The following is a 141,955-nucleotide window of genomic DNA, read 5'->3' as shown; positions in this document are numbered from 1 at the left end:
AAACCCCCCGCTACCCCTATTTTTTTTTGGGGGGGGGGGGCCTTGAAATATAAGCCCTCCCCTGAAAATAAGCCCAAGCTACACTAGGTTTAAAAAAACAATAATCACCTAGCTGCCGTTGTCTGTTTCCCTCGCATTGGGTCCCCACGCTGCTGCAGTTCTTAATGTGGACAGAATTCTCTTCTGGTGACGCGGCTTTGAATACCCTGCCTCCAGTAAGAGCGCTGTGATGGGATCAAGCGCCAACCAATCAAAGCCGGCACTCGATCATTCACAGCCAGTGAATGACATCACTGAATGGCTGTGATTGGATCATCAAGCGCTGGCTCTGATTGGCTGGTGCTTGTTACAGTGCAAGGGACACAGATGCTGTCAGCTAGGTGATTATTGCTCTTTTTTCCTCATTGCTTACACTCACCTAGCCGCCGGTGTCTGCGTCCCTCGCACTGCTGCAGTCAGTAGGGACAGGATTCTCTTCTCCTGATAAGTGGGCTTTGAATACCCTGCCTCCAGTAAGATCTGTTATTGGATCGAGCACCAGCCAATCAGAGCCGGTGCTCGATGAACCAATCACAGCGCTTACCAGAAGGCAGGGTATTCAAAGCCCCATTATCAGAATAGAATCCTGTCAGCACTGAGGAATGCAGCAGCACGGGGACCAACGCGAGGGACAAACGCCGGCAGCTGGGCAAGTATAAGACACCCAAAAAAATAAGACACACTGCCTCTTTTGAGGCAAACATTAACATTAGAGTCTTATTTTCAGGGAAACACAGTATATCAGTATAGCGGATTATTAGAGAGCCTATGGAGCTCAGCCAGAGGCTGCGCTTCATGGGCCATTGTAGCTGGCAGACCTGGAGGCTATAGTCAAGCCTCCAAATACCATAACAATCCATCAGGACCCTGATATCACATCATGGGGTCCCGATGGTTGACAGAGAGAGGGAGCTTCCTCCCTGTCAGCCTTTTACATGCCACAGTTGCAATGACCACAGCATGTAAAGGTTTAGCCTCTTCCCAAACTGTACAGCCTGGCTTCCTGGTATGTACAGTTACACCCTGAGGATAGCGCGAGATCAGAAGAGATTCCACGCTATCCGTTAGCAGGAGCAGGTTGTCACCGGTAAAACTTTTTTTTTTTTATGATCGTAGGGAGAGAAAACGCATCAATTCTGCCATAGATTTTTTTTTAAAGTGTTAATTATGCAGCATAAAAGACATTTTTTTCTGCGGGATAGTAGTTACGATACCAAAATTTTTATATTTTTTTAGGTTTTCCCACTTTTCCACAATAAAAACCCTTTTTTTTGGAAATTTTTTTCTAAACTCACTGCATTCAAAGTCCTATAACTTTTTATTTTTCCATGGACAGAGCTGTGTGAGGGCTTATTTTTTACGAGACGAGATGTAGTTTTTATTGGTACCATTTTGGGGTACACATGTTTTTTTAAAAACACTTAGTGTTTTTTGGGAGGCAAAATGCTGAAAATTAGCATTTTGCCTCCTTTTTTTAGCATTTTTTTAACGCTTTTTGCCATGCAGAATAAAAAGCATGTTCAATTTATTGTATGCGTCGTTACGGACGCATGAATACCAAATATGTGGGATTTTTAATTTTTTTAATGCTAAAGGGTTTTTTTAAATTTTTATTTTTTGCACTTTATTTTACTCTTTTTTTACACAGTCTGTGTCCCTCTGAGGGACTTACACAGCAGGACTGCAGATTGCTACGATAAGGCATGGCAGGACTTCTCTCCTGCCATGCCTTATCACTTACTATAGCAATCACAGGCTATGGCAATACAGGAAGCCGGTACTTAGATCGCGGCAGGGAAGGGGTTAACAGCTGGGGGCGCATCTCCGATGTCCCCCGCTGTCGCAGCGGGACGCCGGCTACTAGCGACAGCCGGCTCCCACTACGAGATAGCGCGAGATCTGCTATGATCTCGCGCCATCCCTTTGACGTAAGGGTACGTCATTTTGTGGGAAGTACACCGCTCCCATGACGTACCCTTACGTCATGGCGTTGGAAAGGGGTTAAATTTCCCATCACTCCAGCGGTACTACTGGTTTCGCCAGACATGCAATGACATAACAGTTTATTCATGTGATTGCCACAACTAATCACTGGCCTCAGTAATGTCATCTGCATGGCACATCACTGCTGAGGTCAAGGATTGGATTTAGCAGTCACATGAATAATGCAGGTTATTGCTGCTGGACCAGTAGGGGATTTAGTGCTGTGAGATGCCGGCTCTGCTGGCAGAGACTGTGTATGGGCTGCCAGTGTACCACGCATGCGGTCATGTGCAGTGTGACTTTTTATTCACCGCTCTGTTTTATAATAGGGTATGATTCGCTGCCCAAAGCAAGTATTTGGTATGGCCAGTGCTGCACATGTTGCCCATACAAAAGTATAGGGCTCACACTGGGTGGTACGCTGAGAAATAGAGCAAGCTGCGATCTCTCAGGTGTATCGAAACACCAGGTCTACATGCTCATGTGACTAGATCAATTAAAGTCCATTTACCTTCAATGACTCCTTTTACCACGTGTCACGCGGATGTGCATAATACACAATGAAAACACACCTGTGGACATCAGCCCTTAAACAAGTATAGGTTACTTCTTTGTTTTATCTCATTTCCAACTTCTAGGAAAGTGTCTTAAAATCCTAGACAGACACTTTAACCCCTTCAGGACATGGCCCTTTTCCCCCCATTTTCATTTTTAACTCCCCTCTTTTAAAAAAAAAATCATTACTAATTTATCCATCAAAGTTGCTATCTGAGGACTTGTTTTTTTTGTGGGACGCATTGTATTTTTAATGGTACTATTTAATGTACCATATAATGTACTGAAAAACTTAAGACTTCTAAGGGGAGTGAAATGAAAAAAAAATGAAATTCTGCCATCTTTGAGTGCATCATGTTTCTACAGCACACAAACTGCTACAAAAAAAAGACAACTTTATTCTATGGGCAGTACAATTACTGCAATACCAAACAGGTTTTTTTTTGCTGTACTATTTTTCAAAACTAATTTTTAAAAAATTACTCCATCTTCTGACCGCAATAAATTTTTCCCGTCAACAGTTGTGCAAAGGCTTATTTTGTGCGGTACGTCTGTTGGTACTTTTGAATACATACGACTTTTTGATTGCTTTTTAATCATTTTTTGAGACAGGGTGACCATAAAAGCACATTTCTGGCGTTCTTTATTTTTTTCCAAACGACAGTCACCATGTGGGGTAAATAATGCATTACTTTCATAGATCAGACTTTTACGGATGCAGTGATACCAAATATGATTATTTAGATATTATAGAAATTGCAAAAGCGTTTTCTTAAAAACAGATTTTTATTTTTTTTAATTAGTAAAACTTTAAAACTTTTTACTTAGTTTTGCAATGCTTTGTGTGCTCCTGTAGTAGGATGTAATACTGTAGCATTACATTATGCTGCAATTTGACAGGCATTCTATCAAGCCATGCCATAGGTACAGCCCAGGGGTCCCCGGGTGCCATGAAAGCTGCATGTTAACCCGCGATCTCATTGTGCAGGGGGAAGGGGGGGGGGGGGGGGGAGGCGTACGGCAGCCACAAACATCGGTCGGGGGATTTAAATGCAGCGGCAGATCGGAGCTGTTGCCCCGTGATCTCCCTTCACACGTAGCCCGAACCTGCAGGACAGAGCTGTACATTTTGCAGCATTAAAGGGGTTGTCCCGCGGCAGCAAGTGGGTCTATACACTTCTGTATGGCCATATTAATGCACTTTGTAATGTACATTGTGCATTAATTAATTATGAGCCATACAGAAGTTATAAGAAGTTTTTCACTTACCTGCTCCATTGCTAGCGTCCTCGTTTCCATGGAGGCCGTCTAATTTTCGGCGTCTAATGGCCAAATTAGACGCGCTTGCGCAGTCCGGGTCTTCTTTCCTCAATGGGGCCGCTCGTGCTGGATGCTGGATCCTTGTAGCTCCGCCCCGTCACGTGCCGATTCCAGCCAATCAGGAGGCTGGAATCGGCAATGGACCGCACAGAAGCCCTGCGGTCCACCGAGAGAGAAGATCCCGGCAGTCATCTTCAGCAGGTAAGTAAGAAGTCACCGGAGCGCGGGGATTCAGGTAAGCGCTGTCCGGTGTTCTTTAACCCCTGCATCGGGGTTGTCTCGCGCCGAACGGGGGGGGGGGGGGTTGAAAAAAAAAAAAAACGTTTCGGCGCGGGACAACCCCTTTAAGGGGTTAATTTAAAGTCAAAATTGAATGCAGAGCCCTAATTAAATTCATTATGCATAACACACCCCAAAGTTAATTCAGACCACAAGTCTAAATATATTCAGATCCCCAAATCAGGACTTGGAGTGCCCCTGAATAGCTCTTCCTGTGCGCTGCTGCCAGAATGTGCCACCATTAGCCACACTACAAGCCACCTTTGTGCCCCCGAGTTCTACACTGCTAGCTGATAGAACATCATTGTGATGTCATAGCAAAGCAACACAATTCTCCCCACATTGCTGGAAGTATTTCCTTTTAGGTACTGCTGTGGTGGCCTTTGGGGCCGGATTAGTGTAATATACACACACACACACACACACAAATCTGAACACAGTCATTGCCACAGTCCATCCAGTCTTATTTTACCCCAGCAGCAGAAAGTGCGTGAAAAACAGCTACTTGCCGCACGTAAAGTTTTTCCCATAACCCCTTAAAGGAGATGTCCCGCGCCGAAACGGGTTGTTTTTTTTTAAACCCCCCCCCCGTTCGGCGCGAGACAACCCCGATGCAGGGGTTAAAAAAACCACCCGCAAAGCGCTTACCTGAATCCCGGCGGTCCGGTGCCTTCAATACTTACCGCTGAAGATGGCCGCCGGGATCCTCCGTCTTCGTGGACCGCAGCTCTTCTGTGCGGTCCACTGCCGATTCCAGCCTCCTGATTGGCTGGAATCGGCACGTGACGGGGCGGAGCTACACGGAGCCGCTCTCTGGCACGAGCGGCTCCATAGAAGACTGCTGAAGACCCGGACTGCGCAAGCGCGGCTAATTTGGCCATCGGAGGCCAAAAATTAGTCGGCTCCATGGGAACGAGGACGCTAGCAACGGAGCAGGTAAGTAAAAAGTTTTATAACTTCTGTATGGCTCATAATTAATGCACAATGTACATTACAAAGTGCATTATTATGGCCATACAGAAGTGTATAGACCCACTTGCTGCCTCGGGACAACCCCTTTAAGGACCAGGCTGTTTTGGTTCTAAAGGACCAGACATTTTAGGGATTTTACTGCCTTTTTTTCCTTCAGCTACCAAAATCTTATTTTGCTGTGTTTTGTCTCCCCTGTTACATATAGGGCTTTTAAAAAATATTTTTTACTGACCTTTTTCAGTTTTTTAGTTTTAGGGCGCCCACCCACTGGTGTTTGCGATTTTCGTGCGTGAAAAATGCAGCGTTTTCGGCGCGTTTTCCGTGCGGTTTTTGCGACGTTTTCACGGCATTTTCGCGGCTTTTTCGCGCCTTTTCCATTAATTTCCATTGACATTCATGGGTGCATTAGGAGAAAAATAAGGACACATATGCAACTGACAGTTCCTATGTTAAAAATCGCAACGCACCACAAAAAAAACCGCCAGTGGACAGGAGTACATTCAATTCTAATTGCTCTTGAGAAAAAACGCAAAACGCAAAGAAAAAAAAAAAAAAAAAAATCGCCAGTGGGTGGGCGCCCTAATTGGGAGAAAAAGCTAAAAAAAAAAATAAAGTTTTTAATTTAGAGGTTTTCATTAGTATATTTACGCTAAAATAAATTACAGGAATGGGTTCCTCATTTTGTTTTGGATATATATGTATAGTTTTGGATTACAGTGCATATATGGCATCGGGTCATTTTCTTTTTTATGTATACATTTTTATTCTAATTTTTTTAAACTTGTTTTTGTAACTTTACCATCTATGACATCTGGGGGTCATTTACATCATATTTTTCTCTTTTACATATCACACTTTTCCACTGTAGCTGCAGCATCCATAGTAGCCCAAATTACAGGGAAAACATCCCCTGTAGTGACAGTCCCTGACAGAGCTGATCAGGGTCTGCTAGGACCCTGCAGCTCTGCTTTAATAGGTGGCACCCAGCAGTCACGTGATCACCAGGTCACATAGGGGAAGAAACCCTTCCACTTTTTAGTATATAGCATTAATTGAGTACTATGTAGCCAGTAAAGGAGAAGCCAGATGTGGTTAAAAACCACTCCAAGTGCTCTGCTGGGTTTGACAGCTGAGGAAACAACCTACTCTTGCTTGATTGCAGAAACAGAGGCTTTAAACCCACACCATATGTCATATTGGCAGGAATTAAAGCCCAGGACCATTTACATTCAGTCCTTAAGGGGTTAAACAGGAAATAAACCACCTGTTTGGCAGCGCAATAACTTGACTCACCTAGTAATAACATGCAGCATTTGCCAGCAAATAGCCAGCCATTGTATTTGTTTACTCCCAGGCTCTGACCAGAATGCCTGTGCTTGCAGCCTTTTATGTCTCAGTAATGAGCTCAGTGGGTCCAGCTGAGCTCACTGGGACCCAAAAAGGAAGACCTGTGCTGGACTTTCATCTCACCCGGACTGAAGTACTCTTTATGTAATGGTGGAGGTGCATTGGGACAGCGACCCCCCCCCCCCCATTAACCCCTTCCCTGCTGCGATCTACATAGATCACGACATGTAAAGGGTTCACAGAGGGAGCGGGCTCCCTCTGTGATATCATCGGACTCTCACGATGAAATCGCAAACAGCCCGACCGGTTGCCATGGCATTGTCCTGCATTGCCATTGCCTACGATCGCTAGAACATCATCCCCTTATCATAGCGATCAGAGGTGTGATTGTGCAAGTCCCCTACAGAGACATAAAAAGTGTAAACAAAAAATAAAAATCATGTAAAAAAATAAAACAAAAAACCCCCCCACTTTTTTGTGCTAAAATCTCGCATATTTGGTACCGTCATATCTGTACGATGAGTACAATAAATAGAACATGCTTTTTATCCTGCACGGCAAAGAGCGTAAAAAAAAAATAAAAAATGCTTATTTTTTTTATTTTGCCTCCCAAAACACAATAAGGGCGCCCACCCACTGGCGTTTTTTTTTTCCCTGCGAAATTCGCAGCATTTTTTTCTGCAGGGGTCTATGGGACTTGTAATGTTAAAATCGCGATCGCGCAAAATCGCAATTTACCGCGATTCTAGGCTTTTCTGAATAGGTTGATTTTCATTTTACTTTATAGGCTGGGTTCACACAAAGCAGATTTGCCACGGAAATTCCGTCTGGGATTTCGCAGCGGCAAATCCGCCTGCGGCCGCTATTCCCGGGTTTAGCCAGCCATGTGGACGAGATTTCTCAAATCTCATCCACACAGGATGGCGAATCCGTCGCGGCAAAGCCGGCAGAAGCCGGCACGGATTCGCCGGGTGCAGCATGTTCATTTTTTTTCTCCTTTCGCTGCGGCCGCACTCTCTACTATGGGAGTGCCGGCCGCAGCAGAGGAGTGAGTGCCGTGGGTTTTGAAGCAGGGCTTCTCTCGGCGGAAATCTTGCTTTTTTTCACTGCAGCCAAACTGCGAGATTTCCGCCGAGAATCCGCCCCGTATGAACCCAGCCTAAAAGTTTTGAGGGTGGGGGAAAATCTAATCCTTTGGGGTAGTGAGTTCCATTGAATGGGAAACACACAGGAGAAATCTTGGATACAATTATTTGAGGAGCAGACAAGTGGAGAGCAGAGATTGAGGATTTCTTACAACTGGAGATTACATGTTGGGAGTTATTGAGAGATTAGGGCAGAACTGTTTGAAGAGGACAGGTTGTGAACAGCCTTGTATGTCATTGCTAATATTTAGAACTCAATTCTTTGGACAATGGGTAGCCACTGAAGGGATTGGCAGAGGCGTAATGAGGGCACATGTGGATTAGCTGCGCAGCAGAGTTTAAAATGGATTGGAGGGGCGTAAAAGTTTTAGATGGGAGGCCACAGAGAAGGATATTGTAGTAGTTTTGGTGGGAGATGATGAGGATATGCAATAGCATTTTGGTTGATTCAGGATTAGAGATAAGCGAGCACCAAAATGCTCGGGTGCTCGTTACTCGGGACGAAATTATCGCGATGTTCGAGGGTTCGTTTCGAGTAACGAACCCCATTGAAGTCAATGGGCGACCCAAGCATTTTTGTATATCGCCGATGCTCGCTAAGGTTTTCATTTGTGAAAATCTGGGCAATTCAAGAAAGTGATGGGAACGACACAGCAACGGATATGGCAGGCGAGGGGCTACATGTTGGGCTGCATCTCAAGTTCCCAGGTCCCACTATTAAGCCACAATAGCGGCAAGAGTGGGCCCCCCCCCCCAACAACTTTTACTTCTAAAAAGCCCTCATTAGCAATGCATACCTTAGCTAAGCACCACACTACCTCCAACAAAGCACAATCACTGCCTGCATGACACTCCGCTGCCACTTCTCCTGGGTTACATGCTGCCCAACCCCCCAACCCCGCACGACGCAGTGTCCACAGCGCACACCAAAGTGTCCCTGCGCAGCCTTCAGCTGCACTCATGCCACACCACCCTCATGTCTATTTATAAGTGCGTCTGCCATGAGGAGGAACCGCAGGCACACACTGCAGAGGGTTGGCACGGCTAGGCAGCAACCCTCTTTAAAAGGGGCGGGGCAATAGCCCACAATGCTGTACGGAAGCAATGAGAAATATAATCCTGTGCCACCGCCATCAGGAGCTGCACATGGGGGCATAGCAATGGGGAACCTATGTGCCACACACTATTCATTCTGTCAAGGTGTCTGCATGCCCCAGTCAGACTGCGGTTTTTTATAAATAGTCACAGGCAGGTACAAGTCCGCAATGGGAATTCCGTGTGCACCCACAGCATGGGTGGCTCCCTGGAACCCACCGGCTGTACATAAATGTATCCCATTGCCGTGCCCATCACAGCTGAGGTAACGTCCGATTAAATGCAGGTGGGCTTCGGCCCACACTGCATGCCCCAGTCAGACTGGGGTTCTTTAGAAGTGTACACATGGAGTTACAACTCCGTGTGGACCGACAGCATGGGTGGGTGCCAGGAAGCCACCGGCGGTACATAAATATATCCCATTGCATTGCCCATCACAGCTGAGGTAATGTCATGTTTAATGCAGGTGGGCTTCGGCCCACACTGCATGCCCCAGTCAGACTGGGGTTCTTTAGAAGTGGACACATGCAGTTACAACTCCCTGTGGACCCACGGCATGGGTGGGTGCCAGGAAGCCACCGGCGGTACATAAATATATCCCATTGCATTGCCCATCACAGCTGATGTAACGTCACCTTTAATGCAGGTGGGCAAAAAATTTATTGGATTACACTGTAGGCGAGGGCCCCAAAAAATTGGTGTACCAACAGTACTAATGTACCTCAGAAAAATTGCCCATGCCCAACTAAGAGGGCAGGTGAAACCCATTAATCGCTTTGGTTAATGTGGCTTAATTGGTAACTAGGCCTGGAGGCAGCCCAGTTAAAATAAAAATTGGTTCAGGTGAAAGTTTCAACGCTTTAATGAGCATTGAAACGTATAAAAATTGTTTATAAAAATTATATGACTGAGCCTTGTTGGCCTAAGAAAAATTGCCCGTTCGGCGTGATTACGTGAGGTTTCAGGAGGAGGAGCAGGAGGAGGAGGATGAATAGAATACACAGATTGATGAAGCAAAAAGGTCGCCGTTTTTGATGGTGATAGAGAACGATGCTTCCATCCGCGGGTGCAGCCTATGTATTGCTTAGGTATCGCTGCTGTCCGCTGGTGGAGAAGAGAAGTCTGGGGAAATCCAGGCTTTGTTCATCTTGATGAGTGTAAGCCTGTCGGTACTGTCAGTTGACAGGCGGGTACGCTTATCCGTGATGATTCCCCCAGCCGCACTAAACACCCTCTCTGACAAGACGCTAGCCGCAGGACAAGCAAGCACCTCCAGTGCATACAGCGCGAGTTCAGGCCACGTGTCCAGCTTCGACACCCAGTAGTTGTAGGGGGCAGAGGTGTCACCGAGGACGGTCATGCGATCGGCTACGTACTCCCTCACCATCCTTTTACAGTGCTCCCGCCAACTCAGCCTTGACTGGGGAGCGGTGACACAGTCTTGCTGGGGAGCCATAAAGCTGGCAAAGGCCTTGGAGAATGTTCCCCTGCCTGCGCTGTACATGCTGCCTGATCTCTGCGCCTCCCCTGCTACCTAGCCCTCGAAACTGCACCTTCTGCCACTAGCGCTGTCGGATGGGAATGTTACCATCAGTTTGTCCGCCAGGGTCCTGTGGTATAGCATCACTCTCGAACCCCTTTCCTCTTCGGGTATGAGAGTGGAAAGGTTCTCCTTATACCGTGGGTCGAGCAGTGTGTACACCCAGTAATCCGTAGTGGCCAGAATGCGTGTAACGCGAGGGTCTCGAGAAAGGCATCCTAACATAAAGTCAGCCATGTGTGCCAGGGTACCTGTACGCAACACATGGCTATCCTCACTAAGAAGATCACTTTCAGGATCATCCTCCTCCTCCTCCTCCGGCCATACACGCTGAAAGGATGACAGGCAAGCAGCATGGGTACCCTCAGCAGTGGGCCAAGCTGTCTCTTCCCCCTCCTCCTCATGCTCCTCCCCCTCCTCCTCAACGCGCTGAGATATAGACATGAGGGTGCTCTGACTATCCAGCGACATACTGTCTTCCCCTGCCTCCGTTTCCGAGTGCAAAGCGTCTGCCTTTCTGCTTTGCAGGGAACGTCTCAAGAGGCATAGCAGAGGAATGGTGACGCTAATGATTGCAGCATCCCCGCTCACCATCTGGGTAGACTCCTCAAAGTTTCCAAGGACCTGGCAGATGTCTGCCAACCAGGCCCACTCTTCTGTAAAGAATTGAGGAGGCTGAATCCCACTACGCCGCCCATGTTGGAGTTGGTATTCCACTATAGCTCTACACTGCTCATAGAGTCTGGCCAACATGTGGAGCATAGAGTTCCACCGTGTGGGCACGTCGCACAGCAGTCAGTGCACTGGCAGATTAAACCGATGTTGCAGGGTCGCAGGGTGACAGCGTCCGTCTTGGACTTGCGGAAATGTGCGCTGACCGGGGGAACCTTTCCGAGCAGGTATGGCAAGTGTGGGTAGCTTTTCAGAAAGCGCTGAACCACCAAATTAAAGACATGGGCCAGGCATGGCACGTGCGTGAGGCTGCCGAGCTGCAGAGCCGCCACCAGGTTACACACGACCATGCCCGGTTGGAGGCTCAGCGGCGCAAGCCAGCGGTCGGTCTGCTCTGTCAGACCCTGCAGCAGTTCGTGGGCCGTGTGCCTCTTCTCTCCTAAGCTGAGTAGTTTCAGCACGGCCTGCTGACGCTTGCCCACCGCTGTGCTGCCACGCCGCGCGACACCGACTGCTGGCGACGTGCTGCTGCTGCTGACACATCTTGATTGCGAGACAGAAGTTGCGTTGGAGGAGGAGGAGGAGGAGGAGGAGGAGGGTGGTTTAGTGGAGGAAGCATACACTGCCGCAGATACCAGCACCGAGCTGGGGCCCGCAATTCTGGGGGTGGGTAGGACGTGAGCGGTCCCAGGCTCTGACTCTGTCCCAGCCTTCACTAAATTCACCCAATGTGCCGTCAGGGAGATATAGTGGCCCTGCCCGCCTGTGCTTGTCCACGTGTCCGTTGCTAAGTGGACCTTGGCAGTAACCGCGTTGGTGAGGGCGCGTACAATGTTGCGGGAGACGTGGTCATGCAGGGCTGGGACGGCACATCGGGAAAAGTAGTGGTGACTGGGAAGCGAGTAGCGCGGGGCCGCCGCCGCCATCATGCTTTTGAAAGCCTCCGTGTCCACAAGCCTATACGGCAGCATCTCCAGGCTGATCAATTTGGCTATGTGCACGTTTAACGCTTGAGCGTACGGGTGCGTGGTGGCGTACTTGCGCTTACGCTCAAACAGTTGCGCTAGCGACGTCTGGACGCTGCGCTGAGAGACATTGCTGGATGGGGCCGAGGACAGCAGAGGTGAGGCTGTGGGTGCAGGCCGGTAGGCACTCGTGCCTGTGTCCTCAGAGGGGGGTTGGTTCTCAGAGGCAGGTTGGGGCACAGGGGGAGAGGCAGTGGTGCAAACCGGAGGCGGTGAACGGCCTTCATCCCACCTTGTGGGGTGCTTGGCCATCATATGCCCAGCTGATCTTGGCGCGACAAAGGTTGCACACCACTGTTCGTCGGTCGTCAAGCGTCTCTGTGAAAAACTGCAACACCTTAGAGCACCTTGGCCTCTGCAGGGTGGCATGGCGCGAGGGGGCGCTTTGGGAAACAGTTGGTGGATTATTCGGTCTGGCCCTGCCTCTACCCCTGGCCACCGCACTGGCTCGGCCTGTGCCCACACCCTGACTTGGGCCTCCACGTCCTCGCCCGCGTCCACGTCCTCTAGGCCTACCCCTACCCCTCAGCATGCTGTATTACCAGTAGTGTAGAAACAGAACGCTGTAATTAAATGTGCCGCTTATTGGCCCTTGGTTGGAGGCTGACTTTGCTTACAGAACGCACAGCAGAGCCAGGAAAGAATTTTGCGCAAGCCTGCTGTAACACTTAGCTGGCTGCGTATGAATTAGGACAACTACCCCCAGCAGAGACCCAGTACACTTGTGGACAGGAATACAGCGGTGATGTAAGAGGCAACACAGAGGCAGAAAAGAATTTTGCGCAAGCCTGCTGTAACACTTAGCTGGCTGCGTATGAATTAGGACAACTACCCCCAGCAGAGACCCAGTACACTGAGGACGGTCACAGGCAGCCCAAATAGATTTTTTTTCCCAAATGTTTTTGGAAAGGCCCACTGCCCATATACACTAAATATGTCTTCTGTCCCTGCCTCACCACTACTGGCCCTGGACAATGTAAAATTACTGCAGGACGCAATGCTCTGCACGGCCGATATACAAAAAAAAAAAAAAGTGCAACACTGCAAAAAGCAGCCTCCACACTACTGCACATGGTTAGATGTGGCCCTAAGAAGGACCGTTGGGGTTCTTGAAGCCTAAAATAACTCCTAACACTCTCGCTATAGCAACTTCAGCAAGACAGCACTTTCCCTGAAGTATGTCAGAATGCATCTGTGGCGAGCCGCGGGAGGGGCCGATTTATATACTCGGGTGACACCTGATCTCGCCAGCCACTCACTGCAGGGGGGTGGTATAGGGCTTGAACGTCGCAGGGGGAAGTTGTAATGCCTTCCCTGTCTTTCTATTGGTCAGAAAAGCGCGCTAACGTCTCAGAGATGAAAGTGAAAGTAACTCGAACATCGCGTGGTACTCGTCTCGAGTAACGAGCATCTCGAACATGCTAATACTCGAACGAGTATCAAGCTCGGACGAGTACGTTCGCTCATCTCTATTCAGGATTGAAGAAAGGTGACAGAGATATTTTTGAGTTGCAGGCAGTGAGGGCTTGTATGTATGATTTGGATGATAGGGAATCAAGAGTTAGTGCAAAGCAACGGACGTGTTTGACTAGGGAGATTATGAAGCTGTTGACTGTGATTGATATGTCTGGCAGGGGGTTGTTGAGTGAGATGGGGAAAAGTTTTCATTATGTTAAGCTTAAGAAAGAAGGAAGAGAAGAAGAGCAATTGACAGTCTGGGATTCTGGATAGAAAACAGATCTGGGTCTAAAACGTAGAATTGAATGTCAACAGTGTGAATGTGGTGCTGAAAACAGAGCTGTCCTAGGCCAAAGGTATAGATTCAGAAGAGTGGGGGTCCCAGGACACAGCCTTAAAGGACACCAACAAAGAAAGGGTGAGCCGAGGATGAGGCGTGTAAGTATAAACACTAAATGTTTCATCAGTGAGGTATGAAGAGATCCAGGAGAGTTCCAAATCTATGATGCCAAGGGAGTAGAAGCTTGTAACAGGAGGGAATAGTTAAATATGTCCAAGACAGAGGACAGGTCTAGGAACAGGTGCATTTCACTCCTAGTATTCTAAGTTAAAATACCGGACTAAGTAAGCCTGCCCCAATATCTTTCTAGTACACTGGTGCCCTGAACTGTACACAACAATGAATGTTGCTATGAAGCTAGGGTTGCCACTAGAGATGGGCGAACGTTCTCGTTAAGGGTGATTTCGCAATCGAGCATCGCTATTTTCGAGTACCTGACTACTCGGGTGAAAAGATTCGGGGGGCGCCGGGGGTGAGCGGTGGGTTGCAGAGGGGAGTGGGGGATGGAGAGAGAGAGCTCCCCCCTGTTCCCCACTGCTACCCCCCGCTCCACCATGCTGCCTCCCCAGCGCCCCCCGAATCTTTTTACCCAAGTATCCAGGTACTCGAAAATAGCGATGCTCGATTGCGAAATCGCCCTTAACGAGTACGTTCGCTCATCTCTAGTTGCCACCCAGTGGATAAACCACCGAATCAGCTGGTACAGCATCCATTGTCTCATGCCAGTAATTATTTTTTAATGGCAATATTAATTGCCAATAAAAAAAGAATTAGGTGCTGTGGGGCATCCTCTCCAGAACCTCCAACCAGGCAGCAACACTAAAAGTGTCTTTCAACTCACAAAAACGTTTTGGACCAGCTGCCGCACTGCTATACGTAGAGCGCATCCTGACTTCTAGTCCCTCCTCTTGTATGTACTCTAATAATATGTGAAAAAAGCATAAGCTAGAGGATGGGCCAACTTGGCACTTCAAGAGGCTACTATTGAAGCAACAGCTCTATGTTCTGCAGGAGGCGAGGCAAGCCCACTGCCATTCCTTAGAAGTGTTTCTGCCCATGGATTGAAAAATCTTTGGTAGCTTTACAGCTGTTTTTTTAGATTAGACCAGTGCTTTACTGTTGTGCTCATCTGGCAGAATTTGTCCTTGTAAAATTTATGACATTGCTTTTAAAACAAGCAGGACACCTGTACTGTTTTCCTTGGTACAATTTTTGATCTAGGAGATCCTATGTGGGCCTTCTTTTGTTTTCAGTTACAGTCCTGTGCTGATTGACCACTGTACACTATTTTGACTAATTTTTGGGTGGAGTACAGTGTTCCCTAGATGTGTGGCTGTATTCCTGTGCAATCTGAGGGCCTTTGGCTGCATTGGGAACCATCTGGAGGGTAAATTTAAGATCACTATTTTTACGCCTATTGACTTTAATGGGAATTAGAATCGACTGTTCTGATTCACGATGATTTTCATGAAATCAACTCGATACTGACACAAACTGATTATTCCACTAATCGCTCATCACTACTCCTGACTGCCCTCTTAGCTCATAAATATTCATGTGGCTGAGACAGGAAGGTCTAGACTGACAACTAGGAGCCTCTGACTATGGTCATTACATCAGAGGAAGCCTTAAAAACCAAGACAACAGGGGCCATGTGACACGCCCTAATTGAAGCACAAACACTCACTTAAGGCAAATAAAAGGTATGGTGGAGTGCTTCACTGAGGCAGGCTGTGGTAAAAGGTTAGAAATTTTGAAATTCCTGCAATACCCCTTTAAATATATCTTGTCTCAGCTGTCCTGAAAAGCTTCACTTTTCAATACAACCATATACAAAAAATGTATGTCATGCAGCATGTTTTTATTTATTTGTAATGGAAATTAAAGGCAGACGTATGCGAGTCTATAATACTGTTGCATATGCCTGGGGCATATGTTTGGTGACATACTTAAAACCATCCAACCAAAAAGAATGCCCAAACGTGGCATAAACCTGAGGCTCAGGGTGGTTTAATATCTGTGTTCCACCGCATATCTGGCTCACAATACCGGAAGAAAAAGTGCAAACTGAATATACCCCATTATAGTCAGTGGGGTTCGTTCGGTACTGTTTGATTCCACCCTGAGGTGAAGCTATTCGGCCACAGGGATTCCCCTCTCCTGCTCCCCGAACAGAGCAGGAAGGTGGAACCCCAGGTGCAGGTGTGAAACCACCCTAAATGGGCTTTTCTGTTAATAGCACTGTGGGATGCCATGCTGCTATATAAAATAATAATGCCTAAAAAGCTTGTAGAGAGGGGGGATATGCAACCACCATTTCCTTTATGTCATTATGAGTGAGTCTGTGCTGATGTTCCCTAAACCCTGTGTTGTTGTTGCTTATTCATTTGTTATATACCCTCACTTCTATAACATAAACTCAGAGTAGAAGTGCAGTTTGCAGCCACCTAATTAGCTTTCAAATAACAGTAAAGTATTTCAAAGACTGCTTCACACCTACAGAACTTACTCAATGGCAATACTCTGGATCTGGTCTTCCTCTGTCTCTGCTCTGCTTCCCACTTCACTAAATCCCCTCTCCAGCTCTCAGACCATAATCTCCTCTCTTTCTCTGTTAAGCTCCCTAGCATCTTTCCAGACCCACCTACTTACCATACATACAGAAAACTTCAGGCCGTTCACACCCAAAACGTTTCTGAGTTCCTACTGTCTTCTCTGTCCCCTAGCTCTCTCCTCTCTTGCCCCAACCTGGCTGCTACACATCATAACACTCTCAAATATGCCCTGGATGAAGTAGCATCCCCGTGATCCAAGCCATCCGATGCAGACCTCGGCAACCCTGGCTCACACCTCAAATGCGCTTCATTCAGTGGTGCTCTAGGGCTGGGGTCACACAGGACGTATTCCAGGCGGAAATCTTGCGATTTGGCAGCAGCGAAAAAATGCGAGATTTCCGCCAGGAAAGCACTGCTTCAAAACCCGTGGCACTTAGCTGTGGGTTTTAAAGCGGCTTGGCCACACGCATTTCCGCTGTGGCCGGCGCTCCCATAGAGGAGAGCGCGGCCACAGTGGAAAAAAAAAAAGAATGGACATGCTGCGCCACAACGTCTGCTTCTGCTGGCTTTGCTGTGACGGATTCGCCGTCCCATGTGGACGAGATTTCTGAGAAATCTCATCCACATGGCTGGCTAAACCAGGCATTAGCGGCCGCTGGCGGACTTGCCATGGCAAAATTCCGGACACAATTTCCACAGAAAATCCACCCTGTGTTAACCTAGCCTATATGTGCTGAACGGCGGTGGAGAAAGTCACAAACATCCACAAAGTTTCTCCACTTCAAATTCATGCTCAGAACCTACAATCTAGCCCTCCACCATGCCAAACAAGTCTAATTCACCTCTCTCGTCTCCTCACTATCTCACCACCCTAAACGACTCTTTGATACTTTTCACCCCCTTCTCAGCCCTAAACTGCTGCCCCCCCCGTGACGGATCTCAGTGCTGAAGAACTGGCTGCTTACTTTAAAAAAAAAAAAAAATTTGACGACATCTGGCAGGAAATAACCTCCCAATCCCAGACTAGCCCCGACCCTAGTCTCAAATTTCCACTTCATCTCCAAACTACTAGAATGCCTGGTTTACTCCCACTTTATAAACTAGCTATCAGAAAACTCTCTTCTTGACCCCCTAAAGTCCAGCTTCCACCCCCTACACTCAACAGAAACCGTCCTTACAAAGGTGTCAAACTACCTCCTAAAAGCCAAATCGAGGGGCGACTACTCCCTACTGGTCCTCCTCGACCTCTCGGCAGCATTTGACAGTGTTAACCACAAACTCCGCCTCAGTATGCTTCGCTCCATTGGACTAAAGGACTCTGCTCTCTCCTGGTTCTCCTCCTACCTATCTGACTGCTCATTCAGTGTATCCTTTGCTGGCTCTACCTCCCCTCCTCTTTTCCGTGCTGTTGGGATCCCCCAGGGCTCGGTCTTTGGCCCCCTACTCTTCTCCATCTACACAGCCCCTATTGAACAAACCATCAGGAGATTTGGCTTCCAATACTATGTCTACGCTGATGACATCCAGTTATACACCTCTTCACGTGATATCTCTGCAGCTTTCCTCCAAAACATTACCGACTGTCTATCCGCTGTCTCTAACACTATGTCCTCTCTCTACCTAAAACTGAACCTCTCAAAAACTGACCTACTGGTGTTTCCACCCTCAACTAACTGACCTCATCCTAACATCTTCATCTCAGTGTGTGGCACTACCATAACTCCCAGACAGCACGCCCACTGTCTTGGGGTGATATTCGACTCTTATCTCTTCTTTACCCCCTACATCCAATCTCTGGCCTGAACAGGTCAGCTGCACATCAAGAACATCGCAAGAATCTGCCCTTTTCTCACTGTGGAGATGCTAAAAAGGCTCACTATCGTCCTCATCCACTCTTGGCTCGATTACTGCAACTTGCTACTGATTGGCCTCCCCCGTGCCAGACTCTCCCCTTTCCAATCCATCCTGAATGCGGCAGCCAGGCTCATCTTCCTGTCCAGCCGCTACTCGGATGCTTTTGCCCTGTGCCGGTCACTGCACTGGCTGCCCGTCAAATACAGAATTCAATTTAAACTCATTACCTTCATCCACAAAGCCCTCCACAGCGCAGCGTCACCCTACATTGTTTCCCTCATCTCAATCCACCACCCAGCCCTCCGCTCTGCTAACAAAATCAGACTGAGTGCCCCTTTAATTCGAACCCTTCATTCCTGCCTCCAAGACTTCTCCAGAGTAGCACCAGTCCTCTGGAGCGCACTAGCCCAAACTATTCGGGCAATCCCTGACACACAAAATTTCAGGCACACTCTAAAAATGCACCTCTTCAGGGAGGAATACCACACCTCCTAAACCAAATCCCTCTGTACTCTGCCTGATAACATATTCCCTGTCCTACTGATTGCAACCTCTGCTAGCCGTAGTCAACCGCCACATGCATTGTCTGACCATTGTCCATGTGTATAGCACCCCACACTCTCCACCTCGCCATACCATGCACATCTCCAGCCCCTTTACCTTCTGTATCACCTCATTATCTGTAGTATGTAAGCTTCTTGGAGCAGGCCCCTTACTCCCACTGTCTCCATTAATTAATTTTTGTACTTTTGTCATTCTGTATCCCCCTGTTTTTGTAAGCGCTGCGGAATATGTTGGCGCTGTACAAATAAAGATTATTATCATTATTATTACTCAAGGAGATAGATCCTATACTTAGGCCACATTTACAAGTGACATATTTTTTGTTTGAATTCTGTTAAAATCTGTGGCAAAAGTGCATGTAAGTCATTATTCACATGAGCATTTTTACGTGGCTATTTAGCTGCATATATACGTTGGCTGAAAATCGCGACCATCTGAAGCATTGTTTTCTAATGTATTCGTTCAGATGACCGTTTTTCAGCCGAGTAAAAACATTGTGCTGGAAAAAATAGGACATACGCGACCGAAATCGGTGATCAAATTTATACGCTACTGGAAAAGATAGGTCTTGCCCTATCTTTCAACTGATATACACTGGAGGCTCCTATAGACTCCTATGAAAGCTGCAAAAAAAGGCATGGGGAGGGAGTTCAGCAGCGTCCAACGGAGGGAAAAGCTTACAAGTGCCTCTATTTAGGCATTAGAAGTGATTCCTATGATTTATGCCGACCGAGGGATTTTCGGGCTGTGGTACATTTTTTCGCTCATATGTCGCAACTGTTTGTATGACTGGATGAGAAAACACTAATTAAGATCAGGACTCAATCACTGCTTTCCTTCATTTGTGTGCAGGCGACCGTAATAACGCAAATGCTAATGTGAAGGCTACCTAAGGGTCATTTGTGAGACCATTCTGTACCTCCATTTGTCTCTGATATCATAAGGAAGCATGAGGTTTTTTTTTTCTATAGGATTCTGTATTAATCCACTAGAAAAAAAACTTGTGGCATGCTATATGGGATGTCATATGGGCAGAGGTGTTCTCCACTAGAAGCAATGCTTTAATCATGGTAACTGTAATATACTGCTAAATGTAGACCAAACAGCAATGCACATATGGTCCATAGTGAGTGAACCCAGTCCTAATGAGTCCTGCAGCTAGGTCAGTAGGACAGGACTGTCAACCTTTAAATATGGAATAATGCTGCAATTCACTGACAGCAGGCAGAGCTCTTGACAACTATTGAACTGTAATATATATATTAATTAAGATTAATTTTTTACATACAATTGGAAACTCACTCTATTCTTCGTTATTCTATAGTTATTATAATTAGTATACACACACACTCCTACATAGTTTTGTCCTATCCATTTTCTGTTTCTTGTTATCTTATCCAATTTTAATGCATTTCTTCTAATCCTGAATTCTATTTTAGTTCTCTTCTCTCTGCAGATTTTTAGTTTTTAATGTATCGTTCTGTTCTATGACGTGACTTATGCATGAATTGGTACATACCACCCAGGAGGCAATTACCACAGTTTGAAGGGGCATCAACAAGGGGGAGGAAACACTATGACTTCTCCCTCCTTCACTGTGTGGGAAGTGACTATATTAATAGCTCATGGGAAAGGTCAGAGCTGGAATCTGTTTCTCTGATCTTTTACTTTGTCTCTTTATGAGGCCCCGGGCTTTTGGTTAGAGATGGGTTAAATAAACGGAGTATGGAACCAGACAGAGAGATGCAGAATACAGGTCAAGTGCAGAGTTGTTGCAGTAAAGTAGTTGTAGTATAGAAACATGAAAAATATGTTACAAAAATGTAGTATCTTCACTCCTGCCTGATGGACAGCAAACGGTATTGATATTTATGTAGAAACAACATTATGGAAGTTAGTTATGGTATTTGAGGCTCGGAGGAAAATGGTTAAATGATGTTTTTTAGATTAACTAGAATAGAACAAAAAGAGCCAGAGTCGGATATACACTTTGGTCCCAAAGGAAATAGGAGGGCAGGCCTGTGCAAGAATGATAAGGGAGGAAGAGAGTGGAGAAGGATAATGCGACCATGATAGATGCATTACAGACACAAGGATGGATTATACTACAACTTTATTAAATAAGACCCAAGACATTTCAATCTGCTATCCAAAAATTCAATGTATGTCATTAGCTCATCCTACACTGATGCCATACAGCAAAGGATGCCAAAGTTCTTGGAGAAGTTGTAGGTGATAGGTCAGGTCTATATGGCTTCCTTTACCAAGCCCGTATCAAATAATAAGTATCCTAGCTTGGAATCATGTATTCATTTTAGAATATTTAAATGGAAAATCTGTAAATTTAATTTAATTTCTAAATACCAGAAATTTGGGTAAAATTTAAACAGCAAGTAGGTTCAATCCAATTCAATCTAACAATGATTAGGAACGTTTCTTGTGTGGTGATGGAATTGTCTTTGACTTCTAACAAAAACAGCCAGAGTTTATTTGCACTTTCTACAGTTTGGGATGGGAAGAGATTCATTTGAGTAGTAAGGTATAACTTTGTAGGGCAGCCAGTAACAAAGCTGTAGGAAGTTATTCACGTGGAACATCAGGGGGAGGAATTTTTAAGGTGCTAGGCTCAACACCCCATATTTCCCGGGCATACTGAGCAATTGTGCGGTCACTGGAGAACTTTCCGGATCCAGCAATGTTGTAAATCACCTTGCGAGTCCATTCTTTGGTATTCTGCATAAAACAGAAAAAGAAGTAAGCACAAGCTGGAATATAAAGTAATTATCAGAGGCTAAAGGGGACCTGTTGTTATTTTTAATCCCCATAAAATACATTATGTGGCTCAAACGTGAGGGAATGGGAAGCCTGGGGATCTGTGTTCCATACTCACAGGCGCTCTGTTCCTGCGGTGTCCCTATAAAATTGGTGTGCACACATGGAGTGACTCTTTTTAGACAGCTCTGTGCATGCGCTCTGCCATAAAAATGAATGAGAGCATGCACACAGCAAGTGGAAAAGAGTCACGCTGTGCTTGCGCACCAACTTCGTGGGGACACCGCAGGAACGGGGCACCCCATGAGTATGAAACACAGATCCCTGGATCCTCCCCTTTGAGCCCCATAACATCATTTATGGGGCTCAAATGTGATGATAGGTTCCCTTTAAGGCCAAAGATGTAAAACATGAAGCACACAACCTCTGGATTAATACCACCTCTGGTTAGTAAAAAAATAAGTCCACCCTTACATTATAACTATGGAATACATTTGTAAGCTGTTCCTTCAAAAGTACTACAAGCAAAGCCTAAGCTGCAAAAATGAAGCAGCATGGAATGTATCTCCTAGACTTTGGGATTCAGTAAAGAAGTCTTTGTCGTACGAAATATACTGCAAGGGTCTTGTACTATCGTATATAGAGGAACCCTGGAAAAGCGATGGGACATGCCATGATTTTTCCTTGCAAATTCTCACAGAATTTGTGAGAAGAAAATCTTTTGTCTGCCTGAAGAACATTATGGCTCCATTCTAGAATATGGGTGGTGTATCACAGATCTATACCACATGGATCCATAATACGGTGCAGGAAGTCTTAGACTCCATTCACACTGGACTTTTTCATGTGCAGAAATGGCTCCTCCAATACGTTTCTATGAAATTAGCCCAAAGGCCAAAACAGATGAGCGCATGCGCAAATACGCCCGCAGCTGCAAAGCATATTAACGAATGAACCAGTGATTTCTTTCTTTCTTTTGGACTATTCAAACTCCACGATATTGCACACGAGTTTGAAAGAAAAAAACTGGAAGGTCCTGCTCTATCTTTTCTTCCATGTAGAAAAACTACGTGTGAGAAAGATAGGTCAAGTCCTATCTTTGTCTGTAGGATTAAGGGCGCCTACCCACTTGCGTTGCCGATTTTTGCGCGTTTTTTGCGCGTTTTTTGCGGCATTTTTTGTGTGTTTTTTGCAGCCCTCCATTGACAATCATGGGTGCATTAAGAGAAAAATAAGGAGACATATGCAACTGACAGTTCCTATGTGAAAAAACCCCACGAAACGGAAAAAAAAACCCAGATGGACAAGAACACATTCTATACTAATTGCTCTTGAGAAAAAACGCAAAACATCACAGGAAAAAAAATCGCAAGTGGGTAGGCACCCTTATGCACAAGAATGTTGCTAGTCAAAACAAAAGCATAGGAAATCCGTAGCAATGTCTTTAGGCACGTATTATGGAAATATTGCGCTTAAAGGCCCATTTACACAAAGCGATCATCGTTAAAAAATCACTCAAAAGCGATCATTTGAGTGATAATCGTTGCGTCTAAACGCGCGGCCATTGTGCACTTTTTGTTCACTGCTAGTTGATCGTTAAATTCAGGCCAACCTAAAAATTATCCTGCAGTCTTATCAGGACCGCACGCTGAGTTCTCCTTGGGTAGTACTAATAGCATTGTTTCCCGAGAGAGAACAAAGGAGCTGAATGCAGATAAGAGCCCTCGAGCTATTAACTGCAATCAGCTAAAGGCTTCATGTGCATGCTAATAAGCTATTAAGTAGCTGAGTAGCTACTTAATAGTTTATGCAAAATGATCGCTTAAAGTTGTCACTCAAACTGTCGTTTGAGCAATCTTTGAACGATTATCGCTCCGCTCCTTAAGTCTGCCTTACATGGGCGTATTTGTGTGCACAAAATTTGCGCACGCAATACACATAAAATAGAACCATTGATTTCTACTGGATTTGTTCCCATTATCCCATTTTGCACACATATTGCATGTGCAAAAACACTAGAACATGCTCTCAATTCTGTGAGAAAAAGCCATTTACATCGGGGTGTGTTCATCTGCCGCATGCAAATGAACACGACCTCCGCAAAAACTACAGTAAAATAGGATGATATGCACGCCAAAAAGACTTGCTAATATGTTGCTCTGAGTCACACAAAAAATGAACACGCCCCTTAGGGCTTACACAAACGAACGTGTTTGCACATGTTTTTGTACGCCTGCAAAACGTGACAAATCGAACGCATTAATTTCAATGGGTTTGTTCTCATGAGCGTTGCCAGATCTTGCACTGCCATTAATTTCTTTGATCTCCTTAAAGGAGCAGAACAACGAAAGTTGTGATGGCATGAAAGGCTGATATGAACGAGCCTTTACCTGTAGCATGTCTGTAAGATTTGTCTGTGCTGAGACCATTTAGTAAGGGCTCTTTCACACAAGCGCTGTTTTAATGCTCAGATAGCCACACTAAAACAGCGTGGCTGTCTGAGCGTTAAAATTAGGTGAACTAGTAGCAGCTGGGAGCACATCACAGCTGCTATTAGCAAGTGTTCCGCTGCCCCTCCCTTTGCCAGCCGTCCGGCTCCCATAGGAGTCTATGGGAGCTGGCGGCGCTCTGCCGTCAAAAGATAGAACATGTCCTATCTTTTGACGGCGAGAAATCTTTTGATGCACGATTTTCTCAGTGCATCAAAAAAACGCTCATCTGAAAGAACCCATAGGAAACCATGGGTTCTTTTAAAAGCGCTTTTTTGATGCCCCTGCTCAGCGTCATAACAGCGCTCGTATCAAAGGGTAAACAAAGCATCATACTGTCATTTAGGCTAATTCCACACGGGCAATCTCAATTTTGTCATTGCATTTGTGAGTGTCAGCTATGCTTTTTGTGGACAATAATCTCACATCGCATTGTGATGAAATTATGCATTTTTTTTATCACAAAAGTCAATGGGACTTAGTAGTGTTAAAATTGCATTGCATCGAAACGCAAGTTTGCAGAGTTGCGATGCAATAAAAAGAAGCCTCCATGGGAGTACATGTGAGATAAATAAAATCGCACATCACAGAAAGATAAAGCATGCTGCGATTTTTTTATCCTCTCAACATCACAGCAGTGAAAACATCGCAGGTGGGAAGGAAAACATTGGAAATCACTGGTTTTATAGTCTTCTTTTTTTACTATCGCAGCAGGAGAAAATCGTGCGATTTTCCCATCTGTGGGAAACCACCCTTACTGAGGATGAAGCAGGTTACACTTGGGCTAATGAATCAAAAGTCCATGATATCTCCATTGGCTGTTTAGTTGAATACAACCTATTAAATCCTTGTAGGAAGCCATTTCAGGCAGGGGATAAGCTAGCTGTAATGTTCTTCAACAAGATTATGCAAATAAGGGAGATGGAACAATACCTCTGCAGCGCCACCTATTGGAAGGCAGCATTCCTGCAAGTCAATGTTTGACCCTTTATACAAGTCTTTATAACAATGATTGGGAATTAAAAACGAAGGCAGAATCCATACACAGACAGCAGTTTCGGGGTGTTTGCCCCCTAATCAGTTTGCAGTAAGTTTCTGGCTTGGCTAGCGAGAGACCAATAGATGTGGGTCAGGAAGGGTATCGTTTCTCCTGAAGGAGAGCATAGAAGGTGTGAGAAGACTTATAAGGTGCTCTCCTTAAAGAGAAATGTTACCCTTCCAATTATCAAGTTTAGTGAGAGCATAGCAATGTCTGCCCTCAGGTTTACTACTTTATCTCCAATATCTTTCATCGTGTCCAAAGTCATTACATATATATGTACGAATGACATTAGAGGCTCCTAGGACAACCTCTCCCTAGTGTAAGCTTTAGTGTAGTGCTCCTTTAACAGATCCGGGATGTTATTGCCCGTTGATCCTGTGGAGCGCGCATGGAAGCCTCTCCATCTATGTGTCATCCTGCCGCTGTTATCTCTGCAATGTGTGTCACTGTGACAGTCTGGACTATGACAGTTCACCTTGTAAAGAGCGCTGACAGATTCTTGACATCTGATATAATCTTCATAATCTGCAAACACTTTGAACCTGAAGAGAAGAACACAATATATGTGAGCAGTGAGATAGGATAAAGGTGGAACAAGTGGAGGGAAAGGGAATAAAATATGATGAGCAGGAAAGACGAGGGGAAAATACAAAGTGTGAGGGAAGACACAGAGCGAAAGAAAGAGAAATTGTTACCTGTCATGATTCATCAACATGTTGACAATGTCCTTGAAGAGGTCAGGTTGTTTTGGGGAGAAATATCCTGAATTAAGCTGATCAATCACCTGCCTGAGCTCAGGGAGCCTCTCGTAATACGATCGAGCATTGTAGCTGTGCAGAAATCACACATTACTGTTATATGAAGCATTTATGTGATCATCAATACATTCAAACATTATGTACCTATTAAAGAATCCAACTGGTAGAATTCAGGATGCCCCAAAAGAATACACAGCAGTCCTTGGTGGAGATTTCAGCTCAACCACTGCGGCTCTCTTCACATATAGGCCCTAAGTGTTGCCCGTCTTGATATAAATTGCATTGGAGTAAGAGGCACAATTTTTTTAAGAGGTGCCATCTTTGCTGCAGATATCAGATATATGAGTATGCCAGTATGCGTGAGTTCACTCTACTGTAATCCAAGCCCATTTTTTGCAAAAGAGTCAAATATGGCGTTATTTTTCCTTCCTTGCAAAATTTGGAACTTTTTTTATGGCAGAAAACTGCCGCAAGTGCATTTATAAACCGGGGCCTCCCTGTATGAGCTGTGATGTACCAACAGGTTTCTATAATTGGAACATATGACAAAAGACTGTCCTATTACTATATGCTTAACATCTGGATATTGTCTTGACAGTATTGATATATTATACTGTTCACTATGTATTTGCAAATGGCACATGTACAGAACTGTATTGGCATACTGTGATGTCACAAGTTCTGCATAGGTGTTGCATCCAACAAATTGATTAATTTGATGATACGAAGGCCTGGCCAAGGCTGGGTAGGCTTCCATGTCCCCATTGCCCTTGCTTTGCACATTCTTCCACATTGGTGGAAAAATTGGAAAACCAACCACTACATGTGACCAAAAAAGCCATCTATGAATTTGTTGTTTGCAGTGTGACTATAGTATCGATTTGAATGATTTGAGATTGCAACCTCTGGGTTGCATGGAAAGGCAATACAATGCCCACAAATGTCTATGGTGCCCTAGTAAACCTCTGAATGCCTTATAATTTCATACAGAGGCTTCAAAAAGCATTACTTCTGGGGGAGAACATTTCCAGAATGCAGCACTGCTTGGAAGCACCATAGGATAGCACATTGAAGTTCCCAAAGCTCATAGTAAGGAGTGCAGGGATTCTGAATTTTTTTACAGACTCTGTGGTCTGCCATGTGCATGAAGTCTTATACTATATATCTGCTCCTCCTCATGCAGAACCTACTTGGGCCAGGGCTGCTTTAACCATAGGGTATCTGCATCGGGTTCCTTGGTAGCACTAGGCCCCTCGGCAGTGACACCAATTTCCACTGTATCCACATCCTCAGGACGCAAGTACAGTTGAAAAGTGTTAAGAAGATTAAAAAATAACAATAAACTATACTCAGCTATTGCCTCTCTCTGCTGCTCTGGTCTCTCATTTCCAGGTCCAATTGTCCTGTGCCTGTCACAGCACGTGAATGCTGTGGCCAATCATCGCTCTCAGCACCTGTTGAAGCCGGTGATTTGCTGCAGCAGTCACATGCTTAGACAGTCATGTGACTGCTGGACTCGGAGGTGAGCAGAGATCACAGAGAAGCCTGCAGCCTGCCCGGCCTGTGGTAGGAAAGTATGAATGTTTATGTATTTTTGGCCAGAAAAAAGTTTAGGGATTTAGTAGGCGCAGCAGTGGAGGGGCAAGGGGGGCAGTTTAATCCCTGTGCACCGGGCCCACTTAGGTATCAAAACTCTATCCATAAGTAGAGCCTCGTGCTCTCTTTACAATCAGTGTCTGGTGCATTTCCACCATAACTACTGCACTATATATATATATTCCCCAGAATATTTATATACCCTTCAATAGTGGTTATATATACCATTTTTAACAATCCAACCTGAATATATGTAGTCTTATCTTGTTTCTGTCTGTCAGGATAGTTATATAAAATTGCGGAGGCCCACTTGACTTTCAAACACCATTGACCATGACTTACAGCTATCCTTCGATGCCTGTATAAAACTAGTAATTAAGGTTTTATGTAGATATTGTTTTATGTTGAAGTGTGAGTAAATGTTTTCAGGACACCGTGTGTGTGTGTGAGCGTGCGTGCGTGCGTGTATATATATCCTTTACGAATGTTTAATTGTAGGTGCACAAAGAAACTACTACATGTTATGACTAAAATGGGTTTATCTCTTACCCTTCACGGTCCATACGTTCCACATCAGGTACCCTCATGCCAAAGATAAAGAGATTATTTTCTCCAGCTTCTTCAGCCATCTCCACATTTGCTCCATCCATGGTGCCAATAGTGAGAGCCCCGTTTAGCATAAACTTCATGTTTCCTGTGCCAGATGCCTCAGTGCCAGCTGTAGAGATCTGCTCAGAAAGGTCAGCAGCAGGAACCACTGGTAAGGAGCAGACAAATATTCCAAAAAGTTACTCATCAAGAATCTTAACCCCTGTATCTGAATTCCCACAACACTTGCTACTATCAATTTTTCAAAAGTAGGAGGCGGTTATTAAGCATTTTGATCACTTTTGCCACAGATATCCCATAGGACATGTTTGTAATCTGATCACTGATGGCCTGCTGGGAACCTTTAGATTTAGCACACCCAATCACAGCAACCAGCATCTATTAAATGATTGTATAGAAGGACTGATATAGCACTGCAATGCTAAGTGTGGTCTTCGCTAATCTCAAACACACCTTTCTCTGCAAGGGAAACACGATAGTTCTCCAAGAATATGAGTTTGAGCCTGTCTCCAACCACAGGGTCATTGTTGATAACATCTCCAACAGAAGTGATCAATTTGATGATCATCTTGGCCACATGATACCCAGGAGCAGCCTATCAATGAATGACAGAGAGACCAATGATACAAGAAAGAAGAAGGAAAACTGAGAATGTAAAAGAGGAGGGAGAGAGAATAAATAAGACAATGATGGATGGAGGGAGATGTACTGCATGAAAGTGAGAGTGTAAACAGAGAGATGGATAGAGATTATAAATCTACACATCTGGAATTGTGTTGCTCTTTGCATTATCGTATTTCAATATCTTTACCCCTTGTGTTCCTAAATATTAAGTCAATTAATAACAAATGACACACTCTTTATTGCAGCACTGGTATGTAGAAGACATAAAACATCTTAGCTGTGCAATTATATATCAATATATAGCGTACATAATGTATTACCCAGCCCTGGAATATCGGAAATCCAAGAAGATTCCTGTGACCACACAGTAATGAAATGCAACCTAATTGCTTTCATGTAGACTGTAGCGCTCCAGTAAAATGATATAATTATCAGATTATATAACAATGCACTTTGTATGTAAAGGCTAATTTCATAATCAAGTATGTCCAGTACGGCTGTTAGTTTTATGTAGTAGCATAAATCTGGAGAGGGCTAAACCAATCATGTAAGGCCAGGGGAACAGTCGTCTGTACGTAAAGCCCTGACAGTCAGCACTAAGTAAAAACACAGCAGTACTGCCCCGGTAGGGGTGCGGACTGATGAAACTTTTTCTTTAGAGTTCCTGACAGTCCCTAAAATATGGAACAAAGAAAGCTGTTTCCCCAAGTGAAAATCTTGGCTCCTAAGCAAAAGAACTTGCAAATATCAGCACTGGCTGAGCAAAATGTCATTGTGGTACACTAACCTGATTGGTGGTTATAGTCTAAACCATATTGCGCACTGTACTGCAACCTGTATAGTTCCGTGTGTGGTTTCATTATCACTGACCAAATCATACTGCAGTGTTTTCATACAGCAGTGTGCATAGAAATCATTAATGGACATCATATTCAAAATTCATGTGATACAGATCCCAAATATGATTGTATGAGTGAGGAATATGAAAGACACTGTCCATTTTCTATAGGTCTATATGACTGCATGTTACATTCCACCGTCAGGATGTGAGACTGTTTTCCCACTACTGGGGTATTGTGGCCTGCGGAGCTGGGTAGTGGATGTTCATGGTATGGTCATACTACAACCTGAGTGCACGCACCTTTCCTCCAATCATCACTGTCCTGGGTATCCACTGCTTGCTTGGATCCTTCTTGATGCCTAGGAGATTCATATGACAACATTAGTCTCATAGTATTAAACCAAATTGCTGAAAATTTCATATTTGACCATGCAGCCTTTCCATTTATCACTGTGATGTTACTAGTTTGAAAGTTACTTAGATGATATTACAGCTGCCAATTTTCATTTTAGAAAGAAACTTTAGTTTCTTTTCTGATGATTAATCAGCAAGGTTTCATATGGAAGACTTATTCACTAGTGGTTCTAAGGTTATTAATGGAATGGAGAAGAATTTAATGTCCTTAGCTGCACAGCATCTGAGATATATGTCAGGAGGATATAGGCATACGGTGACATAGATTGCCCATAGGCTCCCATTCTAAGAAAAAAAAAAGCATACTCCGTGATGTACATTTTTTTTAACTAAAGGACTGAAGATATACAAGTCCAACAGTGCCCAAAAGGACACTCTTTTTAGCCTCAGTTGTACATAAGGACATAGGTGCATACAGCAAATAATACTTAAACAGTGACTTGTATAAGTATTCACCCTCCTTACTATTTTTCTTGTTTTTGTATTACAACCTGGTATTACAATGAATTTTAAGTTGGATTATATGTAACAGACCTGAAAAAATAGCCCAAATAGTTACAGTGTGGAAAAAAGAGTGATCCAAAAAGATTCGGGGGGGGGGGGCGCAGGGGGAAACCGGAGGGAGATCTCTCTCTCCCCCCCGCAACCCCCCTCTCACCCCCGCCGCCCCCCGAATCTTTTCGGACGAGCAGGCAGTTACTCAAAAATGCTGATGCTTGCTCAAGTAATTTCCTTAACCGAGTATGCTCGCTCATCTCTATTATAATGGAATTTTTTTTAAAAAAAAGCTTTTTTAAAAAATAATAAAAAATTGAAGCCCCCTGCATAAGTTCTGTTCGAACAAATTAACTTCATAAGTCACATAAGTAATTGAATACAGTCTCCCTGTGTGCATTCAAAGTGTCAAATCATCTATCACATGATGTCAGCATAAATGCACTGGTCCTGAAAGACTGCCGAGTCTATGAAACACTTAAGCAAGCAACATGAAGACCAAACAGCTCTCCAAACAAGTCAGAGACAAAGTTATAGAGAAGTATAGATCAGGTTGCATCTGCACAAGCTACAAAATCTCACTACAAAATATTGCTCATGTGAAAGAAACCTTTGGAAACCGTGGCTTCACATTGTAGCGAGACTGTATCAAGACTTTGTAGTCCGTGCAGATGCAGCCTCAGGGTTGAGTTTTAGAGAAATATCCCAAATTTTGAAGATCCCATGGAACACAATTACATCCATTATAACACAATGGAAAGAATATAGCACAACTACAAACCTGACAAGAGAAGGCCGCCCACCAATACTCACAGACCGGACAAGTATGAAATAGATCTGAGACTCAAAAAAGACACCAAGATTAACCCTAACAATCCACAGGGGAGATAGAAATATCTGTTTACAGAACCACTATAAGCTGAGCACTGCACAGAGTACGGCTTTATGGAAGAGCAAGCAGAAAAAAAGGCATGGCCTAAAGAAAAAAATAAGAAAACATGTTTGGAGTTCACCAGACAGCATGTCAGTGACTCTCCAAACACATGAAAGAAGGTTGTCTGGTCAGAAGAGAATAAAACTCAATATTTTGAGGAAACAATTTAGTTTTAATAACTCTGCCAGAGACACTGGGACAGAGGTTTACCTTCCAGCAGGACAACGACCCTAACTAAGCCTACACTGGAGGGGTCTAAGGGGAAATATGGAAACGTCTTGGAATAGTCTAGTCAAAGCCCAGACCTCAATCCAATTGAGAATCTGTGACATGACTTGAAGACTGCAGCACACCAACACAACCCATCTAAGCTGAAGGAGTTTTAGAAGTTTCGCTTGAAAGAATGGGCAAAAATCCAGGGTGTAGGTATGCTAATCTAACAGAGACATAACCGAAGAGACCTGCACCTGTAGCAGGTTAGCACATTCTATAGAACTGGTGCAGCTTGCGGAAAATCTTGGAGGCAGGTGTGTGAGGTTCAGATTAATGAGGAACCTAGTGTAAGGGTATTAGCAGAACAGAGGGCTCATATATGGTGCTAGAAAGAGGTAAGATAGGATGATATGGGGCAGTGCAGCAGTGTGGAGAGCTTTATGGAATGGAATGATGAGCTTACATTGTACTCTATAGTTGATAGGCAGCCAGTGCAGTACCTGGCGCAGGGTGGAGGCATGGGTGTAGTGATGGGACAAAACGAGAAACCTGGCTGCTGCATTCAGGATAGGGGGGAAGAGGGGAGAGTTAGTGAGGGGAAACTGATCAATAGTGAGTTGCAGTATTCAAGCCAAGAATGCATCAGGGCAACAATAAGAGTTGTTTGGTGTATCCACAGTAAGAAAAGGATGGATTCTGGAGATGTTTTTGAGGTGGCATGAGCGAGCAAGTGGCATGAGCGAGCAAGCTATTGAATATAGGAAGAAAGACTGGAGTCAAATATAACCCAAGACATTGTGTGTGCTATCTGGGACTTCTGGTAACATCACACACTGAAATGCAAATATCAGGTTTAAGTCAGTTAGTAGATGTCAGAATGAGAAGTAGTTCTGTTTTTAAAGGATTCAGTTTCAGATAGAGAGAGGAAGTGTTATTAGAGACAGCAGGCAGCTAATCACTGGTATCTTGTAGTAGCTAGGGTGTAATGTCACAAGAAGAATAATATAATTGTGTGTCATCAGCGCCATATTTGTAACTCATTCTGCCCTATGCATGGAGGCTTTAGCTGCCCTCTTTGGCAAATGTGCAGTGAATTCCTTCCCAACTCCCTAACGGCAGTCAGACTAATCCCTGGATCAACCTCTAATAGTACCTACCTGTCTGTAAGACCCGGCTCAACAACCCGCGGGTCACCTAAAATTTACATCCTGTAATATCCTTCCACTCCAGAAAGACATTTAGTCCCTTCTTAAACTCCTCTATGGATTTTGCCATCACCACGTCCTCAGGCAGAGAGTTCCACAGTCTCACTGCTTTTACAGTAAAGAACCCTTTTCTGTGTTGGCGATGAAACCTGCTTTCTTCTAGACATAGAGGATGCCCTCTTGTTACCGTTGCAGTCCTGGGTATAAACAGATCATGGGAGAGATCCTTGTATTGTCCCCTAATGTATTTATACATAGTTATTTGATAGCCTCTTAGCCATCTTTTTTCCAGGGTAAATAATCCCAATTTTGATAGCCTCTCTGGGTATTCAGTGCCTTCATTCCATGTATTAATTTAGTTGCCCTTCTTTGAACCCCCTCAAGCACTACAGCATCTTTCCTGAGCACCGGTGTCCAGAACTTAGCGCAGTATTCCACGTGGGGCCTAACAAGTGCCTTATATAGTGGAAGAATAATGTTCTCAACCTTCGCCCCTATACCTCTTTTAATGCACCCCAAGACTTTATTTGCTTTTGCAGCAGCTGACTGGCATTGGTTACTCCAGTTAAATCTACAGTCCACTAGTACCCCCAGGTCTTTTTCCATCTCCTTTTTCCCTAGCAGTACTCCATTTAGTGTATATTGGTGACATCCGTTTCTCCTGCCAATGTGCATAACCTTACATTTATCAACATTGAACTTCATTTGCCATTTTTTTGCCCAAGCCCCCAGCTTATCTAGGGCCGCTTGTGGCCGTACATTGCCCTCTGTTTCATTAATTATCTTGTATAATTTTGTGTCATCTGCAAATATTGATATTTTACTGTGCAGCCCCTCTATCAGGGCAATGCTAAATATATTGAACAGAATGGGGCCAATACTGAACCCTGTGGCACCCCGCTAACGACAGTGGCCCAATCAGAGTATGAACCGTTAATTACCACCCTCTGCTTTCTATCTCTCAACCAATTCTTTACCCAGATACACACGTTTTCACCCAATCCGAGCTGTCTCATTTTATATATCAATCTATTATGCAGCACAGTGTCAAATACTTTAGAGAAGTCCAGATATATGAAATCAATAGACTCTCCCAGGTCCAGCCTAGAACCTACTTCATCGTAGAAACTGATCAGATTGGTTTGACATGATCGACCCCTCATGAACCCATGCTGGTGAGAAGTTATTCCATTGTTCTCTTTGAGGTAATCTAGGATGGTGTCTCTCAGAAACCCCTCGAATATTTTTCCAGTTACTGAAGAGAGACTTACCGGCCTGTAGTTACCAGGCTCTCTTTTGGTCCCCTTTTTGTATACTGGAACTACATTTGCAATGCGCCAATCTAGTGGTACAACCCCAGTCTTGATAGTATCCATAAATATTAGAAACAGTGGCCTAGCTATCACATCACTTAGTTCCCTTAGAACCCTTGGGTGTATTCCATCTGCGCCTGGCGATTTATCGATTTTAATCCTCTTTAACCAGTTCCGCACTTCCGGTTCCGGTAACACCTCCTGTGTTAGGTATGTAATATTTTGTGAGGGGTTCATTTTATTTCCCTACATCTCATGTGACATTTCCTTTTTGTTCGTGAATACACTTGAAAAGAAACTATTTAATAGATTTGCCTTCCCTCCATCATCTTCAATGATTTCTGCTGCATTATTTGTTAAAGGGCCAGTGCTCTCAGTGCAAATCCTTTTACTGTTAATATAATTAAAGAATAGTTTAGGGTTGTTTTTGCTCTCTTTGGCGATAAGTCTTTCTGCCTCCTCCTTAGCAATTTTGATCTTTTCTTTGCATATTTTGTTTTTTTCAATGTATGGTTTTAGCGTTTCTTCACTGCCTTCTTGTTTTAGTAGTTTAAACCCTTCTTTTTTCGTTTATTGCCCCTTTACCGTCTTATATGGTATGAACTGTTTACATGAGGTGATTAGTATCTTTTTAAACTTATCCCATTTGTCGTCTGTACTGCTATTTTTGAGAATGTTGTCCCAACTAATGTAACCAATAGTAATTCTGACCTGTCCAAATTTTGCTTGAATGTGCGCTCTGGAACTGCCAGTCAGCATGTAATAAACTCCCCACCATCCATAACTCTTGTACTGCTAAATCTCTAAATCTGCTAGCTCTCACAGAAACGTGGATACAGCAATCTGACACGGCCTCCCCAGCTGCACTGTCTTACAATGGCCTGCAGTTCTCCCATACTCCAAGACCGGATGACAGGTGTGGTGGATGAATAGGTGCTCTTCTCTCCCCGAAATGTACCTACCAGATCATCCACCCCGTACCCTCACTCAGCTTCCCGTCATTTGAGGTACATACGCTATGGCTTTTCCACCTGCTGTCCATTCTGCCCTCTCCCGAGTGGTTATCTCCCATCTCACCACTATTTTCAACCTCTCTTTGACCTCTGGCATCTTTCCCTCTTCTTTCAAACACGCCATCATAATCCCAAATAATAGTTATAAGAGCTATTTATATACTGTTTTTGTTGTCTGTATGCAATTGTTATTTGGGGTTAGTCTTTTTTAAATGCAAAGAACTTTATTACTACATGCTATCGGCCCATTTGCTGCAGTAAATAAATAAAAATGGCGCTGACAAAAATGACAAGTATCAGCACAACACATGAGAGACTGCACGATGCAGCGTGAAACAGCTTTAGGGTGGCTTCACACAAGCGTGTGAATACATAGGTGCGTACATAAGTGCGCACCCACGTACATGCACAAACACGTGTGAATGCAGGTCTGTGCATTGCCTTCAATGGAGCCACGGCCGGCACCCCTGAATTGTTTTTCAGGGAAGGGCTATATATATAAGCCCTTCCCAGAAAAACAAGAATTTTAGTGTTTAAAAAAAAAACTTACCTGTCCGCCGCTGCAGTGTCCCTGCGGGGATGAAGAACACATCTGCTGTATGCAGCAGATGCTTCCTTTATCCCGGGAGAAAAAAGAATTCCCTGCTGCACCTGCCACATCTATGACAGATGCAGCAAAGAAATTCTTCATCCCTGCGGGAAATAAAGAATTCCCTACCACAGCTGTCACACATCACAGCTACGGCATCCTGTAATAGTTTTTCATGGAAGGGCTTTAAATATAAACCCTTCCCTGAAAAACAAGGAAATGCGGTGTTAAAAAAAAATCATACTCCCCTTACTTCAGCTGCTGGGGCTCAGCCGCATCCTCTTTGTGCTGTTCCCAACTCTTCAAAGCAGTTCTTTCAGCAGGTGGGGATTTAAAATCCCCGCCTGCTGAGAGAGCTGCTTCTGATTGGCTGCACCGCTCAGCCAATCACAGGCAGCTCTCGGCTGTCAGTCATTTAGCGAGAGCTGCCTGTGATTGGCTGAGGTGCTCAGCCAATCACAGACACCTGCGTCTGATTCAGAGAGGACGTGGCTGAGCCCCAGCAGCTGAAGGAAGGGCAGTAGAGATGAGCGAACGTACTCGTCCGAGCTTGATACTCGTTCAAGTATTAGCGTGTTCGAGATGCTCGTTACTCGAGACGAGTACCACGCGATGTTCGAGTTACTTTCACTTTCATCTCTGAAACGTTAGCGCGCTTTTCTGGCCAATAGAAAGACAGGGAAGGCATTACAACTTCCCCCTGCGACGTTCAAGCCCTATACCACCCCCCTGCAGTGAGTGGCTGGCGAGATCAGGTGTCACCCGAGTATATAAATCGTCCCCTCCCACGGCTCGCCACAGATGCATTCTGACAGAGATCAGGGACAGTGCTGCTGGTGCCGGAGCTGCTATAGGGAGAGCGTTAGGAGTTATTTTAGGCTTCAAGAACCCCAACGGTCCTTCTTAGGGCCACAACTAACCGTGTGCAGTAGTGTGGAGGCTGCTTTTTGCAGTGTTGCACTTTTTTTTTTTTTTTTTGTATATCGGCCGTGCAGAGCATTGCGTCCTGCAGTAATTTTACATTGTCCAGGGCCAGTAGTGGGGAGGCAGGGACAGAAGACATATTTAGTGTATATAGGCAGTGGGCCTTTCCAAAAACATTTGGGGAAAAAAATCTATTTGGGCTGCCTGTGACCATCCTCAGTGTACTGGGTCTCTGCTGGGGGTAGTTGTCCTAATTCATACGCAGCCAGCTAAGTGTTACAGCAGGCTTGTGCAAAATTCTTTCCTGCCTCTGTGTTGCCTCTTACATCACCGCTGTATTCCTGTCCACAAGTGTACTGGGTCTCTGCTGGGGGTAGTTGTCCTAATTCATACGCAGCCAGCTAAGTGTTACAGCAGGCTTGCGCAAAATTCTTTCCTGCCTCTGTGTTGCCTCTTACATCACCGCTGTATTCCTGTCCACAAGTGTACTGGGTCTCTGCTGGGGGTAGTTGCCCTAATTCATACGCAGCCAGCTAAGTGTTACAGCAGGCTTGCGCAAAATTCTTTCCTGCCTCTGTGTTGCCTCTTACATCACCGCTGTATTCCTGTCCACAAGTGTACTGGGTCTCTGCTGGGGGTAGTTGTCCTAATTCATACGCAGCCAGCTAAGTGTTACAGCAGGCTTGCGCAAAATTCTTTCCTGCCTCTGTGTTGCCTCTTACATCACCGCTGTATTCCTGTTCACAAGTGTACTGGGTCTCTGCTGGGGGTAGTTGTCCTAATTCATACGCAGCCAGCTAAGTGTTACAGCAGGCTTGCGCAAGATTCTTTCCTGCCTCTGCTGTGCGTTCCGTAAGCGAAGTCAGCCTCCAACCACAGGCCAATAAGCGGCACATTTAATTACAGCGTTCTGTTTCTGCACTACTGGTAATACAGCATGCTGAGGGGTAGGGGTAGGCCTAGAGGACGTGGACGCGGGCGAGGACGCGGAGGCCCAAGTCAGGGTGTGGGTACAGGCCGAGCCAGTGCGATGGCCAGGGGTAGAGGCAGGGCCAGACCGAATAATCCCCCAACTGTTTCCCAAAGCGCCCCCTCGCGCCATGCCACCCTGCAGAGGCCAGGGTGCTCTAAGGTGTGGCAGTTTTTCACAGAGACGCCTGACGACTGACGAACAGTGGTGTGCAACCTTTGTCGCGCCAAGATCAGCTGGGGAGCCACCACCACCAGCATGCGCAGGCATATGATGGCCAAGCACCCCACAAGGTGGGACGAAGGCCCTTCACTGCCTCCGGCTTGCACCACTGCCTCTCCCCCTGTGCCCCAACCTGCCACTGAGATCCAACCCCCCTCTGAGGACACAGGCACGAGTGCCTACCGGCCTGCACCCACACCCTCACCTCCGCTGTCCTCGGCCCCATCCAGCAATGTCTCTCAGCGCAGCGTCCAGACGTCGCTAGCGCAACTGTTTGAGCGCAAGTACGCCGCCATGCACCCGCATGCTCAAGCGTTAAACGTGCACATAGCCAAATTGATCAGCCTGGAGATGCTGCCGTATAGGCTTGTGGAAACGGAGGCTTTCAAAAGCATGATGGCGGCGGCGGCCCCGCGCTACTCGCTTCCCAGTCGCCACTACTTTTCCCGATGTGCCGTCCCAGCCCTGCATGACCACGTCTCCCGCAACATTGTACGCGCCCTCACCAACGCGGTTACTGCCAAGGTCCACTTAACAACGGACACGTGGACAAGCACAGGTGGGCAGGGCCACTATATCTCCCTGACGGCATATTGGGTGAATTTAGTGGAGGCTGGGACAGAGTCAGAGCCTGGGACCGCTCACGTCCTACCCACCCCCAGAATTGCGGGCCCCAGCTCGGTGCTGGTATCTGCGGCGGTGTATGCTTCCTCCACTAAACCACCCTCCTCCTCCTCCTCCAACGCAACCTCTGTCTCGCAATCAAGATGTGTCAGCAGCAGCACGTCGCCAGCAGTCGGTGTCGCGCGGCGTGGCAGCACAGCGGTGGGCAAGCGCCAGCAGGCCGTGCTGAAACTACTCAGCTTAGGAGAGAAGAGGCACACGGCCCACGAACTGCTGCAGGGTCTGACAGAGCAGACCGACCGCTGGCTTTTGCCGCTGAGCCTCCAACCGGACATGGCCGTGTGTGACAACGGCCGTAACCTGGTGGCGGCTCTGCAGCTCGGCAGCCTCACGCACGTGCCATGCCTGGCCCATGTCTTTAATTTGGTGGTTCAGCGCTTTCTGAAAAGCTACCCACACTTGTGATACCTGCTCGGAAAGGTGCGCCGGGTCAGCGCACATTTCCGCAAGTCCAAGACGGACGCTGCCACCCTGCGGACCCTGCAACATCGGTTTAATCTGCCAGTGCACCGACTGCTGTGCAACGTGCCCACGCGGTGGAACTCCACATGTTGGCCAGACTCTATGAGCAGCGTAGAGCTATAGTGGAATACCAACTCTAACATGGGCGGCGTAGTGGGAGTCAGCCTCCTCAATTCTTTACAGAAGAGTGGGCCTGGTTGGCAGCCATCTGCCAGGTCCTTGGAAACTTTGAGGAGTCTACCCAGATGGTGAGCGGGGATGCTGCAATCATTAGCGTCACCATTCCTCTGCTATGCCTCTTGAGAAGTTCCCTGCAAAGCATAAAGGCAGATGCTTTGCGCTTGGAAACGGAGGCGGGGAAAGACAGTATGTCGCTGGATAGTCAGAGCACCCTCATGTCTATATCTCAGCGCGTTGAGGAGGAGGGGGAGGAGCATGAGGAGGAGGGGGAAGAGACATCTTGGCCCACTGCTGAGGGTACCCATGCTGCTTGCCTGTCATCCTTTCAGCGTGTATGGCCGGAGGAGGAGGAGGAGGAGGATCCTGAAAGTGATCTTCCTAGTGAGGACAGCCATGTGTTGCGTACAGGTACCCTGGCACACATGGCTGACTTCATGTTAGGATGCCTTTCTCGAGACCCTCGCGTTACACGCATTCTGGCCACTACGGATTACTGGGTGTACACACTGCTCGACCCACGGTATCAGGAGAACCTTTCCACTCTCATACCCGAAGACGAAAGGGGTTCGAGAGTGATGCTATACCACAAGACCCTGGCGGACAAACTGATGGTAACATTCCCATCCGACAGCGCTAGTGGCAGAAGGTGCAGTTCCGAGGGCCAGGTAGCAGGGGAGGCGCAGAGATCAGGCAGCATGTACAGCGCAGGCAGGGGAACATTCTCCAAGGCCTTTGCCGGCTTTATGGCTCCCCAGTAAGACTGTGTCACCGCTCCCCAGTCAAGGCTGAGTTGGCGGGAGCACTGTAAAAGGAAGGTGAGGGAGTACGTAGCCGATCGCACGACCGTCCTCGGTGACGCCTCTGCCCCCTACAACTACTGGGTGTCGAAGCTGGACACGTGGCCTGAACTCGCGCTGTATGCACTGGAGGTGCTTGCTTGTCCTGCGGCTAGCGTCTTGTCAGAGAGGGTGTTTAGTGCGGCTGGGGGAATCATCACGGATAAGCGTACCCGCCTGTCAACCGATAGTGCCGACAGGCTTACACTCATCAAGATGAACAAAGCCTGGATTTCCCCAGACTTCTCTTCTCCACCAGCGGACAGCAGCGATACCTAAGCAATACGTAGGCTGCACCCGCGGATGGAAGCATCGTTCTCTATCACCATCAAAAACGGGGACATTTTTGCTTCATCAATCTGTGTATTCTATTCATCCTCCTCCTCCTGTTCCTCCTCCTGAAACCTCACGCCGAACGGGCAATTTTTCTTAGGCCCACAAGGCTCAGTCATATAATTTTTGTAAACAATTTTTATACGTTTCAATGCTCATTAAAGCGTTGAAACTTTCACCTCAACCAATTTTTATTTTAACTTGGCTGCCTCCAGGCCTAGTTACCAATTAAGCCACATTAACCAAAGCGATTAATGGGTTTCACCTGCCCTCTTGGTTGGGCATGGGCCATTTTTCTGAGGTACATTAGTACTGTTGGTACACCAATTTTTTGGGGCCCTCGCCTACAGTGTAATCCAATTAATTTTTTGCCCACCTGCATTAAAGCTGACGTTACATCAGCTGTGATGGGCAATGCAATGGGATATATTTATGTACCGCCGGTGGCTTCCTGGCACCCACCCATGCTGTGGGTCCACAGGGAGTTGTAACTGCATGTGTCCACTTCTAAAGAACCCCAGTCTGACTGGGGCATGCAGTGTGGGCCGAAGCCCACCTGCATTTAATCGGACGTTACCTCAGCTGTGATGGGCACTGCAATGGGATACATTTATGTACAGCCGGTGGGTTCCAGGGAGCCACCTATGCTGTGGGTGCACACGGAATTCCCATTGCGGAGTTGTACCTGCCTGTGACTATTTATAAAAAACCGCGGTCTGACTGGGGCATGCAGACACCTTGACAGAATGAATAGTGTGTGGCACATAGGTTCCCCATTGCTATGCCCACGTGTGCAGCTCCAGATGGTGGTGGCACAGGATTATATTTCTCATTGCTTCTGTACAGCATTGTGGGCTATTGCCCCGCCCCTTTTAAAGAGGGTCGCTGCCTAGCCGTGCCAACCCTCTGCAGTGTGTGCCTGCGGTTCCTCCTCATGGCAGACGCACTTATAAATAGACATGAGGGTGGTGTCGCATGAGTGCAGCTGAAGGCTGCACAGGGACACTTTGGTGTGCGCTGTGGACACTGGGTCGTGCGGGGGGGTTGGGCAGCATGTAACCCAGGAGAAGTGGCAGCGGAGTGTCATGCAGGCAGTGATTGTGCTTTGTTGGAGGTAGTGTGGTGCTTAGCTAAGGTATGCATTGCTAATGAGGGCTTTTCAGAAGTAAAAGTTGTTGGGAGGGGGGGGCCACTCTTGCCGCTATTGTGGCTTAATAGTGGGACCTGGGAACTTGAGATGCAGCCCAACATGTAGCCCCTCGCCTGCCCTATCTGTTGCTGTGTCGTTCCCATCACTTTCTTGAATTGCCCAGATTTTCACAAATGAAAACCTTAGCGAGCATCGGCGATATACAAAAATGCTCGGGTCGCCCATTGACTTCAATGGGGTTCGTTACTCGAAACGAACCCTCGAGCATCGCGATAATTTCGTCCCGAGTAACGAGCACCCGAGGGCAGTATGATTTTTTTTTTATTTTTAACACCACCTGTCCTTGTTTTTGCTCATCTCTAAAGGGCAGTATGATTTTTTTTTTATTTTTAACACCACCTGTCCTTGTTTTTCAGGGAAGGGCTTATATTTAAAGCCCTTCCCTGAAAAACAATTACAGGATACCGGCAGCTGGATCCCCTACCACAGCTGTCATGGGTGACAGCTGTGGTAGGGAATTCTTTATTCCGGCAGGGATGAAGAATTCCTTTGCTGCATCTGTCACAGATGCCGCAGGTGCAACAAGGAATTATTTTTCCTCACGGGGCTGAATGAAACATCTGCCGCATATGGTGGACAGGAAAGTTTTGGGTTTTTTTCCCACACTAAAATTCTTGTTTTTCAGGAAAGGGCTTATATGTAAAGCCCTTCCCTGAAAAACAATTCAGGGGTGCCGGCAGATCATTTGACACTGTGCCGCATAATAGGCTGATATATAAAATGAGATAGCTCGGATTGGGTGAAAACGTGTGTAGTTGGGTAAAGAATTGGCTCAAAGATAGAAAGCAGAGGGTGGTAATAAATGGTTCATACTCTGATTGGGCCACCGTCGCTAGCGGGGTGCCACAGGGTTCAGAATTGGGCCCCATTCTGTTCAATATATTTATCAACGACCTGATAGAGGGGCTGCACAGCAAAATATCAATATTTGCAGATGGCACAAAATTATACGAGATAATCAATGCAATGGAGGACAAGGTACGTCTACAAAAGGACCTAGATAAGCTGGGGGCTTGGGCATAAAAATGGCAAATGAAGTTCAATATTGATAAATGTAAGGTTATGCACATGGTAGCCACACTGGTTGACTTTGCTAATAACACACTTTCCAGTCAGAAGCAATACGTGAACCTCAATGTTTTTGTTTGCTTGGCCCAATTATAATAGTTGGAAACCTACGATAAAGCAATTCACCAATGGGCACCTGTACAGTCTGTGCTTCTTCCACATGAATTTACTTACGGTTGTACAAGGTCATCACATGCAGGCAGTTCAGTAGTTGCCGCTTGTATTCATGGATTCTCTTCACGTGGATATCAAACATGGAGTTTGGATTAATCTTCACTTTGTATTCATTCTCCAAATACCTTGCAAACTTTAGCTTATTTTCCTGTACGACACAGATCATATTATTGGGTTGGTGGACTAGAGATATCCATCACTTATAGGCTTTCTAGCTGTATATTTCACACACTATTCACTTTACAGCAGGGTTGTAATAAAACCTAATGCCAGCTGGGTGAGCTGTGGTGAAGAAAAACACACATGTCTGCAGAGGAGCTTCACCAGTAAACAGAGAATGTGTTAATCATGTTATGTCTTCACAACAATCTTGTCAATTTTCTCTGATTCAGTAAAAGTGGCTCATTAAAATACCTGAGAAAATGATTAACTAACTTCAGCTCATGTAGGAATGTCATTAAAAATAAAATGTAATCATTTACACTGACATGAGTATGAAGTATGGGAAATGGGGTTGTTTGCTTCAGTAGCCCAGCAACAGGAGTTGCAGAGGTTGCAATCACAACAGGACCTTCACATCCAAGGGCCCATAGACCCTACTAGACATACACCATGCTAAGGTATTATAACATGCTGAATACACAATGATATAACCACAATAGGCTGCCCTATGCTGATAGAGATATGTAAATACAGATTTAACAAAGTATAACTTGACACTTTGTGGCACCAAGTTTTTTGTCGCCTTTTCACTGGTTTTTATTGTGTTAAGACAACTTGTTGCAGACTGTTAAATTTGGCTACATCTGTAGATAGACAGACAGAGCACATGGATGGGCCAGCATACAGAGATGTACCAAGGCAGTGTCTGTAAGACCATGAGGCCAGAAATTGAACCATCTTTTTGAGACCGCAGAAGTGTGTGTGTTCGTATGATGTAATATTACAGATTGTTGTTTTTGTTTTTTTACCAACCTGCTTGACTTTTGCAATATCTCTGATTAATGCATCGTCATTGACAAAGTCCAGCAGCTTCTTCAGCAGGTCGAGGTTAGTGATGTAGTCCTCTCCAATGCGCTGTAGAAAGAAAGGTGGTTAGAATAACTATCAACATTGCATACTGAATCTTTTTCATATTAATGAGTGACAAAGCAAGAGGAAATGTAAAAATAGAGGTAAAGGTATGTGAGCGCTGCATAGGATGTCTGAAATAACTATAATGTTAACATTTTTCTACAGAAATGTATTCTCATAAACTCAGATTAATAATGTAAGCAGGTAGGGAATGATATGTTTTTTTCTTCTTTACTCTGAGTGCCCTTAAGTAGCAACTAGTGTGCCAAGAATTACTCAGATCTTCAGCTCCACACAGAAGTGGCTACTTAGGAGAACAAAGCCATAATATGTACTCAACCTGTAAACTTCCTGTGGTTCTACTGAATGGACTTGAGAGAACCATAATGAGAAGCATCAGATCACTATCTTTTATTACGTGTTGATAGCACTATCTATAGCCACACTTCTGAAACTGCGAGGTGGGCTTCACTGGTAAGACATTCCCAACATGGGGGGGGGGGGGGGGGGCAGGATATCACTGTGTAGAACAGTTAGCAGCGGTAAGGACAAGGTAGCCACTGAGACCTGAGTTGGGAGAGCCACTGACACTCCACCATCCACAAGTGTTGCATCCAGCATTTACTGAAGAAGAGGTGTATGCCTTGAAACGCTTCTTTGTTTGCCGGATTTTTCAATAAAAGTGAAGTCTGGTTAATTCCTCCTGTCTTTAAGCTCTTTATATGGGTACTGTTGTATCTTGTCTCCACCACAAAAATGGGTGAAGACCTGTCATTGTGCTGTGGGAGGTGTAGGGTACACCGCCAGCTGCTGAATGGCTGGGCTGTGCGATACCCTCCAGTGTCAGCTGCAAGCGCTTTCCCCGCCGACCTCACTGCAATGCCCCGCGAGGAGACTGACAGCGGCCGACAGACGGGGGGGGGGAGGAGACTGATAGCAGGGCTGATAAGGGGATCGCTGGTGGCAGAGCAGAGCCGGTAGCAGCGGGGCCGGTACACGGGAGACAGAGTGAGTGACAACAGGGAGCGGAGGTGGCTGAGTAGAGCTGGCAGCAGCGGGGACACTACAGGGGAGACGAGCACACTGACAATGGGGTGCAGAGCAGCTGGGAGAGGACTGCCGGGAGCCAGGCCAAGAAATGGGAGACTGACAGCGGGGAGCGGAGGTGGCAGAGGACAGCCACAGGGAGCAACCCCGCTGTCTGCTAGTGCTCGTGTGCCTGCTGCAGCTGTGACTGCTGATGATTCCCCATCCTCGTTCTCTGCTCACTGACTGCCAGGACCTGGGAGAGGAGGCTGCCAACTGGCCAATCAGGAACATGGGGAGTCAATCCCCTGTCAATCTTGACTCCACCAGGACTTCCTGGTGGCATCAAGATACACTAATACCTGCACTATTAACACTATTCTGGCCTTGACAAGATTACATTATGGACCATAAGTAAAGCCACAATGAACCACTACCTCACCATTGTACAAGAATTGAAACTATATCACTGTAGTAATAAACTGGGGTGTGAACCTACCAGTTAGAAAAATAACACTTATACAGGACAGAGAAGAGTATTGGCTCCATGCAAACAGTAACCTATACTCCTTGCTGCTAGAAGAATCACTAAATGCATTATCCTTACATGCTTCCTATCTGTGCGCTCCAGTCTAATTTTCAAAATGACTTGCAGTATTCATTGTGCTTGATTGGTTGTAATCCTATCAGTTGTTCATGAGTGTCCACAGGAGAAGGTCCTGGCCAGTGAGGTGTATCAGCCAAGCTTCACAATACCTGGCTGCTCGACTATATTATGTTAAGAGCTTTTACCTGTTAGCTTGTGTTGCCAATAGTTCAAATAGTTAGAAAAAAAGATTTTTATCCCACCTTAGACGGCTTCTAGCTCCTGGTTCCATGCAGCAGGTGCGTCTCCAAGTGCTTGTACAGCCTTGCAGTCACTTTGGCTTTCTTTCACAAGTAAACTCCATAGAAGGGGAGGCACTGGTGTGAGAAACTTGCTGCTTTATTGTTTAAAAATTGTGCATATTCACAGAAAAGGAAGGACCAGTTTCAACTCTGTCAAGAGGTGATCAAGGCTCTTGACAGAGTTGAAAGCGGTCCTTCCTTTTCTGTGAATATGCACAATTTTTAAACGATAAAGCAGCAAGTTTCTCACACCAGTGCCTCCCCTTCTATGGAATTTACTTGTCAAATAGTTAGAAAGTTTGACAAGGTTGTTTATGGTTTTTTTTATTATTCTTAGGGCGCCCACCCACTGGTGATTTTTTTTTCCCTGCGAAATTTGCAGCATTTTTTTCTCTGCAGGGGTCTATGGGACTTGTAATGTTAAAATCGCGATCGCGCAAAATCGCGATTTCGCGGTAAATTGCGATTTTGCGCGATCTCGATTTTAACATTACAAGTCCCATAGACCCCTGCAGAGAAAAAAAACCTGCGAATTTTGCAGTGAAAAAAAACGCCAGTGGGTGGGCGCCCTTATCTGAGATTAGATTTCAGACGAGGATACAAGCTTATGTGAAAAGTCAGTATATGATAAGACCATAGTAATCTGGTAATTGTATGTCAGTTAGTTCGATGGATCATAGGTACTCATCATACCTTACTGTTGAATCTGATAGCATACCAATAAGTATATTAAATATATAATACAACTCCTACCTCTGCAATGACTTCTGCCAGGCCTGGGTTACACAACACCAACCAGCGTCGGGGAGTGATGCCATTAGTTTTGTTCTGGAACTTTTGAGGGTCCATGTCATAGAAATCACGGAAACTGAAAATACAAAAAAAAAAAATAGAATTGAAGCAAAGAAGCTAATTTAAGGGAACCTGCCACATCCCCATGGCACCATAAACTAAGTTATGCTGCTGTTAGAGGACATGACAGGGAGCTGGGTGATGTATTTTCTATATTCACCCATGATCCAGTACTGCCACCCGGTGAAGTCAGTTCACGGCACAAAAATCTGACACGTTTCAGAATCACGAGCATGTGCTCTCCTATACAAGTCTATGGTAGAGTGTGGACACGAGACTCTTAAAAAAAATCCGATTTTCGTGCTGTGCACCCTCTTAACAGGAGGACACTGCTGTATTGCTGGAGCCGGTGAGTATAGAAAATACATCACCCAGCTCCCTGTCATGCCATCTAACAGCACCATAACTTAGTACATGGTGCTATGGCAGACCTGGGCAAAGCACGGCCCGCGGGCCACGTCCGGCCCGCTGAATAGCTCGGACCGGCCCGCAAAGAGTGTCCTGGTGACTCACCAATGAGTCCGGTGTCAGCAACGGGAAGCAGCGAAACTATGCACTCCGAAGCCTTGTCCATTTTGTTCACTTCTGTGCTGTGCTAATAGTTATTCAGGCCTTACTTATTCAAGCACCTCTACCAATGACGTAGGCTTGAATAACTTTATTAAACAGCACATAAGTTAACAAAATGAACAAGGCTTCGGAGTTTGTAGTTTCACTGCTTCCCGATGCTGAGTAAGTGATGCCACTGTAACTTCTGAGTGCCAGGATGCTCGTTGCGGACCTTGGGGAGTGCCAGGACAATCGTTCCACGCTCGTCATTGGTAAGTGTCAGGACTTTTCCCTTTGCATTGTAATTAGAATAATAATACTAATAATATTCACTTTTTAATCTCTCTTCTTGGGGCAGCTCTCTGTGCCCTCTCCTAGGAGCATACTACTGTGTATTTAAAAAATCTATTTTCCGAGGTTAGCTGTTAACCCTTAAATATGGCGGCTAACATTAAAAAAAGAAAAATTGATGCAGAATGCCGAGTTTTTAACAAAGAATGGACTTCTAAATATCTATTTACTGAAACCAAAGGTAAAGCTGTGTGTTTAGTTTGTGGAGAGCAGATAGCTGTATTTAAAGATTACAATTTGCATCGCCATTATGAGACTAAACACGGAGAGAAATACAAGAACTTGACGGAGGCAGAGCGGGCACGGGTATCTGAAGATTTGCTAGCAAAACTGCAAAGTCAGCAAGGATTTTTTAAAAAGCTTCACTCATCCAGGGATGCAGCCGTAAAGACCTGCTTTGTAGTATCCTACAAAATTGCAAGAAACAGTAAGCCATTCTCTGATGGGGAGTTTGTCAAAGAATGTTTGGTGGACTCTGCAGCGCTAATTTGTCCTGAGAAAAAAGAAGCATTCGCAAAAGATAGTTAATTTCATCAGGGCAAGAGCACTAAATCACAGACAATTTGTTGCACTGTTGGAGGAGCCGTATTACAGCGCCATTCATTTTCAATGGCGGCCGTATTCTGGCCGCAAATCGGGCGGCTGGAATACGGCCCCATTAAGGCAATGTGCATGGAGCCTTCGTATGTTGGTCTGGCCCTCTAAAACCATTCCAATTTCTCATGTGGCCCCATGGGAAAATTAATTGCCCACCCCTGTGCTATGGGGATGTGACAGGTCCACTTTAAAGTGGAAAATGTGTGCTATGCATGGAACAAATACTCACACAGTGTCTTTTATGATATCAGAGTGAATCTGAGCAACACCATTTACTGCATGTGAGCCCACAATGCACAAATGAGCCATATTAATACGCTTAACTGAGCCCTCTTCAACAAGAGACATTCTGGACAGGCGGTCATTGTCACCAGGAAACATGGAAGAGACTCTCTGCAAGGTGGACAGAGAAAGATGTAAGTGTGAAAGTGGCAATACAAGAAGAAACATAAGACAAAGTAGAGCAGAGGGTGAGAAGATGACAGGTAATAAGAGAGTGTTGGACAGGGAGTGGAGAGGAGCATAACATAAGTAAAACAAGGGAATGGTTTCTTCAAATATTTCAACTAAAACTTTACATTGAGATGCCTCTGATTGATTTCGTAGATAATCTCCAGGTGTCTTGGAAGCAAATTCTGCAGGAGATGAACTGGCCAGCGCTCCAGAGCCTCGGGTAACACTGTGTGGTTGGTATAAGCACATGTGCGGGTAGTCAGTTCCCAGGCCTAAAAGTACACAATAATAGGAAGAGTATTATTTCAGTGGGCTCATAGGAAAATCACATGGCAATAGCTATGTACGCCAAATTATTTATATTCACAAATCATTTGATGGTTAATATAATAGTATTCGCTACAGAAAGGACAAAGGTTACATATCACACTAATTGCCCAACAGTTGCTATTTCTATATATGTCAAATTTCCTCTCAAATTATTTTCTTTTGCACTATAAATTAAAGGAAGTCTGTCACTAGTTTTTGGACAACCAACTGAATACACAGGTAGGTGCCCAATAATATGAAGAGTACATTGAGACCTTTATTAATTTTCCAAGGTGACTCTACTCGCCAGATATAGCCTGGTCTTTGGGCATTACCGCTATGCCTGCAGTCTGGCTGGCGCATGCGCTGTGACTCTTACCTGGACGGACTAGTAACGGCGTATGCCGTGGGTAATGACACATGTGAAAGTCACTAACCAGGACACATACAGTAGCTCAGAATTGTCAAAGGAAGCCAAATAAATACAGATTGAAGAATGCATAATTACACTTTTTTGCAGATTTATGGACTTTTCCAAGATATTGTATATAAAAGGTGAACCCACACTTTAAGGGCTTAGTCAGACGGGCGTTTTTTTTGCATGATTTGCGCATGCGCATGCGTCCGGCGATTTTATAAAACCATTGGTTTGCAATGGTATCGGACACATGAGCGCTTTTTATGCGCTCGTCCGATAAATTATAGAACAGAAATCGCAGATCGCACCTATCTGCGATTCCTGTTTTCTTCTCTATATGCGCTCAATGGGGCCGGCGGCAGCAGCGCCGACCCCATTGAGAACATATAGTAGACAAATCATTCTCCTCTGCCACAGTTGTAACAGCTGTGGAAGAGAAGAATGATGTTTGCCCATTGAATTCAATGGAGCCGGCAATACAGCCGGCTCCATTGAAAGCAATGGGCTGCCGAAGAGCGCGGGATGAATTTTCGGGAAGGGCTTAAAAATATAAGCCCTTCCCTGCAATTCATCCAGAAATGTGTAAAAACAATAAAATATATATACTCACCTGGTCCCGGCAGACGGAGTTCAGCCGTGGCCGGCGGCAGTTCTCCTGAACTGCTCTCTGTAGTATTCAGCAGCCGGGGATTTAAAATCCCCGTCTGCTGAATGAGCTGCCTCTGATTGGTCACAGCCTGACCAATTAGAGGCAGCTCTCATTCACATCCATTCATGAATTCATGAATGGGTTAGTGCTGCCTCTGATTGGCTCAGCGCAGGGACCAATCAGAGGCAGCTCATTCAGCAGGTGGGGATTTTAAATCCCCGGCTGCTGAATACTACAGAGAGCAGTTCAGGAGAACTGCCGCTGGCCGCGGCTGAACTCCGTCTGCCGGGACCAGGTGAGTATATATTTTATTTTTTATTTTTACACATTTCTGGATGAATTGCAGGGAAGGGCTTATATATTTAAGCCCTTTCCGAAAATTCATCGTGAGATCGCCCGCAGCGCATTGCTTTCAAAGGAGCCGGCTGTATTGCCGGCTCCATTGAATTCAATGCGCTGGACAGCGCTGCACTGCTCTGGCCCGTTTCTATTGAAACACGGCTAGGAGCATTTTTTTCGAGCGATTTTTCAGCCCCGGTCACGCGATTTGCGGATGCGCATCCGTTATGCGATCCGCAAATCGCGGGAAAAAATGCCCGTGTGACTAAGGCCTAAAGGTGTTGTTGTGGACCACCCATTTCTACATATTATATGAGGGCAGATTCTCTGCAAAGACCAATACTCTATCAGCCAGAATAGAGCATCTGTTTAAAAAGTAGCTTTTCATCTGGAGAACCAAGAATATATGTCCATGTCCAAATAGTCCGTGGGCACCATGTGAAACTTTATTTTGCTGGTCTGTCACTGCAAGAGGAGATTAAGACTAGTGCTTGCGTACTGTAGCAATACCAACTGAGCAGATGGGATCCCCATAGACAGATGCCCCACAGTCAGCTTATTGTCCAGCACCTTAAAGGAAGTATATCACCAATTTTGGGGCTACCAGCTGAATTCATAAGTAGATGACCAATAATATGAAGAGTATATTGGTACCTTTATTATTTTCCAGTGTGACTCCATCCACCAGATATAGCCTGGTCTTTCAGCCATGCGCTATATACAATTAGGGTGGCACTGTCCAATGGGCATTCCCACTGTGTCTGCGGTCCAGCTGTATCCCTGCCCATTACTTAAGAAACTGTGCCCATTGAGTACTTCATGACGTCTCCAGCTCCACCCACTGGAGATGTCATATGCTCCAGCATTACCCATAGCAACCATTTTTCCTATTTCACTCACTATTCTAATTTGTCACTTATTAAAATTACCCAGAGCTAGACTAGATAGAGATATGCCGGAAAAAAAGAAAAAAAAATCGCACGTTAAAAGATAGCGCAATTGGTGCGTTTTGTTCTCTCTGTCAAAAGAAAGGACACATCCTATCCTTTGACAGCACAGTGCCGGCGGCTTCCATAGATTCCTATGGGAGTCAGCCGGCAAAGAGAGGGGGGAGGGAACGGCATACTCGCTAATAGCAGCATGGCTATTTGAGCATTAAACAACGTTCGTCTGAATAAGCCCATAATATGCAGAATTCGGTGCAGAATTGCAAATAGCAGAATTCTGCCGGTAATTCCGCATTAAAATCGGCAGTCAGCCATGTGGATTTTGGTGTGGCATTCAGGAACGGCATATTCCGTCCTGTGTGAAAGATCCCTTGCTGTTTCTTTTCCTCTGCGTCTTCAGTTGTAGAGTATTCACTGTTACTAAATGTGGTGATTAGTTATAAAGGGATCATTTTACAACCATCTGTTTAAAGGAATGAAGTGAATGATATTAAATGCTGCTGATTACTTTTGTGAATTGCTGCTAGCCTTCAGATTCTTAGATCCCATATGAAGTGTCACAAGAAATTGCAGTTATGAATGTCTCTGCTTATTACTTTGTGTAGTTGATTTGATTAATGTAAGTATAGGAGTTATGGAGAGCATGCCGTGGAAGAATGATCTACTGAGATGGAAAAGATAGCAGGTAGCTAATGATGACAAAAGACGATCACCGCATAAAATACAAAGCAGAAGAAAATGTATGGCTAAATAAATGACAATTCTGTGTAGTTATAGCGGTTAGAAGGCACAGAGGGATATGAACTTTTATTGACATGCAAGAACCCTTCGATGTTCAGTGGGCTTAATTCAATATATTTTCACCTAGCTGTGTCATTCACTTCTACTTACCATAAATATTCAGGTGAATCAATATTTCATGTTAGGTCACATTTTTCTTTTCACATACCTAATTAGTTATCAAAAGAGCTGTGTGCTCTTAAAGAGACAGAAACCATAGTAGCCACCATTTTACAGCCCTTATTTCAGTAGCTACCATGTGTGAAATGTAGTGATGCAAATAAGGAAGATGGAACAATACCCCTGCAGTGCCACCTATTGGATGGCAGCATTCCTTCAAATCAATGTATGACTTTTTAACAAGTCTGTAAAACAATGATTGGGAATAGGAAACCAAGTCTGAAAACCATACACAGGCTTGGTTTTGTATTCACAATCATTGTTTTACAGACTTGTTAAAAAGTCATACATTGATGTGAAGAAATGCTGCCATCCAATAGGTGGCGCTGCAGAGGTATTATTCCATTTTCCTTATTTGCATAAATTACCCAGAGGAGCATGGATGGTCATATAAGTCTCCTCACTCACAGGTGTCTTCTCACACTGCTTCTGGATGATCTACTTAGGGAGAGACAATACCATCCCCCGTCTCACTCATCCCCCAGGTGTCTCCACACACTTTTTGGGTGCTCTCCTTAAAAGGAGATGATACCCCTCTTGACCCAAATGTACTGATATAATGATTTACAATTAATTCAAGTGTTACTTGAAATTAAATATTGAGATTGAGCATTGTCTGATTTTGTGGTGAAATGTGGTTATTAGAGATGAGTGAGCACCCAAATGCTCGGGTCAGCGTTATTCGAGTCGAGCTTTTCCTAAAATTCGAGAGCTCTACTCGAGTAACAAACCCCATTTACTACAAAGGGAAACTCGAGCATTTTTGTATGTGGGATGCCGGGTCCCGAGCTTTTTTTTATTTTTTTCTTGGTTCGTGTTCTCTCTCTCTCTCTTTCCCTACGAGACCAAGAATTTGCCAATGATGCGCGCTGCGTCACGGCGGAGAGGGGCCGAAACAGGCACGTCACAGCGGGGAGAGGCTAAAAACTGGGGAGGGGCGAACACGATTTGATGCTCATTCGAGTAATGAGCACCATCAAGTATGCCAATACTTGAACGAGCATCAAGCTCGACAGAGTATGTTCGCTCAACTCTAGTGGTTATCTTAATTCATTACTGTTTCCACCAGTACTACTGGCTTTTGATTTTTAAGCCATCTATAGGCTACCCAAACACATAAAATAGTTGTCAGTCATCATCTCATTTGGCTAACAGCTATCTCTCCCGACCTGCCTCTCCCTCCATACACATGCATTCTCATCCGCACCCAGTGTGCCTGTATTTTGTATGTAGTGAGCAGAATAAGCCAAAGTCAGACACCTCTAGTAGTGACCTATCTACCATGAACAGCAGGGTCAGGCATTTGAAATCCAGTTGCAGTCGGCAGTTCGCCATGCACATTAGTTGATCAGCCAGTCCTGCTGAAAGCAGCAGGTTCAGCTCATCTATTAGTATGTCTAACGTGAATGGCCACTCTTACTCATGATGCATGACGGATGCGCATCCGCAAATCGCGTGACCGGTGCGCGCAAGTCGCCCGCAAATCGCCCGAAAATCTGCTCCTAGCCGCGTTTCATTAGAAACGGGCCGGAGCTGTCCAGCGCATTGCATTCAATGGAGACGGCAATAGAGCCGGCTCCATTTAAAGCAATGCGCTGCGGGCGAGCCCGGGATGAATTGTCGGGAAGGGCTTAAATATATAAGCCCTTCCCTGCAATTCATCCTAAAATGTGTAAAAGTAAAAAATATATATATACTCACCTTCTCCCGGCAGCCGGAGCTCCGCGCGGCCGTCCTGCAGTGGGTGTGAAGGGGTGTGAGTCAGACCTGCCCCCTGATTGGCTCAGCGCTGAGCCAATCAGAGGCATGTCTCACTCACACCCATTCATGAATTCATGAATGGATCTGAGTCAGACCTGCCCCTGATTGGCTCAGCGCTGAGAGGCAGCAGTCACTCACCCATTCATGAATTCATGAATGGGTGTGTGAGTGAAACCTGCCTCTGATTGGTCAGGGCTGTGACCAATCAGAGGCAGATCATTCAGCAGGCGGGGATTTTAAAGCCCCGCCGGCTGAATAGTGCCGAGAAGCAGTTCAGGAGAACTGACAGCGGCCGCGGCTGGACTCCGGCTGCAGCGGAAAGGTGAGTATACAATTTTTTTTTATTTTAACACATTTTAGGATGAATTGCAGGGAAGGGCTTATATATTTAAGCCCTTCCCGACAATTCACCCCGCGCACGCCGGCAGCCCATTGCTTTCAATGGAGCGGCTGTATTGCCGGCTCCATTGAATTCAATGGGCAAACATCGTTCTTCTCTGTCACAGCTGTTACAACTGTGGCAGAGAAGAATGATTTGTCTACTATATGTTCTCAATGGGGTCGGCGCTGCTGCGCATATAGAGAAGAGAACAGGAATCGCAGATCGCAGATAGGTGCGGTCTGCGATTTCTGTTCTATAATTTATCGGACGAGCGCATAAAAAGCGCTCATGTGTCCGATACCATTGCAAAGCAATGGTTTTATAAAATCGCCGGACGCATGCGCATGCGCAAATCGCGGCTAAAAACGCCCGTCTGACTAAGGCCTAAGGGTGACTACCCACTATCGTTTTTTTTTTTAATGCTGCGAATTCGCAGCATTTTTATCTTCCAGCTGTCAATGGGACATCCTAATGTTAAAATCGCGACGCACAAAAATCGCAATTTAGTGGATAGTGGGTAGTCACCCTCAGGACTCATTCACACGAGCCATGCGTTTTTACATCGTGAAGGATAGCTCTTGCATCTGTGAAGGATAGCTGCGATTGAATCCCAAGCTTAATTAGTCTCTTCTTGTCCATTCACATGGGCTTATCACATGAAATATACACTGCAGTGCGGAAACCCCTCGATCGTCAGAAATCCTTTGACTTCTAATGCTTAAATCGAGCCAGCTGCCTTCTTTTCCCAGTGTCGGACACAGGTATACTTCCTCCCACTCCCTTTTCTTTAATCTCCCATAGGAGTCTATGGGAGCTGTCAGCATTTTTTGTCGAAAGATAGGTTAAGACCTATCTTTTGACACATCTTGAAAAATTGATTTCTTGTTTTGACGGGCAATTTTTTACGCGATCAAAAATCGCTCGTTTAAATGACTGCATTGGAATCCAATGCTTCACATAATCGCTATTTTCGGCCAATGTAAAAATGCTTGTGTGAATGAGGCCTAAAAAAATATAATGCACACCTACAAAGTAAAGAACATTAAAGAGTTATTCCGGTTTCCTGGATAGGTCATCAGTAGTTTATGGACAGGGAGTCCGCCACTCGGGACCTCTATCCTTCAGCTGATCGTCCATCCCTCTGTCACTGCAGTGGGTCAGACATGAGTCATTGGTTGACAGAGAAAGATGGGGCAGAATCAACTCCTCTCCCATTGAAATCAATGGGAGCACCGCACCATCCCTATACCTCTTGCTCAATACAGGACATGAATGCAGTGACAGTGGGTCACACAATCAGCTGATGGATGAGGGTCCTAAGTGGTGGACCCTGTCCTTTAACGAATGATGAACTATCCAGAGGATAGTTTATCAGTGAAAAAAGCCTGGAAAACCCCTTCAAGGTTCCAAGGCAGCATGAAATTGCATGTGATTCGCTGTAAAATTACAACAGTACTGCACCTTTGCGCAACTACAATGATTTGCTACGATGAATAGAAACGTGGATGACAAGTGACCATGTCAGAATTGTTGAGATTGTTGTTTGACTTCCTACCCCATAAAGAAACATTAAAAAGGTAATATGATTTTACCATAACTCATTGATGACCAGATGTGGCTATGAAGCCCTGTAATAATCTGTCTGCTCATCAACAGTCCTATTTAAAGACTAGCTGGCAGATTAGAAGGGCAACTGCAGAAAGCTATTTTTGCACCTACTAATTCCTGACTTCAAGATTCTCCGAGGAACATCTGCACTTTTTAATATATAAGAATATTTACAAAAACAATTTCCACTATGAGTATGACGACACAGTGCTGTTTCTGAGAATGCATTCACGCGGGCGAGAAAATTGCATGAGTTTTGTGTATTGTGAGAGGCACACAATTTGCACGAAAATACGACCCATTGTTTGCATTGGGTGTATTTACATGGGTAATTTTCCTTTCTCAGCTTCGAAATAACTTCATTTCTTATTCCAATTGAAAAAGGGGCTGCCATGCAGTAACTCCTTTAAATTCAGTTCAGGTTCCACTTCATTGATGAACGGCCAAGCGCTGCCTCTGATTGGCTGAGCGTTGTGACCAATCACAGGCAGCGCTCAGCTATCCTTCAATGAATGGCTGAGCACTGCCTGTGATTGGCTGAGCGCTCAGCCAATCAGATACAGCCCTTTCAGCCTGCTGAAAGTCATTCAGAGCAGTGTAGGGAGAAGACGCGGCTGGACGTGACTGAGCCCAAGCAGCTGCGGACAGGTGAGTATATATATTTTTTTTATTTTTAACACATTCTATGGATGATTTTCAGGGAAGGACTTATATTTAAAGCCCTTCCCCAAAACTCCCTGCAGGGATGTCTAGCAGCCCACTGCTTTCAATGGTACTGCAGAAGCATCAGTCCCATTGAAAGCAATGAGAGAACATCGCGATCCTCTGCCACAGCTGTCACAGCTGTGGCAGGGGATTCTTTACTCCCTGCAGGGAGTTCCCTTGTCACTGAACACTGTGACAGTACTGTCACAGTGCTCAGTGACAAGGGGACTACCCACGGAGAATATTTAAACAGCAGCGACGAAAAGGTGAGTATATAATTTTTTTTTACAAAAACCAGGGATGATTTTTAGGGAAGGGCTTATATTTCAAGCCCTTCCCTGAAGATCGCTACAGGGGTTGCCGGAATCCTATTACTTTCAGTGGGGCCACAGGCAGCAGCCGCGGCCCCATTGAGAGCAATGCTGCACCGATCTGCATTCATGGGTGTTTGTGCACGTATATGGGTGCAGGGTTTTGTGCGCACTTATGTACGCACACACTCATGTGAATGCACCACAGGGATCTCCTGTTTGTCCTGTGTTCAGAAACATACCCATTGTGGCCCTAATTCTATATTTGTATGAACAGCGGAGCCCAAAATGAAAGGAGCAGCCTGTGGCTTTCAGAACAGACATTTTGCTTGAAGCTGTTTTAGGCCCCATTGCCCACTTGTAGACCCCTTGAATGGCCAAAATGATAGAGAACCCCCACAAATGACCCCATTTTGAAAACTAGACCCTTAACAAATTCATCTAGGGATGTACTGTGTATTTTGACGTCACAGTATTTGAATGAATCTAAGCAAAGCAGAAGGGAAAAAATAACGATTTTCATTTTTTGGCAATTATGTCATTTTGAAAACAATTCTTTTTTGTACAGCACACACAGAAATGAAGATTTTTTACCCCAAAATTGATAGCTTTGTTTATCCTGTGTTCAGAGACATATCCATTGTGGTCCTAATCTTATGTCTGTATGCACAACGGGGCCCAAATCAAAAGGAGCATTAAACTTCAACTTTTTTTTACGTTTCATGTGATCATGTGATAATGGCGATCACGTGACCTAGACTGCTCACTGCGGACCTCAGTCACTGCTCCAGGCTCTCAGCCACGTTTAGTAGCCAACAGCAAGGAGATTTTAAATTTCCCGGGCTTCTGCTCTTATATCTGCCATTTTGCCATTGGGTACATGCGCCAAAACTGGGGAAAGGTCTGCAGGTAAAGATCCCGTCGGGGGACATCGCCGGAGGCCTTAGGTAAGTAATATACTTTTTTAACTTTTATGTGATCGCCTTTATCAATTGGATAGCAGCGATCACATGACCAGTGACCGCGGTCCCCCGTGAAATCCCCAGGTTCTCGGCTACGTTTGGTAGCCAGGAGCAAGGATATTTTAAAGTACCCTGGCTATGCATGCCTTTTGCGCGTGTGTCCGCCATATTGGCAATAGGGGCATGCGCAGAAGCCGGGGTAAGGTCCTCAGAAAATTTGGGGGGCCTTATGTACGTAGTTTCATCTCCCCTCATGGATTTGATCCCTGAGGGGAGATGAAACTTGAACTTTTTAAACTTTTTTTTCCTTCTTTTTACACTTTTTTTTTACCTTACATGATCATACAGCGGTCCTCAGTGATATCTTTCTGCTCTTGGCTACACATGCTAGCCGAGAGGACAGAGATTTTAAATCTCCCGGGCCGTGAACCTTTCTGTGCAAACGTCAGGCGTGCATCTGCAGAATCACACATCACGGAGAATAGAGGTCAGTACTTTCAGCTCCTCGCATGGATCCAATCCATGAGGGGTGCTGAATCTTTAATGTAATTTAACTTCTTTTTTTTTACACTTTTATGCAATTGCCATTATCCATTGAATAACAGTGATCGCGTAATCGGGGGTCGCTCACCGCGGTCCCCCATGACAGCTCCAGGTTGTCGGCTACCTCCGTCAGCTTACAGCATGGAGCTGTTACGTCCTCAGGCCCCGCAGCTTTAATCCTCTGGGCGAGCGTGTTTTTGCGGTCCTTATAATTAAAGCCAACAAAGCCAGGATGTAAAAAGGCAATGGGGTGGTCCCTAAGGGGTTAATATAAATTTATATGTATGTAGTTTTGGATTCACCTTTGCCATATTTGAGGAAGACTTGTCTGTCCTCCTGGCACGTTTGTTTTAGTAGATAATTATATTCCCTGTAAGGGTGCCTACCCTCTTGCGTTGCCGATTTTCGCGCGTGAAAAACGCGGTGTTTTCGCACGTTTTTTGCGCGTTTTTCGCGGCGTTTTTTGCAGCCCTCCATTGACAATCATGGGTGCATTAAGAGAAAAATAAGGAGACATATGCAACTGACAGTTCCTATGTGAAAAAACCCCACGAAACGGAAAAAAACCCCCAGATGGACAAGAACACATTCTATACTAATTGCTCTTGAGAAAAAACGCAAAACATCACAGGAAAAAAAATCACAAGTGGGTAGGCACCCTTAGTCTGGTGTCACATTTCCAAATAACACTTATTTTCATTTTGGCTCTGTCATGTTAGAAGCCTTTTTTGCAGCAAGAAACAATACATCCAGATTAGAGATGAGCGAGCACCAAAATGCTCGGGTGCTCGTTATTCGGGACGAACTTTTCGCGATGCTCGAGGGTTCGTTTCGAGTAACGAACCCCATTGAAGTCAATGGGCGACCCGAGCATTTTTGTATTTCGCTGATGCTCGCTAAGGTTTCCTTGTGTGAAAATCTGGGCAATTCAAGAAAGTGATGGGAACGACACAGCAACGGATAGGGCAGGCGAGGGGCTACATGTTGGGCTGCATCTCAAGTTCACAGGTCCCACTATTAAGCCACAATAGCGGCAAGAGTGGGCCCCCCCCCTCCCAAAAACTTTTACTTCTGAAAAGCCCTCATTAGCATGACATACCTTAGCTAAGCACCACACTACCTCCAACAAAGCACAATCACTGCCTGCATGACACTCCACTGCCACTTCTCCTGGGTTACATGCTGCCCAACCGCCCCCCCTCCCCCCCACAGCGCACACCAAAGTGTCCCTGCGCAGCCTTCAGCTGCCCTAATGCCTCACCACCCTCATGTCTATTTAGAAGTGCGTCTGCCATGAGGAGGAACCGCAGGCACACACTGCAGAGGTTGGCACGGCTAGGCAGCGACCCTCTTTAAAAGGGGCAGGGCGATAGCCCACAATGCTGTACAGAAGCAATGAGAAATAGAATCCTGTGCCACCGCCATCAGGAGCTGCACACGTGGGCATAGCAATGGGGAACCTATGTGTCACACACTATTCATTCTGTCAAGGTGTCTCTGCATGCCCCAGTCAGACTGGGGTTCTTTACAAGTGGACACAGATGCATTTATAATTCCCTGTGGACCCACAGCATGGGTGGGTGCCAGGAAGCCACCGGCGGTACATAGAAATATCCCATTGCATTGCCCAACACAGCTGAGGTAGTAATGTCGTGCTTAATGCAGGTGGGCTTCGGCCCACACTGCATGCCCCAGTCTGACTGGGGTTCTTTACAAGTGGAAACAGATGCATTTATAATTCCCTGTGGACCCACAGCAGGGGTGGGTGCCAGGAAGCCACCGGCGGTACATAGAAATATCCCATTGCATTGCCCAACACAGCTGAGGTAGTAATGTTCTGCTTAATACAGGTGGGCTTCGGCCCACACTGCATGCCCCAGTCAGACTGGGGTTCTTTACAAGTGGACAGATGTAGGTTAAACTCCGTGTGCACCTACAGCATGGGTGGCTCCCTGGAACCCACCGGCGGTACATAAAAATATCCCATTGCATTGCCCAACACAGCTGAGGTAGTAATGTCGTGCTTAATGCAGGTGGGCTTCGGCCCACACTGCATGCCCCAGTCAGACTGGGGTTCTTTACAAGTGGAAACAGATGCATTTATAATTCCCTGTGGACCCACAGCATGGGTGGGTGCCAGGAAGCCACCGGCGGTACACAGAAATATCACATTGCATTGCCCAACACAGCGGATGTAACGTCAGGTGGGCTAAAAATTCATTTGATTACACTGTAGGCGAGGGCCCACAAAAATTGCTGTATCAACAGTACTAATGTACATCCAAAAAATTGGCCATGGCCAACCAAGAGGGCAGGTGAAACCCATTAATCGCTTTGGTTAATGTGGCTTAAGTGGTAACTAGGCCTGGAGGCAGCCCAGTTTAACGAAAAATTGGTTCAAGTTAAAGTTTCAACGCTTTTAAGAGCATTGAAACATATAAAAATTGTTTACAAAAATTATATGAGTGAGCCTTGTGGCCCTAAGAAAAATTGCCCGTTCAGCGTGTTTACGTGAGGTTTCAGGAGGAGGAGCAGGAGGAGGAGGAGGAATATTAGACACAGATTGATGAAGCAGAAATGTCCCCGTTTTGGATGGTGAGAGAGAACGTAGCTTCCATCCGCGGGTGCAGCCTACGTATTGCTTACGTATCGCTGCTGTCCGCTGGTGGAGAAGAGAAGTCTGGGGAAATCCAGGCTTTGTTCATCTTGATGAGTGTTAGCCTGTCGGCACTGTCGGTTGACAGGCGGGTACGCTTATCCGTGATGATTCCCCCAGCCGCACTAAACACCCTCTCTGACAAGACGCTAGCCGCAGGACAAGCAAGCACCTCCAGTGCATACAGCGCGAGTTCAGGCCACGTGTCCAGCTTCGACACCCAGTAGTTGTAGGGGGCAGAGGTGTCACCGAGGACGGTCATGCGATCGGCTACGTACTCCCTCACCATCCTTTTACAGTGCTCCCGCCAACTCAGCCTTGACTGGGGAGCGGTGACACAGTCTTGCTGGGGAGCCATAAAGCTGGCAAAGGCCTTGGAGAATGTTCCCCTGCCTGCGCTGTACATGCTGCCTGATCTCTGCGCCTCCCCTGCTACCTGGCCCTCGGAACTGCGCCTTCTGCCACTAGCGCTGTCGGATGGGAAGTTTACCATCAGTTTGTCCACCAGCGCCCAGTAGTATAGCATCATTCTCGAACCCCTTTCCTCTTCGGGAATGAGAGTGCAAAGGCTCTCCTTATACCGTGGATCGAGCAGTGTGTACACCCAGTAATCCGTAGTGGCCAGAATGCGTGTAACGCGAGGGTCACGAGAAAGGCATCCTAACATGAAGTCAGCCATGTGTGCCAGGGTACCTGTACGCAACACATGGCTGTCCTCACTAGGAAGATCACTTTCAGGATCCTCCTCCTCCTCCTCTTCCTCCTCCTCAGGCCATAGACGCTGAAAGGATGACAGCCCAGCAGCATGTGTACCCTCAGCAGTGGGCCAAGCTGTCTCTTCCCCCTCCTCCTCATCCTCCTCATGCTCCTCCTCCTCCTCCTCAACGCGCTGAGATATAGACAGGCGGGTGCTCTGACTATCCAGCGACATACTGTCTTCCCCCGGCTCTGTTTCCGAGCGCAAAGCGTCTGCCTTTATGCTTTGCAGGGAACTTCTCAAGATGCATAGCAGAGGAATGGTGACGCTAATGATTGCAGCATCGCCGCTCACCACCTGGGTAGACTCCTCAAATTTTCCAAGGACCTGGCAGATGGCTGCCAACCAGGGCCACTCTTCTGTAAATAATTGAGGAGGCTGACTCCCACTGCGCCGCGCAAGTTGGAGTTGGTATTCCACTATAGCTCTACGCTGCTCATAGAGTCTGGCCAACATGTGGAGCGTAGAGTTCCACTGTGTGGGCACGTCGCACAGCAGTCGGTGCACTGGCAGATTAAACCTATGTTGCAGTGTCCGCAGAGTGGCAGCGTGCGTGTGGGATTTGCGGAAATGTGCGCAGAGCTGGCGCACCTTTCCGAGCAGGTATGACAAGTGGGGGTAGCTTTTCAGAAAGCGCTGAACCACCAAATTAAAGACATGGGCCAGGCATGGCACGTGCGTGAGGCTGCCGAGCTGCAGAGCCGCCACCAGCTTACGGCCGTTGTCACACACGACCATGCCCGGTTGGAGGCTCAGCGGCGCAAGCCAGTGGTCGGTCTGCTCTGTCAGACCCTGCAGCAGTTCGTGGGCCGTGTGCCTCTTCTCTCCTAAGCTGAGTAGTTTCAGCACGGCCTGCTGACGCTTGCCCACCGCTGTGCTGCCACGCCGCGTGACACCGACTGCTGGCGACGTGCTGCTGACACATCTTGATTGCGAGACAGAGGTTGCGTTGGAGGAGGAGGAGGAGGAAGGTGCTTTAGTGGAGGAAGCATACACCGCCGCAGATACCACCACCGAGCTGTGGCCCGCAATTCTGGGGGTGGGTAGGACGTGAGCGGTCCCAGGCTCTGACTCTGTCCCAGCCTCTACTAAATTCACCCAATGTGCCGTCAGGGAGATATAGTGGCCCTGCCCGCCTGTGCTTGTCCACGTGTCCGTTGTTAAGTGGACCTTGGCAGTAACCGCGTTGGTGAGGGCGCGTACAATGTTGCGGGAGACGTGGTCGTGCAGGGCTGGGACGGCACATCGGGAAAAGTAGTGGCGACTGGGAACCGAGTAGCGCGGGGCAGCCGCCGCCATCATGCTTTTGAAAGCCTCCGTTTCCACAAGCCTATACGGCAGCATCTCTAGGCTGATCAATTTTGCAATGTGCACGTTTAACGCTTGAGCGTGCGTGTGCGTGGCGTCGTACTTGCGCTTGCGCTCAAACTGTGGCACTAGCGACGTCTGGACGCTGCGCTGAGAGACATTGCTGGATGGGGCCAAGGACAGCGGAGGTGAGGGTGTGGGTGCAGGCCAGGAGACGGTAGTGCCTGTGTCCTCAGAGGGGGGTTGGATCTCAGTGGCAGGTTGGGGCACAGGGGGAGAGGCAGTGGTGCAAACCGGAGGCGGTGAACGGGCATCGTCCCACCTTGTGGGGTGCTTGGCCATCATATGCCTGCGCATGCTGTTGGTGGTGCCTCCCCAGCTGATCTTGGCGCGACAAAGGTTGCACACCACTGTTCGTCGGTCGTCAGGCGTCTCTGTGAAAAACTGCCACACCATAGAGCACCTTGACCTGTGCAGGGTGGCATGGCGCGAGGGGGCGCTTTGGGAAACAGTTGGTGGATTATTCGGTCTGGCCCTGCCTCTACCCCTGGCCACCGCACTGGCTCGGCCTGTGCCCACACCCTCACTTGGCCCTCCGCGTCCTCGGCCGCGTCCACATCCTCTAGGCCTACCCCTACCCCTCAGCATGCTGTATTACCAGTGATTTGATTTCCCAGGCAGGAAAGAAATTGGCGCAAGGCTGCACTCAACCGTAGCTGGTTGCGTCTGATTTTTTTACGTTCTCCACGCAGCACAGACGTACCCAGAGCCCTTAGGACTGACACAGGCAGGGCAAATATACTTTCTTCCCTTTTGTTTAAAAGGATAGGCCCACTGCATCTATTCACTGAATAATAAGTTTAATAACTGTGTTGCGGCCCTGCAAAACTGTCACAGAACTTTACTGTTGCAGAGTTACTAACTGTGGCAGAGCAGGTATTTCCCAGGCAGGAAAGAAATTGGCGCAAGGCTGCACTCAACCGTAGCTGGTTGCGTCTGATTTTTTTACGTTCTCCACGCAGCACAGACGTACACGGAGACCTTAGGACTGACACAGGCAGGCCAAATATAATTTCTTTTCCTTTTTTGCAAAGGGAAGGACCCACTGCGTATATTCAATGAACAATAACTTTTAGAACTGTAGTGTGGCCCTGAAAAAGTGACACACAACTTTAGTGTAGCAGAGTTATTAACTCTAGCAGAGCAGGTATTTGCCAGTCAGGAAAGACAATGGCGCAAGCCTGCAGTAAACCGTAGCTGGTTGCGTCTGATTTTTGTACGTTGTCCACGCAGCACACACGTACACGGAGACCTTAGGACTGACACAGGCAGGCCAAATATAATTTCTTTTCCTTTTTTGCAAAGGGAAGGACCCACTGCGTATATTCAATGAACAATAACTTTTAGAACTGTAGTGTGGCCCTGAAAAAGTGACACACAACTTTAGTGTAGCAGAGTTATTAACTCTAGCAGAGCAGGTATTTGCCAGTCAGGAAAGACAATGGCGCAAGCCTGCAGTAAACCGTAGCTGGTTGCGTCTGATTTTTGTACGTTGTCCACGCAGCACACACGTACACGGAGACCTTAGGACTGACACAGGCAGGCCAAATATAATTTCTTTTCCTTTTTTGCAAAGGGAAGGACCCACTGCGTATATTCAATGAACAATAACTTTTAGAACTGTAGTGTGGCCCTGAAAAAGTGACACACAACTTTAGTGTAGCAGAGTTATTAACTCTAGCAGAGCAGGTATTTGCCAGTCAGGAAAGACAATGGCGCAAGCCTGCAGTAAACCGTAGCTGGTTGCGTCTGATTTTTGTACGTTGTCCACGCAGCACACACGTACACGGAGACCTTAGGACTGACACAGGCAGGCCAAATATAATTTCTTTTCCTTTTTTGCAAAGGGAAGGACCCACTGCGTATATTCAATGAACAATAACTTTTAGAACTCTAGTGTGGCCCTGAAAAAGTGACTCACAACTTTAGTGTAGCAGAGTTATTAACTCTAGCAGAGCAGGTATTTGCCAGTCAGGAAAGACAATGGCGCAAGCCTGCAGTAAACCGTAGCTGGTTGCGTCTGATTTTTGTACATTGTCCACGCAGCACACACGTACACGGAGACCTTAGGACTGACACAGGCAGGCCAAATATAATTTCTTTTCCTTTTTTGCAAAGGGAAGGACCCACTGCGTATATTCAATGAACAATAACTGTGTTGTGGCCCTGCCTACACAATTCTGTCCCTGTAGTATCAATGGAGGGTGCAATGCTCTGCACAGACGATTTAGTACCCATTTGTCAATTTATTCCTACATTAACCATATAAATAGTGAAAAGAATAATACTGAATGTGTTGGCCCTTTAATAAATAATGTAGGAGAAATTGTAAAGGCTGATGAGGAGAAAACAAATCTATTAAATACTTTTTCTCCAGTTTCTTCACAGAGGATAATGAAATGTCAGATGAGATGGGGAATGATAAAGTAAACTTTCCACTAAATGTCACCAGTCTAATCCAGGAAGAAGCGCAAAGTCGCTTTAAAAAAAATTAAAATAGACAAACTCTGGGCCCCGATGGCATACACCCACAGCTTTTAAGGGCCTTAAGTAATGTGATACACAGACCCTTGTTTCTTATATTTGAGTACTCTATAGTGACGGGGTCTGTTCCATTGGATTGGCGCATAGCCAATTTGGTGCCGATATTCAGAAATATTTCGAAGGCTTTCTAAGCGATGCTTTTCTGGAGTACCTCAAGGAAAATGGCTGTATAACTGCATATCAGCATGAGTTTGAGACCGTTCATGTCCAACCAACCTGATCAGCTTCTATGAGGAGGTAACTTCTAGACTAGATCAGAGAGACTCACTGGATCTTGTGTATCTGGACTTTGCCAAAGCGTTTGATACTGTGCAGCATAAAAGGTTGGTACAGCGGTACATTGGGATCTGAGCGCCTCAACTTGCGAGTTTTTTGATTTGTGAGCAAAAACTCAAGTTATAAGCCTGCTTGCAAGTCAAAAAACTTGCAAGCTGAGGCTCGGGGCGGGGGGTGGGTGTCTATACTCACCTATCGACGGCGTTTCGTCCTTGAGATGGCCTGCGGCGCTGCTGCGGGCTGTTGCACCCTTCTCCATGCCAAATGCCCTGCCTCCAGCAAGCTAATCCTCTGATCGGTTAACTCAGCCAATGAAAGCTGGCGCTGGGTTAACCAATCACAGCCATTCAATGATGTAATTGAATGGCTGTGATTGCTTAACTCAGCGCCATGTCAGCCAATAAGAGCTGGTGCTGGATTAACCAATCACAGCGCAGCAGACCATAGCGGAATGCCAGCTGTAGGTGACTATAGATTGTTTTTTTTTAGTTTCTGTTATTGAAATAAATTTGAAGGCATTAATGGCATTTCAATTCATTTCAATGGGGAAAAGTGCTTTGACATAAGAGTTTTTCGGCTTAAGAGCTCCGTCTCAAAATGGATTAAACTCGTATGTCAAGGATGTGTGCAAGTGGATGAGTAACTAGCTCAATAATAGAAAGCAGAGGGTGGTTATAAATGGGTCACTGTTACTAGTGGGGTAACTCAGGGGTCAGTATTGGGCCCTACCCTTTTTTAATATATTTATTAATAACATGGTAGAAGGATTGTGCAGTAAAATATCAATATTTGCAGATAACTCAAAACTATGTAAAGAAATTAACACAAGAGAGGACAGAATGTGGTTGCAAGAGGATGTGGATAAGTTGGGGGCTTGGGCAGAAAAGTGGCAAATGAGGTTTAACACTGATAAATGTAAGGTTATGCACACGGGCGGAGGAAATACATGTCACCATTACACACTAAATGGGAAACCACTGGGTAACACTGACATGGAAAAGGACTTGGGGATTTAATTAACTGTAAGCTTAACTGGAGCAATCAGCGTCAGGCAGCTGCTGCAAAGGCAAATAGCATCATGGGGTCTATCAAAAGAGGTCTAGAGGCACATGACGAGAACATTGTTCTTCCTCTTTACAAGTCACTGGTCAGATCACACATGGAATATTGTGTACAGTTTGGGGCACCTGTACTCAAGAAGGACATATCAGAGCTTGAGTACAGCTACTTATACTAATGAGGTTACATGAAAGCTGCGCTGTGATTGGTTGCTACTTCTTATACTAATGAGGTTACATGAAAGCTGTGCTTTCATTGGTTGCTATTTCTTATACTGCTAAGTTAACATGAAAGCTGCGCTGTGATTGGATGTTACTTTCTAAACTGCTGAGGTAGCATGAAAGCTGGGGTGTGATTGGTTGTTATACCTTATATTCCTGAGGTTACATGAAAGCTGCGCTGTGATTGGTTGTTATATATTTTACTGTTGAGGTAATATGAAAGCTGCGCTGTGATTGGTTGTTATATATTATACCGTTGAGGTAACATGAAAGCTGTGCTGTGATTGGTTGTTATATATCATACCGCTGAGGTAACATAAAAGCTGCGCTGTGATTGCTGTGATTGGTTGTTATATATTATACTGCTAAGGTAACATGAAAGCTGCGCTGTGATTGTTTGTTATATATTATACTGCTGAGGTAAAATTAAAGCTGCGCTGTGATTGATTGTTATTAGAGATGAGCGAACACCAAAATGTTCGGGTGTTCGTTATTCGGAACGAACTTCCCGTGATGCTCGAGGGTTCGTTTCGAACAACGAACCCCATTGAAGTCAATGGGCGACCAGAACATTTTTGTATTTCGCCGATGCTCGCTAAGGTTTTCATGTGTGAAAATCTGGGCAATTCAGGAAAGTGATGGGAATGACACAGTGACGGATAGGGCAGGCGAGGGGCTACGTGTTGGGCTGCATCTCAAGTTCACAGGTCCCACTATTAAGCCACAATACCGGCAAGAGTGGGCCCCCCCCCCTCCCAACAACTTTTACTTCTGAAAAGCCCTCATTAGCATGGCATACCTTTGCTAAGCACCACACTACCTCCAACAAAGCACAATCACTGCCTGCATGACACTCCACTGACACTTCTCCTGGGTTACATGCTGCCCAACCGCCCCCCCCCCACCCCCCCCACAGCGCACACCAAAGTGTCCCTGGGCAGCCTTCAGCTGCCCTCATGCCACACCACGCTCATGTCTATTTAGAATTGCGTCTGCCATGACGAGGGACCGCAGGCACACACTGCAGAGGTTGGCACGGCTAGGCAGCGACCCTCTTTAAAAGTGGCGGAGCGATAGCCCACAATGCTGTACAGAAGCAATGAGAAATAGAATCCTGTGCCACCGCCATCAGGAGCTGCACACGTGGGCATAGCAATGGGGAACCTATGTGCCACACACTATTCATTCTGTCAAGGTGTCTGCATGCCCCAGTCAGACCGGGCTTTTTAATTCATAGACACAGGCAGGTACAACTCCCTATTGTGAAGTCCCTGTCGACCCACAGCATGGGTGGCTCCCTGGAACCCACCGGCGGTACACAGAAATATCCCATTGCATTGCCCAACACAGCTGAGGTAGTAATGTCGTGCTTAATGCAGGTGGGCTTCGGCCCACACTGCATGCCCCAGTCTGACTGGGGTTCTTTATAAGTGTACAGATGTAGTAAAAACTCCGTGTGCACCTACAGCATGGGTGGGTGCCAGGAAGCCACCGGCGGTACATAGAAATATCCCATTGCATTGCCCAACACAGCTGAGGTAGTAATGTTGTGCTTAACCCTTTCCAATCCAATTTGTATATGGTTTTCCTAGGGGACTTACTCTTTTTCTGCTGTTATACAACGGCGCTATATGCTGGCTAAAGCCAGTACTGCATGAGCTGACACGTAGGATAGGCTCCGACAGCAGAGAGGCTGGCAATATACAGTAAGAGAACCCCGACGGACGTCTACCAACAACGGAGCTGTACAGCCTTAAACCCTAATGTCTTCACAGGTCACACAGTGGACTGGAAAGGGTTAATGCAGGTGGGTTTCGGCCCACACTGCATGCCCCAGTCAGACTGGGGTTCTTTACAAGTGGACACATGTAGGTTAAACTCCTTGTGGACCCACTGCCTGGGTGGGTGCCAGGAAGCCACCGGCGGTACATAGAAATATCCCATTGCATTGCCCAACACAGCTAAGGTAGTAATGTCGTGCGTAATACAGGTGGGCTTCGGCCCACACTGCATGCCCCAGTCAGACGGGTTCTTTAGAAGTGTACAGATGTATTAAAAACTCAGTGTGCACCTACAGCATGGGTGGCTCCCTGGAACCCACCGGCGGTACACAAAAATATCCCATTGCATTGCCCAACACAGCTGAGGTAGTAATGTCGTGCTTAATGCAGGTGGGCTTCGGCCCACACTGCATGCCCCAGTCAGACTGGGGTTCTTTACAAGTGGACACATGTAGGTTAAACTCCCTGTGGACCCACTGCCTGGGTGGGTGCCAGGAAGCCACCGGCGGTACATAGAAATATCCCATTGCATTGCCCAACACAGCTGAGGTAGTAATGTCGTGCGTAATACAGGTGGGCTTCGGCCCACACTGCATGCCCCAGTCAGACGGGTTCTTTAGAAGTGTACAGATGTATTAAAAACTCAGTGTGCACCTACAGCATGGGTGGCTCCCTGGAACCCACCGGCGGTACATAAAAATATCCCATTGCATTGCCCAACACAGCTGAGGTAACGTCAGCTGGAATGCAGGTGGCCTAAAAATTAATTTGATTACACTGTAGGCGAGGGCCCACAAAAATTGCTGTATCAACAGTACTAATGTACATCCCAAAAATTGGCCATGGCCAGCCAAGAGGGCAGGTGAAACCCATTAATCGCTTTGGTTAATGTGGCTTAAGTGGTAACTAGGCCTGGAGGCAGCCCAGTGTAACGAAAAATTGGTTCAAGTTAAAGTTCCAATGCTTTTAAGCGCATTGAAACTTATAAAAATTGTTCTGAAAAATTATTTGAGTGAGCCTTGTGGCCCTAAGAAAAATTGCCCGTTCAGCGTGATTACGTGAGGTTTCAGGAGGAGGAGCAGGAGGAGGAGGAGGAGGAATATTAGACACAGATTGATGAAGCAGAAATGTCCCCGTTTTGGATGGTGAGAGAGAACGTAGCTTCCATCCGCGGGTGCAGCCTACGTATTGCTTACGTATCGCTGCTGTCCGCTGGTGGAGAACAGAAGTCTGGGGAAATCCAGCCTTTGTTCATCTTGATGAGTGTTAGCCTGTCGGCACTGTCGGTTGACAAGCGGCTACGCTTATCTGTGATGATTCCCCCAGCCGCACTAAACACCCTCTCCGACAACACGCTAGCCGCAGGACAAGCAAGCACCTCCAGGGCATACAGCGCTAGTTCAGGCCACATGTCCAGCTTCGACACCCAGTAGTTGTAGGGGGCAGAGGCGTCACCAAGGATGGTCGTGCGATCCGCTACGTACTCCCTCACCATCCTTTTACAGTGCTCCCGCCGACTCAGCCGTGACTGGGGAGCGGTGACACAGTCTTGGTGGGGAGCCATAAAGCTGGCCAGGCCCTTAAAGACTGTTGCACTGCCTGGGATGTACATGCTGCTCGATCTACGCACATCCCCTGCTACCTTGCCCTCGGTACTGCGCCTTCTGCCACTAGCGCTGTCGGCTGGGAATTTTACCATCAGCTTGTCCGCAAGGGTCCTGTGGTATAGCAACACTCTCGAACCCCTTTCCTCTTCGGGAATCAGAGTGGGCAGGTTCTCCTTATACCGTGGATCGAGCAGTGTGTACACCCAGTAATCCGTAGTGGCCAGAATGCGTGCAACGCGAGGGTCACGAGAAAGGCATCCTAACATGAAGTCAGCCATGTGTGCCAGGGTACCTGTACGCAACACATGGCTGTCTTCACTAGGAAGATCACTTTCAGGATCCTCCTCCTCCTCCTCCTCCTCCTCCTCCTCCTCAGGCCATACACGCTGAAAGGATGACAGGCAATCAGCCGGTGTACCGTCAGCAGCGGCCCAAGCTGTCTCTTCCCCCTCCTCCTCATCCTCCTCATGCTCCTCCTCCTCCTCCTGTACGCGCTGAGAAATAGACAGGAGGGTGCCCTGACTATCCAGCGGCATACTGTCTTCCCCCGCCCCCGTTTCCGAGCGCAAAGCAGCTGCCTTTATGGTTTGCAGGGAATTTCTCAAGATGCATAGCAGAGGAATGGTGACGCTAATGATTGTAGCATCGCCGCTCACCACCTGGGTAGACTCCTCAAAATTACCAAGGACATGGCAGATGTCTGCCAACCAGGCCCACTCTTCTGAAAGGAATTGAGGAGGCTGACTCCCACTGCGCCGCCCATGTTGGAGTTGGTATTCGACTATAGCTCTACGTTGTTCATAGAGCCTGGCCAACATGTGGAGCGTAGAGTTCCACCGTGTGGGCACGTCGCACAGGAGTCGGTGCACTGGCAGCTTAAAGTGATGTTGCAGGGTGCGCAGGGTGGCAGCGTCCGTGTGGGACTTGCGGAAATGTGCGCAGAGCCGGCGCGCCTTTACGAGCAGGTCTGACAAGCGTGGGTAGCTTTTCAGAAACCGCTGAACCACCAAATTAAAGACGTGGGCCAGGCATGGCACGTGCGTGAGGCTGCCAAGCTGCAGAGCCGCCACCAGGTTACGCCCGTTGTCACAGACGACCATGCCCGGTTGGAGGCTCAGCGGCGCAAGCCAGCGGTCGGTCTGCTCTGTCAGACCCTGCAGCAGTTCGTGGGCCGTGTGCCTCTTATCGCCTAAGCTGAGTAGTTTCAGCACGGCCTGCTGACGCTTGCCCACCGCTGTGCTGCCACACCGCGCGACACCGACTGCTGGCGACATGCTGCTGCTAACACATCTTGATTGCGAGACAGAGGAGGAGGAGGAGGAGGAGGGTGCTTTAGTGGAGGAAGCATACACCTCCGCAGATACCAGCACCGAGCTGGGGCCCGCAATTCTGGGGGTGGGTAGGACGTGAGCGGTCCCAGGCTCTGACTCTGTCCCAGCCTCCACTAAATTCACCCAATGTGCCGTCAGGGAGATGTAGTGGCCCTGCCCGCCTGTGCTTGTCCACGTGTCCGTAGTTAAGTGGACCGTGGCAGTAACCGCGTTGGTGAGGGCGCGCACAATGTTGCGGGAGACGTGGTCGTGCAGGGCTGGGACGGCACATCGGGAAAAGTAGTGGCGACTGGGAACTGAGTAGCGCGGGGCCGCCGCCTCCATGATACTTTTGAAGGACTCAGTTTCCACAACCCTATACGGCAGCATCTCAAGGCTGATGAATTTTGCTATGCGGACGGTTAACGTTTGAGCGTGCGGGTGCGTGGCGGCGTACTTGCGCTTGCGCTCGAACACTTGCGCAAGCGACGGCTGAACGGTGCGCTGAACTACACTGCTGGATGGGGCCGAGGACAGCGGAGATGAGGGTGTGGGTGCAGGCCATGAGGCGGTAGTGCCTGTGTCCTGAGAGGGGGGTTGCATCTCAGTGGCAGGTTGGGGCACAGGGGGAGAGGCAGGGGTGCAAACCGGAGGCGGTGAACGGCCTTCGTCCCACCTTGTGGGGTGCTTGGCCATCATATGTCTGCGCATGGTGGTGGTGGTGAGGCTGTTGGTGTTGGCTCCCCGGCTGAGCTTTGCGCAACAAAGGTTGCACACCACTGTTCGTCGGTCGTCAGGCGTCTCTGTGAAAAACTGCCAGACCTTAGAGCACCTCGGCCTCTGCAGGGTGGCATGGCGCGAGGGGGCGCTTTGGGAAACACTTGGTGGATTATTCGGTCTGGCCCTGCCTCTACCCCTGGCCCTGGCCACCGCACTGCCTCTTGCAACCTGCCCTGCTGATGCCCTTGACTCCCCCTCTGAAGACCTGTCCTCCTGAGTAAGCGTTGCACACCAGGTGGGGTCAGTCACCTCATCGTCCTGCTGCTCTTCCTCCGAATCCTCTGTGCGCTGCTCCCTTGGACTTACTGCCCTTACTACTACCTCACTGCAAGACAACTGTGTCTGATCATCATCGTCCTCCTCACCCACAGAAAGTTGTTGAGACAGTTGGCGGAAGTCCCCAGCCTCTTCCCTCGGACCCCGGGAACTTTCGAATGGTTGGGCATCAGTGACGATAAACTCCTCTGGTGGGAGAGGAACCGCTGCTGCCCAATCTAAGCAGGGGCCCGAGAACAGTTCCTGGGAGTGTTCCCGCTCCTGAGCAGGTGTCATTGTAGTGGAGTGAGGAGGCTGGGAGGAAGGAGGAGCAGCAGACAGAGGATTCGGATTTGCAGCAGTGGACGGCGCAGAACTGCGTGTTGACGATAGGTTGCTCGAAGCACTTTCTGCCATCCAGGACAGGACCTGCTCACACTGCTCATTTTCTAATAACCGTCTCCCGCGTGGACCCATTAATTGGGCGATGAATGTGGGGACGCCAGAAACGTGCCTCTCTCCTAATCGCGCAGCAGTCGGCTGCGACACACCGGGATCAGGAGCTCGGCCTGTGCCCACACCCTGACTTGGCCCTCCGCGTCCTCGGCCGCGTCCACGTCCTCTAGGCCTACCCCTACCCCTCAGCATGCTGTATTACCAGTGATTTGATTTCACAGGCAGGAAATAAATTGGCGCAAGACTGCAGGCCAAATATAATTTTTTCCCTTTTTGGAAAACGAAAGGCCCCACTGCCTCTAGTGAATGAATAATCTAAGTTTAATAACTGTGCTGTGTCCCTGCTAATGTGTCACAGAACGTGAGGGTAGCAGAGTTATTATAACTCTGGCAGAGCAGGTATTTTTTTTCCCAATTAAGGAAAGCAAATGGCGAAGCCAGCAGTAAAGCGTAGCTGGGTGCGTATGATTTAGCAATGTTTTTCACGCAGCTCACACGTGTCCACCGCCCGTAAGGACGGACAGAGGCTGGACAAATAGATTTGTTTTCACTTGTTTTTCCACCAAAAGGCAGCACTGCGTATATTCAATGAACATGAGAAGTTTAATAACTGTGCTGTGTCCCTGCTAATGTGTCACAGAACGTGAGGGTAGCAGAGTTATTATAACTCTGGCAGAGCAGGTATTTTTTTTCCCAATTAAGGAAAGCAAATGGCGAAGCCAGCAGTAAAGCGTAGCTGGGTGCGTATGATTTAGCAATGTTTTTCACGCAGCTCACACGTGTCCACCGCCCGTAAGGACGGACAGAGGCTGGACAAATAGATTTGTTTTCACTTGTTTTTCCACCAAAAGGCAGCACTGCGTATATTCAATGAACATGAGAAGTTTAATAACTGTGCTGTGTCCCTGCTAATGTGTCACAGAACGTGAGGGTAGCAGAGTTATTATAACTCTGGCAGAGCAGGTATTTTTTTTCCCAATTAAGGAAAGCAAATGGCGAAGCCAGCAGTAAAGCGTAGCTGGGTGCGTATGATTTAGCAATGTTTTTCACGCAGCTCACACGTGTCCACCGCCCGTAAGGACGGACAGAGGCTGGACAAATAGATTTGTTTTCACTTGTTTTTCCACCAAAAGGCAGCACTGCGTATATTCAATGAACATGAGAAGTTTAATAACTGTGCTGTGTCCCTGCTAATGTGTCACAGAACGTGAGGGTAGCAGAGTTATTATAACTCTGGCAGAGCAGGTATTTTTTTTCCCAATTAAGGAAAGCAAATGGCGAAGCCAGCAGTAAAGCGTAGCTGGGTGCGTATGATTTAGCAATGTTTTTCACGCAGCTCACACGTGTCCACCGCCCGTAAGGACGGACAGAGGCTGGACAAATAGATTTGTTTTCACTTGTTTTTCCACCAAAAGGCAGCACTGCGTATATTCAATGAACATGAGAAGTTTAATAACTGTGCTGTGTCCCTGCTAATGTGTCACAGAACGTGAGGGTAGCAGAGTTATTATAACTCTGGCAGAGCAGGTATTTTTTTTCCCAATTAAGGAAAGCAAATGGCGAAGCCAGCAGTAAAGCGTAGCTGGGTGCGTATGATTTAGCAATGTTTTTCACGCAGCTCACACATGTCCACCGCCCGTAAGGACGGACAGAGGCTGGACAAATAGATTTGTTTTCACTTGTTTTTCCACCAAAAGGCAGCACTGCGTATATTCTATGAATAATAACTGTGTTGTGGCCCTGCCTATACAATTCTTTCCCTGCAGTATCAATGGAGGGTGGAATGCTCTGCAGAGGCGATTTTGAGAAGCCCAAAAAAAATGCAGCACAGCTAACAGCAGCCTGGACAGTACTGCACACGGATAAATATGGCCCTAGAAAGGACCGTTGAGGTTCTTGAAGGCTACACTCACTCCTAACACTCTCCCTGCCTATGCAGCACTTCTGTCCCTAATGCCAGGTGCAACGCTCTGCAGAGCCGATTTTGAGAAAAAAAAAATGCCACTGCTAACAGCAGCCAACACACAGCTATCAGTGGCCCTAATAAGGACCTTTGGGGGGTCTTGAAGCCTACACTAACTACCAATTCTTTCCCTACAGCAGCTCTGGTATAAACAGCACTGTCCCTCATCTAACTCACCAGGCATCTGAGGCGAGCCGCGGGAGGGGCCGACTTTTATATTAGGCGAACACCTGATCTCGCCAGCCACTCACAGCAGGGGGGTGGTATAGGGCTTAAACGTTGCAGGGGGAAGTTGTAATGCCTTCCCTGTCTTTCAATTGGCCAGAAAAGCGCGCTAACGTCTCAGGGAAGGAAGTGAAAGTAACCAGAACACCGCATGGTGTTCGTTACGAATAACGAACATCCCGAACACCCTAATATTCGCACGAATATCAAGCTCGGACGAACGCGTTCGCTCATCTCTAGTTGTTATATATCATACCGCTGAGGTAACATGAAAGCTGTGCTGTGATTGGTTGTTATATTTTATACTGCTGAGGTAACATGAAAGCTGCGCTGTGATTGGGTGTTATATATTATAAAGCTGAGGTAACATGTAAGCTGCGCTGCGATTGGTTGTTATATATTATACCGCTGAGGTAACATGAAAGCTGCACTGTGATTGGTTGTTATCTATACATATAAAAACGAATGTCTGTCTGTCTGTCTGTCTTCGCTGCAACGCGCGACGGGTAAGCTAGTAATAAATAAATTCGTTCAGGGACAAGAAATGCGAAAGTTTATCATCTCTAAATTGACCTCTGCTCTCTCATATCTCATATTCTCCACTGTAACCCCCCAACCACCCCCCTCCGAGATTCATACCGTTTCTGATAGTACCAAAGGTGGTTATAAACTTATATTCCCAAATTCTTCTGTGACATTGGGACTTAAAGGCAATTTCAAGTAAAATAGCTTTCATATGTTGTATGTTATTTCGGTGACTAGGGAAGTGCTCAGCCACAGATAATTCTGTCTTTCTTTGATTGTGTGGAAATGAGACCTCATCCTTGCTCTCAGTTTCTGTTCTGTTTCTCCAACATAAAGGCCCCCAACAAAACATTTACTCCACAGGATTAGGTACACAACATCGGACAAGGAACTTGTGAGTGTCCTGGGGATCTTATAGTCCTGCTGTGTGTTGGGGATCTGTATCCTGTCCACGGTCAGTACATGTGAGCAGGTCTTGCAGCTCCTTACATTGCAGGGATAAGTTCCTTTTTGCGTGTCAGAGGGCAATGCACTTCTGAATATTTTTGTGTGTCAGAGGGCAATGCACTCCTGATTATAAGGTTCCTCTAATTTGGGGGTTGCCTGTAACACAAAAGCAGAGGGTCCGGTAATATGTGTATTGGAGAAGTTGATTTCTGCGTATCCTGGTGGTTCTGGTTATTTAGTCATAAATTGAGGTGGGACGTTAGCTCTGATTTAAAATCTCCGTTTAGGGTGGTATAAATGTTCCTCTCTTTCTGTTGGGTTGGGGCAGATCTGATTGTATCTGATGGCCTGGCTGTAGGCAATGGACTTTTTGATGTGTTTAGGATGGGAACTGTCCCATCTAAGGTATGTGGGTCGATCAATTGGTTTTCGGTATAAGGATGTCTGTATTGAGTTGTTTGAAATTTTTATGGTGGTGTCCAAAAAGTTGATTTCTGTTTATGAGTAGCTTAATGTCAGGTTAATGGTGGAGTGAGTTAATTGTGGAATTTTATTAGTTCTTGTTTGGTGGTGGTCAAGATGATTATGATGTCATCAATGTAGCAGAAGTAGACCAATGGTTTGCTGGAGCAGGAGGCCAGAAAGTCACTCTCCAGTTTTGCCATGAAAAGGTTGTCATATTGCGGTGCCATTTTACTGCCCATGGCAGTACCAGTGAGTTGCAGGAATCTCTCTTTGCCAAAAGAGAAATAATTCAGAGACAATCCCATTGGCCTCTAGATGTGTCCGGCAGGTGGTCAGTCCATCTTCGTGTGTGATGTTGGAGTATAACAATTCCACATCCATGGTGGCCAGGATGGTGCCATCGGGCAGGGGACCAGCAGTTGAGAGTTTATTCAGTAGGTCTGTGGTGTCCTGCAAGTAGCTGGTTGTTTTTCTCACCAGTGATTTGAAGACACCTTCTACCCACCCTGAGATCTTTTCAGTGAGGGTTCCCACACCCGAGGGAACAATCTGGGGAGGCCAATTATCTCAGAACCCTCACTGAAAAAAATCTATCTACAAGATTACTTGGTTTCTCTTACTGAGAACTGTAATGGAAATTAAGGTATTATAATTGTTATATGAATTAAAACTGCGCAATTAGAGACGCCATTGAAATATACCAGGAGAAGTTACTTCACAAACTAGGGACATATGTCTAGATGAGATAAGAATATCAAGAAGCTTCCACATGTTAGCTGAAGGGGCCCTAGGAATATCAAGATACTAAGGGAGGGGTTGACTCCTTACACTAGGAATAAAAGAATAATGTTCAAATATGTGGATGTGTATATATATATACACACACGTGTGTATATGTATATATGTGCATATGTATATATGAAGGTGCACATGTATGTATGTGTGCCTATATGTATGTAAATGTGGGTATATAAGTAATATTTAATATTACGCCACAGAGTCATGAAAAGGACTACACAAAATGGCCGACCACATGCTTTGCTAAAGTACAGGGAATACATGTGTGTTGATAAGATAAGAACTTCGAGCTACTTGGGCCCCTCAGCACTCCATCAAGAGGTTATTCACTGCTGACTTGGAAGATTCTGGATGGTATGCAAATGAAGGGTTAAGTTGACCTATGACAAATGTTGGATTGGAAACTAACCAATAAACTGCATAGTTAATTGTCCAATGATGCTGCGACACCCCAATGTGAGGGGCTATAAATAAAGATGCCCGACATCGATTTGTTGGGAATTCTTTGATGAATCCATAACTGTGTGGGCTCTGTCATTTAATTCCTCCGTCATATGACGTACTGAACTCTAGGTGTGGGCAGCCCTACTGCACGGGTCACCTAGACTTCAGTCACAGGGTACACTCTGCTGTCCCTCATCAGGCTACCGCCGTAGCATGGGTCATATGACGTCATTCACAAGGTACACTCCGCTTTCCCTAGACGGCTATATATTTTTGCCGCGACATTTTTGGTGGAGAATGAAGCGGGCCTCACAACAACGCCCCTAGCCACGGACGCTCCGGAGGTGGAGACCAGGACACAGAGAGACCGCGGTAAGTAACCCATTGTGTTACTGCCTGTCTCCTGAGCTCTGCTCCCTGTTCTGTGGTTTGGTGTGTGACGTGATGCAGTATTTAGTGTACTAGTGAATGTTGCTGCTGTATGTGTGCTTATCTGTTCCCTCCTCTGTGCTCCTCCTGAGTCTGCCACATTTATTTGTGTAACTTTTCCTGTATTGACTGTCGCTGGCTGCAAGGTCTTAGACTGACACTTTTATGGTATGTCTAAATGTGTTAATGACTATTCTATATGTGATGACAAAGTTTTGTGTGTACAGAGACTCCCTTGACTGAGGGAATAAGACCTTTTAAGCATTACATAGACTGACAATACAGAAGGGAACAGCCTGCAGATATATATGTACATGTCACGTGCACGCTATATAATGACCCAGATGACAAGACTGATTTGACCGTTATATGTGACACAACTTACGATACAGTGCAGTTAAATAAGTGTAAAGACGCTGTTATTCAAATAACTTACTGTTGATGAGCGCGTTCTTGTCAGATGCAATGCGTTAACTTACCGCCACCCGTCTGTAGCAGATTACACTAATATTGGCAGACTGCCAATTGACTTCTTAGAGACAGAATATGTATAGATAAGAGTTTATTGCTGTCACCGCAATTTGGGGAGAATATATATATATATTACATTATTAATTAATTAATTAATTAATTTAATTAATTGCATTCCTAGTGGAGTTTTTATGATTTTTGTTAACAACACGTTTGATAGATTGCTGTGAGGTGCCTGCAGGTCTTCAGCAGCTGACAATTCCCCAGCATTATAAGTGTATATGTGTAATCCAATTTCACTGTCAGAGAGGTGAATTGGACAACGACTCAATGTACTGTATTGCCCTTAAGTCACTGGTGTATGAACAGCAGTAGCAGTTGAGTTGCCCCCATTTCCCGTAAGTATATACATGTATGGCATGGATGCCAATGTGTAGATGCCGGCCGGCTAAAATGTTGTTGTTTCTCTGAGTGATAAAACTTTTCTTTTGGTACTGAGGTAGGTGAGATTCAGCTTATTCACCACTGTGACCTGGGTATGCGCAACCTGGGTAGGACGATGAAGTGAGCCATTATATTAAAGGGGTTGTCCCGCGCCGAAACGGGTTTTTTTTTTTTTCAACCCCCCCCCCGTTCGGCGCGAGACAACCCCGATGCAGGGAGGTAAAGAAAGCTCACCGGAGCGCTTACCTGAATCCCCGCGCTCCGGTGACTTCTCTACTCACCGCTGAAGATGGCCTCTTCCTCCGTGGACCGCAGCTCTTCTGTGCGGTCCACTGCCGATTCCAGCCTCCTGATTGGCTGGAATCGGCACGTGACGGGGCGGAGCTACACGGAGCTACACGGAGCCCCATAGAAGACTGCAGAAGACCCGGACTGCGCAAGCGCGGCTAATTTGGCCATCGGAGGGCGAAAATTAGTCGGCACCATGGAGACGAGGACGCCAGCAACGGAACAGGTAAGTATAAAACTTTTTATAACTTCTGCATGGCTCATAATTAATGCACAATGTACATTACAAAGTGCATTATTATGGCCATGCAGAAGTGTACAGACCCACTTGCTGCCTCGGGACAACCCCTTTAAGCTTTATATCATCACCCATCTTGGTCACTTTGGGGTGGTATCAACCCCATAGGGTACAAGACGGAGGTGGATTTTTTCGCCTAGTGACCCGTCGTGACGGCACTGGGGTGGTATCAGCCCCAGACAGCTGTGCATAGACAAAGGGGGGGGGGAACATCCACCTATGTGATGACATTTGTACATGATTTTGCAGGATACACCTGAGGCTTAGTAATAACCAGGTGGATCATGGAAGGCTCACTGGGAAATGAGGGGGAAGGGGAAGTATGTGTTCAAACGCCCACTAGGCAGATAGTCCTGGAGACAGTAAGCACCCCTGTCAGATGCGCTGATTGCAATAGATTGACTTATAAGAGTCTCCATAACTTAGACAATAGAGACACAGTAGTGACAGAAGACAGAACATCTTCGCATACGCAGACAATTACTGGACTGGGACAGTGTACAGAGTTTATACAAGTTAACTTTGACAATGACAATCTTCGCAAGCAACTTTATGCTCAGACACTAGACATCCAGGAAAAGAGAGAGACTATAACACAGCTGAGAGAGATTGGGCAGAGGTATAGGACGCTGTATAGACAGCTTACGGTCCAGCATAAAAGGTTAATATTACTGACTTGTTACCCTGCTGTACTGGTGAGACATCTGCATACGGAGTGTGAAGCCCCCCGCGCTGCCCTCTCACATAATGTGTTCAGAATGCAGTATTATATGTTTTGTTGTTATCTGAGCTGTTGATAGAATTTCCCTTTACATTTAATAACTGCATATCTCTATAGTATTTGTACATGTTTATATATTTTGTTTTCTGCCTCTCTCACAACCAGTAGATGGCCACTGCTGGACAGTGACGGTTTTGGTAAGAACACAATGTCAGCATTACAATATAGACTCTTAGTTTTAGCTGACCAGACAGAATGATGCATGTAACGCCCTTGGTAAATTAGTATTTCACCTGTGCTAAAGAATATTGTGAACATGAGTACTAAATAATTATAACATACATAGAAAATGTTCAGTTCAGGCTGTGTATGATATATATTGGACATATATGTATTAGTTCTGCTTATTTCAAGTGCTATACAGTCCTCACAGGTATATTACAGTCAGACTCTTGGTTTTGTCTGGCATTCCTAATTGGCAGAGAGATAAATATATAGGATTAACACACTTTTATGTCAGGGACATCCCCAGTATATATATATGTATCAGGGCAGTATTGTGGTATTTATTTTGAAACATGTGTACAGTTACTTCTACCCCCATATTTTGTTTTGTGGTGTGGTGTACTTCTAAATCCGGCAGAAGCCATGTGGCTGGATTGGGCGCTATACCGCACTTTGGTCTTCCGCTGGATTTAGAAGGGGGGAGAAAGACTGAGAATATTTTAGGTTTTTTTTAGTTACAGTAATAGGATGCACTCCTGTCACCTGACCGCATTACTCTCATGTCACAAGAAACTGAGAAGTTTGAATATGTAAAATGATGAACTGATGGCTAACTCAGATTTTAAGTTTTGTTTTGTAGATGGCTGAGGATACCAGGAACATGGCAGGTACAGCGGTATGTAGCAGTCACACAGAATGAGGTAACAAGAGATGCCATATCTGTGTTGACAGCTTATCTGTATACGTTAAGGCCTGTCCGATCAGGTATCGTTTTGCCACTACAGAGGTAGCAGCCAAATTGTTGAACGAGGTAATTCTGTGGGTATGGGATTCCAGAGACAATAGAAATAACGGCTTTCATACAGTATGGTACTTTCTCTGGATATGTCCAGGCCCTGTAGAAACATTTATATTTGATGCATAAACCAGTGTTTGCTTCCCTTCCAGATCCTGACTCCGTGTATACAACACATGTTCTGGAGCCAGGATATTGGAAACATGTTCTGATGATAACAGCCACTTCAGTGAAGCCTGAAGGGAAAACAAACTGGGTTCACGCTGGTCACTGCCAGAGAGTGACCATGGCAGGAGAGTAATCATGTATCATTGTATCCTATGTAAAATAAATGTAATACTTATCCTCATAATAATAATGGGGAAGGGGTAATGGTATGACACCCTACTGGGAGCAATAGGTATTGCAGTGGGAGTACTGAACTTTACTGATATGATCTCAGGCCTGAGCAAATGAGGCTCAGGCAGTAAATCTACAGGCCCAGTGGATGCCATCCATTTATTCTCCTCAGTGTTTAATGTTTGGATTGTGATAAAATGTGTTAAGAATTTTAAAATGCTAGCTTAGCTGCTCAGCCTAATTTGCTTAAATATTAGAGTGTTAAAGCTATAGAATGTAGGTTCAGAGATGTGTATATACTCAGTCTAACTTAATGACCAATAATGAGCATTTGTGAAGAAATATTATCTGATTGATGAAAAACACTTACAAATCACACATTGAGACTGAGAAACAGAAAAATATAAACTTTAAAGTGTCTAATATTTATATGTATTCTTCTAACATTGTGGAATTGTTGTCCCTCCAGTATCACCTCTAAGGAGAAATCTCCATGATGTCTATCATACTGGTTGACCTAATCTATGAAGCTATTGAGCCATAGAGCAAAGCAGCAAGTACTGTTCGCTTACAAAGACTGCATGAATTATGGACAGCTGAACAAAGATGGACTGTACTTTGAAATGTGTTTCCTAAACACCTCTTTACAATATTGTGTTCCGCTTCTGCTTGTCTCATGAAGACACACGCACGCTCCTTCTCCTACCCAGGGATAGCATAGCTGCCATAGGTTCCAGCGAGGGGATACCCTATGGGGTGTTACCTTGTATGGGTAAAGGGTGTGGACTCCTGAAGAGAGCCCAAGGCGTTTATGCCCTTCTCCCAGTGTTAGGTAAGGCAACCTGCCCTGTAGGATAGTTTAGTTTGGGGTCGGAAGGAGAGTGAGATATTTGTGTGGTATAACATAGTGGGACAGCAGAGGTGATCTCAAAACAGTGGAAACAATGAAGAATACATATTTGTGTCATGATAATAAAATTGTATATGTGTCTTTGAGTTAACATATATTGAAATATTAAGAGTAGCAGTAATAGGGCTGATCGGGAAGATAATAAAGTGTTGTGTTTCTTAGAAATTTAAACTCTAGGAGTTAGAGTATAGTGTGTGAAGCTTTAGGAGTTGACATATCAAGTAACATATTGGGTGAGTATATACATGATGTAAGAATAAATCATGTGCGTCGCTGTTCTCTTAAGGAGCAAGTAACCAAGGTCCAGGTAATGCTCTCTGGTATGTTAAAAAGTGATTAAAGCACTATAACTACCTACGAGACCAGGAACTGGTAATGAGACACCTGTTATCACAGGGGTCATCCTTGACAAAAGCATAAGATAATAGCAACATAGAATATAATGTGTTCTGTGAATGTGTATATTTTACTAATTGTGAAGAGGAGGACGTTAAGAAGCCACCGCAAGAAGATTGCATTGCCCAGTTTCAAATCATATAAGAGGAGGAGATGTAATGGAAATTAAGGTATTATAATTGTTATATGAATTAAAACTGCGCAATTAGAGACGCCATTGAAATATACCAGGAGAAGTTACTTCACAAACTAGGGACATATGTCTAGATGAGATAAGAATATCAAGAAGCTTCCACATGTTAGCTGAAGGGGCCCTAGGAATATCAAGATACTAAGGGAGGGGTTGACTCCTTACACTAGGAATAAAAGAATAATGTTCAAATATGTGGATGTGTATATATATATACACACACGTGTGTATATGTATATATGTGCATATGTATATATGAAGGTGCACATGTATGTATGTGTGCCTATATGTATGTAAATGTGGGTATATAAGTAATATTTAATATTACGCCACAGAGTCATGAAAAGGACTACACAAAATGGCCGACCACATGCTTTGCTAAAGTACAGGGAATACATGTGTGTTGATAAGATAAGAACTTCGAGCTACTTGGGCCCCTCAGCACTCCATCAAGAGGTTATTCACTGCTGACTTGGAAGATTCTGGATGGTATGCAAATGAAGGGTTAAGTTGACCTATGACAAATGTTGGATTGGAAACTAACCAATAAACTGCATAGTTAATTGTCCAATGATGCTGCGACACCCCAATGTGAGGGGCTATAAATAAAGATGCCCGACATCGATTTGTTGGGAATTCTTTGATGAATCCATAACTGTGGGGGCTCTGTCATTTAATTCCTCCGTCATATGACGTACTGAACTCTAGGTGTGGCAGCCCTACTGCACGGGTCACCTAGACTTCAGTCACAGGGTACACTCTGCTGTCCCTCAGCAGGCTACCGCCGTAGCATGGGTCATATGACGTCATTCACAAGGTACACTCCGCTTTCCCTAGACGGCCATATATTTTTGCCGCGACAGAACAATCACACTATGCTCTACTAGCTAACACGGTACTAAACTTTTTTCATTTTCTCAGCCTTACATACTATGTTACTATTTCCAGGAGGTATAACAAAGGGGACAGCAAAAGGTAAGGTTCTAAAAAAGTTGCTGCTAAATTGTCCTTTTTTATTAAGAATGCAGGTATTTGCTAATTCAGGAGAGCTGACAGGTCCCATTTAAAGAAAATAGAAGATGAATTGATTCTCTTGTTCTGCAGGACTAGTGAATCTTGCAAATGAGGTTAACTAATTTCTTACTTCTATCAATGTCATTGTCAGAGTTATAGTTGTACACAAGAAGTACTCAAACTGAAATATACTGAGCATGACAATAAACGGCACACAAACATATGGTATGCTAGCAGCAGAAGTGTGTAATGAGTCATTAGTGTAGAAGCTGATTGAGCATTTCTCAATACAATGATATATCTTTGTTATATCATTTGTCTCTGTGCTCACAAATAGGTGAGTAGTGATTATTACCAGCGAAATTATATAGAAGAGATTGGAAAGGCCACAGCTTGATTAAATAACATGTAATCAGACACAATGTTCCATTACCTTATCCCAATCCAGCTTTTCAACATCCACAAATACTCTCATAAGTTCGGGGATGGCAAGTGATGGGTGGGTATCATTGAGTTGTATGGCCACCTAAAGCAATTTAAAAAAAAATATTAGTGGAAAAAATGAAGTTGGAGTTTATTGAGGAGGTAGAGAGCAGTTTACCTTTTCAGGAAATGCTTCAAAGGATGTGCGGACCGCATCGCGACACCCGAACTTAGAGGATTTGAAGCGTCTGATTATATCTTGCAGAGTAGCAGCCACAACAAAATACTCCTGTTTCAGACGTAATTCTTTACCTTCAAAAAACTAGAAAAAAGAAAGTTGGAGAACAACAGAAAACGAGAAAAATACAATTTAGTAAAATCAAGTTCAATGCAAATTCTGTACGTCTTATGGCCCATTCAGACTGCGACTGTGTATATAGTTTAATTGTCTACAATGGGTCCACGTGCTGTGTATTATGCAGACAGATAAGGGAGATGGAATACCTCTGCAGCGCCACCTATTGGAAGGCAGCATTCCTGCAAGTCAACGTTAGACACTTTATATAAGCCTTGTAACAATGACTGGGAATTGAATGCCAAGCCAGAATCCATACGCAGACAGCTGTTTTGAGGTGCTTGCATTTCATCAGTGGGCAGTAGGTTTCTGGCTTGGTTAGCGAGAGGCCTGTGACATGGGTCAGGAACGCTATCTTTTCTCCTTAGGGAGAGCACCTAGAAGGTGAGTGAGGAGGTTTAGGGCTCAGTCACATGGGCGTTTTTATGCGCGTTTATTCGTAAAAAAAAAACCCACGTGACCACGTCCATTGCCACCCATATATTCTATCTTTTGTACATTCGCATTTTATGCGCATGTAAAATTCGCACATGTGACCGCTGCCATTGGAAAGCATTGGTTCTAGATAGTGCAATCTTTTTTACCGATTTAAATAACGTGAGCGGAGACTCGCTATGATTCTCTGCTTGTGGACACCGGTGTTGCACCTTCCATAGCAACGCTATGGAAAGCTTCAGAGAGCGTGATCCATCGCCTGTGGACAGACAGCCTTAGTAATGAAGCCTGTTTGTGCCCTAATGACCAGCTAATATTTCCGATTTTTTTATCATCACATTCCAAGAACATTAATTTTTTGATTTTTCTATCAACATATTTTTTATGTCATCATTTTGGGGTAGATATAATGTATTGTATAACTTTTATAAATTTTTTAGTGGATTGGGAAAAGAAAGGGCATTCTGCTATTTGTTTTTTGGATTCCATTTTTTGCGGCGTTCAGTTTGCAAAATAAATACTGTGATAATATTATTCTCTGGGTCAGCACGATTCAGAGGAAACCAAGTTTATACAGTTTTTTATGTTTTGCTATTTTTGTACACAAAAAAACCCACTTTTTTTTTAAAGAATTGCTTTTGTGTTGCTGCATTCCAAGAGTCATAGCATTTTTTTTCCATTAATGGAGCTCTATGAGGCTTGTTTTTTGCCAGATGAAGTCTAGTCTTCGTTTTTCCAACTTTTGGGAACATGATAACATTTTAATTGCTTTTTATTTAATTTTTTTCTATAGGCAAGACTAATCTGCAATTCTGGCATGTTTTTTTAGTTTCATTTTTAACAATATTCACCGTGTAGTATAAATAATATGTTGAATTCATTCTGCAGACCAGTATGATTACACCAATACCAAATTTAGGGCGCATACCCACTTGCGTTGCCAATTTTCACGCGTGAAAAACGCGGCGTTTTCTGCGCGTTTTCCGTGGCGTATTTTTGGCAGCTTTTTTGCGCGTTTTTTGCAGCCCTCCATTGACAATCATGGGTGCATTAAGAGAAAAATAAGGACACATATGCAACTGATAGTTCCTATGTGAAAAAACCCCACGAAACGGAAAAAAAACCCAGATGGACAAGAACACATTCTATACTAATTGCTCTTGAGAAAAAACGCAAAACATCGCAGGAAAAAAAATCGCAAGTGGGTAGGCACTAGAGATGAGTGAACGTGTTCTTAACGAACACTTACGCACCCGGACACCGGCTTTACCGAGGACCTCAGTGTCCGCGCATAAAGATTCGGGGGGCGCCGGGGGGCGGAGAGAGGCGCGGCGGCGCGGGCGGCAGCAGCGGGGAACAGGGGGGAGCCCTCTCTCTCCCCCCCCACTCCCTGCCGCACCCCCCCGCGCTGCCACGGCGACCCCCGAACTTTTTTCGCCCGAGCACGGAATTGCTCGCAAAGTTCGGTGTTCGGGCGAAAAGGGGCGGAGCCGAACACGTTCGCTCATCTCTAGTAGGCACCCTTATATTGTTTTTTTTTTCTTGCAACTTTTCCACACTTTTTTTTTATGTATTTTCGCCATCTATGTTTATTGTATTTTTTTTCTTTTTGCTATTTGTTTTTTGAATTTCTTTTTTACGGTGTTCAGTGTGCAACATACATAATATGATTACATTATTCTGTGGTCAAAATGATACTGGCTACACAAAGCCTATTTACACAAGCAGATATACGCTTCCATCTGAGCAGTTCCCCTCTTCCCTCTCCCTCACTGGCTCTCTGCCTCTCTCCTCTGGCGTCTGCAATGGGAGAAGCGGGACGGGGGCGGAGCTCTGTCCCGCCCACTCCCATTGCAAACAGCCGGAGGGGAGGAGAGAGGAAGAGAGTCAGTGATGGGGAGGGAAGAGGGCGACTGCTCAGATGGAAGCGTATATCGGCCGGACATGAGAACGCCGGCCGATATACGCTTGTGTAAACATGTCCTAACTCTGCAGACCAGTACAATTACACCAATACCAAATTTATATAGCATTTTTTGTTTTTCACTGCATTCAAAGACCCTTAACATTTTTTCTTTTTTGACAGCGGTGCCGTGTAAGGCTTTTTTTGCGGGATGAGTTGTACCTTTCAATGGTACCATTTGTTGATCCGTGGGGCGTTTAGATCACTTTCTGTTTTCTGTAAGGCGAGATGGTGAGAAGAGCTTTTTTCGCCATTTTTTTGTGTTTTTTTTCAGGACATGCACTGTGTGGGTTAAATAATATACTAACTTTTTTTCTGGGTCATTATGAACACAGTGATATCACATATGTGATTTTTTTTTACATAGTAAAGGGGGAAGGAAAGGGCGGAGTTTTGAAGTTTTTTAAATTTTATTTTAACTTTTTTTAATACTTTTTATTTTTGTCCCACTAGGGGACTTGATTATCAGCATCTTTTATCAGTCTTCTAATATACTTCTATACTTCAGTATAGTAGTGCATTAGTAGTGTATTAGAAAGCCTGTGAGTCTAATCGGCCATAGAGCCCCCTCCTTCTGTTAGCCTTTTACATTCCATAGTTGCACTGACTGTGGCGTGTAAAGAGTTAATACCAGGGATCCAAGGCCCTAGTGCTAGAGCAAGTGCACAGGAGACCTGTGCCAGGCTTCTAATGCAGTTCCGGCAAAAGACGGCACTGCAGAATAAAGCCCCTTGATGGCCAGCCACTGTAAAAAGATGTATGGGTGGTTGTTAAGGGGTTAAACATGTTCAATTATTTTTTATTAGATTTTCATCAGTGGTAAAGGCTTGTGCTGTTATCAGGGATTTTTATAATATGATTATGAATGCCCTAAAGAAGTAGTACTGGTCATTATACCCTAGAATATACCGTCCCTGAATTCCTAATCAAAATCTGCACACCTAACTGTGGATTTTGATGACGATTTGCCGTCAAGATTCTCTTATTTTCTATTCGGCACGTTAGCAGTGCAGATTTTGGGGCTGAATGTTCCGCAGGAGGGCATATTCCACAATGCTGTTGCAGAATATTCTGTCCTGTGTGAAGGGTCCCTTCTAGTAGCTTCTAGTTCTTTGTCATGAACACTGCAACATTTGTCTGTGTCTTTAAGCAGATAGAATCTTTGTTTGAGGCATGCCACCCTCTAGGGAGCGTAGTTGATATATGCAGAAATGATTGTACTAGAAGAGACTAGTTCTTCCAAATAATACCCATGAGTAAATATGGTGACTAGAGATGAGCGAGCACCAAAATGCTCGGGTGCTCGTTACTCGGGACGAAATTTTCGCGATGCTCGAGGGTTCGTTTCGAGTAACGAACCCCATTGAAGTCAATGGGCGACCCGAGCATTTTTGTATATCGCCGATGCTCGCTAAGGTTTCCATTTGTGAAAATCTGGGCAATTCAAGAAAGTGATGGGAACGACACAGCAACGGATAGGGCAGGTGAGGGGCTACATGTTGGGCTGCATCTCAAGTTCCCAGGTCCCACTATTAAGCCACAATAGCGGCAAGAGTGCCCCCCCCCCTCCCAACAATTTTTACTTCTGAAAAACCCTCATTAGCAATGCATACCTTAGCTAAGCACCACACTACCTCCAACAAAGCACAATCACTGCCTGCATGACACTCCGCTGCCACTTCTCCTGGGTTACATGCTGCCCAACCCCCCCTGCACAACCCAGTGTCCACAGCGCACACCAAATTGTCCCTGCGCAGCCTTCAGCTGCCCTCATGCCACACCACCCTCATGTCTATTTATAAGTGCGTCTGCCATGAGGAGGAACCACAGGCACACACTGCAGAGGGTTGGCACGGGTAGGCAGCAACCCTCTTCAAAAGGGGCGGGGCGATAGCCCACAATGCTGTACAGAAGCAATGAGAAATCCAATCCTGTTCCACCTCCATCTGGAGCTGCACACGTGGGCATAGCAAATTTTTTTGGAAAAGCCCACTGCCTATATAGACTGGATATGTCTTTCACTGTCCCTGCCTCACCAGCACTACTGGCCGTGGACTATGTAAAATTACTGCAGGACGCAATGCTCTGGACGCAATGCTCTGCACGGCCGATATACAAAAAAAAAAAATGTGCAACACTGCAAAAAGCAGCCTCAACAGTACTGCACACGGTCAGATGTGGCCCTAAGAAGGACCGTTGGGGTTCTTGAAGCCTAAAATCACTCCTAACGCTCTCCCTATAGCAGCTCCGGCATCAACAGCACTTTCCCTGATCTCTGTCAGAACGCATCTGTGGCGAGCCGCGGGAGGGGCCGATTTATATACTCGGGTGACACCTGATCTCGCCAGCCACTCACTGCAGGGGGTGGTATAGGGCTTGAACGTCGCAGGGGGAAGTTGTAATGCCTTCCCTGTCTTTCTATTGGCCAGAAAAGCGCGCTAACGTCTCAGAGATGAAAGTGAAAGTAACTCGAACATCGCGTGGTGCTCGCCTCTAGTAACGAGCATCTCGAACACGCTAATACTCGAACGAGTATCAAGCTCGGACGAGTACGTTCGCTCATCTCTAATGGTGACTGCAAAACATTTGAACATTAAATGTGTATATAAATTATTCTTAAATATAAAATATTGGGGGAGATTTATTGCTACTTTCTCTGGTCTTGACAGTTTAAAACTATACCAGGCAGCAAGAAAGTGTGTCACATTTATCACAGTGGTGCATGCTGTGTGATTGATTTAGCACATCCTATTAGGCATGTGGAACACTTTTTGATACCTTACAGCACCTCATGGTAGGCTTACTTTACACCAATATGTTGCGCCACATTTTTAAATACTGTCTAGTGAGGCACAAAAGTATCTAAAGCATGGCAGAACTAGCACAAGGCTTGTACGCCATTTTATTGGTGCAAACGGAACTAGAACTGTGGTGCCTTTAGCTTAGTAAATCTTCCCCATTGGTTGCAGGATTAGCTTTGTTGATAATTGCTACTCACGTTATCATTTGGATAGAGGACGCGTGAGATGTTCTCTGCAAGGTTACGATCTAATACAGCTTGGATGTAGCCACCCACATTGACTGGAAAGTTAAAATGGAAAAAATTTTAGTTAACAACTTTGACTAAGAAATTGTGTCATATTCAGGATGGAAATGTTCAAAGACAGAATCACTGCTAGAGAAATGTAGTAAGTAAAGAGTAGATGAAGATCGCAACAAGAAATATAGGAATAACACACTAACAAATGAATCTAAGTTTAAAGGAAACCTGTTACATGGAACATGGTGTCCAATCTGTTGACTGCTATATAATGTACCGCAGGAGGGGCTGAGCAGACATATATATAGTTTTATAGGGAAAGATTCAGTAGAACTCGCATTTTGTTCATTTGCATCTCTGCTCATTCTGAGCTTGAAGGGGTTTTCCATGCAGAATACTGATGACCTATTCTGCCCTCTAGCCCCACCCCCTCTAAACCTGCAATGGGGAAATCACAGGGAGGAGACCTCTAGCCCTGCATCCTCTCTCTAGCCCCACCTCCTCCCTCTGCGCTATGGGGATATAACTCGGGGATGCCCTGTAGCCCTGCCCCCTCTCACTCTGCACCATAGGGATATCCCTTGCGGATCCCCATAGCAGGGAGAAAGAGACCGAGGCTATGGGGGATTAACCCATAGCAGGGAGAGAGAGACCGGGGCTATGGTGGATTAACTCATAGCAGGGAGAGAGAGACCGGGGCTATGGGGGATTAACCCATAGCAGGGAGAGAGAGACCGGGGCTAAGGGTTAATCCCCCATAGCCCCGCTCTCTCTTTCCCTGCTATGGGTTAATCCCAAAGCCCCGCGGGACTTTATCTCTCTCTCCTCCAGGAGCAGCTGTGCTTTTTCAAAGCAACAGGCTGCTCCAGTGAATGATATTTTCATGCACATGAAGCTTGGGTCTTCTGTGCGTGAAAAATTTCCCGTTCGCATGATTTTTAGTGCACTATAGGTGAGATTTTTTTATGCGGCTATGCTGCGCTAAAACCACGCCCATATGAATGAAGCCTGACTGTCAGGGACAGCAATCTATCACTGAAGGGACCACTCATTGGACTGATCAGCTCAGAAAGAGTAGAGATTGAAATTAGTAAAATACAAGTTACACTGAATGTTTTCCCACAAACCTGCTGCTCCATGTATGACCCCAGCTTCCCATTGACTATGTATCTGCCTGCTGCCTTGCTGTACTTGCAGCTCCATGTATGACCCCGGCTTCCCAGTAACTACACTGTTCCTGCTGAGTTGGCCAAAACCTGAGGACTTGGCTCCACACGCTCTTCCTAACAGCGGGGCTATGGGTTAATCCCCCATTTCAGGGAGAGAGAGCAGGACTATGGGGGATTAACCCATAGCAGGGAGAGACAGAGCGGGGCTATGAGTTCATTCCCCATAGCCCTGCTCTCTCTCTCCCTGCTATGGGGAAATCCCTAAGCCTTGCGAGGCTATTTCTCTCTCTCCTCCCAGAGCAGCTGCCTGTTCACATGATTTTTAGCGCAGTATAGGCACAATTCTTTTCATGCACCTATACTGTGCTAAAACCACACTCGTATGAATGAGGCCTCAACTACAATATGCTGCCTGCAGAATGGACAGCATTGTCAATATGATGGGTTCCCTTTAAGTGTGAAAGCAATATAATTGGGACTAGCACCTCCACACATGATACACTGGTCAGAATGCAACAAATGGAAGTAAAAGGAAAATTGCTCCACCAGCCCATTTTATTCCCTGTACCCACAGTATCTGAATGCTTATACAAACAGGCTATAATGTGAAACACAAGGGAAGTAGTGAAAAATCTCAATACAGTTGCAAGAAAAAGTAAGTGAATCTTTTGAAATGACCTGGAGTTCTGCATTGATTACTAATAAAATGTGATCAAATTCTTATCTAAGTTACAACTATAGACAAACACAATCTGAGGCTTCTTTCACACGGGGATCTACATACGCAAAAATCACACGCGCAAAAAAACTGCAGCTATTAAAATAGATAGTTTCCTTTGGGAACGTTCAGATGAATTTTAGATGCTCAAAAAACATCTGAATGTTCCCATAGGAAACCATTGGTTCTAATAGCCGCAAGTTTTTATGCGCGTGATTTTTGCGCAGATAGGTTCGTGTGAAAAAAGCCTAAGGGCTTATTCAGATGACCGTATATCGGCTGCGTTTTCACGCCGAGCCGATATACGGTGTCCTTGTCCGCAGGGAAGGGAAGGATGGAAGAGCCAGGAGTAGGAACTGAGCTCCCACCCCTTCCCCGCCCCTCGCCACTATTTGCAATGGGAGGGCGGGGTGGGGGTGGAACTAAGAGCTCAGTTCCTGCTCCTGGCTCTTCCATCCTCACCCCCCTGCAGACGAGGACACCGTATATCGGCTCGGCGTGAAAACCCAGCCGATATACAGTCGTCTGAATAAGGCCTCATACTGCATTTAGACGGAACAATTATCGTTCAAAACATTATTCAAATAAGTGAAAGTGAATGATAATCGTTGGTTTAAAGGCGAGCCAGCCATAAACGAGAATCGTGCACTTTTCTTTCGTCGTTCAGTTTCAGCAGGACTAAAAAGAGTTAATTGGCAAAAGGTGATTCAATTAAAGAAATTAGATTCCTTTAGATTGGAAGTGTGGGTTTCACAGGTATTTCACCTATTGAGGTCTTATTCACACGACTGTATGCGTTTTTACGTTCAACCGTATGCGCCGTACAATTGCATGAACGAACAATTGCCACAAATGAAGTCCAGATCTTAATTAGCGGATTTTCTGCTGTTCACACAGGCAGCTGCTGCGTAATGGCAAACAAATATGCTGCAGCGTGGAAATCCATTGATCGTCAGAAATCCTCGGCATGACTACTAATGCTTAAGTAGAACCAGCTGTCTTCATTTCCCAGTGTTGGATGCAGGTAAACTACCTCCCCCTCCTTTTTTTCCCACTTACATAGAAGTTTATAGGAGCTTCCTGCCTAGCTCAGCAAAAGATAAGGCAAGACCTATCCTTTGACGTAGTGTGTAAAATGTGCTATTTTTCGTAGCACAAAGTTTTTACGCACCCGAAAATCGGTCATCTGAATGAATACATTGCAGTCCAGGGCTTCGGATGGTCACGATCTTTGGGTGAGTTTTTGACGCCACTATATAGCTGCGTATATACAGTCGTGTGAATAGGGCCTAAATGATAGCACACAAAGAATGGTTATTTGCAAAGCTGTTCTTATTAAGAAAGATTGGTTAGTGTGAACCTTGCCTCCATACAAGCAACTTACAGAAGGTCTTAGAAGACTTTTAAGGTGCTTTCACATGGGCAGAATTAACTCGCAAGATGCACCACAAGCCTCTGCGTGGATTTTAATGCAGAATTCATAATGGCTGAATTCTGTTGGCAATTCTGCATCGAAATCCACAATGAGACTTGCAGGTTTTGTGTGGAATTTGCAGTGTGGGAATAAGGTGCAATTTGGATGCATAATGCAAGCTAATTCCAGCTCATGTGAAGGCATCCTTATAGAGACACAAACGGCTATACAAACATTGCTAAAGACCTGGGGTGTACTTCAATCCATGGTTAGATAAATCATCTACAAATTGAGAAAATTGTGGACTTTCTATACTCTTCCTAGTAGTGGGTGTCCTATTAAGATCATGTTATGAGCACAATGGACAATTCTAAAAAAGAACCTAAAGCCACAGACGTAAGAACTTGTACAAGCTTCAAAAATTTCTGTTCATATGTCCACTACTAGGAAAACAAAAACACTGAACAAAAATGATGTTCATGGAGCATTTGATTCACAAATGAAGCAGCTGTTGTCCAAGAAAACATTTCAGCCTGTATCAACTTTGCCTAAGACCACCTAGGTGTTCTACAATGCTTCTGGGAAAATGTTCTATGGACACATAAGACAAAAGTAGGGCTTTTCAGCATAGATGCACAACTCTGTGTTGGGAAGAAAAGACACCACACACCAACACTAAAGCATCATACCAAATTTCTATAATTGTGACTTAGATAACAAGCAGACCACTTTTTATTGGTAATCAGTGCTAACATATAGGTAATTCCAAAGGGTTTACTATCTTTTTTTTGCAAATGTATGTCTATGGAATTACAAAAATGTAAAATTGAGACAATAACTATGCTAATAGAAATAAGCCTATCGTTGACCATTTGAAGAGCTATTTTCATTATGTATTTTCAGAAGCTGGTTTTCATAATGATAAAAGCAGGTTAGGCATCCTGATAAGAATGACCCCACACTGCAACCTCAGGGCTAAGTATCCCTAACAGGACACAGGAACAATGTACTGAACACAGGGCACACAAAACACAGAACAGGACTGACTTACTAAAGAGACAGAAATGGTGCACAAACTGGAGGGAAATGGACAAACGCACACAGGCTAAAGCACATACAGAATAAACAGATCTAGAAGCAGGATTCATTACACAAAACAGTCCTGAGACATGCGACCTAGATGTGCTGAGTGTCTGAGTCAAACACACAACAATCCGGAGGCAAAGATGGAGGATTTCCAGTTCAGCTAAATAGGGAGGTAATTACCAATTAAGCTACAGCTGGGCTGTGAGCACTGAGCAGGGTTAACTAGTGCATTGCTGGTAGAAAACAGAAATGAGTACATTCATACAGAATGAGCAGAGCGATGCTAGTATCTGCCCGTAATAGCAAGAGAGCAGCAGACTCAGGTAGCAGACCTAACATAGGGGTTCTGATCCAGTGTTTTTAAAGTGGCATATGGTTGTATTCACATGGGTGAGATTTCCGCATGAGTTCTGCTCATGTCCAAGATGGACAGAACTCACATGGAAAAATAAGTCATTCATTTGAATGGCTTCTTTCACACAAGTGCTTTTTCACTTTGATCAATGATCTAAGTTTGAAAAATTGCAGTGTGTTCTATTTTTTTGGTGATTCTTGCTCCAGAATCTTCCATTATTTGCTATGATAGGGGAAAAAAAGCACTATGCTAACATATCATGCGATTTGCATGCAAATGCTATGCGTTTTTTACCATTTTAAGTATTGGAATCACATGTAATTTTTTTTTCACAAGCATTTTTAACTCCAAAACTCATTGTAACTCACATAAAAATCTCTGGTAAACAAGTATAATGTAGGTCAGATTTTTCACTGACCTATATTGCAGTCATCAGTGTGAATACAGCCTAAGGGCTCTTTCACACAAGCATATGTCGGCCACCGTTTCACAGCTGGCCAATATATGCTACGATCTGATGCATTGGATTCCAATGCATCAGATCACATGGCCGTATTCCCGTGGCGTGAAAGAGGACGGCTGGGCCAATATAGTGCCAGGCACTTTTACGCAGGGCCAAAAACATAGTCATGTAACTATCTTTTCAGCTGGAATATGTTGGCCGCTGCATGGGTTCCTATAGGAGCCAATGACAGTGGCCAGAGAAGGGAGGTGAGAGGGAGTTGAGTAGCATGACTGCTAAACTCCCTCCCTCTTCTCTCCTCCTCTCTCCTCCCCTTCGGCTGTTTGCTGTCTGCAGACAAGGGGAGGGGGTGGGTGCTTAGCTCCACCCACTCCAATTGCAAACAGCTGGAGGGAAGGAGAGAGGAGGTGAGCTGGCGAGGGGGAGAAAGGAGAGGCAACAGCATTGCGTCCTTGGCGTATATGCATCGGGGCCTGGCGCACAAATGTTTTTACGGCCCTGGCGGGCACACGTGACGACGCCTAGGGCCATGTAGAAGAGGCCTAAGGCAATCACTGCAGATGAAATCCACCCTAGAGTTCTTAAAGAACTCCAATATGTGATTGCAGCACCTCTAACTAATTTGTTTAACCAGTTCCTTCTAACAGGTGATCTCCCTGATAATTTAAGAATGGCCAATGTTGTTTCTTTCCATAAGAAGGGTAGTGGAGAAGAAGTCGGGAACTATAGGGTAGTTAGATACGTATCTCTAGGAGTAAAACTAATGGAAACGCTCTTAAAAGAGGCTTTTTGACACAATTCACACATTTGATCACTTAAAAACTTAAATTCTGTTGTATCTTAAACAGCACGGCTTTACTGAGGGCATATCATGTCAAACTAATCTCATTGATTTCTTTGACTGTTACAAAAGTGGTGGATGACGGTGGTGCCATAGATATCACCTATTTGTATCTCAGTAAAACCTCTGATACAGTTCCACATAAAGAGCTCACAGATAAGTTATTGAAAATTGGACTTAATCCTTTGATAGTCTGGTGGATTCACAGTTGGATGAAAAAATAGATATCAGAGTGCTGTTCTTAACAGAGTGTTACAACCACAAGCGTTTTTCTTGGATCCTGTTCTCTTTAATACATTTGTAAGTGACATCTAAGGTTTAATAGGTAAGTTCAGTCTGTTTGCTGGTGACACAGAAGAGTGCAATACGGCTGATATATAAGCTTTATGGTATCTTGAACATGGAGAAAGATTTAACCTTATTGTATAAATGGTCAAAACTATGGAAACTGCAGTTCAATGTTTCCAAATGTAAAATAATGCACTTGGGGAGAAGAAATCCTGAGACTGAGTATCACATAGGGTCTTCTGTGTTATTCTGTGTTAATCAGGACTTCATAAGAGAAGGTGTTACATTTGTGCAGGGCTTATTCACCTGGCCTGTACAAAAAAAAAACTAAGAAAGGTGTCACATCAAGACATAACGGTCTAAGAATGACCACACAGACATATATTATAGGGAAAATCATCCCTAGCAACTTTTGGGGAACATACCCTGCCTACAAGCAGGGTGATCATCCTGATAAGAACGGCCCTGGTCTCGTACCTAAGGGCCTACTCCCTCCCATGATCTATTCATACCCAGGATTGTAACAAGGGGGCATCTTCTACATCTAGTGGAAAGAAGGTTCCTACACCAACATAGAAAGGGGTTCTTTACAGTAAGAATAGTGAGACTATGGAACGCTCTAGCTGAGGATGTGGTGATGACAAATTCGATAAAGGAGTTTAAGAGGGGCCTGGACGCCTTTCTTGAGTATTTCAGGTTTACATGTTAAAGTCACTAATTAATTCAGAAGGGTCGGTGATCCAGGGATTATTCTGATTGGCAGATTGGAGTCGAAAAGCAATTTTTTCCCCTAAAATTCGCTTCTACCTCATTGGGCTTATCTTCTCATCTTGTCTTCTTCTGGACCAGCATGACAGGGTGAGTTAATAGGCCGAACTGAATGGACATATGTCTTTTTTCGGCCTAACATATTATGCTACTATGGGATAAGCATAGATCTATCCTACGAGAGAAATAAAAATGAGATAACATCAATGCAGACTGGATGCACCATGTGATCTTTTTCTGACATCATTTTTCTATGTTTCTAATCATTGGGGCTTATTGGCACCCTTCTAATTCCACACTAATATTGCTGATGGGGTTAGATTATAGGGAGGGCGAAGCAGGCAAGTGCCCAGGATCCCCCATCTCTCAGTTCCCTCAAACGCTTTCTATGTTCACCCAGAAGTAAGGCATAGAAGGAAGTGACATAATTCTAACCTTCATCAAAGCAATTATTTGTCTTAAAATACTCACAGTCCTTCAAGTTAAAATCATTGGGAGCTTTTGCTGACCACAGCCTCATGGTGTTACATGTGTTATTTTTATATCCTGGAACTGGGGTGTCATATGGAAGAGCAAGAACAATCTGTAGAAAATAAGAGTGAATGCAATCAATACACAACAGTATTATACGGAACTAGTAGAAATATAGTTTAGAGAGAATATGGCATAAACAATATCTAGAGTGTTAGGTAAGTTGGTGATAAAATGTATATAGAAGTAAATCAGGATGTTTTGGAAGACGTTCCAGCAAATTGACCTCCAGCGCAGATCCAGCATAACATCCCTGACAAGACAGTGCAGTATGCTGCGCTACTTCATCGGGAGAGTTTTGATATTGAAGGGTGGTTTTAAGTCACAAAGCCATAGAAGAATTTGGGAATATAAATTTATAACACCTTTTGACTCGCTCAATAGAGGGCTAAATTATTCACGAGGATTTATGCGTGAATGTGAGGTATGAGAATTGTATAGCACAGATAACACTTCTGGCCTCTTGACCCTCCAACAGTAATTCAGGGACCATAAACTTTCACTCCCTTATCGGTGTCTAGTTAAAAATGTTTGTGTACCCGTTGCAGTATTCCTGGGCTGGCGACCCCCCCAACAGTAATTCAGGGACCGTAAAACTTACACTCCCTTATCAGTGTCTAGTTAAAAATGTTTTATGTTTCTGTTGCAGTATTCCTTGAAGTGCAAACCGTCCATGTCTGTGCCTTGTCATAAGTATGTGTGTCATAAGTGTGTATAAATATTCAAGCCTCTTCGGATCTATTCCATCTAAGCCTGAAGAAGAACCCTTTGTTGGTTCGGAAGCTTGCTGTAACATCATGTATTTTTGTTAGCCATTAAAATGTATCATATCTACAAGATTTATTTGTATAGCGCTGCGGAATAAGTTGGCGCTATACAAATAAAGATTATTATTATTATTATTATTAAGATTACATGGTTTCTCTTGCTGAGAACAATCACATTTTGCTCTACTGGCTAACACGGCACCAAACCTTTGTTTTGATTAGTGTAAGACACTACACATCTGATTTGATTGACCAGTCATGTCAGCATGTTGTGTATTAGGCTCCATTCACACAGGGCAGTTCGATTGCAATAAACGCACCAAAAATGCATTTGTAAAATTGTGTGCAGTTTTTGACACATTTTACTACAAACATAGTAGAAAAGCACACGGTTTCACAAATGAACTTTTTGGTGCGTTTTTTTACTGCAACCGAAATGCCCAATGTGAATGGAGCCTTAGGGCTTCCACACAATTGCGTTTTTTTAACGCTGCGTTAATGCTGCATTTTTTTAATGCGAATGTCAATGGAATGTTCTAATGTTAAAAACACATCGCACAAAAATCGCAAATCACAAACTTGCGATGTGTTTTTAACATTAGAAAGTCCCATTGACATCTGTGTTAAAAAAAATGCAGCGTTAACGCAGCGTTAAAAAAAAATGAAAGTGTGTGGGAGCCCTTCCAGTGTTTCTCAACTCCAGTCCTCAGGGACCCCCAACAGGTCATGTTTTCAGGATTTCCTCAGGATGGCACAGGTGATGTAATTATTGTCTGTGCCTCAGACATTACCACAGGCGTTCTTACTATAGGATATCCTGAAAACATGACCTGTTGAGGGGTCCTGAGGACTGGAGTTGAGAAACACTGCGACTAATGATGCATACTCATGCACAGTGTGCATCAGGTAGTCAGAGAAGCGGTTTGGCCATCTTTCTTCCTCCAGGATCGGAGGGTCACTTTAACTGAAGAATGTAAAAGCTGAAAAAGTTTACAAAACTATGTAAAGTACAGCTAGGATATTGAATTATATCCTGTGTGTGATAGGGATTGAGATTAAAGGGATTGTCCAAGATTAGAAAAATATGGCTACTGTTTTTCCATAAACAGTGCCATACCTTTCTGTGGGTTGTGTCTAGCACTGCAGTTCAACTCCATTGAAGTAAATAGGGCTGAGCTGCGGTACCATGCACAATCTATTCACACTGCTTAAAAAAATAAAACAGCCATATTTTTTTTAATCCCGAACTACCACCCTTAAAGAGGAAAGAGGTTATCTGGGGCTCAAATGTTGAATTCTTATCCTTAGGATAGGTCATCAAAATCGGATGGGTAGGGGTCTGCTGATCAGCTATTTGAAGAGGCCGCAGCAATTGGGGGTGAACGCTGCTACTTTATCATTGTATACCAGGCACAGCACCATGCATTGCATAGTGATGGTGTCTGATATTGCAGCTCAGTTTCAGTCACAGACAAAAAAAAGGAGGTTACTGCACTTGTCTGAGCACTATGGCCCCTTCAGACAGCTGCTCAGTGGAGGTGCCTAGAGTCAGACGCCAACTGTTCTGATATTGATGACCTAAGCTAAGGAAAGGGCTCGAATAGTTAAACTGGTTTTCCAGGGAAATACTAATAGTGACCTCGGGAAAGGTTATCAATAGATGATCAGCTGAGGTCTGCCACTCAGGACTCTGGTCGCTCAGCTGATTGGGCGCTCACTTTCCGGGCTGTGATGCACAGGTTACCCATGTGTAGTCGCAGGCGCAGTTGTCATTTATTTTAATGAGAGCTGTGCCTACAAGTTCAATCACCGGCCACTACTCTGAGGTAGGAGCCAACTACTTCTTCTCCGTATTCCTATGTATTGTGGCACTGAGAGGGGTTTTCCAGGCAGTGCCAGCTGTCAGTCCCAAATTATCCTGGGGTTGAAGCAGAAGCCACTGGTCCAACTCCTGTGTGAAATCAATGGGAGCTGCAACTGCAACTAGTAAAAAAAAAAACTTTAAGTCCAGGATAATCACTTTAAAGGGATTGTCCAGTTACCAGACAACCTCTCTTTATTAGGACTGCGTGTAGTAAAATAAACTGAACATTACTTACTTCTCCACCACTGTGACAGCAATCACCGGGACCACAGCAGTGCTGCAGCGCTGAATCCCGGTGATGGAGAAGTAAGTACTGCTCAATTTATTATTTTACTACAGGCAGCCCTATTAATGGGATGCTGTCTGGTAACTAGATAACCTCTTTAAATATAGAGAAATAAGTCTGGATGCAAAATAGTAACTGTGTCTATTCATAAATAGTAGAATATGACCAGTAGACCACTGAGGTCTCCACGGGACTATGTATCATTATCCTGGATTTACTTTTATCTCTATGGTGTACTTCTACTGTTATTGATACTAGACCTTTTGTATTATACATAACAAGCCTTTATCTCATCAGTATGGAATTTCTCTATACATATTCATATTTTATATGTGTTTGTGAGTTATTTAGTCTGTGCAAAGATGTAGAGCTTAGTATTACCATCATCATGTGGTTTGTAGATCTTTATTCAGTGGGCTGATGCACAAATGTAGTATATATAGATTTCTGTAGATTCTAATTATTATACTACTCAGGTGCTGTCCAGTTTAGTTCTCCATCATACTGTCATACGAAAGGCCCTTTTACACACAACGATTATCGCTCAAATTTCACTCAAAAGCCATCTTTTGAGAGATACGTTGTGTGTAAATGTGCGCCCATCGTGCACTTACCGTGCACTTTTCATCCATCACTGACTTCAGGTCCGCATGAAATCCTTGTCCTTCAGGATGATAAGATAAGACGGACCGCATGCTGTGTTTTCTGCGGGCAGCGCTGATAACAGCTGATAACATTTTTTTAACAGCTGTTAAAAGCATCTGTTCTGCTGGAGAACAATAGTGATGTGTTTAGAGAACAGACCACTTGCTGTCCTCTAAATACATGCAATGAAGTACTAAAGGGCTAATTTAGCCTATTAGTACCTATGCAAAATGATCACTCAGTACTGTCAGTTTCTGACTAATTTTGAGCGATCATCTGTGTGTGCAAATGGACCTTAAGACTACATTTTCACTTTATTCTCCTTACCTGGGTGTCCACCCACTCTGCACCATGTGGGGTGTGATGGACTTTACCAAAGAAGTGTACAGGAATCATATACTCTGGTCGAGCTTTTTCCCATGGATTTCCATACCTCAGCCAGTCATCCGCCTCCTCCATCTGAAATGAATGAGATCCCATATGAGGACTGTGGCAATAACTATTTCTATACCATAGTTGAACCTGGTATATAAGCACATAAATATGGCATTGAAAGTGTGAGAAGTGAAGCAAATATAAGAGCTATATGGATTAAAAACCTGGAAATAAATAATCAGACCAAAAGCCTTAATGGAAATTCCTGCTGATATCCACATGTATGTGCCCAATATCATATGTGTAACTTCAGCCAGCAGGACTTGTGGAAAAAATAAATTCTTCAGTTTTAGTGTTTATCCTATCAGCCGACAAAGACAAGTAGCCTGTATGAGTTTACAGTCAGCCATACTGTAAAACAAGAACTTACATTTGGTTTGTTTGAAACTTTTTCTCCAAGAAACATTTTTGTGTCTACTCATGTCCCTGTTTTTTTATGGAAAAGAGCATCTTGTCTGGAATAGGAGACAAATATGTTTCAATCTCAATTCACACCCACATGGACAGGAAAATCTGTCACAGCTCAGTAGCTGCACCACATACCGCATGCGCTATGCTGAGGAAGAGGGCACGGCCTGCATGATAGTGATAATATCTGGGGGCGCACCAATATTAGGAAGTACGCTGCATTTTATTATAGGACTGCTATATCTAATCTCTCATAAATGTGCTCATATAATTCCTTTATGGAAAACTGCATAACTGTGACAGGTCTGAGGGAAGTACCTCTATGTTATGAATATTTGTGTTTTTCAGTCCTTGCACCATTTCTGGCATTCTATGCGGGTTAGAATCAGGATAGATTTAGCAGGCATTCATTTATTCCGCTGCTCCATTTGTGGAATATCCCTGTCTTTAATTTACAGCCAACGAGAGAAATCCTTCATTGGCATTTGAGAAACATGAATGTGTTTTCCTGTGATGACAAGTTCACTGTACTCTGTGATTCAGAACTTCGCTGGCATCCACCCACACACAATATTATGCTTCCAAAGTTGCACAATTAGAAAACTCTGATCATAAGAATATAGTGCCAGGGGGCATCACTTAGTGTTCCTAGAATCGCTGGATGATATATGATTGTACAATAAAGTAAAAGGATAGACAGAATAGATAGATAGATAGATAGATAGATAGATAGATAGATAGATAGATAGATAGATAGATAGATAGATAGATAGATACACAAATAGATATGAGATAGATAGGTAGATAGATAGATATGAGATAGATAGATAGATAGATAGATAGATAGATAGATATGAGATAGATAGATAGATAGATAGATAGATATGAGATAGATAGATAGATAGATAGATAGATATGAGATAGATAGATAGATATATAGATAGGAGATAGATAGATACACAAATAGATATGAGATAGATAGATAGATAGATATGAGATAGATAGATAGATATGAGATAGATAGATAGATATCACATAGATAAATAGATTTAGATTTTTTTTTTGCTATAGTCAGGTCTGTTTATGGAGCCGTTGATACACCATGTGCCCCACCATATCAAATCAGGGGCATACAAAGATACTTTAGAGCATTATAGACCTCCCTTCATGTTATGTTACAGCCCCAGACAGCAGCTGAATTGTATTACATTTCTGTAAAAGTCTTTGTATTCACCCATTTCTTAGTTCTATCTCTTTTTTGTTTCACTGCATTAAGTAAGGTTTTCCTTACAGGTCCTGCAAGGACGCAAATGTTGACACAAGTTCGCTTGTGCAGACAGTTTATATACGCAGATAAATCGCTGAAATTTTGTTCACTGATCGTTCAGTCATTCACATTCACTGTTCCAGCATCATGGGGCAGAATAGCGAAAAAGAAAAGGGAGAAATCGCTACATCAAGATGGTACCTGATAAGCATCAGACAGGAGGCTGCACCATATGGAAGAGACTAGGTGAGGAGTGCATGTGAGGGATGCAGGGATGGAAAAAAAATGTTTTCGCTGGAGTGGCCCTTTAAACCATAACCATCTATATCTCTATTTCTCATTCTCTCTAAACAAAAATAAAAGCTTCCTTTTAACTTCAGTAATAGACATGGCATCCTATGCCTAACTGTTAGGATGCATTCACACAAGGATATGCTCACGGCGTATAATGTATGCAGTTTTTGCATGCATAATACACATCACTAATATCCCATAGACTGCCACTATGCCGCCCACACTTCCTTTCCCACTCAATACTTGGTGGTTTGTGCCATGCAGGCTGCTAGATTGAGTTGTTTCCCCCACCTTCCCTGAAGATGGTCTGGACACCTGATCTCCTTGTCTGCATGTTTTGCAGGCCCCTGTTCTCTCAAGACAGATACAGATAAACAGAAGTGTATCTTAAGGGCTAATTCCCACGGGCGGATTTCCACCGCGTTTTACGCGGCGGAAATCCGCCACGTTGCCCGGCAGCTATTAGGTTCTATTGAACCTAATAGTGCAATGCTCACGGTGCAGAATTCCAACGTGGAATTCCGCACCGTGAAATCACACGTCCTCACCCGTGGCATGTTCTATTTGCCGTGGGCGTACGCGCGGACGTCTTCCATTGCAGTCAATGGAAACCGTCCGTCACGCTATTTTCCGCTGTAGCACAGTGGAAGATAGCATGAAAACGCTTCCCCACCTACCGCCAGCAGCGTCATATGAAACCCCATGCGGGACGTCGGGCGGCGGATCCAGAGGTAAGTATGGGGTCTCTGGGGGGGGGGGGCACCGTGACGGGCTCTGCTGGGGAATTCCCTTGCGGAGCCCGTCACGGACGTGGGCACTAGACCTAAGGCTCAGGGGCCTGGGTGCAAAAGTTCAGCTCCTCTATCCACCTTCCATCTATATCTGTACCCATATTTAACCTGTGCTGCATACAGCTGCAAAACGAACTTACATACATGATCAAGGCCCTTGGCATAAGCTTTCTAAACATGACCAATTTCTTGGACTATTTGAATATTTGTTTGTAGCACCTTAGGCCGCTTTCACATGGCAGAGAAAATCGTAAGAGATTTGTGCGTTGCGAGACGCACAAATCTCGCACGAATATGAAACCCATTCTTTTGAAAAGGGTTATGCACATGAGCTTTTTTTTTCCTGCATTGTATTGCGGAAAAAATATCACAGCATTCCCTATCTTTGGACGTTCCCTTGGAACGCCTCGCATTGCCCATTGTTTTCAATGGGGCCAGCACAGCATCGCATGGCATACGAGGTGCTTGCAAGTGTAATGCAATGTTTCCCCTATTGAAAACAATGGGAAACACTGCAAAACCGCCTACCATCCTTGGGGACATCACACATTGGCGACCATGATATCGGGTTGAGTTTCATGGCCCAATATCGTACTCGCCCGTGTGAAATTAGCCTAAGGCCGCCTGCACACGGGCGGAAATCCCGCGGCGGGATTTCCCGTGGGATTTCCGCCACTGAAAGCCTGCATAGGAGTGCATTACAATACGAACTCCTATGCAGACGGCCGCGGTTTGGCAAACAAACCACGGCATGTCCTATTTTTGTGCGGGGCTCGCAGAGCCTCGCACAGAAACGTCACTCACCCGGCCGCCGGCTCCGGTCTGCGCATGCGCCGGCTGCCCGGCAGCCGGCACATATAAGAGCTGGGGCTGCCAGGCGTGGGTGAGTACGCGCTCGTCTCTGCAGGCGCTCGGGTCCGGTCCCGCGGCGAGAATTCTCGCCGCCGGATCCGACCCGCTCGTCTGCAGGCGGCCTAAGGCTGTGTTCATGTTTTTTGCTGCATTTTTGAAGCACGGTTAAAATCACATAAAACAAACACATAATTTTTTTAAGAAACTGCCTACACTATTAAAAAGTACATGTGGGTTTAAACAATACATGCCTTTTTTAAAAACTGCATGCAGGTTTTTGATGCCTTTTTTAATTGTGTGTAAAGTGTGCAATTATATACAAGACACATCCAGGTTACACCAGCATGCTCCATATCACTATATACAGGGAGATGTATGATTTATACCAGCTGTACATATGTATATAATTATATACAGGAGATACTCAGGTTATTCCAGCACACTCCATCCATATATACATCTCCTGTATACAATGACATTGACCATGGTCAAAGAAATTGACAACCACACTCCCCAATACTACCCAATCATGTGTGGAGTGGAAAATGGATGCCTGCTCACATGGGATGAGACCCCAATCCCAATAAACTCCAAACAGTCAAACTTACGGCGAGTAGCATCAGAGGTGTATGAGTAAGGCCGCCTGCACACGAGCGGAAATCCCGCCGCGGGATTTCCGCCGCTGAAAGTTTGCATAGGAGTGCATTAAAATACGCACTCCTATGCAGACGGCCGCGGTTTGGCCGCGCGAAATCTCGCGCGGCAAACAAACCGCGGCATGTCCTAATTTTCTGCGGGGCACGCACTCACCCGGCCGCCGGCTCCGGGCTGCGCGGCAGCCGGCACATGAAAGAGCCGGGGCCGCCAGGCGCGGGTGAGTACGCGCTCGTCCCTGCAGGCGCTCGGGTCGGATCGCGCGGCGAGAATTCTCGCTGCCGGATCCGACCCGCTCGTCTGCAGGCGGCCTAATTCAGATTCACACAGAAGGCCTGATCAGATCATTCTTGGTTTTTATTCACCTTCCGTGGTCATGACAGCATAGCGACATTTCGACCCATCATCTGGGTCTTTCTCAAGCTACTACACATATACTGTTATGCCCCACATTTTATATAAGACTGCATCCAATCACTTTCACATTACAGATTACAAAACCTCCCATCCACATGTTTCCAATCACTAACACTCACTTACCATAGGTCAGCAAGTGAATGACAGAACCTTAGTCCAATAGATTATCTAAAATGTCTGAATCGTATTCAGAATCCTTATTGCGCATGTACTGATACTCCCAACCACATCCGCATGCATGCGTAGATCTTACATGAATGTAAGAAACGTCACTATGCTGTCATGACCACGGAAGGTGAATAAAAACAAAGAACGATCTGATCAGACCTGCTGTGTGGATCTAAATTACTCATACACCTCTGATGCTACTCGCCGTAAATTGGACATTGATCATGGTGATGTAAGGCCGATTTCTCATGGGATTCCGTCACAGATCCGCCTCAAAATACAGGAAGAAAATGCGCTGCATGCACGCAGGAGTTTTTCTTCCATCCAAAAGCCGAGCGGTGGGGCGGAAAGTGTGCAGACCCCATTATAGTCAACGGAGTCCGTCCGGAGCTGTTCAGTTCCGTCCAGAGACGGAGCCATTCGGCTGCAGGGATTCCCCTTTCCTGCTCCCCAAGTGCAGCAGAAAAGTGGAATCCCCCAGTGCAGGTGTGAAGCCATCCTAACCTGGGTTTATAATATGTGTACAGCTGGTATAAGCTATACATCCTGTATATAGTGATATGGAGCACCTGGGTATCTCCTGTATATAATTATATAGGTACAGCTGGTATAAGTTATACATCTCCCTGTATATAGTGATATGGAGCATGCTGGTATAACCTGGGTATCTCCTGTATCTTCTATATATTTGTCAATGTCTGTTTGTTGGAGCGTCACAAACAAACTGTACGACCGATTGACATGAAATTTTGCACATAGTATAATCTCGACCTGGAGAAGGGTATAGGCTAAAAATAATCAGAAATGTAACCTTATTTGTGTATTTTTGCCTTTCCTTGAATTTTAATGCAACAACCCCCAAATTTGCCTTCACAAATGGATTCTATGTACTCTAGTATTCCTGGTTATTTCCAACAGGTAATTCCCACTAGAAGAGTCAGACTGAGCGCTGACAATTTGTGTTTCAGAAAATGATATGTCCCCAGGCAGGAATACATGGAGCAACCGAGGATTGAAAACTGTTGCCCATAGCAACCAAGCACAGCTTTTATTTTACCTCAGCAGAATAACAAATGAAAGCTGAACTATGATTGGTTGCTATTTGCAACACAAAATGCACAATTTTACTCAAATCGGACCAAAACTGGGGATTTGTATACGACACAAACAAACAGATTCTGTGTATCAGATACAAGTAGCTTTCATTTTATCTCAGCACTGAGGATTAAAAGCTGTTGCCTACAGCAACCAATCACAGCGCAGCTTTTATTTTCCCTCAGCAGTATAATATATGGCAACCAATCACAGCACAGCTTTTATTTCTGCTGAGTAGTATAATATATAAACATAGCATTAATCAGCATCGGTTTGCTTCCACATATTTATGCGTACGTTCTAATATCCTCTTTTCTTACTTAAAATGCCCCATTTTGTACTGCACGCATTCTGTATGGGGTACCCGGGCTATAGCTATATAAAATAGGATGGATGTATGTGTGTATGTGCCACCATAAATCATGAACGCCTGGAACAATTTCAACCAAACTAGGTACATATATAACTCATCTCATGGGGACAAATTTTCGGGGGGGGGGGGGGATAACACACAATCTGTTCGTTTGTGTCATATACAAATCCATAGTTCTGGTCTGATTTGAGTAAAATTTTGCATGAGCGTTCTTCAGCGATGAATACTGGTGGAATTAAAAATCGAAAACTCACAGACTTCCCCTATAATTTTTATTGCCAACAGCAACCAATCACAGCTCAGCTTTCATTTCTTATACTTCTGAGGTAAAATAAAAGCTGTGCTGTGATTGGTTGCTTTGGACAACAGCTTTTTATTTTGGACAACTTCCATAAGAGTGCGGTGCGATGATCATTGTTGTGGATCACTTTGTATATTCCAGGACTGCTATTCAAAAAATCGCTGTGCAACGCACGGGTATATCCCCTAGGATAATTATATATGTTTAGCTAGTATAAGCTATACATCCTGTATATAGTGATATTAACCATGCTGGTATACCCTGGTCTAGTTTATATCAGCATGGTTGATATCACTATATACAGGAGATGTATAACTTATACCAGCTGTACATATGTAATTAATAATTATATATAGAACATACCCAGGTTACATCAGCATGGTCTACATCACTATATATAGGACATATACATCCTCCTGTATCCCTGTATACAGTCATATGGAGCATGCTGATGTAACCTGGATATCTCCTATATATAGTTATATATGTACAGCTGGTATAACTTATGCCAGTTATATAGATTTTAGTATGTACAGTACTTACCACCTCCTCCGGCCTTCTCTGGTCTTCCCCGACACTGCAGGCCGCATGATTGGTTAGTGCACTGCCGGCCAGACCAATCACTCGGCTGGCAGTGCACTGATAGACTACAGTTGTGACCAATCACAACTGCAGTCTTTCAGTGGAAGGGAGGAGTGCGACGGGGAAGTCTGCTGTCTATAACTGGCAGCTGGCTCCCCCGGGTAACGGCTCACTCCTTCTTGAATGTGACCCACAACCGGTATGCGGCAGTGTTACTGTATCTGGCAGGGGACCCGCAGGCCCCCATTTGCTTAGGGACTGGGTCACAATTACGACCCCTATGACCCCTAGCAATACACCAGTGTGGATAAATATATGCCATAAATCATGAAAGTCAAGGCAAGAAGCTGGTGATGCATCAAATACAGATGGAGAACATGTGGTGAAGAGGTTGATGGGGAATAAAGTCACCAAAGCCAGCTCCTTTTGCCTTGACCTTCAGGATGTATGGCATATGATTATCCATATATGTCTTTACAAAGGGCTATGCCTGAAACGCTGCTATATTACTGATGGCATCAGAAGATTATTCTAATAGAAGCATCTTCTTAATTGCATGATACTCTCCACAAGTGTATGCTATCCAGTCTTGTCTGTTGTTTGGAGCCCCCAGCAATCAGAAATGTCTTTAATTGGAAAACTCCTTTAAGGATATATTACTTATTAAAATTATAGGCAGGTCTGTCTGGTATTTATTAACAGAAACCACAAGATTACTTTTTACGCATACATTGCCGTGTACAGGTGAAAACTGATTGCTGATGGTTTCTGTGGTTTCAGCGCTGATGTGCTCCTTGGGGACATATATGCAAAACGGTTCATAAAACAAATGATGATTATAATCTATAGTAATCAGTGAGATTCCCACTGTAATTTTCCTAGAAAAACTTAGGTGACAATAGCAAATGTATAATGATTTTCATTGGTAACAGAGTCACATTTATGCTACGCATCAATTTTCAAGGATGTACTCAAAGTGTTACTCCTAATTTACCAGAAGTGATTCCATAGCTCTCCACAAGACAATTCAAGGTATTCAGCACATCTGATTTGCTAGAAAAACGTTTCATTCAGTCTTTTTCTGTCTGGCTATGTTTGGCTACGGACGCCTTATAGGTGCAAAAAAACACCAAAATGTCTTCAATCATGTCTGTCTCCAGCATGAAAACACTGGCTAAACACAACTGATACATGGGAACCTGTGCATCGCGGTCTCCAGGTTGTGATTGTTCCCAGCAAGAGAAATCAAGTAATCTTGTAGATATGATACCTTTTAATTGCTAACAAAAATACATGATGTTACAGCAAGCTTTCAAACCTACTTAGGGTTCTTCCTCAGGCCTAGGCCTTTCTCACACAGGTACTTTTTACCGCAATTAATGCGGTGTTTTGAACGCTGATAAGGGATGTGAGAGTTTTATGGTCTGTAAAATGGTGTAAGGGGATCGCCAGGCCTGTGTGTTATCTGTGCTAAAGACATAATCTCCAGTCACGCATGAACCCTATTGAAATATTTAGGCCTGTGTTGAGAGTGTCAAAGATGGTTATAAACTTGTAGTCCGAAATTCTTCTACAGCTGTATGACCTAGACATTTCAAGTTGCCTTTTGATATAACAACTTTCATATGTTCTGTGTTGTGTCCATGACAAGAAAATCCTCACCTTCAGTTTTTGTCCTGGTGACCCCCTAACACCAATTTAGGGATCGTAAAACTTTCACATCCTTTATCAGTGGACTAATTAAGTATTTACTCCTCTACTCATCCCTAGTATTGTTTCAAGTGCAAATTAATCACACCATGTGTGTGCCTTTTCATATGTATGTGTGTATATATATATATATGTATATATATGCCTTTTTGGATCTTCTCCATGAAGCATGAGGAAGAACCCCAAGTAGGTTTGAAAGCTCACTATAACATCATGTTTTTTTTGTTTACCATTAAAAAGTATCATATCTACAAGATTACGTGGTTTCTCTTACTGAGAACAATCACATTTTGCTCTACTGGCTAACACAGTACCAAACATTTTCCTTGTCTCCAGGTTTTGATGAAGGAATATGTTTTATTTTGGGTGGGTTTTCACATGTAGTATTTCTTGCAAAAAATCTGGTGTTTATTGACTTTTTTTATGGCAAAAAAATGCCACGGCCAGAGGTTAGCTGTAGGTTAAATAGGCACTTGCAAAATACACTACAAACAGTGCCTGTTTTTGGGGCACTTTTTTTCTTACTTTTGACCTGTAGCATCTTTACAAATTTGCAGCTGGCTCTCGGTATGAATACTCTTGGGAAAAATGTATACTGTTTTATCCTACAATAGTTTATTTGTGCATGTTAATAAGCCTTGCAGCATGTTTACTAAGGATAATTTTGCTCTTACCTTCTATTGTCTAATATGTTGATTATTTCTGAAATAATAGCTGAAAGATTTATCACACCACATTTGTATTTTATGGGTACTATAAATATGTCTCTAACAATGTCTCTATAAACAACTCACAAACCTGCCAGCCGTTGGCTATCTTCTGGTTGAAGATTCCAAATTCATACCGGATTCCATAACCATATGCAGCCAACCCCAGGGTGGCCATAGAGTCCAGAAAGCAAGCTGAGAAAAATGTGGATAATACATTAATATTACAGCACTTAATCTCTAATGTAAATAAATACCGCCATTGTCATCCAGTAGAGAAAAGACACTTGTTTGCCAATTATATAATAATATTGATATACCCCAGTAGTAATATTCCCACCCCTCTAATATAACATTCTTTTTAAGCCATTTTTAGCATGCAAGCACACATTTCCTTTGATGGCAGTGAGCAGAAATCCTCAAAATGATACTAAATTTAAAGACAAAGTTTGGAACCTTTCATTAAACAATAAATCAACTTTATTTACAAAGAACTGGACAAGCTTGTTAAAGGATTGAATATTCATAAAGATATAATTATGTCTCCAATGTTGAAAGAGCTGTCCTGATATAGACCCTTCAACTAGTGGGGAAAAGTTTCTAACTATGGATGAAATACGATTAAAAAACTTTAAGAACTAGTACATATGACATAATAACAGAGTAGATATGCCACATGTGCTCACTATGCAGATACACTGAAGCCTGAAGGGATCATAATGACAGAATTATGTTTAGTAAGAGCCAAAAAATTTGGATTTTACCATCCTCCTAGGGTGACTTTTTTTCATTCATTGGGTAGCTAACCCCCCAGGATATATATATGAGCGAGTGTTGCCTTGGTTAGTTATTCCTTTCTACCTGAAACTTTTTCCTCATCTGGTCCCATTGAGCTGGCATATCCCAAATTGTCATCATCCAATAAGGTATATGAACAGTGGTTGTATACTTAGCCTATCCCTTTAAGGCCAGTTTCACATGGGTGATCGCGATATCGCTGCAAGAAAATTGAGGTGATATCGCAGCTTTGTTCCCGCGATTTTGTAGCGTCAGCTATGCTTTTTCGTGAGAATAATCTTGCATTGCTGCCAACCGTGATAAAATCACATGATTTTTTTAGCGTGAAAGTCAAAAGCCATTTCTAATGTAAAAATCGCAAGTTTGTGCGATGCGATAAACAAGGAGGCTCCATAGGGAAATATGGGAGATAAAAAAAATGCGCATCATAGAAAGATAGAGCGTGCCCTGATTTATTTCTTTCACAACATAACATCAGTAAAAACATCACTAATGTGAAAGAACCCACTGAAAAGCATGGGTTTCACAAACATACATTTTGTAGCACTGTCGCATTGCCGGAAAATCGTGCGATTTTGTAGCCCGTCTGAAAGCGGCATAAGGGTATATTCACATAGTCAAGATATTTCTGAAAATTATGCAAATGAAAATCTATTTGATACATCTGAATGTGGCTATTTCTGCAGCAAGTGCATGGATTTCTCAAAGCCCCATTCAAATTAAAGCATTGGACAAACAAAGATGGCTGCACCACTACCTTATGTGCACTGTGCATTGGTATGCATTGGTAGTCTAAGACACCACATGCTGCTCTGACTGGTCAGCACTGGTCATGTGCACAACATCAGCCAATCAAAGCATGTGTAGTGTCTAAAGGCCCATTTAGACACAACGATTATCGCTCAAACTTCGCTCAAAAGCCATCTTTTCAGCATTAATCGTTGTGTCTAAATGGGTGGCCATCATGCACTATTCGCTTATCATTGACTTTTAGCAAGCTAAAAGTCAGTGATGAGCCTTATCAGTGCTGCACGCTGAGTTCTCAGCGGGATACCAGCTGATAGCATTCTTTCAGCTCGTATCCCGCAGGGAACTCTCAGTGACAACTCCTAGAACAAAGCAGCTCCTGCTGTTCTCGGCACTATCAGCTCAGCCGGATACCAGCTGACAGCTCCAAGAACAAAGCAGCTGTTTGCATATACAAAGCAGCTGCTGTTCTCGGAACTGTCATCGGCATCCTGCTCCACCTGCATTTAACTCTTAAGCAGCTAATTAGCTACTTCAAAGTTTATGCAAAGATGATTGCTCAAAGCGGTCGTTTGAGCGACTTTTGAGCGATCATCTTTCACTGTAAATGGGCCTTTAGACTAATGATGCATACAATACAAATTATACATCAAGTAGTCAGCGAAGAGCATTCAGTGTAACAGCATTTTATCTACTTCTTTCATGAGTTATATATTCCTGAATCTCTCATCTCACCCATAGCTGTAAGGGTACCTTCACAAGAGATGTAAATGCTGTGGAATTTGCTCAGCATTTACATTACAAGCCAAGTCGATGAGATTTAAAAAATCTAGTTCATATAGAGTGAAAAAACTCCTTGTAACAAAATTATTTAGCAGCTCTGGAGTTCTTCTCAATGCCTGAATGCGGCTCGGGGAGGGTGCCCGGAACCTATGGAGGATCACCTGGTGAAAATTCACAAACAAGATGATGTGAAGCAAATAACTGGCAAATAGTAAAGGATCAATGATCTAAGCGCTTCGGATACAAAGTCATCTTTGGTCATGGCAATAAGTAAATTACAATATAAACTATTTAAAACCAAAGGAAGCCAATGAATGCTCATTATGACATCCCATGACCAAATATTTACTATGGCATGTTATATAATCAATATAACTCATGTTTAATTAAAAAAATATGTAATTTCTGCAATTTAAGCCAAGTGAATGTCCATTCTGCCTGTCCAGGTAATAAAAGTTTACGCTAATTCTCACCTCGACTCGGTCTATGCACTTTCTCTATTCCATAAAATTGTGCATTTGGAAGAAATGTTTCTCTGCACCCAAAATTTGTCTATCACTGAATGCAATTATGTCCGCAATATGTTCAGGTATTCTGTGTTTGAGTTTTCTGATACCACATCCCACATACTTTAATTTGCACTTGATAATATAAATAGTATGATCTGAATCACAATGTATATGTTCACTATTATTGTTTACTTGTGTGGTAACTGTACCTGCATGCTACACATCCAGGTGATGCACATTTATTTAAGCCTTTGTATTTTGGAATAACAAATGTATTATTGGTAAAAATTACTTGGGACAATCATGTTACCCGAAAATATCCTTCTTGCAACAAAATGGCTTCCTATCCTCAAAATATCTGAGAGAATGCCAGCCTGTTATAGAATGCCTATGTTCTTTTGGACTCATTTTATGATATCTTTATAATTGGTACTATATGGTGTTGAAAAAACTACCCATGATCCAATACTCATATGTTTTCCTATTATGGGGTTAACTTTTTGGAAACAATTGATGATACTTGCCTTAGGCACCAAGTGGGGAAGCCATGTCTTTGTAATCTTTGTAAAGCCTCTCTCATGTGTTTTTTATCTAACTCTGTACATGCTCACTTGATTCGCATTAATTCTCCCAAAGCGATTGATGTAATTCTACATTTAGGGTGTGAACTCTTGGGATGAAGTATGCTATCACCCGGGTTATTTTTCTTTCTGAAAACGTAACTTTTTAACCTTTTTTCATTGCAATCTGCTGTTGATGTTGTATCCAAAAAAGAGATTTGCGCTGCGTGGTGGTAATGTGTGAATCTTAAGTTATTACTGTTCTTATTATTATTCAACAAAGAAATTGAGTCAGGTTTGTATCTTCATCCCAAACAATTAATATGGATATTTAACTATATACACTCCTTTTCCCACTGATACATGTACAAGCCAGCGGGTGATGGGGAAGTCTTGCACCCATAGGGGCTCCCTGTATCTGAAGAAAAAACTAATCATCACAAATACAAAAATTGTACTCAAACAGATATCCTACAACTTCAATAATAAACTCACACAATTCTTCAATGTAATTGCTGTATCTATAGAGATGTAGCTTTTAAATAGTTTGCATTTTAATTCACTTTTTGCCATGACTATGCATGACTACGTGTCCGAAATGCGCAGATCATTGGTCCTTTACTATTTGCCAGTTACCATATGTACTCGAATATAAGTCTAGTTTTTCAGAACATTTTTTTATGCTGAAAAAGCCCCCCTCGGCTTATACTCGATTGAGGTAAAAAAAACAACAACAACACAAAACCTGCAATACTCACCTCCCAGCTTGCGTCTGTGTCCCCGGCACGATGGTCTACCCGGCGGTGCAACAAGCTGCTTGAGAATTCTCCCTGCTGTGTAGGTAAGCGCTGTGATTGGATCGATCGCCGGCCAATCACAGCCGTCGCTCGATCATTCACAGCCATTTAGTGGATGACATCACTGAATGGCTGTGATTGGCTGGCACTCGATCCAATCACAGCGCTTACTTGCACAGCGCTGAGGGCGGGGGAATTCAAAGCCGAGCAGGGAGATGACAGCGGGGAGAATTCTCAAGCAGCTTGCCGCACCGCCGGGGAGACCATTGCACCGGGGACACAGATGACAGCTGGGAGCTGAGTATTGCATTTTTTCTTTACCTAGTATATACTCGAGTATAGCTAGGCTTATACTCGAGTCAATAAGGTTTACCAGTTTTTTGTGGTAAAACTTATTGACTCGGCTTATACGCGGGTCGGCTAATACTCGAGTATATACGGTATTTGTTTTAATATGGAGTAACTAAAGTTATATCATTTTAAATATTCTATAAGCATTGCTGCTGGACACATCATCCTTGTTTGTGGATAAATTCCTTGCAGAATCCGCAGCGTATTTCAGATAGACTGCGGATTCTAGATTCACAGCATGGTCAATTTATGCTGCGGATTTTGACAATGTATTTCAACCTTTGAAATGCGCAGCAAAACTGCAGCAAATTCTGCACCATTTAGGTACAGATCTGTCCCCCCATGGAATTGCTGCATATTCATTGCCAGTTTACTGCTGTGGAAAGTTGGCAGCGAACATATACCCCTTATACTTTCTCCAAGTGTACAGGAAGAAATTTAGTAACTTAGTTGGACTCTTCTATAAATGTTGTTGACTTCACAATTACAGTAAAGTGACAATAAGCCCACACAACAGTAAATCCTACTAGTAATCCATTCTGTCATACCTGCCAGTCTTCCCAGACCACCATTTCCCAGACCTGCATCTTCTTCAATCTCCTCAAGTTCTTCCATGTCCAATCCAAGCTAAACACAAATTGAAGACATTTCATTAATACATACATATATATATATATATCATATATACATACATATCATACATACATATATCATATAGATAAATACACACTATTGTTTTATAAGCATTTACTTCTAGAATTAGACAGTTATTCTGCAGTGTGATCTACATTCAGGTGGTAACGAGCCTTATGGGACTTGAAACTATAATACAAGAGTGATATTACATACAGTATATCATGTTAGCAGGTGAAGAGTACAGATTGATTTAATCATGATATATACCTGATAGACAGCCTCGTCACAGGCATTCTCAAGACCCAGATTTACCATAGTATTCTGGAGAGTGCGACCCATATAAAACTCCAAGGACAGATAGTAAATCCTCTGTAAAACAAGAGACAATACACAGTCACATGTACCAAATATTCATGTTCAGAATACTGTGCTATTCTATCCATTTACAATACAGAAGGGAAACCTAACTGATTACTATGCAAAGTGCTCTGCAGTTAAACAACTAATAGAAGATTTAGATGTCAGAGAGTTTGTCTCTAAGGGCTCACTCACACAGGCGTATGCGGCCTATTACACACGTTTGTTTTTTTCATGTGCGTAAAATACACTGTATACACCCCGTGAAAAAAATGCAAGTGTGAGTGGCCCAATAGGAATCAATGGTCTTTTAGCATAGGAATATGTAGGAAACATACACTTGTGCGAGTGAGCCCCTACACGGGTGAAAGCATTTAATAAACACCCGCACCGGTTGCAGTATGTCCTTTTGCTGTCCTTTAATAGGAACGATTATTAACTATGGAATGTGTTCCTACAAACACAGCTGTAAAGACGCAGCCTATAAATATTCGGTCAAGGGGGAATGTTAGCACCAATTATCAATTTTATCATACATTTCCAGGAGGAATAAGGGCACTTTCCCTCGGATGGAATTACTCCGCCACGACGCAGTGGAATTTGCAGTGCTGCTGAAAATTCCGCACCAAATTTCACATATCTAATGTGCAGATTTTGGTGCAGAAATGAGAATCTTAAATCTTCCTACAATTCTGCATCAAAATTCACGTTTAGCCATGTGGTATTGATGCGGATTTCTGGGGTGCAAATTCCACTGCATCCTGGCGGAATAATTCTGCCGGTCAGAAAGTACCCTGAGAGGGTTTCTCACACAATAGTTTTCGGAAAAATGCCACATCTGGGCGGTTTTACACATGATGTTTTTAGAAAAAAAAATCCACTGCAGAGAGATATTAGGCCGCAGGTCAGTAGTAGAATATGAAATGCATTACATAGTTTTTCCTCACTTTGTCTTGGTTTACTTTGTGTTGTGCACCATTACTTTAATTCTGAGCTGTGTGCTTCCTGCTTCTTCTCACCTGTCAATCAGATTCTGACAGCACATCACAGTCAATAAGTGTGCTCGGCACTCTATATGAATGTACCCATTCCTTCATTCCCTGCCAGTAAGTGTGGCGTTCTCTGTTCTGGTTACCTGTATACCTGTTTTGTTTTGTACCTGTTTACCCTTTCGGTTCTGTAATCTTGACCTGATCTGATTACCTGTCTTTGTGTATCTGAAGTCAGCTAGCCTGTTTAACTGTTTGCCTGCCATTTTGTACCTTGCAGTCCTCCTGGTATTGTGGCAGCAAAGTCCATCCCTTAAAAATGGGTTGAAGGTTGAAAATCTGTGGTCCCTAGTTGCTGCTAACCAATGTAGCCGAATCCAAGCCTGGTTGCGGATGTGTGTTTTCTGGACAGGCTACTCCTCCCTTGGCATAAAATGTTACAGGTCTATAGCATTTTTTCAAAATACAGCATGCTCAATGTTTGGCCTTTTTTTTAGATATTTTCACATAGATTATCTCCTGCCCTTGTTCTAAGCTTTCGCAGGCAGGTTCCTCTCTTCCTCTGTACCAGTTTGTATGTCATTTGGTTCATGTTATTGTTCCTGATCTTCGTATATAATTGATGTAAACTCCTGCTTTCCCATGTACAGTGCCCAGGAATTAACGGTGTTTTAAAATAAATAGAAGAAAAAAAAGCCACCCAAGTCACCTCAAAATGCTACCAATAAAAACTTCAACTCTTCCTGCAAAAATGAAGACCTCATATAGCTCCGTTGCCAGAAAAAATAAAAATCTTATGGCTCTTAGAATGCGGCGATGCAGATTCAATAGTTTTTCTTTAAAAAATAGTTTTTATTGTGCAAAAGTAGAAAAAAACTAAAAACGGCTATATAAACTTGATACCACAGTAATCATACCGATCCAAATAAGAAAATGATCATGTTGTTTTTACCGAACGGTGAACGCCACAAAAACAAAGCTCAAAAGACAGTGGTGGACTTTCAGGGGGGTTCCGTCTACCCACCAAAAAATTTAATAAAAGTTATACAACACATTATATGTACCACAGAGGGATGGAATTAAAATATACAGCTCGTTTGACAAAAAACAAATCCCCATATGTCTATGTCAATGAGTTATGGCGCTTGGTTCTTAAAGCACAAAATAGTCAAGTCACTAAGGGGTTAAAAATCATGTCAACCTATCCTATACGAAGCTAAACATAGAAACAGCGCAATTCCGAATTCTAGAAGGAGATTCTATAAAATTGATATTTCATAGAGAATTCAAGTATTTACTAAGCAGACATGTTAAGAGAGCTGCTGGGCCCTTTAACCCCTTCAGTGGCAGGTTTAGGTAGTCTTCAGCGCATTTCAACACTGATTTTTAGGAGATTTTCAAGGCGTGCCAGTAAAGGGGTTAATGAACATACTTCGGGCTGCGATGAGATAAGATAGAATCGTTAAAATCTGTTTACTGCCGATGAAGTACATACAAGGCACCAAAAGAAAAAAAGGAAGTTCAGAAAATGATTTAGTTTGATACGATAGTATAAGGTATGACGGAGCGAGACATGTTGCACAAGGAGACGGGCCCAGCATCTGCACTGAGATTAGGCAGTGATGTCTGTGAACGTAGCATCGACAGACAGCATAAATTGTTTTGTTCAGATAAACCTTCGCCCGGCTTATGCAGTCATTGCCTAATCCCAGTTCCCAGTTTGTCATCACACACAAAGCTCTGATCAAACCGTAGTGTGAAAAGGATGAATTACCCTGACAAGTGATTTTAAGACTTAAGACTTGCTTGGTATATTCAGCCTTCTAAGACCTCTTGTAAGATTCACTTAATTCAGTCACAGCAAATCTGGGGATCTGAGGTCTCTGTGATTAACTATGATTGGAGCGCTCGTGTTAGTTGCGTGCTATGCGGGTTTTTCTTTAAAATGTCTAACAACATGATTAGGTGACCCAGCGTCTAATACATTTCCTTATAGGAAATACTGGACTGATTAGTAAGATGACATTTTCTGAACTTCATCACATACTAAAATCGTAGACTAGCTGTCTTCTCTAAAGGCCTCATGTCCACAGGAAAAATCAGGCCCGCCGCGGATTTTATATGTAGAATCCGGAGCGGGTCCCTCCTGCCCCGCGGACATGATGCCTAAAAATAAGAATAAACTCACCTGCTTCGGGCGATGCGTGTCTCCCATTCTTCGCGGCCGGATCTTCTTTCCTCGGCCCGGCGTATGTGCTCGGCACACCGGCAGCGTGCCGTGCGCATGCGCTGAGCACATCTGCCGGGCCGAAGAAAGAAGATCTGGCCGCGAAGAAGGGAAGAACCGCATCGCCCGGAGCAGGTGAGTTTAATTCTGGTAAGGGTCTCCCGCGGATCCGGACAGCTTCCATACGCTTCAATAGAAGCCTGCGGGATCCGTCCCAGCGGCAGACCCGCACTAAAATGGAGCATGTCCATTTTTTTTCCCGCGGATCCGCGCCTGACGGGAAAAATGACATCCGCAGGTATTTAACTACCTTGCGGGTGTCTAATGCATCCCTATGGGGCGCGGATCCGCGTGCGGGTAGAAACATTAAAAGGGGTTATCCCACCAAAAAATACTTATCACCTATCCACAGGATAAGTGATAAACACCAAGATTGGTAGAGTCTGATGGCTGGGACCATCACGATCACAGGAAAGGGGTACTAAGAAAGAAGATACTGTGGCAAAATATAAGGGTAAATAAGGCTCTATAACTCCATTTATTCTCCCATAACAGAAGATAACACAGCTACGTTTCAGCCAGTGTGGCCTTTGTCACCCTTATATTCTGCCACAATATCTTCTTTCGTGGATTGCTTGTGGGACACAAGATTCATGTTCCTGAGTAGCTCTTGCGTGTCATTAGTCCCATCTGGACTGGTTTTTGAAGAGTGCTGTTGGTAAACCATTCATTATCTCTGATAAAGGGGCACTAAGTGACACAAAATGAATGATTGCAGGTGTGCTCTTGTATGCACCACCACTCTATTCATTTCTATGGAACTGCTGGAGGTAGCAGAGCACTTGTACTCAGCTATCTTGGGCAGTCCCAGGCTCGGACTGGCCCACAGATGAACAGGTGGGTCCTGAGCCTGGAGTGGGCACTCCAGATCCTGACCACCTGCACAAGTATATACAGCGTATAGAGAGGCAGCAAATAAACCAAAAGAAATGTCCATATAATTAAGTGGCTAGTTTGTCTATGTATATCCATCGGCTGGTTGAAATGATATCTAGCTGCATCAGGAGGCTGGCCACTATCCTCTCTTTCTGGGCCCTGCCTTCCTTAGCTGTGCAGTGGGCCCCCAGAATGAATTTTATAATAATAATAATCTTTATTTATATAGCGCCACCATATTCCACAGCGCTTACAAGACAGGGGGAACAGAATCAAGACCACGGTTACATGTAGTAATCAACTGATGGAAATAATAGTGGGGGTCCTACACGAATGAGCTTACATGCTGCAAATAAAGGGGTAATACAGAAGTTAAAGGGGCTAGAGATGTGCACAGTGTGGCGATGTGGAGATTGTGGCATGCTATATTCATAGACAATGAATCGGTATGACTGCAGGGGGTGGTTGATTACGGCTAGCAGGAATTGCTGTCAGTAGAACAGGGGGCATGTTATCAGGTGGAGTAAACAGTTTGGTTTAGGAGATATTGTATGCCTCCCTGGAGAGGTTCTTTTTAGAGCATGCCTGAAGTTGTGTTAGTCAGGGTTTCCAGGATAGTTTGGGGTAGCGCATTCCATAGGACTGGTGCTGCTCTGGAGAAGTCTTAGAGACAGGAATGAGAGATTTGAGTTAAAGGGGCACTTAATCTGATTTAGTTAGCAAAGCGGAGGGCCCGGGCTGGGTGGTGGATTGAGATGAAAGAAGCAATGTAGGGTGGTGCGGTGCTGTTGAGAGCTTTGCGGATGAAGGTAATGAATTTACATTGAATTCTGTATATGACAGGCAGCCAGTGCAGTGACTAGCACAGGACAGAGGCATCTGAGTAGCAGCTAGACAGGAAGATGAGCCTGGCTGCCGCATTCCGGATGGATTGGAGAGGGGAAAGTCTTGTGCGGGGAAGGCCAATCAGCAGTTGCAATAATTGAGCCAAGAGTGGATGAGGGCAACAGTGAGCCTTTTTAGCGAGTCCATGATAAGAAAAGGGCGGATTCTTGCAATGTTCTTGAGGTGCAAGTGACATGGTTAGGCAAGAGATTGGATGTAGGGGGTAAAGGAAAGATCAGAGTCAAATATGACCCCAAGACAGCGGGCATGCTGTTAGGGAGTTATGGTGGTGCCCCACATTGAGATGGAGATGTCAGGATAAGGTCAGTTAGTAGAGGGCGGAAATACAAGTAGGTCAGTTTTTAAGAGGTTCAGTTTTAGGTAGAGTGAGGACATAGTGTTAGAGACAGCGGACAAACAGTCGGTGGGATTCTGAAGGAATGGTGCTGTGATGTCGCAGGAAGAGGTGTATAACTGGGTGTCGTTAGCATAGAGATGGTACTGAAAGCCAAATCTCCTGATGGTTTGTCCAATAGGGGCTGTGTAAATGGAAAAGAGAAGGGGGCCAAGGACCGAGCCCTGGGGGACCCCAAAAGTAAGGGGAATAGGAGGGGAGGCAGAGCCAGCAAAGGAGACACTGAATGAGTGATCAGATAGGTAGGAGGAGAACCAGGAGAGAGCAGTGTCCTTTAGTCCAATAGAGCAAATCATATTGACGAGGAGTTTGTGGGCAACAGTGTCAAATGCTACGGAGAGGTCCAGGAGGATCAGTACGGAGTAGTCACCCCTCAATTTAGCCATAAGGAAGTCATTTGACATTTTAGTCAGGGTGGTTTCTGTCAAGTGCAGATGGCAGAAGCTGGACTGCAGGGGATAAAAAAGAGAGTTTTCTGAGTGATAGCTTATAAGGTGAGAGTAAACCAGGCATTCTAATATTCTGGAGATGAAGGGGAGGTTTGAAATGGCTCGGTAGTTAGCAGTATAGGGCAAGTCAAGAGTCGGTTTCTTTAGGGGATATGATGGCATGTTTGGAAGAGAAGGGAAGAATGCCAGAGGTCAGAGAGAGGTTGAATATAGTCGTGAGGTGGGAGATGACAACCAGGGAGAGTGACTGGAGGAGGTGTGAGGGAAGAGGTTCGGTAGTACAGGTGGTGGGGCAAGCTGAAGAAAGCAACCTGGAGACTTCTTCCTCTGTCGTTGAGCAGGAGCTAGATTCAGTATTGAAAAGACTAGGGTCAGGGCTAGTCTGGGATTGGGAGGCTATTTCCTGCTAGATGTCATCTATTTTCATTTTGAAGTAAGCAGCCATCTCTTCAGCTCTGAGCTCCATCACTGGGGGCTGCAATTTAGGGCTGTGAAGGGAGTGAAAAGTATCAAAGAGATGTTTATGGTTGTGAGATAGTGAGGATCTGAGAGAGATGAACTTGACTGGTTTGGCATGGTGGAGGGCTAGGTTGTAGGTTCCAAACCTGAATTTGAAGAGGAGAAAGTCTGTAGACTTTTGCGACTTTCTCCACAGCCATTCAGCACACCTAGTACACCACCAGAGACATGGGCCATGGTTGCCGCGGTCTGCATCAGATGGCTTGGGTCACAGGGGTGCTGCTTTATCCAAGGCATATTTGAGAGTGGTGTTGTAATGTGCAGCAGCCAGGTTAGGGTAGGAGAGGAGAGAGATAAGGGATAGAGAGGACTGTAGGGTCTCAGCAAAGTTTTGGGTGTGAATGGTCTGAAAGTTCCTGTACATACATATGGTAGGAGGGTCTGGGGAGATACTAGGGAGCTTGACAGAGAAAAAAAGAAGAAGTGGGAAGCAGAGCAGAGACAGAGGAAGACCAGATCAAGAGTATTGCCATCCCTGTGAGTGGGAGAGGCTGTGAGGTGTGAGAGACAAAGGGAGGAGGTAAGTGATAGAAGCTATTGTAAGACAATGCAGCCGGCAAGGCAGTGTCAGACTGCAGTATCCATGTTTCTGTGAGAGCTAGCAGGTTTAGGGATTTAGCAGTGAAAAAGTTTTGGATGGTGGGGAGTTTGTTGCATGCAGAGTGGCAATTCCAGAGTGCACATTGAAAGGAGACAGGGGAGGGTATGCATGGACTAGTGGTTGGGCTTGAAGGGTATCTCAGGGAGGCAGGCGGAGGGGGTAATAATCAGGGGCACTAAAGGGTGACCCAAGATTAGAAGAAATATCCCCACTGCTAGTCGCAGCAGGATAGTGAGGGTAATCAGGTTGTTAAGAGGGCGGCTGTTATGTTTCTCTGTAGCTTTAGGGGGATTGCGGCGCCTTAGGAAAGTGAATAGTGCATATGAGCTGTGCATGGGTGAATAAAGGAGAGAGGGGCTGGTAAGGATAGAATGAACCAGAGGTCGGCGTTGGAGGTAGGTTTCGGTAAAGATGAGGATAGAGTCTACAGTAGTAGTGATGGTACTGCAGTGCAAGGTGTTCAGGCAATTTTACGGGTAAGCCATAGTCACCCAGGTTCCGACACTGGGCAGTCTTGTGGAAATGGTCCAACCTCCACTAATCAGATCCTTTTTACCTATCTATCCCGTGGAAAGGTTATAAATTATTTTTGTGGGAGAACCACTTTGAGTTATTCCAATCAAAAAACTGTTTGGTGTTGTTTAACAGTGAAATGTTACATTTCATGGTAGGACAACCCCTTAGTATTGGGTTTGGAATGACAGGGCAACACAGTGGCAAAGAGTTTGTTCACTCCGTGTTTGTGTGGTTTCCTATGGCTACTCTGGTTTCCTCCCACACTCCAAAAAAAGATGCAGATAGGAAAACTGGCCCTAGCATGTGAGTTTAAGATACTATAGGGACATTAGAATGTGATATAGGGACATTAGAACGGGATACAGGGACTGATATGCATGACATTGGAATAACAGCAAGAGAAAACACATGCATTGATCTAAATAATGACATGGATCCAAATTTCATAGGACACACAAGTATTTATATATATTTATATATTTTTTTCCCTATTAGTCTATTTATTAATATTTTCAGTTCATGATTTTTTGAACAACCCTTGTTTTTTGGTAAAGGATTGTTAAGCTGATGGCGTGTTCTGCTGCTGGGGTGCCTAGCAGCAAGTACTATTTTTTCCTGCAGCGCCACCAGGGGAGGAACAGTAATCAATAAGTTGTCCAAGTATTGCACAAAAGTGCTGAGTCCTCCAGAGAGAGAGATAATCTTTGAAGACACTTTTTACTCAAGATAATTGATGGAGGCCCTGAACAAGAATGCCCTAAACAAGATATTTGAAAATGGATTTTCTAAACTAGACAACCTCTTTAATTATAATGATATTATAAGTTGCTGTGGAGTTCTGTGCCTACATAGCAGCTGCAGAAAGAGTGTGTTACTCAAGTGTAGAAAATTTAGGGGTATACCATGACATCAGTAGTGGCATTCTGTACATAAATTGAAATCACCTGTGCTACATATATTAGTGGCTTATTCTAAATGATTTAAAAAATGTCAATACTGACAATTATATACTTAGTGTATACTTCAAGTTTGGAGATACTAAGAGCAGGATATTAGGGAATTGCTCAATTCTCCTGTGTATTTTGATTATCTGAACTATTCTGGTGAAAACCAAGAATCCGCTCTGGTGATGCGCAGCATCAGGGAAAATATTCTCTCTGTGGTGCTCCCTATACCCCTTCAACAAAGTTAATCAACATTAAAAGTGGTTTATTGTTTCTCTATGGACCAAGGATACAGAAAGGTAAGCTGAAGAGACTTGAATTTACATGAGGTTAAGCCTACAGGAGGAGGAGTGGACATGAAATAAGAGAAGCTATCACTGTCATACTTAGGATTATACAATACTTTTTACTTCTAGTCCCACTAAATAAAATCATAAGATAACAACAACAAGCAGATACAATTGCAAGGTAATAACAATAAGCACAAGCACAAAATAAAAGACTAATCAATACCTCCGTTCACTTTTAAATTTGAAGGTAGAATATACAACTCAGTAAAACTATGTGACACTGAATGATGTAGCGTACTTTATAAATGTACACAGAGTTTTTACAAGGGCCAAATTTCAGCCATCTTGTATCTTCTTGTTAGATATTTTTGTATGTTTTACAACTCACCTTAGGGTCATGTTCATAGTAGTGCTGTTGTGTCCTGATCCACCGACCCACCAAATGATCCCGCACCGTGTGTGCAAGGGCAAAGTAGTAGTCACGGGCATTGGCCACATTACGATCCTTCACAAGGGTGAAGTGTAAGTGACGGTTAAAGTTTTTCTTAAGATCAGAAACATTTTCTGCTCCAGCCAAACCCCGAACACTGATCTGCTTTCTCTTCTCCTGGTCGGTAAGGGGTCTGGACATGGTAAAGGTTAAGTGTGGAAGAAAGTAGGGGAGAGGAAAGTAGGAATGGTGCAGGTGCAGAGCAGAGTGGAGGTGACAAGACTTCGGAGTGCCTCACTGACTCATCTATTCCAAAAAGCACACCCTTACCCAGCCCCTCCTATAAAACTAAATAGCCAAAGGGCTGGGTTGCAGGAGGCAGGATATAAAGAAGGTTAAGACGTGGTGGGAGGCAAGTGGATTGAGTATATGTGCGAAGTTAGCCAACTGTGCTCCTTCCAGTAATGCATTTTACATTCTTTTCATGATCCTGTAAAGGTGAAGGTTACAGCCTTAGGTTCTAGGTTCAGGTGTTAGATGCAGAGGAACAGCAGAGACAAGGCACAAAACTGATAGCAAAGAAGAAGAATCAGAGAGTGTTTTCTAGAAGTCTTTTAATAGTGGGCAAGACATGGGTTAATTTGGATACAGGAGATCGTATTTAGTTTCTCCCTCTGGTGTTTAAATATAGTGGTGACCTTCAGCTCAAAGGATATATGTATTACAGGGCAGAGAGCAGGGGTGATACAGAACACATACCCACTTAACCCTCACCAGTCCAGGACTTCATGCACAAATCTATTCGCAGTATTAATTTAATGAGAAACCTGAACCATAATTACATCATGTTCTTCTATTGAAACAACATTAACCATCAATCTGCCAAACAGCAGAACAATTAACTAGAGACGTACAGTATTACTTATCTAACCAGCTAACCCAGCATTGAATATGTTTGTACTTCTGCCATCAGCATCCACCTAGAACATCAACAAGATCCAATCGATAACTTTAATTGCAATGCAGTAAAGCATGTTTCAATTTTTGCTTCCCTTCTGATGCATTTGTAGTGCTCCATCCTACATCCTCATTTAACTCTTTAAATGCTTGTGTAATTCATAGGTAGAGGTTACAGTGACCGACTTGGTATGAAGAACATTTGGTTTGCCAAAGGTCACTGAGAGGAGAGAAGTGGCACCTTGTAAGGGAGGCAATGAAGAGACAACAGCTGTTGTGGTAGATGGAAAGATGAGAGACATTGTGACATGCCGTTGTGTATTTTACAGTAAATGATCTGCTGAGAGTCAAACAGGAGAATCAGAGGAGAAGACAAAGAAATAAGCAATGAGAAACATTTACAAACTTCTATGAAACTTACAAAGAGCAGCCTAGTGAGTGCAGTAGGTATACGTGACATGACAGCTGCTTCGGCCTATGTGATAGACTATAAATACCCCACATGGATGGAAGTCAGAGATTGGGGATTCTATGAGTGACAGGTGAAGCTGCACTACCGAAAGGTCAGAGGTAACTTCTGGGACAAAACAACTAGACTCCATCAGTATGTTTTCTGCATCATCTGAAGAGGGACTGTCAACCCTAAGTGAAAATATATGACAATGCTTTCGCAGCAACACATCATAACACATGCAAATATTACTAAGCGACACTTCAGCTGACCCACAAAATGGGTACCAGACCCTAAAATATATGGATTCTGCATATTCTGCTTGTTTGATCCAACACATTTTCATTTTGATGGAACGTAGAAAGTCACAGAACAACAGACTAGAGCAAAGGTTCCCAAACTTTTTTCCCCATAGACCACTTGCTGATTTTTTGGTTTTCTGTAGACCCCCTACTTGCCTATGGCCAACTGCACATGACTGGGTCGGATTCTGCATGTGGGAGCCCTCAGCAGATTCCGACCTTGTGCCCAGTCGGCAAATGTGCGTACCTGTCATTTGTTCTTCTTTTCTGTACTGCGGATGGTCCATACGGCTAGCTGTCGGACATCCACAGTACAAAGGGGTTTTTTTGTAAAACCCTTGCTTTTCCCGTGTCATCGCTAGGCGATGACGAGGAATCAGCGACTTTTCCGCAATGTCAATTGCAAAAGGGCCGCGAGTCGGATGGCTTCTATTGACTTCAATGGAAGCCATCAACGTGCAATCCGCTTAAAAATAAAACATGCTGCAACTTTTCCTCAGTGAGTGGAGAATCGCAATTCATTTCCACTCGTGTGCAGAAAAAAGCATTTTCAATAGCATGTTATGGGCAGTATTTGCTGTGGAACCTGGAGGCAGATGCCCGCTCTGGATTCCGCGATGCAAATTCGGTCGTGTACAGCCAGTCTAATATTGAATTTTCCTTAACTTATTAAAGTCAAATGGATTTTTCCCAGCTGTCACAGCGCTGCTCCCTTCGATAAGGTTTTTTGTAGAGTGGACAATTGTAAAAAAAATAACATGTACAATTTTTAGGGTGAATGCACATGAGCGGAAAATCCACGGTGGGATTTCCCGCAGAATTTCTACCCGTACACACTGCCATAGGATTGCATTAGATAATGCAATCCTATACAGACAGTTGCGAATTTAACTGCGTGAAAACTCGCGCGGTAAGCAAATCACGTCATGTCCTATTTCTGTGCGAGCCTTGCAGAGGCTCTCACTAGTGATGCACCGGCCCTGCATTGCTTATGTGCCGGCTGGGCGGCAGCCGGCACGTAGCAGAGTGGGGAGACGCAGGGAGGAGGTGAGCCGCAGTGGTCACTGCAGGCGCACGACTCGCATCCCGCTGCGAGAATTCTCGCAGCAGGATCCGACCCAGTAGGGTCTTGTTCAGATCTTTATTGAAAAGACACAAAATGCAAGTAAATATTTGGATTTGGGATGAAACAAATCAGAACCTAGCAAAATTCTTACATAAAATGAATACACAAATAATGCTGTTAATGCTGTCAAATCTCCACGTCCAGTGATTTGCAATCAATTTCTATTTTTCATAAAAAGATTGGCGACCACGCTAAATCCCCTTTCCATGAGGTATGAGGATGAAAAAAGCTATCAAAACTTTCTTGTGATAGTCCATAATGCAGGATAAGACACAGGTGCGCGCACGATGCATTGCTGCTGGTATGAAAACGTAAAAGCTTTCACATGAACATAGCACACCACAAAGCAGTTGGGTATAGCTAACATAAAACTTCTTGGGCTCTGGCAGATCATGAGAAAACAATGCGCAGTAGAAACTTTATAGGTCAATTAGCTGCTGCTCAGGTCTGTTTTGTCTATCGCCAGAGACCAAGAAGTTTTGCACGAACTCTACATAAACAATGTTATGGAATATTAAAACAGTAAGCAATTTCTATGTATATTATAAGCATTATGTATACAATCTGAGTAAGGTGAATTATGTCATTAAGGCCGCCTGCAGACGGCCGGGTCGAATCCGGCAGCGAGAATTCTCACCGCGGGACCCGACCCGAGCACCTGCAGAGAGCAGCGCGTACTCACCCACGCCCCGCAACTCCGGATCTTTCATGTGCCGGCTGCCGGGCAGCCGGCACATGCGCAGACCGGAGCCGGCGGCGAGTGAGTGACGTTTCTGTGCGCACATGCCGCGGTTTGTTTTCCGCGCGAGATTTCGCGTGGCCAAACCGCAGCCGTCTGCATAGAATTGCATTTGCTAACGCAATCCTATGCAGGCTTCCAGCGGCGGAAATCCCGCCGCAGAATTTCCGCCCGTCTGCAGGTGGCCTTACAGAGAGCCTAAATGTTGGTGATGACCTGCCTAAATAGAGTCTGCTCACATGGACCCCATTTACATTTCATGCACCCCGAAAAACGTTTCTTGCTGTCATGGACCCCCAGCAAGTCAAAATTGATTCCTGGGGGGCCATATAGACCACTTTGGGAACCACTGGACTAGAGGTTCATCTAGTTTGCTGCTTTTTTCCTTTGAACTAATTATTTTTTGTTTGTGTTGATTTTTTATAGCGAGCATCGGAATCCTGAATCTGCATTGTTGTCTTAGGGCAGAACTGGGTCTAACAGAGCAAAGGTTAAAGTCACCTCTTGTTCCCACTATGTCAGATGGAATACTGTTCTGTTTATTAAATAGAAAAAATACTATATGATATTATTCTTGGTCTTTTACCTTCTTATTGTACTTTATGCTCCTTTTTTCGTGACCTCGCCTTTTTGGAGAAAATTAGCCTCTTTTGGATTTTCAACATTAAAGAGATATTTAGGTTTCAGCATATGTAGTTTTATGGCTTATCTAATATGCTGTGTGGATCAGTTCCTAACAGTTTTTTAAGTTCTCTGCTTGTCAATGAATGGGGGCTTTCGTCGTTACTTTCATAGGGTGAAATTCTCTCCTAGTCATAATCTTTCCAAACAGGTGCATGCTCTTGAAGTTAGCAATGAAAGTTGCCATTCACTGACCATAAGCAGAGGTCTAAAAAAATCTGAGACTTTGATGCAGGAAGTACATGGAAAATTTGTCTTATGTTTCATTACTAGAGATGAGCGAACGTACTCGTCCGAGCTTGATATTCGTGCAAATATTAGGGTGTTCGGGATGCTCGTTACTCGTAACGAGTACCACGCGGTGTTCTGGTTACTTTCAGTTTCCTCTCTGAGACGTTAGCGCGCTTTTCTGGCCAATTGAAAGACAGGGAAGGCATTACAACTTCCCCCTGTGACGTTCAAGCCCTATACCACCCCCCTGCTGTGAGTGGCTGGGGCGATCAGATGTCACCCGAGTATAAAAGTCGGCCCCTCCCGCGGCTCGGCTCAGATGCCGTGTGAGTTAGTGAGGGAAAGTGCTGTTCTATTGGAGTTGCTGTAGGGAGAGTGTTTGTAGTGAGTGTAGGCTTCAAGAACCCCAACGGTCCTTCTTAGGGCCACATCTACGTGTGTGCAGGCTGCTGTTAGCAGTGGAAAATTTTTTATTTTTTTTCTCAAAATCGGCAGTGCAGAGCATTGCACCCGGTATTAGGGACAGAAGTGGTGCTTAGGCAGGGAGAGTGTTAGGAGTGAGTGTAGCCTTCAAGAACCTCAACGGTCCTTTCTAGGGCCAAATTTAACCGTGTGCAGTACTGTGCTGGCTGCTGTTAGCAGTCTTGCATATTTTGTTTTTTCAAAAAATCGTCTGTGCAGAGCATTGCACCCTCCATTGATACTACAGGGACAGAATTGTGTAGGCAGGGCCACAACACAGTTATTGTTCATTGAATATCCGCAGTGGGGCCTTCCCTTTGCAAAAAAGGAAAAGAAATTATATTTGGCCTGCCTGTGTCAGTCCTAAGGTCTCCGTGTACGTGTGTGCTGCGTGGAGAACGTACAAAAATCAAACGCAACCAGCTACGGTTTACTGCAGGCTTGCGCCATTGTCTTTTCTGACTGGCAAATACCTGCTCTGCCAGAGTTAATAACTCTGCTACACTAAAGTTGTGTGACACTTTTTCAGGGCCACACCACAGTTATTAAACGTATTGTTCATTGAATATCCGCAGAGGGGCCTTCCCTTTGCAAAAAAGCGAAAAAATTATATTTGGCCTGCCTGTGTCAGTCCTAAGGTCTCCGTGTACGTGTGTGCTGCGTGGAGAACGTACAAAAATCAAACGCAACCAGCTACGGTTTACTGCAGGCTTGCGCCATTGTCTTTCCTGACTGGCAAATACCTGCTCTGCCAGAGTTAATAACTCTGCTACACTAAAGTTGTGTGACACTTTTTCAGGGCCACACCACAGTTATTAAACGTATTGTTCATTGAATATCCGCAGTGGGGCCTTCCCTTTGCAAAAAAGCGAAAAAATTATATTTGGCCTGCCTGTGTCAGTCCTAAGGTCTCCGTGTACGTGTGTGCTGCGTGGAGAACGTACAAAAATCAAACGCAACCAGCTACGGTTTACTGCAGGCTTGCGCCATTGTCTTTCCTGACTGGCAAATACCTGCTCTGCCAGAGTTAATAACTCTGCTACACTAAAGTTGTGTGACACTTTTTCAGGGCCACACCACAGTTATTAAACGTATTGTTCATTGAATATCCGCAGTGGGGCCTTCCCTTTGCAAAAAAGCGAAAAAATTATATTTGGCCTGCCTGTGTCAGTCCTAAGGTCTCCGTGTACGTGTGTGCTGCGTGGAGAACGTACAAAAATCAAACGCAACCAGCTACGGTTTACTGCAGACTTGCGCCATTGTCTTTCCAGACTGGCAAATACCTGCTCTGCCAGAGTTAATAACTCTACTACACTAAAGTTGTGTGACACTTTTTCAGGGCCACACCACAGTTATTAAACGTATTGTTCATTGAATATCCGCAGTGCGGCCTTCCCTTTGCAAAAAAGCGAAAAAATTATATTTGGCCTGCAGGCTTGCGCCAATTTATTTCCTGCCTGGGAAATCAAATCACTGGTAATACAGCATGCTGAGGGGTAGGGGTAGGCCTAGAGGACGTGGACGCGGCCGAGGACGCGGAGGGCCAAGTGAGGGTGTGGGCACAGGCCGAGCTCCTGATCCAGGTGTGTCGCAGCCGACTGCTGCGCGATTAGGAGAGAGGCACGTTTCTGGCGTCCCCACATTCATCGCCCAATTAATGGGTCCACGCGGGAGACCTTTATTAGAAAATGAGCAGTGTGAGCAGGTCCTGTCCTGGATGGCAGAAAGTGCTTCGAGCAAGCTATCATCCACCCAGAGTTCTGCGCCGTCCACTGCTGCAAATCCGAATCCTCTGTCTGCTGCTCCTCCTTCCTCCCAGCCTCCTCACTCCACTACAATGACACATGCTCAGGAGCGGGAACACTCCCAGGAACTTTTCTCGGGCCCCTGCTCAGATTGGGCAGCAGTGGTTCCTCTACCACCAGAGGAGTTTATCGTCACTGATGCCCAACCATTGGAAAGTTCCCGGGGTCCGGGGGATGAGGCTGGGGACTTCCGGCAACTGTCTCAAGACCTTTCAGTGGGTGAGGAGGACGATGACGATGAGACACAGTTGTCTTGCAGTGAGGTACTAGTAAGGGCAGTAAGTCCAAGGGAGCAGCGCACAGAGGATTCGGAGGAAGAGCAGCAGGACGATGAGGTGACTGACCCCACCTGGTGTGCAACGCCTACACAGGGCAGGTCTTCAGAGGGGGAGGCACGGGCAGCAGCAGGGCAGGTTGCAAGAGGCAGTGCGGTGGCCAGGGGTAGAGGCAGGGCCAGACCGAATAATCCACCAAGTGTTTCCCAAAGCGCCCCCTCGCGCCATGCCACCCTGCAGAGGCCGAGGTGCTCTAAGGTCTGGCAGTTTTTCACAGAGACGCCTGACGACCGACGAACAGTGGTGTGCAACCTTTGTCGCGCCAAGATCAGCCGGGGAGCCACCACCAACAGCCTGACCACCACCAGCATGCGCAGACATATGATGGCCAAGCACCCCACAAGGTGGGACGAAGGCCGTTCACCGCCTCCGGTTTGCACCGCTGCCTCTCCCCCTGTGCCCCAACCTGCCACTGAGATACAACCCCCCTCTCAGGACACAGGCACGACCGTCTCATGGCCTGCACCAACACCCTCACCTCCGCTGTCCTCGGCCCAATCCAGCAATGTCTCGCACCGCACCGTCCAGCCGTCGCTAGCGCAACTGTTGGAGCGCAAGCGCAAGTACGCCGCCACGCACCTGCACGCTCAATCGTTAACCGTCCACATAGCCAAATTTATCAGCCTTGAGATGCTGCCGTATAGGGTTGTGGAAACGGAGTCCTTCAAAGCTATGATGGCGGCGGCGGCCCCGCACTACTCAGTTCCCAGTCGCCACTACTTTTCCCCATGTGCCGTCCCAGCCCTGCACGACCACGTCTCCCGCAACATTGTACGCGCCCTCACCAATGCGGTTAGTGGCAAGGTCCACTTAACTACGGACACGTGGACAAGCACAGGCGGGCAGGGCCACTACATCTCCCTGACGGCACATTGGGTGAACTTAGTGGAGGCTGGGACAGAGTCAGAGCCTGGGACCGCTCACGTCCTACCCACCCCCAGAATTGCGGGCCCCAGCTCGGTGGTGGTATGTTCGGCGGTGTATGCTTCTTCCACTAAAGCACCCTCCTCCTCCTCCTCCTCAACCTCTGTCTCGCAATCTAGATGTGTCAGCAGCAGCAGGACGTCGCCAGCAGTCGGTGTCGCGCGGCGTGGCAGCACAGCGGTGGGCAAGCGTCAGCAGGCCGTGCTGAAACTACTCAGCTTAGGAGATAGGAGGCACACGGCCCACGAACTGCTGCAGGGTCTGACAGAGCAGACCGACCGTTGGCTTGCGCCGCTGAGCCTCCAACCGGGCATGGTCGTGTATGACAACGGCCGTAACCTGGTGGCGGCTCTGCAGCTCGGCAGCCTCACGCACGTGCCATGCCTGGCGCACGTCTTTAATTTGGTGGTTCAGCGCTTTCTGAAAAGCTACCCACGCTTGTCAGACCTGCTCGTAAAGGTGCGCCGGCTCTGCGCACATTTCCGCAAGTCCCACACGGACGCTGCTACCCTGCGCACCCTGCAACATCGGTTTAATCTGCCAGTGCACCGACTGCTGTGCGACGTGCCCACACGGTGGAACTCTACACTCCACATGTTGGCTAGGCTCTATGAGCAGCGTAGAGCTATAGTGGAATACCAACTCCAACATGGGCGGCGCAGTGGGAGTCAGCCTCCTCAATTCTTTTCAGAAGAGTGGGCCTGGTTGGCAGACATCTGCCAGGTCCTTTGAAACTTTGAGCAGTCTACCCAGGTGGTGGGCGGCGATGCTGCAATCATTAGCGTCACCATTCCTCTGCTATGCATCTTGAGAACTTCCCTGCAAACCATAAAAGCAGCCGCTTTGCGCTCGGAAACCGAGCCGGGGGAAGACAGTATGTCGCTGGATAGTCAGAGCACCCTCCTGTCTATATCTCAGCGCGTTCAGGAGGAGGAGGAGGAGCATGAGGAGGATGAGGAGGAGGGGGAAGAGACAGCTTGGCCCACTGCTGACCGTACCCATGCTGCTTGCCTGTCATCATTTCAGCGTGTATGGCCTGAGGAGGAGGAGGAGGAGGAGGATCCTGAAAGTGATCTTCCTAGTGCGGACAGCCATGTGTTGCGTACAGGTACCCTGGCACACATGGCTGACTTCATGTTAGGATGCCTTTCTCGTGACCCTCGCATTCAACGCATTCTGGCCACTACGGATTACTGGGTGTACACACTGCTCGACCCACGCTATAAGGAGAACCTTCCCACTCTCATTCCCGAAGAGGAAAGGGGTTCGAGAGTGTTGCTATACCACAGGACCCTGGCGGACAAGCTGATGGTAAAATTCCCATCCGACAGCGGTAGTGGCAGAAGGCGCAGTTCCGAGGGCCAGGTAGCAGGGGAGGTGCGTAGATCGAGCAGCATGTACAGCCCAGGCAGTGCAACAGTCTTTAAGGGCCTGGCCAGCTTTATGGCTCCCCAGCAAGACTGTGTCACCGCTCCCCAGTCAAGGCTGAGTCGGCGGGAGCACTGTAAAAGGATGGTGAGGGAGTACGTAGCCGATCGCACGACCATCCTCGGTGACGCCTCTGCCCCCTACAACTACTGGGTGTCGAAGCTGGACACGTGGCCTGAACTAGCGCTGTATGCCCTGGAGGTGCTTGCTTGTCCTGCGGCTAGCGTCTTGTCGGAGAGGGTGTTTAGTGCGGCTGGGGGAATCATCACAGATAAGCGTACCCGCCTGTCAACCGACAGTGCCGACAGGCTAACACTCATCAAGATGAACAAAGCCTGGATTTCCCCAGACTTCTCTTCTCCACCAGCGGACAGCAGCGATACGTAAGCAATACGTAGGCTGCACCCGCGGATGGAAGCTACGTTCTCTCTCACCATCCAAAACGGGGACATTTCTGCTTCATCAATCTGTGTCTAATATTCCTCCTCCTCCTCCTCCTCCTGCTCCTCCTCCTGAAACCTCACGTAATCACGCTGAACGGGCAATTTTTCTTAGGGCCACAAGGATCACTCATAATTTTTCTAAACAATTTTTATATGTTTCAATGCTCTTAAAAGCGTTGAAACTTTAACTTGAACCAATTTTTCGTTAAACTGGGCTGCCTCCAGGCCTAGTTACCACTTAAGCCACATTAACCAAAGCGATTAATGGGTTTCACCTGCCCTCTTGGTTGGCCATGGCCAATTTTTTTGATGTACATTAGTACTGTTGATTCAGCAATTTTTGTGGGCCCTCGCCTACAGTGTAATCAAATTAATTTTTAGCCCACCTGCATTACAGCTGACGTTACATCCGCTGTGTTGGGCAATGCAATGGGATATTTTTGTGTACCGCCGGTGGGTTCCAGGGAGCCACCCATGCTGTAGGTGCACACGGAGTCTAACCTACATGTGTCCACTTGTAAAGAACCCCAGTCAGACTGGGGCATGCAGTGTGGGCCGAAGCCCACCTGCATTAAGCACAACATTACTACCTCAGCTGTGTTGGGCAATGCAATGGGATATTTCTATGTACCGCCGGTGGCTTCCTGGCACCCACCCATGCTGTGGGTCCACAGGGAATTATAAATGCATCTGTTTCCACTTGTAAAGAACCCCAGTCTGACTGGGGCATGCAGTGTGGGCCGAAGCCCACCTGCATTAAGCACGACATTACTACCTCAGCTGTGTTGGGCAATGCAATGGGTTATTTCTATGTACCGCCGGTGGCTTCCTGGCACCCACCCATGCTGTGGGTCCACAGGGAATTATAAATGCATCTGTTTCCACTTGTAAAGAACCCCAGTCTGACTGGGGCATGCAGTGTGGGCCGAAGCCCACCTGCATTAAGCACGACATTACTACCTCAGCTGTGTTGGGCAATGCAATGGGATATTTCTATGTACCGCCGGTGGCTTCCTGGCACCCACCCATGCTGTGGGTCCACAGGGAATTATAAATGCATCTGTTTCCACTTGTAAAGAACCCCAGTCTGACTGGGGCATGCAGTGTGGGCCGAAGCCCACCTGCATTAAGCACGACATTACTACCTCAGCTGTGTTGTGCAATGCAATGGGATATTTTTGTGTATCGCCGGTGGGTTCCAGGGAGCCACCCATGCTGTCGGTCGACAGGGACTTCACAATAGGGAGTTGTACCTGCCTGTGTCTATGAATTAGAAAGCCCTGTCTGACTGGGGCATGCAGAGACACCTTGACAGAATGAATAGTGTGTGGCACATAGGTTCCCCATTGCTATGCCCACGTGTGCAGCTCCTGATGGCGGTGGCACAGGATTCTATTTCTCATTGCTTCTGTACAGCATTGTGGGCTATCGCCCCGCCCCTTTTGAAGAGGGTCGCTGCCTAGCCGTGCCAACCCTCTGCAGTGTGTGCCTGCGGTTCCTCGTCATGGCAGACGCACTTCTCAATAGACATGAGGGTGGTGTGGCATGAGGGCAGCTGAAGGCTGCGCAGGGACAGTTTGTTGTGTGCTGTGGACACTGCGTCGTGCGGGGGGGGTTGGGCAGCATGTAACCCAGGAGAAGTGGCAGCGGAGTGTCATCCAGGCAGTGATTGTGCTTTGTTGTAGGTGGTGTGGTGCTTAGCTAAGGTATGCGATGCTAATGAGGGCTTTTCAGAAGTAAAAGTTGTTGGGAGGGGGGGGGGGGGGCCACTCTTGCCGGTATTGTGGCTTAATAGTGGGACCTGTGAACTTGAGATGCAGCCCAACACGTAGCCCCTCGCCTGCCCTATCCGTTGCTGTGTCGTTCCCATCACTTTCTTGAATTGCCCAGATTTTCACACATGAAAACCTTAGCGAGCATCGGCGAAATACAAAAATGCTCGAGTCGCCCATTGACTTCAATGGGGTTCGTTATTCGAAACGAACCCTCGAGCATCGCGAAAAGTTCGTTCCGAGTAACGAGCACCCGAGCATTTTGGTGCTCGCTCATCTCTATTAATTACACAATGAATAATCTAAATTTACTAAAGCTGGAATGCCCTTTTAATTAAAGGTTCAGTGATCACTAGAGATGAGCGAGCACCAAAATGCTCGGGTGCTCGTTACTCGGGACGAAATTATCGCGATGCTCGAGGGTTCGTTTCGAATAACGAACCCCATTGAAGTCAATGGTCGACCAGAGCATTTTTGTATTTCGCCGATGCTCGTTAAGGTTTTCATGTGTGAAAATCTGGGCAATTCAAGAAAGTGATGGGAACGACACAGCAACGGATAGGGCAGGCGAGGGGCTACATGTTGGGCTGCATCTCAAGTTCACAGGTCCCACTATTAAGCCACAATACCGGCAAGAGTGCCCCCCCCCCCCAACAACTTTTACTTCTGAAAAGCCCTCATTAGCATGGCATACCTTAGCTAAGCACCACACTACCTCCAACAAAGCACAATCACTGCCTGCATGACACTCCGCTGCCACTTCTCCTGGGTTACATGCTGCCCAACCCCCCCCCCCCCCCCCCCCCCCCCCCCCCGCACGACAGTGTCCACAGCGTACACCAAATTGTCCCTGCCCAGCGGGCCGATAGTCCACAATGCTGTACAGAAGCAATGAGAAATCCAATCCTGTGCCACCTCCATCTGGAGCTGCACACGTGGGCATAGCACTATTCATTCTGTCAAGGTGTCTGCATGCCCCAGTCAGACCGCGGTTTTTTATAAATAGTCACAGCCTGGTACAACTCCGCAATGGGAATTCCGTGTGCACCCACAGCATGGGTGGCTCCCTGGAACCCACTGGCGGTACATAAAAATATCCCATTGCATTGCCCATCACAGCTGAGGTAATGTCGTGGTTAATGCAGGTGGGCTTCGGCCCACACTGCATGCCCCAGTCAGACTGGGGTTCTTTAGAAGTGGAAACAGATGCATTTATAATTCCCTGTGGACCCACAGCATGGGTGGCTCCCTGGAACCCACCGGCGGTACATAAAAATATCCCATTGCATTGCCCAACACAGCTAAGGTACTAATGTCGTGCTTAATGCAGGTGGGCTTCGGCCCACACTGCATGCCCCAGTCTGACTGGGGTTCTTTAGAAGTGGAAACAGATGCATTTATAATTCTCTGTGGACCCACAGCATGGGTGGGTGCCAGGAATTGCATTGCCCAACACAGCTGAGGTAGTAATGTCGTGCTTAATGCAGGTGGGCTTCGGCCCACACTGCATGCCCCAGTCTGACTGGGGTTCTTTAGAAGTGGAAACAGATGCATTTATAATTCCCTGTGGACCCACAGCATGGGTGGGTGCCAGGAAGCCACCGGCGGTACATAGAAATATCCCATTGCATTGCCCAACACAGCGGATGTAACATCAGCTGTAATGCAGGTGGGCTAAAAATTAATTTGATTACACTGTAGGCGAGGGCCCACAAAAATTGCTGTATCAACAGTACTAATGTACATCAGAAAAATTGGCCCTGGCCAACCAAGAGGGCAGGTGAAACCCATTAATCGCTTTGGTTAATGTGGCTTAAGTGGTAACTAGGCCTGGAGGCAGCCCAGTTTAACGAAAAATTGGTTCAAGTTAAAGTTTCAACGCTTTTAAGAGCATTGAAACGTATAAAAATTTTAAAGAAAAATTATATGAGTGAGCCTTGTGGCCCTAAGAAAAATTGCCCGTTCGGCGTCATTACGTGAGGTTTCAGGAGGAGGAGCAGGAGGAGGAGGAGGAGGAATATTAGACACAGATTGATGAAGCAGAAATGTCCCCGTTTTGGATGGTGAGAGAGAACGATGCTTCCATCCGCGGGTGCAGCCTACGTATTGCTTAGGTATCGCTGCTGGTGGAGAAGAGAAGTCTGGGGAAATCCAGGCTTTGTTCATCTTGATGAGTGTTAGCCTGTCGGCACTGTCGGTTGACAGGCGGGTACGCTTATCTGTGATGATTCCCCCAGCCTCACTAAACACCCTCTCTGACAGGACGCTAGCCGCAGGACAAGCAAGCACCTCCAGGGCATACAGCGCGAGTTCAGGCCACGTGTCCAGCTTCGACACCCAGTAGTTGTAGGTGGCAGAGGCGTCAGGGAGGACGGTCGTGCGATCGGCTACGTACTCCCTCACCATCCTTTTACAGTGCTCCCGCCGACTCAGCCTTGACTGGGGAGCGGTGACACAGTCTTGCTGGGGAGCCATAAAGCTGTCCAGGGCCTTAAAGACTGTTGTATTGCCTGTGCTGTACATGCTGCTCGATCTCCGCACCTCCCCTGCTACCTGGCCCTCGGAAGTGCGCCTTCTGCCACTAGCGCTGTCGGATGGGAATTTTACCATCAGCTTGTCCGCCAGGGTCCTGTGGTATAGCAACACTCTCGAACCCCTTTCCTCTTCGGGAATGAGAGTGGAAAGGTTCTCCTTATACCGTGGGTCGAGCAGTGTGTACACCCAGTAATCCGTAGTGGCCAGAATGCGTGCAACGCGAGGGTCACGAGAAAGGCATCCTAACATGAAGTCAGCCATGTGTGCCAGGGTACCTGTACGCAACACATGGCTGTCTTCACTAGGAAGATCACTTTCAGGATCCTCCTCCTCCTCCTCCTCCGGCCATACACGCTGAAAGGATGACAGGCAAGCAGCATGGGTACCGTCAGCAGTGGGCCAAGCTGTCTCTTCCCCCTCCTCCTCATCCTCCTCATGCTCCTCCTCCTCCTCCTGAACGCGCTGAGATATAGACAGGAGGGTGCTCTGACTATCCAGCGACATACTGTCTTCCCCCGGCTCTGTTTCCGAGCGCAAAGCGTCTGCCTTTATGCTTTGCAGGGAACTTCTCAAGATGCATAGCAGAGGAATGGTGACGCTAATGATTGCAGCATCGCCGCTCACCACCTGGGTAGACTGCTCAAAGTTTCGAAGGACCTGGCAGATGTCTGCCAACCAGGCCCACTCTTCTGAAAATAATTGAGG

General features: G+C 45.3%; 1 protein-coding gene and 1 long non-coding RNA gene across 2 annotated transcripts; one reads left to right on the top strand and one right to left on the bottom strand.

Moving 5' to 3' along the window:
• Positions 1 to 20,839: 20,839 nt before the first annotated feature.
• Positions 20,840 to 127,384, bottom strand: PYGM (glycogen phosphorylase, muscle associated). The gene is made up of 20 exons (XM_066582599.1): positions 127,018 to 127,384; positions 117,769 to 117,870; positions 117,414 to 117,492; positions 112,412 to 112,515; positions 102,594 to 102,725; positions 98,645 to 98,756; positions 91,030 to 91,112; positions 85,457 to 85,600; positions 85,289 to 85,381; positions 48,629 to 48,775; positions 48,280 to 48,443; positions 46,455 to 46,569; positions 43,689 to 43,790; positions 42,714 to 42,861; positions 29,775 to 29,833; positions 28,463 to 28,604; positions 27,950 to 28,157; positions 25,742 to 25,876; positions 25,522 to 25,588; positions 20,840 to 21,476 (listed from the first exon to the last, which is right to left on the bottom strand). Exons 1-20 carry the CDS (start codon positions 127,258 to 127,260, stop codon positions 21,324 to 21,326), a joined length of 2,532 nt encoding a protein of 843 aa, XP_066438696.1. The 5' UTR covers positions 127,261 to 127,384; the 3' UTR covers positions 20,840 to 21,323.
• On the top strand, positions 93,807 to 131,137 carry LOC136581924 (uncharacterized). The gene is made up of 4 exons (XR_010787105.1): positions 93,807 to 93,982; positions 94,112 to 94,193; positions 128,182 to 128,586; positions 131,061 to 131,137. It is a non-coding gene; the product is annotated as an uncharacterized lncRNA (long non-coding RNA).
• The last annotated feature ends 10,818 nt before the right edge of the window (positions 131,138 to 141,955 follow it).

This window comes from Eleutherodactylus coqui, chromosome 11 (genome assembly GCF_035609145.1).
Source record: "Eleutherodactylus coqui strain aEleCoq1 chromosome 11, aEleCoq1.hap1, whole genome shotgun sequence".
Lineage (NCBI taxonomy): Eukaryota > Metazoa > Chordata > Amphibia > Anura > Eleutherodactylidae > Eleutherodactylus > Eleutherodactylus coqui.
The sequence above is the reverse complement of the archived record's forward strand: the minus strand, read 5'-3'. Positions and strand labels throughout refer to the sequence as shown.

Excerpts from the sequence above, each read along its gene's own strand:
- PYGM (XM_066582599.1), bottom strand. The coding sequence starts at position 127,260 with ATGTCCAGACCCCTTACCGACCAGGAGAAGAGAAAGCAGATCAGTGTT. Across the intron at positions 85,382-85,456 it reads TTGAAGCATTTCCTGAAAAG|GTGGCCATACAACTCAATGA; the intron begins GTAAACTGCTCT and ends AAATTGCTTTAG. Across the intron at positions 46,570-48,279 it reads GATATCATAAAAGACACTGT|TTTCCGTGATTTCTATGACA; the intron begins GTGAGTATTTGT and ends TTGTATTTTCAG.